The sequence below is a fragment of the Carettochelys insculpta genome, chromosome 7, assembly GCF_033958435.1.
Source record: "Carettochelys insculpta isolate YL-2023 chromosome 7, ASM3395843v1, whole genome shotgun sequence".
NCBI classification, from domain to species: domain Eukaryota; kingdom Metazoa; phylum Chordata; order Testudines; family Carettochelyidae; genus Carettochelys; species Carettochelys insculpta.
In genome coordinates this window covers 75,709,622-75,831,517 of record NC_134143.1, presented here as the reverse complement: position 1 = coordinate 75,831,517, position 121,896 = coordinate 75,709,622, and the positions used below count along the sequence as shown (strand labels likewise).

At 51.3% G+C, this 121,896-nt stretch overlaps 4 protein-coding genes across 10 annotated transcripts; 2 read left to right on the top strand and 2 right to left on the bottom strand.

The window, feature by feature from the left end:
- Positions 1-3,625: 3,625 nt before the first annotated feature.
- On the bottom strand, positions 3,626-52,635 carry CUTC (cutC copper transporter). Of its 2 annotated transcripts, none has more exons than XM_074999376.1 (9): positions 52,564-52,635; positions 44,519-44,590; positions 29,640-29,699; positions 28,852-29,064; positions 25,881-25,916; positions 25,331-25,464; positions 6,283-6,310; positions 5,826-5,931; positions 3,626-4,066 (listed from the first exon to the last, which is right to left on the bottom strand). In XM_074999376.1, the coding sequence occupies exons 2-9, from the start codon at positions 44,586-44,588 to the stop codon at positions 3,955-3,957; spliced, it is 759 nt and encodes a 252-aa protein (XP_074855477.1). In that variant the 5' UTR covers positions 44,589-44,590; positions 52,564-52,635; the 3' UTR covers positions 3,626-3,954. The 2 variants fall into 2 exon arrangements, with proteins under 2 accessions (XP_074855477.1, XP_074855476.1); XM_074999375.1 differs by lacking the exon at positions 52,564-52,635 and adding an exon at positions 52,374-52,462 and having other exon boundaries at positions 28,852-29,061.
- Positions 52,636-52,664: 29 nt separating this feature from the next.
- Positions 52,665-60,521, top strand: COX15 (cytochrome c oxidase assembly factor COX15). Of its 2 annotated transcripts, XM_074999373.1 has the most exons (8): positions 52,665-53,003; positions 55,591-55,713; positions 56,337-56,523; positions 56,883-57,050; positions 58,019-58,100; positions 58,456-58,610; positions 59,655-59,768; positions 60,137-60,521. In XM_074999373.1, the coding sequence occupies exons 1-8, from the start codon at positions 52,699-52,701 to the stop codon at positions 60,266-60,268; spliced, it is 1,266 nt and encodes a 421-aa protein (XP_074855474.1). In that variant the 5' UTR covers positions 52,665-52,698; the 3' UTR covers positions 60,269-60,521. The 2 variants fall into 2 exon arrangements, with proteins under 2 accessions (XP_074855474.1, XP_074855475.1); XM_074999374.1 differs by lacking the exon at positions 52,665-53,003 and having other exon boundaries at positions 55,592-55,713; positions 56,239-56,523.
- Positions 60,522-68,432: 7,911 nt separating this feature from the next.
- Positions 68,433-87,577, bottom strand: ENTPD7 (ectonucleoside triphosphate diphosphohydrolase 7). 3 transcript variants are annotated; one of them, XM_074999370.1, is made up of 12 exons: positions 87,298-87,577; positions 81,662-81,844; positions 77,307-77,512; positions 76,840-76,990; positions 76,257-76,360; positions 75,834-75,890; positions 75,107-75,255; positions 74,858-75,024; positions 73,092-73,416; positions 70,824-70,909; positions 70,556-70,717; positions 68,433-70,053 (listed from the first exon to the last, which is right to left on the bottom strand). In XM_074999370.1, the coding sequence occupies exons 1-12, from the start codon at positions 87,303-87,305 to the stop codon at positions 69,828-69,830; spliced, it is 1,824 nt and encodes a 607-aa protein (XP_074855471.1). In that variant the 5' UTR covers positions 87,306-87,577; the 3' UTR covers positions 68,433-69,827. The 3 variants fall into 3 exon arrangements, with proteins under 3 accessions (XP_074855471.1, XP_074855473.1, XP_074855472.1); XM_074999372.1 differs by lacking the exon at positions 81,662-81,844 and having other exon boundaries at positions 68,434-70,053; XM_074999371.1 differs by lacking the exon at positions 87,298-87,577 and having other exon boundaries at positions 68,435-70,053; positions 77,307-77,896; positions 81,662-81,800.
- Positions 87,578-88,484: 907 nt separating this feature from the next.
- On the top strand, positions 88,485-93,353 carry SLC25A28 (solute carrier family 25 member 28). Of its 3 annotated transcripts, XM_074999366.1 has the most exons (4): positions 88,485-88,841; positions 89,068-89,296; positions 90,819-90,875; positions 92,289-93,353. In XM_074999366.1, the coding sequence occupies exons 1-4, from the start codon at positions 88,557-88,559 to the stop codon at positions 92,804-92,806; spliced, it is 1,089 nt and encodes a 362-aa protein (XP_074855467.1). In that variant the 5' UTR covers positions 88,485-88,556; the 3' UTR covers positions 92,807-93,353. The 3 variants fall into 3 exon arrangements, with proteins under 3 accessions (XP_074855467.1, XP_074855468.1, XP_074855469.1); XM_074999367.1 differs by lacking the exon at positions 90,819-90,875; XM_074999368.1 differs by lacking the exon at positions 88,485-88,841 and having other exon boundaries at positions 89,101-89,237.
- The last annotated feature ends 28,543 nt before the right edge of the window (positions 93,354-121,896 follow it).

Sequence of the window (121,896 nt, the reverse complement as noted above, 5' to 3'; positions counted from 1 at the left end):
TTTAGTTGCTTTTCTCTGGACTTTCTCCAATGTCTCCATCTTTCCAGAAATGTGGTGCCCAGAACTGGACACAGAACTTCAGCTGAGGCCTAATCAGTGCAGTGTAGAGCAGAATTATTTCTTGTGTCTTGCTCACAACACTCCTGATAACACATGGAAGCGTGCACATCTCTCAGATCTCCGAGTCACAGGTAAGGGAGGAAGCCAGCTGGTCCCTGGTACCAAAAAGGATAAGAAACACACTGGGCAGGTGCCACAACATTCCTGAGGACACCCATGAATCTGCAGCCTTGCACACAGGAAAGGCTAGAGAAAACAGCCATTCATAGTGCAGAACGCCCCATCCGGAATATAGACTGGGACATCTCTTTGGCCGTGTCTACATGTGCCCCAAACTTCGAAATGCCCACGCAAATGGCCATTTTAAAGTTTACTAATGAAGCGCTGAAATGCATATTCAGCGCTTCATTAGCATGCGGGCGGCAGCGGCGCTTCGAAATTGACGCTCCTTGCTGCCGCACGGCGCGTCCAGACAGGGCTCCTTTTCGAAAGGATGCCGCGTACTTCGAAGTCCGCTTATTCCCATGAGCACGTGTAGATGTAGCCTTTGAGCCACGTCTTTCCTCCTTTCTTGGTCACCATGGACAACTGTAGCCTTCCCATAACTTGAGCCTGCAACCTGGACCAGGCATCAACTTTGACTCGGCTCTCTCTCTTGATCCTCACATCCAGGCTGTGTAAATCTTTCCATCTCCTTCTGACTAACTTATTTATAACCACTTAAAAACTACTGTTTTGCTTAATAAAAACTCATTCATTTATAGTCAAGCCCAGCGTAAACTCTTATTACCCAGGGAGGGCTACCACTGTGCATATCCCCTTTTCATGGATAAAGGGGACTTAATAATGAGCCCTCCCTGTGCAAATATTTTGCACAGAGAGGGACAGATTTATCTGGGGGGTTGATCCCTTCTGAAGGTTGATTTCCTGGGTGCTGTGCCCTAGAACTGCACCTGCCCCAAGCAGTGGTTAATCAGTGTCCGCATTACTATGAAGTATTGGAGGGGTAGCCGTGTTAGTCTGGATCTGTAACAGCAACGAAGGGTCCTGTGGCACCTTACAGACTAACAGAAAAGTTCTGAGCATGAGCTTTTGTGAGCACAGACTCACTTCATCAGATGCTGGTCTTTGAAATCTGCAGGGCCAGGTATAAATAAGCCAGAGCAAGGGTGGGGATAACAAGATTAGCTCAGTCAGGAGGGGTGAGGCTTACTACCAGCAGTTGATCTGGAGGTGTGAACACCAAGGGAGGGGCAGCTGCTTCTGTATTTAGCCAGCCATTCACAGTCTTTGTTTAAGCCAGAGCTGAGGGCGTCGAATTTGCAGATGAATTGTAGCTCAGAAATTCCTCTTTGGAGTCTGGTTCTGAAATTTCTCTGCTGTAGGACAGCTACTTTTAAGTCTGCTACTGTGTGGCCTGGGAGATTGAAGTGCTCTCCTATGGGTTTTGTATATTGCCATTTCTGATATCTGATTTGTGCGCGTTTACTCTTTTACGTAGAGACTGTCCAGTTTGTCCGATGTATAAAGCAGAGGGGCATTGCTGGCACATGATGGCATAAATTATATTGGTAGATGTGCAGCTGAATGAACCCCCGATGGTGTGGCTGATCTGGTTAGGTCCTGTAATGGTGTTGCTGGTGTGGATATGTGGGCAGAGCTGGCAACGAGGTTTGTTGCATGGATGGGTCCCTGAGTTAGAGTGACTGTGGTGCGGTGTATAGTTGCTGGTGAGGATTTGCTTCAGGTTGGCAGGTTGTCTGTGGACAAGGACTGGTCTGCCTCCCAAGGCCTGTGAAAGTGGGGGATCATTGTCCAGGATGGGTTGTAAATTTGAGGGAACAGCTGTCTGGGGCTGACGCAGATATACTGTATTACTCAGGAGCAGCCCAGGCTCAAAAATTTCAGCACATCTAAGCTGTGATCCATGGGATGCCCCAGGAAGAGACAAGATCACACTGACATGGTGAAACTTTCAGCAGCCCGAGGAAGACAAGTGTTGACAAAGTGTAAGAAGAGGCTCACCCCGCGGGTGTCAGGTAGGGTGGTAAACTCCTCTGTCTCCCCAGCCCCATGGGGTCTGTGCCCCCCAGCCCTCTGTGCCCGGTTCATACCCTCCATATTCCACCCCACCCCTACTGGGTCAGGCTGGCAGAGCTGGCCTCCTGGTGCATGAGCCCTCGTGAGCAGCTGGAGTCTAACAACAGAGGCCCCAAGCCCTTTACAACCCATCCTGGACAACGACCCCCCACTTCCACAGGCCTTGGGGGGGAGACCAGCCCTCGCCCACAGACAACCTGCCCGCCTGAAGCAAATCCTCACCAGCACCTGTACACCGCACCACAGTCACTCTGTCTCAGGGACCCATCCATGCAACAGACCTCGTTGCCAGCTCTGCCCACGTATCCACACCAGCAACACCATTACAGGACCTAACCAGATCAGCCACACCATCGTGGGCTCATTCAGCTGCACATCTACCAATGTAATTTATGCCATCATGTGCCAGCAATGCCCCTCTGCTATATACATCGGACAAACTGGACAGTCTCTACGTAAAAGACTAAACGCACACAAATCAGACATCAGAAATGGCAATATACAAAAACCCACAGGAGAGCACTTCAATCTCCCAGGCCACACAGTAGCAGACTGAAAAGTAGCTATCCTACAGCAGAGAAATTTCAGAACCAGACTCCAAAGAGAAATTTCTGAGCTACAATTCACCTGCAAATTCGACGCCCTCAGCTCTGGCTTAAACAAAGACTGTGAATGGCTGGCTAAATACAGAAGCAGCTTCCCCTCCCTTGGTGTTCACACCTCCAGATCAACTGCTGGTAGTAAGCCCCACCCCTCTTGACTGAGCTAACCTTGTTATCCCCACCCTTGCTCTGGCTTATTTATACCTGGCCCCGAAGATTTCCTAGACCAGCATCTGATGAAGTGAGTCTGTGCTCACGAAAGCTCATGCTCAAAACTCTTCTGTTAGTCTATAAGGTGCCACAGGACCCTTCGTTGCTATTGCTATGAAGGGGGAAGTACCTCCAGCTCTGTGCCTTGGCTACGGAAGACCAGAGGATCTGGCCCAGCACGACAGCATGGTGGGGAGCCCCAGAGAGCAGGTGTCCTGATCAGCACACTGGCGAACATCCCAAAGGGTCTTCTCTGACTGTCGCAAGTTTGTTCTCTGAATTACCTGCAGGGTTTTATAAATTACTTTTCCTGCAGTTTTCTTTAAGGAAAGAGATGAGACCCGAGCTTCCTGAGCCTGACAAGCTTTGTCACCCCTGTGGTTGTTTGAGCTCTAATTCTCAGTTTAATGTCTCCTGAACAACTCTGCTAGCCTTAGCCACCAATTGCTAAATGAGCCTGACAGTGAGTCCTGAATTCAACTGATCTGAATGCTGCATTTAATTATCTCCTCTTGATGAGTGCATCATGGGCAGATTCCCTGCCACATGCCATATGACTCAGCATAACAGATACCATTCACACTGAGCAGCCTGACAAACTATTTATCATGCCCTCTGTGTAGGGAAGAACCACAACAACACAGGAGTGGCTGCAGAGTGTTTATTTGACAATCACTGGTGGTAGTGCACAACAGAGCTGCCCTGTTGGATAATCTTCCCCCCTCCCAATTCCTGCTGCATGGTTTGTGCCACTACAACAGCCTGGAATGGGTCCTTGGTTGAAGAGAAAAAAAGCCAGTTTAGGACTACTGCCCAGGCAGGGGACAGCGTCCAGGTGAAGCCAATGCAGAGACTGCTGGTTCCTTCACAGGATCCACTTCCTTGACAGCCCTTGTGAGACTGATGCCAGAACCGATCCGTCCACACTGGTGGGAGAATCCCCGGGTCTGTACACTCCTGTCCCACACAGAGCACTTGTCTTCTACAGGATGTTCTTTGCAATGGCGTTGAGGGTCCTCACTTTAGCTACATCTGCTATCTTTAGGGAATACTCGGAGGCAGAGAGAGAGGCTCCCATGCCAACGTCGCTGTTTCTGTCAGGGAAACCAAGAGGTGACTGGTTACTGTCTGGAATTGGAAGAGTGGGACATGGGCCTTGGCCAGGAGACATCAAGGAGCACTGCTAAGCTCCAGCATTATCTCGTCTTTCTCAGCCAGTGGTCGAGGACTTCTGGCACCACCTCTGAGCTAACACAGACGCATGAGAGTAGAGTCTTCCCCTGCCTCACAAGGGTCATTTGTCTCTGAAAAGCCCCCTTAGGGCAGATTCTTGTAAGTCGAAAACGTAATTACCATTAATCTCAATAGGACAAAATTTTGTGTGTTCCCAAGCCCCAAAATTTACACCGTTTATGCTAAAACAACACCAAATCCCATTAAAATGAACACAATTACTTCAATAGTTAACCTTAGTTATCATAACACAACCTAACAAGGCATTTTCCCTTCATTAATTACAGTACAAGAAATGGGGAGGGAGATCTGCCCGGAAGCCAACGCCGCCTTGTTTTGCAGCATCACCAGGATGCGGTGGCTGGGCTGCAGTAGGAAGCGGGAGTTCAGGAGAGGCGCGGAGCTCAGAAAAGTCATCCCAGTAGTGCGGCCTGGGGAGCAGAGCCTGGAGCTTGGGGGCTGTCCCAGGTGCAGAGACAGGGCTGCGAGGGGAACGGAAATCGAAGAGGGCTTGGGAGGGGCGCACAAAGCTGGGTAGCTTCCTGCAGCTGCAGAAGCGGGGCCGGTGCAAGGGGTTGGGCAGAGCAGAGAAGGCCATGGGGAAGCAGGCTGGCCTGAGTGCAGCTTAGGCTAAGTGGGGACGGGGTGGTGCCAGGGGCTGGCCGCGCGGGGAGCTAGGCAGGCGCAGGCACAGGGGGTCCCTGGCTGGCGAGGGGCGATGCCTCGCTTGTGTGGGGCTACGTGGCTGAGAGGCGCCGCCGGCAGTGGCTGAGGTGCTAAATGCGACAGAACGCCGCAGGCAGTGAGCAGCGCCCGAGGCACAGCTGTGCAGGGCAGGCGGCAGCGGCTCCCTAGCCACCCGGGGCGTGAGTGGCAGGGGTGGGGCCAGGATGGGCTGCGGCCCAGCATCCACGTCTCGCAGGAGCGCCTGGGAGCCCGTGGCCACCAGCTGGGCCAGCGCGCACCGCTGCTGCAGCGCTGAGGTGGAGACCCAGACCAGCCACAGCAGCGTATCCGCGTAAATTGGATGAAATGCCTCATAAGACGAAGTAGGGGTACTAAATGAAACTGCTCGTAAATTCGAATTCGCGTAACCCGAATGGGCGTATCTCGGGGTATGACTGTAACGGCATAAGATTGCAGGGCAGAGGAAAGCATCTTAGCTTAAGGTAAGAGGTGCCAGTACTCAGAGGTGGAGTGCAGACCTCCGAGAAACACGTTGCAGGGAGGAGGAGTTGTGTCTCTGTGGTCTACACAAGACACCCACATCCCTCAGCACACAACAGCACCAGTGTCAAGCCTTATGCTCCCCAGTGCAGCTCCATCCCTATGTCCCAGTGTGCTAATGCCAGGAATTATGTCCCCAGTGGCTGAACACTGGAGGTTAACCTCTCCAAGGGCACCTCATCAAGCACCCCAACACTGAGCCCAGCTGGATCCCTGTGTCCCAGAACACCGGTGCTAGGATTCACACGCCCAGCCTACAGCAGCGCAATTCTCCCACCCTGGGGCATCGCAGGGTCAGGGAGCTTTCTGTGTAATCAGCAGACCCACACTCAGAGCCGCAAAGCTGTGGGAGGAACAAGCCAGAACCGGCGTAGTGCAGTGACACCCTCTTACCTGAACTTCATTCCCGAGTCCCGAGCTGAGCGAGCAGAGCAGTGAAACTCGGGGGCACCAGAGCCCTCAAGAATCCGCTGCAGGTTCCTCTCTGTGATCCTGCCCCCTAGCGGAGAGAATGCATTCACCTCACGTGCAAGCAGGGAATCCTGAGCATCACCCGGCGACGAGGCCTTGATACCAGACCCAGCCAGGTCAGAACAGGGAAACTGCCATGGGGAGCTGCATGGGATCCAGAGAGTAACCTCACAGAATGCAACAGCTGCACAGAGATTCTCCGCCTCCCGCAGTTGGGCCCTGGAGGGAGGGAGAGCCGCTCCCCAGAGAGGCAGGAGAATGGCTCAAATCTGAAACGCAGATCTCATGCACGTGGGCGTGTGCATGAGCCTGGGACCCCCACAGCCAGGGATGGATTCAGCCCCCAAGTACGTACATAAAGCTGCAGCAGAGTCATTACCTGGCACCACCACAATCCTGCCCTTTGCCTGAAAAGGAGCAGAGTGACAGGTGTTAATGCTCTTGCCATCCAGCTTGACACCCAGGCGAGCCATGGTACTTGCCTGCACCCCATTCAGACGGTGCCTATAACGTAAGGGATCCTGGAGTAGCATGAGGAATTCCCCCTCAGGACATGGCCGGTTATGGACCCCCAGCATCGTCCCCTAGGTGCATTAGAGGAAACCACTGACCTTGTGATTCTGCAGGACTCTCATTCTTGGGCCCGATGCCACCATGCGACTCATGCTAGAAACTCCACCCTCCAGCTCTTCTGAACCTGGGCCCCGAGACACTTACAGACAGGCTCAAGGACACTGCCAACATAACAGGCTCCAGTCCAGTAGCCTCGGGGACCCTGGGGCACTGTACTCGCTTCTTTCAAGAGCCCCCTAAACTCCAGTTACTTACAACCCAGCCAACAACACAGCTGTGTGTAGGCCTGTGGCTGGGGGCACAACAGGGGCTGTGCCCCGGGGCCTGGCTTTTCAAAGGGATCCAAAGCTCTGGCTGCCATCGCTGCCAAAGTAACAGCTTTGACCGCAGTGGCAGCCAGAGCTGCAGGCCCCTTTGAAGTGCCACACTGCTCTGCCGCTCCATGAAGCTGGGAGGGAGGGGCAGAAAACCCCAGTGTCATGGCCCTTGCACTGCTAAGAGCTGACTGCCCTTGGCCCCGCTCCTTCCAGAGGCAGGGAGCCAGGCTCCCCTCCCACCTTGCCCTGGGGCTCGTGGTGGTTGTCAGCCCTGCTGGTTGTGTGGGCACACCCACTGGGGGGAGGGGTGCGGGTGACAACATGCAGGCATACACACATGACTATAAATTCTGAGTAATATGCAGGCCTGTAGGGTGTGTTGCACATGCAGGGGGGGGTCTGTACTATGGTCCCAGACTATGTTCTTTGCAGTGTCAGAGTTACATTTACCAGACTGCAGCTCTCCCTAAACAGGCCAGCCAGGAAACAAACAGCTAAGTCATGCAATGCCCTCCCGGTTCTCAGCCTCAGCTGTCCCCTTCTTTCCTCCACTCTGAGCCCATTTGTCTCCCTCCTCAAACTACACAATCCACCCCAGAGCACCCCAGCCAGAACCCAACAGTAATGTTCACATACCATCATGCTGCACCGGCCTCCAGTGCCTTCCATCTGGCAGTCCCACTGCCCATCCCATGCTCCCCAATGCAGCACTTAGCAAGTCTATGCAGGACTCAGATGGAAAAAACATGCAGATGAGACGGCCTCGTTAAAGCCACATGCCAGGCAGTCGGTGTCTGTGGGATCTGGTCACCGTTCTGTCCACTTCACTTCCTCTCTCACTCCCACTTGTTGCATTTCTTCTTCAATGGGACTAAGAGGGTGTCTGTGTGTGAGTGAGTGTGTGTGTGTGTGTGGAACAAGTGTGCCAGCAGGAACTCAATGCTGTTGAAGGCTAGAAAGGAATATGTTTCCCAGAGATCATTTGCATGAGAATGCAAAGGTATGCATATGTGATACCTTGGAAACAAAGACTGATGGGTAGCAAGGGAGCAATGAGATTTTGTCAATTATAAACACATTGTTGTACAAAATCACAGTTTATGCTAACACTCAGTATAAGAATTGTGAAATCTCACCAATGCTCCAAGTCATTGTTGGGGACAGGGCAGTCGCTATAACTGCATAAGACATGGATTACACAGGGTTCTCTAGTTTAAAGCACTGTAAAGTAGATGGGAAAGGATATGGGTTGAACCAGCTAGTTGAGTAGTTTGGGCCTGCTCATCCCTTGGCCATATAGTTATAAGCATGGTTTGACTTGCTCTCCTCACCTGTTAAAAGATAGAGCTGGATACTAGTGTTTTTATGATATGCCACATTGGTAAATACTAAGAGCTGAAAAACTCTGCCATGAAGCTACTGAGAGCTCCATGCCAGTCCCAAGCCTGGATGAAGAAGAAGGGTTGGTCACATGTGTGTTGATGCACTGACTGTCAAACAACAATATGAATGAAATCTGATGCCAGTACAACCAAATGTTAAAAGATGCTGGCTCGGACGTTGCCTGGATAAACAAGGTCCACGATACTAATCGAGCGATCGGGGTTGGGTTGATAAGTTGGCTACTGAAAGAAAATTACACCTAACACATATGCTATCCATTGTAACATGGAATGTCCGAACACTGTGGGCAACTGGAAAATTAGAGCTGCTTCAGAAGGAAATGGAGAGATATTGATGTGATATACTTGGACTGGCAGAGATGTGTTGGACGGGATCAGGAGAGAGATGCAGTTGCGAAGTCATTTGGTCAAGAAATGAAACGAAGCATGAAGAAGGAGTTGGATTCCTTCTTAGCAAAACAGCTAGAAGAGCATTACTGGGATACAGACCAGTGAGTGCAAGAATGATGGTCGTGCGATTCGAAGCAAAACCGTTCAAAATCTCAGTCATTCAGGTGTATGCACCCACGTCGGACAGTACGGAGGAAGAGATTGAACTATTTCATAAAGACTTGACAAAGACAGTGGAGGAGATACTGAAGAAAGATGTGTTGATCATCAGAGGAGATTGGAATGCGATGGTTGGAACAGATAATGAAGGTTGGGAGAGAGTCATGGGAAGGTTTGGATATGGAGAAAGAAATGAACAAGGTGAGAAACTGTTAGAGTTTGCTACAGAGCATGAGATGGTGATTTGCAAAATGAGATTCCAACAAAAAGACTGTGGGAAGTAGTTATGGCAATCGAATGACGGGAAGTCCAAGAACATGATAGATATGATTTAAATAAGGAGAAGATGGATAACATCAGTACAGCAGTGCCGAGCTTTCCAGGGAGCGGATATAGACTCAGACCACAGTCTAGTGATCGCAAACATCAAGATAAAACTCAAAAGAAAATGTAAGACACAGTTTAAGAAAAGAAGAGATGTGGCGAGGCTATGTGAGGAAGAAACAGGGAATGCATAAGAACAGAAGAATGGCCATACTGGGTCAGACCAAGGTCCATCTAGCCCAGTATCCTGTCTGCCGACAGTAGCCAATGCCTGGTGTTCCAGAGGAGGTGAACCGAAGACAATGATCAAGCGATTTGTCTCCTGCCATCCATCTCCCGCCTTCAACAAAAGCCTAGACACCATACCTTACCCCTTGCTAAGAGCCATCTGTGGACCTAACCTCCAAATATTTAGCGAGCTCTTTTTTAAACTCTGTTAGAGTCCTGGCCTTCACAGCATCCGCTGGTAAGGAGTTCCACGGGTTGACTGTGCGCTGTGTGAAGAAAAACTTTCTTTTATTAGTTTTGAACCTGCTACCCATTAATTTCATTTGGTGTCCTCTAGTTCTTATATTATGGGAACAAGTAAATAACTTTTCTGTATTCACTTTCTCCACACCATTCATGATTTTATATACCTCTATCATATCGCCCCTCAGTCTCCTCTATTCTAGACTGAAAAGTCCCAGTCTCTTTAGCCTCTCCTCATATGGGACCCGTTCCAAACCCTTAAACATTTTAGTTGCCCTTTTCTGAACCTTTTCTAATGCCACTATGTTTTTTTGAGGTGAGGAGACCACATCTGCACGCAGTACTCAAGATGTGGGCGTACCATAGTTTTATATAGGGGAAGTAGGATATTCTTTGTCTTATTCTCTATCCCTTTTTTAATTATTCCTAACATCCTATTTGCTTTACTGACTGCCGCTGCACACTGTGTGGATGTTTTCAGAGAACTATCCACTATAATTCCAAGATCCCTTTCCTCATCTGTTGTAGCTAAATTTGCTCCCATCATATTGTATGTATAATTGGGGTTATTTTTCCCAATGTGCATTACCTTACACTTACCCACATTAAATTTCATTTGCCATTTTGCTGCCCAATCACTCAGTTTGCTGAGATCTTTTTGAAGTTCTTCACACTCTGCTTTGGTTTTGACTATCCTGAACAGTTTGGTGTCATCTGCAAACTTTGCCACCTCACTGCTTACACCTTTCTCTAGAACATTGACGAATAAGTTGAACAAGATTGGCCCCAGGACTGACCCTTGGGGAACGCCACTAGTTACCCCCTTCCATTTATTCCTACCCTTTGTTTCCTGTCTTTTAATCAGTTCCCAATCCATGAAAGGATCTTTCCTCCTATCCCATGACCACCTAATTTACATAAAAGCCTTTGGTGAGGGACTGTGTCAAAGGCTTTCTGGAAATCTAAGTATACTATGTCTACTAGATCCCCCCTGTCCGCATACTTGTTAACCCCAAGACACAACTTCCCTTTTCAGAAACCATGTTGACTTTTGCTCAACAAATCATGTTCCTCTACGTGTCTGACAATTTTATTCTTTAACATTGTTTCTACTAATTTGCCCGGTACTGACGTTAGACTTACCGGTCTATAATTGCTAGGGTCTCCTTTAGAGCCCTTTTTAAATATTGGTGTTATATTAGCTGTCTTCCAATCATTGGGTACCGAAGTGGATTTAAAGGATAGGTTACAAACCACCGTTAATAGTTCTGCAATTTCACATTTGAGTTCTTTCAGAACCCTTGGGTGAATACCATCCGGTCCCGGAGACTTGTGACTGTTTAGCTTATCAATTAGTTCCAAAACCTCCTCTAATGACACTTCAATCTGGGACAGCTCCTCAGATTTGTCACCTATAAAGGATGGCTCAGAATGCACACAGAACAGCGCTCGAAGAGAAGATTAAGAATATTGCCACAGAGAAAGCCCTAGATAAGAGAGTCGCAGGGATAGCCAATGCTATAGAAGAGGCAATGGAGCAGACTATTCCAGAAGAAGAAAAGATCAATAAAAAGTGGATTACCCAGAAGACACTGAAGTTGGTTCAAGAGAAAGAGTGTTGAAGATCAGAAGAGATGTTTCTGAGATGGCAGAACAGCAATATAGGATGAAGTGCAATGAGGTAAGGAAAACAGCCAGAAAGAATAAGGAGAAATGGTTAGAGGAGCAATGTGAAGATATTGAGAGGTATTACGGTGAATGTAAAGACCAGGGAGGTGTATAAGACAATGGCAACCAAAGCAGATGGTGATCAAAGATGAGAACGAAGCAGCGCTCATGAACAGGGAGAAGACTGTGCAGCGATGGGTTCTGAAAGAAAGGGTTCTGAAAGAACTCAAATGTGAAATTGCGGAGTTATTAACAGTGGTTTGTAACCTATCCTTTAAATCCACTTTGGTACCAAATGACTGGAAGACGGCCAATATAACACCAATATTTAAAAAAGGCTCTAGAGGAGATCCTGGCAATTATAGACCGATAAGTTTAACATCAGTACCAGGTAAATTAGTAGAAACACTAGTAAAGAGTAAAATTGCAAGGCACATAGAAGAGCACGAATTGTTGGGCAAAAGTCAGCATGGTTTCTGCAGAGGGAAGTCGTGTCTGTCTAATCTATTAGAATTCTTTGAAGGGGTTAATAAACATGCGGACAAGGGGCACCCAGTGGACATAATATACCTAGATTTCCAGAAAGCCTTTGACACGGTCCCACACCAAAGGCTTTTATGTAAATTAGGTGGTCATGGGATAGGAGGAAAGGTCCTTTCATGGATCGGGAATTGGTTAAAAGACAGAAAACAAAGGGTTGGAATAAATGGTAAATTTTCACAATGGAGGGGGGTAACTAGTGGTGTTCCCCAGGGCTCAGTCCTGGGACCGATCCTGTTCAACTTGTTCATCAATGATCTAGAAAATGAGGTAAGCAGTGAGGTGGCAAAGTTTGCAGACGACACCAAGTTGTTCAGGACAGTCAAAAGCAAAAGGGATTGTGAAGAACTACAAAAAGATCTCAGCAAACTGAGTGATTGGGCAGCAAAATGGCAAATGAAATTTAATGTGGGTAAGTGTAAGGTAATGCATGTTGGAAAAAATAACCCAAATTACACGTACTACATGATGGGGTCAAATTTAGCTACGACAGATCAGGAAAGGGATCTTGGAGTTATAGTGGATAGTTCTCTGAAGACATCCACGCAGTGTGCAGCGGCAGTTAGTAAGGCAAATAGGATGTTAGGAATTATTAAAAAAGGGATCGATAATAAGACAAAAGATATCATACTTCCCCTATATAAAACTATGGTACGCCCACATCTCGAGTACTGCGTGCAGATGTGGTCTCCTCACCTCAAAAAAGATATATTGGCATTAGAAAAGGTTCAGAAAAGGGCGACTAAGATGATTAGGGGCTTGGAAAGGGTCCCATATGGGGAGAGGCTAGAGAGACTGGGACTTTTCAGTTTGGAAAAGAGGCGATTGAGGGGCGATATGATAGAGGTATATAAAATCATGAATGGTGTGGAGAAAGTGAATATAGAAAAATTATTTACCTTTTCCCATAATACAAGAACTAGGGGACACCAAATGAAATTGATGGGTAGTAGGTTCAAAACTAATAAAAGGAAATTTTTCTTCACACAGCGCACAGTCAACCTGTGGAACTCCTTGCCCGAGGAGGCTGTGAAGGCCAGGACTCTATTAGGGTTTAAAAAAGAGCTTGATAAATTTTTGCAGGTCAGGTCCATAAATGGCTATTAGCCAGGGATAAAGTATGGTGCCCTAGCCTTCATAACAAGGGCAGGAGATGGATGGCAGGAGATAAATCACTTGTCTTCTGTTCTCCTTCTCTGGGGCACCTGGCATTGGCCACCGTCGGCAGATGGGATGCTGGGCTTGATGGACCTTTGGTCTGACCCAGTATGGCCATTCTTATGTTCTTATGTTCTTATGATGGATGAGATATTGCACTGGTCTATACAAAGCACTGTTGGACCCAAGTGTCTCAGAGAGACTGACTGAAGAATTGAGAGAGATCTCCCCTGAGCATCGAGAGCGAGACCGATATTTCAAAGGAGGAAGTAGAAAAAGTAGTGAAACAACTAAAGAACAACAAGAGCCCTGGAAATGATAAGATCACGGGACAGATGATCAAATATGGCGGGGAAAGCACGATTCAGGAAATACACCGACTACGCAGTATACCATGGAAAGAAGGGAAGGCACCTAAGGAATGGACAAGATCTGTGCTAGTGACAATACCCAAGAAAAGAAGTACATTGGAGTGCAAGAACTACAGAACGATTGCCCTAACGAGTCATTTAGATAAGGTGCTGATGATGATACTGACGGAGAGATTAAGATCGCAGATAGAAGAACATATAGCAGATGAGCAAGCAGGGCTCAGAAAAGATAGAAGTACCATACAGCAGATATTTGCACTAAGACTGATAGCGGAGAAAGCTCGATGAAAGAACAAAAACGTATACACTTGCTTCGTCGATTTTCAAAAGGCATTTGACAGTATCGATCAGAAAGTGACTTGGGCGGTGTTGGAGTCATACGGCGTGGATAGCAGACTAATACGGTTGTTGAAAGATATCAGTGATAATGCGGAGGCAGCGGTGAGAACATGCGGGGCGTTGAGAAGTTGGCTTAAAACAAGTAGCGGTAGGAGACAAGGAGATCCAATATCGCCAAGTATCTTCATCGCACATCTGGAGAGAGCAATGGACAAGGTCAAGGAAGAGGTACAAGGGGTATCTTTGCAAGGGAAAAGAATTAACAACTTGAGGTTCGCGGATGATATAGTTATCATTGAGGAAGATGAGGAGAAGCTAGCGAAAACAGTACGGGTGTTAAATGAAGAAGGGAAGCAGTACGGACTGATAATGAACATCGATAAAACAAAAACTATGGTATTTGGAGATAAGGAAATAGGAAGGAAGATCAGTGTGAATGGTATTGAACTAGAAAATGTAGAGAAGTTCACATATCTGGGGAGCAACATAACATATGATCTAGACTGTAAGAAGGAAATAGCGACTAGAATAGCAAAAGCAAGAGTGAATTTGAAGGCGACGGATAAGATCTGGAAAAGCAAAGCAATTAGCTTAAGAACGAAGCTGGGCATCTTGAAAATGTGTGTATTCAGCAGCATTTTGTATGGATGTGAGACATGGGTGATAACGAAAGATTTGAAAAAAAGAATATCGGCATTCGAAAGGAGTTGTTATAGAAAGATTCTGAGAATAGGATGGATGCAGGTCACCAGTGAGGAATTATATAGGAAGATACAGCCGAAAGAGAACCTGCTTCAGAAGGTTATCAAATGGAAGCAACAACTATTTGGACATATTTACAGAATGAACAACGAACGAAAAATCAAGACCCTAGTATTTGGCATAATGGATGGTTCGAATAGGAGAGGCAGACTCCACAGAGAACGGATAGATGATGTAGTAGATTGGCGCCGAGCTAGTCTACAGAAACTAAGCCACTCCACACTGGATAGGGAAAGATGGAAAGAAATAGCGAGAGAGGCATCAGACGCCAATGATGCTGAGCCCATCGTTATTGATGATGATGAAGAGCTGAAATCACAGGGTGGCAGCTGAGGCCACCAGGAGCTGAAATCACAGGGTTTTGCCTCAGGCCAGACCCACATCAGTGGCCAGACGGCGTGACCAGCGGGTGGCCGGTAGGAGAAGCAGCGGACGGACAGACAGTGTGACCGGCGGGCGGCTGGTTGGAGGAGCAGAGGACAGTGACACCGGCGGGCGGCCGGTAGGAGGAACAGTGGATGGACAGACAGCGTGACCGGCAGGCGGCCGGTAGGAGGAGCAGCAGGTGGATGGACAGCGTGACCGGTGGGCGGCCGGTAGGAGCAGCAGATGGCGTGAACAGCAGGCGGCCGGTAGGAGAAGCAGCGGACGGACAGACAGTGTGACCGGCGGGCGGCTGGTTGGAGGAGCAGAGGACAGTGACACCGGCGGGCGGCCGGTAGGAGGAACAGTGGATGGACAGACAGCGTGACCGGCAGGCGGCCGGTAGGAGGAGCAGCAGGTGGATGGACAGCGTGACCGGTGGGCGGCCGGTAGGAGCAGCAGATGGCGTGAACAGCTGGTGGCCGGTAGGAGAAGCAGCGGACGGACAGACAGTGTGACCGGCGGGCGGCTGGTTGGAGGAGCAGAGGACAGTGCCACCGGCGGGCGGCCGGTAGGAGGAACAGTGGATGGACAGACAGTGTGACCGGCAGGCGGCTGGTAGGAGGAGCAGCAGGTGGACGGACAGCGTGACCGGTGGGCGGCCGGTAGGAGCAGCAGATGGCGTGAACAGCAGGCGGCCGGTAGGAGGAGCAGCAGGTGGACGGACAGCACGACCGGCAGGCGGCCGGTAGGAGGAGCAGCAGGTGGACGGACAGCGTGACCGGTGGGCGGCCGGTAGGAGCAGCAGATGGCGTGAACAGCGGGCGGCCGGTAGGAGAAGCAGCGGACGGACAGACAGTGTGACCGGCGGGCGGCTGGTTGGAGGAGCAGAGGACAGTGCCACCGGCGGGCGGCCGGTAGGAGGAACAGTGGATGGACAGACAGTGTGACCGGCAGGCGGCCGGTAGGAGGAGCAGCAGGTGGATGGACAGCGTGACCGGTGGGCGGCCGGTAGGAGCAGCAGATGGCGTGAACAGCTGGTGGCCGGTAGGAGAAGCAGCGGACGGACAGACAGTGTGACCGGCGGGCGGCTGGTTGGAGGAGCAGAGGACAGTGCCACCGGCGGGCGGCCGGTAGGAGGAACAGTGGATGGACAGACAGTGTGACCGGCAGGCGGCCGGTAGGAGGAGCAGCAGGTGGATGGACAGCGTGACCGGTGGGTGGCCGGTAGGAGCAGCAGATGGCGTGAACAGCAGGCGGCCGGTAGGAGGAGCAGCAGGTGGACGGACAGCGTGACCGGCGGGCGGCTGGTTGGAGGAGCAGAGGACAGTGACACCGGCGGGCAGCCGGTAGGAGGAGCAGCAGGTGGACGGACAGCACAACCGGTGGGCGGCCAGTAGGAGGAGCAGCAGACAGATGGACAGCACGACTGGTGGGAAGCCGGTAGGAGGAGCAGCGGACGGTGCGACTGGCAGGCGGCCAGTCGGAGGAGCAGCAGACGGATGGACAGTGCAAATGGCGGATGGCCGGTAGGAGCAAGCAGAATGCCAGACCGGCGCAAAGGTGGCATTGTCTCAGGCTCCATGAGGGAATGCAACAGCGTGAAGTGTCAGTGCCCGCATGGGCTAGACCAAGGTGTAAGTGGGGCACTTGAATTCGGGGGATACGGAGAAAGTTGGGTGCATGGATTGGCTGTTTACAGTATTGGACTGGTGAGCCTGAGAGGCCAAGGACGTTGATCAATGCAGTTGAGCTGGGACAGTTACTTGAGGATTGGTTATCAACTCTGGGTGTGATAATTTTCCCAAGCTTATGCTAATTGACTTTTCTGCCTCTTTCATTAAAAGTCCTTTTCTACACTCAGACTCTGTGCTTGCGAGTGGGGAAGCATTGCCTCTCTGAGGCGCCCAGGGGTGTGTGATGTTCCCAGGCTATTGGGTGGGGGCTTGAGCCGGTTTTGTGTGAGATGGATGAAAGGAAACTCCTAGATGTTGAACCCGACCCCGGTTGCTGCCAGTTCCTTCCAGCAAAAGGGTTACATTTTTGGGGGCTTGTCTGGGATCCTGGGTCAGTATCCCTCGCAAGCACATGTTGAGTGATTTGCTAAGTGGGAATTAACTGTGCTTTGTATTTGAGGAAGTTACTGTTTGTATCATGGCTAACCTATCAGGGTTGTTGGGCCTTGGCCCAGAAGCCTCTAGCTCAAGCAGCCTCAGCTGATGCCTGGGCGGAAGCCCTGGGGCAGACATTGGGACAGTGTGTGCTACCCCATGTTATGGAGAGCTACTATGGTAAGCTAAGAGTAGTAGGCATCCTTCAGTCTGCATAGACTATGGATCGCGCCCTTTAAAGTTTCAGCTGAGGACTTCATTTACAGCGTCTACTGTGACTATGAAGACCCACACAAGAGTGACAGTCCTTGCTGCACCTCTTGCAGATGTAGCGGGTGTCTGGCAAGTCCTTATTGTGCCTTCTGTGCGCTCGCTTCTCCTCTGCTAGCTGTCTGATCTTCATCTTGCCCTTCTGAAGGCCCTTGTGTAACCCCTGCCTCCATCTGCTGCGCTCGTCTGCTAGTTCTTCCCAGTTGTCCAGCTCGATGTCTACCTCTCTGAGGTCTCTCTTGCAGACATCTTTGTAGCGCAACTGGGGGTGTCCGGGAGGTCTTTTGCCAGAGGCTAGCTCACCATACAAGAAAGCTAAGAACACACCACTGAAATGCTAGAACAGTGGGCTGTACCAGACAGAGAGAAGCGAAGATGCTTAACAGAGAGTCTCAGGGGCCCAGCATTAGATGTGATTCGCACCTTGAGGCTCACTAAGCCTGAGGCCAATGTAAAGGATTGCCTAGAGGCCCTCACTCATGCCTTTGGGAGCGCAAAGAGCCCTGAAGACAGCTACTGTAACTTCCTCAATGCTAAACAGCACCAGGGAGAGAAGGTTTGGGCCTATATACACAGGCTGGAGAGACTGCTGCAGAGAGCTGTCATTAGGGGAGCAGTTACTGTGGAGCAGATGGACCAGGGCAGACTGGCTCACGTGGTAAGAGGAACTCAGTATTACAGCCTGATTCTACTTCATCTTGGGTTAAGGGAATGACGGGAGCACCCACCAAGCTATTCCCAGCTTATTAAAGAGATCAGAGAAGAGGAAGCGAGGGAGGCTGCCAGTGAGTTCTGGGAAGCCCAGATGCCTAAGCCAGCCGGCACAGCACCACAACCAACAGCCAGTGTACTAATGGTGAACACCAGAGAAGACCTTGCTGAACAAGTTCAGGTCCTGGGAAGACAGATGGCTGAGTTGCAAAGCATCATTGACCAGGCTAGGATTTGCAGGGATGAGGAGCCTCAGGCTGTGGTGATGGAGATGTCAGTATCTGGAGCCATCACCCCACCCAGGTGGAGGAGGAGAGGACAGTTTTTCTGCTACAGGTGTGGTCAAGATGGGCACAGTGCTGCCAATTGCCGAAACGAGGAAAATCCCAGCTTAGTTTATGGGAAGCTGAGGGTTAGTTGGAAAAAGTTGAGAAACAGCCCCAGAGTTTGGGAAAGGAGCTGCCTAAGCTCACAGGAACTGAAGGCTCCCCTGGAAGAGCCAGACCCACTGCAATCCCACAAGGACTGATAGGGCCACGAGCAGAGGTCACTGTGAAGATAGAAGGAATGGAATGTAGAGCCGTGCTGGATACAGGATCTCAAGTGACTATTATATTTGAGTCATTCTACCAACGAATGCTTAGGCACCTGCCCATTCAACCACTGATGGGTCTTGGTCTGTGTGGACTCAGCATGAATGAATACCCCTACGCGGGGTATATTATAGTGCAGCTAGAGTTCCCGGAAGAGGTGGCAGGGGTAAAAGAGGAGGTAGACACAGCCGCCTTAATATGCCTGACCCCAAGGGTACCTCTGATGTGTCCGTACTAATAGGGACCAGCTCCAGTCTCTTAAAGGTACTGGCGGAATACTGCAGACGACAGGCCGGGGACCAGTACCTGAACACCCTGATGATTCATACACTCTGTGCTGAAGCCTACAACAAGATCGAGGATGCTAAACAGGAGTCACCTGAACTACCAATGGGAGCTCTGAGGTATGCGGGCCCAACTCCCTTAGTAGTGCCTGCAAGGACAGAGCGAGAGGTGCTCGCCAGGAGTACCTGGCTGACAAGCAGTGGAGGAACTCTAGCCATGGCAGAGCAGCCCATTCAAGGAGGTCTCCCTGAAGGACTGCTAGTTCCCAGTGGAGTCATAGTCTTACCTGCTGAAGCCCAGGAAAAGGTGACTGTACTGATGGCTAATGAAACAAGTCATGACATCGTCGTCAAGCAAGGGCAAAAGACAGCAGACCTTTTTGAGCCGGAATCAGTGGTAGGGCCTCAGTGTGGCACTCAGGCCCCAACGATAGATCCAGAGAGATTTGACTTCAGAGATTCACCACTGTCTGAGGAGTGGAAGACATGGCTAACTAAGAAGCTTTGCGAGAGATCGAAGGTGTTCTCACTGCATATGTGGGATGTGCAAAAGGGGTTGAGCATCACATCAGACTGTATGATGCTTGACCTTTCTGGGAGAGATCTAGAAAGGTAGCCCTTTCTGAGATGGAAGATGTCTAACAGCATCTTCAAGAGCTGGCGGAGAATGGCATCATTACAGAATCCCGCAGCCCGTAAGCTTCACTCATTGTGATGGTCCGTAAAAAGAATGGGAACATTCAGATGTGTATGGCCCACGACACCCTAAACAGTCATACCATGGTCAACCAGTACACTACACTATGGATTCAAGATGCTTTAGATTGCCTGATGGGAAGCCAGTGGTTTTCAGTTTTAGACCTTCAAAGTGGATATTATCAGATTCCTCTGGGAGCAGAAGATAAAGCGAAGACAGCCTTCATCTGCCCATTAGGGTTCTGCCAGTTCGAACGCATGCCTCAGGGGATTTCTGGGGCACCAGCCACACTCCAGTGTCTTATGGAGAAAGTTGTGGGTGACATGAACTTACTGCAAGTCTTGGTTTATTTGGATGACCTGATTGTATTCGGAAGAACATTGGAGGATCATGAAGAAAGACTTAAGGTCCTCAACAGGTTGGAGGCCTATGGATTGGAACTTTCTATTGACAAGCGCCAGTTCTGTAGAACATCAGTGAAGTATGTGGGTCACATTGTGTCCCAGGAAGGTGTGAGTACTGACCCAGATAAAATAGAGGCACTTGTCACCTGGCCAAGTCCCACCAATTACCAGGAGCTTAAAACCTTTCTAGGTTTTAGTGGATACTACCATAGATTTGTGAAGAATTATGCTGCCATTGTCAAGCCTCTAAACAATCTCACCTGCAGATACCTGCTTGGCCAGAGCAAGACTAAGACCAGGGGTAAGTGGAGGCCCCCAAGGCTTCCAGACCAGAAGCGCCATGGTCCTCTAGAGCCTTTTGGATCACAATGGGATGAGAGGTGTGAGAGAGCTTTTCCAGAGATCATTAAGTGCCTAGCTCATGCGCCAGTACTAGTGTTTGCTGACCCAAACAAACCTTTTATTTTACATACTGATGTCAGTTTGGAAGGTTTAGGGGCAGTTTTATATCAAGAGGTGGACAGCAAATGTAGACCTGTGGCCTTTGCCAGCTGAGGATTGACTGACAGTGAGACTTGTTACCCCATCCATAAGCTGGAGTTCTTGGCCTTGAAGTGGGCCATCACTGAGAAGTTTCATGACTACCTGTATGGTGCTAAGTTCCAGGTATGGACAGACAACAATCCATTGACGTATGTGTTGACCGGTGCTAAGCTGGACGCTACTGGGCAGAGATGGGTGGCTGCCTTGGCCAGCTATGAGTTCAGCATACAGCACCAATCTGGGAGAAGCAACATCGATGCAGATGCCTTGTCATGGCACCCACAGCCATCAGAAACTGCTGAGATTCCTTTAGACGGAGCGAGAGCCATTTGCAATGGAAGTTATCACAAGTCCCAGGCCCCTGAGAGCTGTGTTGCTGAAACTCTGGGTTACCACCCGAGAGTGTGCCATCAGCCTCCGTGAACTATATTGTGTTGGGCCAATCTCCATTGCCCAGGCTCAATGTAGTGGACTGGAAAAAGCCCAATTGCAAGATGCTGACATCTGTGACACCTCTACTTGCAAAAAGAGAGGGGCAAAACCCTATGGCCATCGTTCCCGCCACTCCTGCAAGTAAACTACTGTTGAGGGAGTGTCACAAACTCAGACTGATACAAGGTGTGCTGCACTGGGTCACAGTAGATCCACTGCAAAATTGACAAACACAACTGGTACTACCAACAGAGTACAGAGCCCTGGCCGTGAGGGCCCTGCACAATGATTTTGGGCATTTGGGTATGGAAAAAACCCTTGAGCTTATCCGCAACAGGTTCTATTGGCCCCGGATGGCCGAGGACGTACGCAGGAAATGTGAGACGTGTGTGTGATGTGTTCAACGGAAAACTCTGCCCACTAGAGCAGCCTATCTGCAGAACATCGTGACCAGCAAACCCTTGGAATAGGTATGCATCGATTTTTTGTCCCTAGAACTGGATTGGAAATATCTTAGTAGTGACTAACCACTATACCCAGTACACTCAGGCCTACCCCACGTGTGACCAGAAAGCCACCACTGTAACATGAGTATTGTGGGAAAAATACTTTTCAGTGTTTGGACTCCCAACTTGGATACACTCTGACCAGGGGCGAGACTTTGAGAGTTGCCTCCTGAAGGAGGTGCTGAGGGTGGCAGGAATAAAAAAGTCCAGGACAACCCCTTACCACTCACAAGGTTATCCTCAGCCAGAACAATTTAACCGAACTCTATTGGATGTGCTGGGGATGCTGCGCCCGGAGCAGAAGGCATCCTGGAGTCAACATGTTGCCTTTTTGGTGCATGCCTACAATGCCATGAAGAACGATGCTACCGGAGCCACCCCGTATCTGCTGATGTTTGGACGAAAGCCTAGACTACCAGTAGACCTGTGCTTTTGGGTGTCAGAGGATGGAGAAAGCTATGAGACACATCTACAGTATGTTTCCCAACTAAGGGGGAAGCTGCGGAATGCCTACCATTTGGCTATGGCAGCTGCCCGCAAGAACACAGATCGTAACAAACACCAGTATGATGCAAGAGTGCACCTGCAGGAGCTCCAACCGGGGGACAGAGTTCTGCTGCGAAATCTAGGTGTTGCTGGCAAACGCAAGATTGCTGATAGATGGAAGGCAACACCCTACCTGGTGGTGGAAAGACTTAGGGACCTGCCTGTCTACAAGATTAAACCTGAGGGTGGGTCAGGGCCAATGAAGACAGTACATAGAAACCTCCTACTGCCCGTGGGAGAATTGATTGGTGCCCCTTCTGAGATGGACTATGACACAAGACTGGGGCGAAAAGAAAGTTCAAGGCCACATCCACTGCCCAACACAGGCGGTGGGCACTGTGGGACTAGTCCACCCTTACCCAGCACCTCTAACAGTGACTCTGAAGAGGATGAGGCCCCCATGGAGCACCTTAGAACGGGAACGAGTCCCCAGACCCTACCAAGGGAACATGGGGAAAGTTCAACGTCTTCAGCGCTAAATCCCGAGGCAGAAGTGTTTAGGCCTGTGGCTGGAAACCCTCCTCCCACAACAAGACTAGCCTGGGATGATGAAATTGTCCCACTTGCAGACAGTCTGGAGGAGAACCAAGCATGTGTAGATACACCTCAATTAGCAGACAGAGATGTTTTGCCCAGGACATCCCTGTGAATGAGCAAGAGATACAAGGGCCTATGCCAGTACGAAGGGAATCCTCGGGAGGGCCCCCCTTGCTCCTGCCCTCAGAAGAGGCTCCCACAGCCCCTGTTATGCCCACGCTCAATAGGTGAGATAGAGTTATAAAGCCCATAAACAGACTAACTTACGAGGCACCAGGAGTGGTTGGGGAGGATGTAATACACCTGGTGCACAGGCTCGTGGAAGCCATAGTGGGTTTTCTCAGACCCTTAGAAGGGAATTCACATGGATGGTGTAATCAGAAGTGTGATTTGCTGGGACGACAAATTCTCGGCTCCGGGGAAGATGTAAGGAATATGCCAGCAGGAACTCAGTGCTGCTGAAGGCTGGGAGGAATGTGTCTCCCACAGATCATTTGCATGAGAAGGCAAAGGTGTGCCAGCAGAAACTCAATGCTGCTGAAAACTGGCAGGAATGTGTCTCTCAGAGATCATTTGCACGAGAATGCAAAGGTGTGCCCATGTGATACCTTGCAAACAAAGACTGATGGGTAGCAAGGAAGCAATGAGATTTTGTCAATTGTAAACACATTGTTGTAAAAAATCACAATTTATGCTAACACTCAGTACAAGAATTGTGAAATCTCACCAATGCTCCAAGTCATTGTGGGGCACAGGGCAGCCGCTATAATTGCATAAGACATGGATTACACAGGGCTCCCTGGTTTAAAGCATTGTAAAGCAGATGGGGAGGGATATGGGTTGAACCAGCTAGATGAGTGGCTTGGCCCTGTCTATACCTTAGCCATATAGTTATAAGCCTGGTTTGGCTAGCCCTCCCCACCTGTTAAAAAATAGAACTGGGTACTAGTGTTTTCATGAGACTCCACTTTGGTAGATACCAAGAGCTGAAATCACAGAGTTTTGCCTCAGGCGAGACCCACAGCAGCAAACAGATGGCGTGACCAGCGGGCGGCCAGTAGGAGGAGCAGTGGACGGATGGACAGCGCGACTGGTGGGCGGCCGGTAGGAGGAGCAGTGGATGGACGGAAAGCGCAACCAGTGGGCGGCTGGTAGGAGGAGCAGTGGACGGATGGACAGCACGACTGGTGGGCGGCCGGTAGGAGGAGCAGTGGATGGACGGAAAGTGCGACCAGCGGGCAGCCGGTACGAGGAGCAGTGGATGGACGGAAAACGCGACCAGCGTGCGGCCGGTAGGAGGAGCAGTGGACGGACGGAAAGCGCAAGTGGCGGGCGGCTGGTACGAGGAGCAGTGGACCGACAGACAGCGCAACCAGTGGGTAGCCGGTAGGAGGAGCAGTGGACGGACGGACAGCACGAGCGGCAGGCAGCTGGTACGAGGAGCAGTGGATGGATGGAAAGCGTGACCGGTGGGTGGCCGGTAGAAGGAGCAGTGGACGGACGGAAAGCACGAGTGGTGGGCAGCCAGTAGGAGGAGCAGTGGACGGACAGAAAGCGCAAGTGGTGGGCGGCCGGTAGGAGGAGCAGTGGATGGACGGAAAGCGTGACCAGTGGGCGGCCGGTAGGAGGAGCAGTAGATGGACGGAAAGTGCGACTGGTGGGCGGCCGGTAGAAGGAGCAGTGGACGGACGGACAGCACAACCAGTGGGCGGCCGGTAGGAGGAGCAGTGGATGGACGGAAAGTGCGACTGGTGGGCGGCCGGTAGGAGGAGCAGTGGACGGACGGAAAGCACAAGTGGCGGGCGGCTGGTACGAGGAGCAGTGGACGGACAGACAGCGCAACCAGTGGGCAGCCGGTAGGAGGAGCAGTGGATGGATGGAAAGCGCAACCAGCGGGCGGCTGGTAGGAGGAGCAGCGGATGGACGGACAGCACGAGCAGCGGGCAGCTGGTACGAGGAGCAGTGGATGGATGGAAAGCGTGACCAGTGGGTGGTCGGTAGGAGGAGCAGTGGATGGACGGAAAGCACGAGCGGTGGGCAGCCAGTAGGAGGAGCAGTGGACAGACGGACAGCGTGACTGGTGGATGGCAGGTAGGAGCAAACAGAATGCCCGACTGGCGCAAAGGTGGCATTGTCTCAGGTTCTATGAGGGAATGCATCAGCATGAGGTGTCACTGCCCCCAAGGACTGGACCAAGTTGTAAGTAGGACATTTGAATTTGGAGGGTGAGGAGAAAGTTGGGTGCATGGATTGGCTGTTTACAGTATTGGACTGGTGAGCCTGAGAGACCAAGGACATTGTTCAATGCATTTGAGCTGGGACAGTTACTTGAGGATTGGTTATCAACTCTGGGTGTGATAATTTTTCCAAGCTTATGCTAATTGACTTTTCTACCTTTTTTATTAAAAGTCCTTTTCTACACTCAGACTCTGTGCTTGCGAGTGGGGAAGCATTGCCTCTCCGAGGTGCCCAGGGGTGTGTGATGTTCCCAGGCTATTGGGTGGGGGCTCGAGCCGGTTCTGTGTGAGATGGATGAAAAGGAACCCCTAGATGTTGAACCCAGCCCTAGTTGCTGCCAATTCCTTCTGGCAGAATGGTTACATGTGTAACACTTGGCACAAGGGGCACTGATCTCTTGGGAGGCCTCCAAGGGTGCTGTCACACCAACTGGGAGAGCAAGTTAGAGTCCCACCCCTCAGTGAGGTCACACCAATTGTGACCTATGAGCAAGAGCAGCCCAAATGGCTTCCCTGTTGGTGGAGGCAGGTCTTCCTAGTGGGGCTTCTAGCTCAAACACACCAAGCCCTGATGTGCCCTGGGGCCAGTGTTCCCAGCCAGAGATTCCCCAAGGGCCACCTAGTTAGCGCTAGCTGGCTCTCCCAGGCAGCCCCCAAAGTGCAGTGAGCGGTCAGGGTAACAGAAAGCAACAGTAGAGACACAGGGAGAGGGGCTCACCTGTTCTGTGAGCCTCTTTATCATGGGTAACCCCTCTAGCGCTGAGCTGTCACAGCCGCTGGTCAGCACCCGCTCAAATCCCAGGGACACCAGGGTCTCCAGAGCCACAAGAGGATCATGGACCATGTCGAAGGCTGCAAGACCACACAAAGCAGCTCAGAGATGCCATGCTGCTGCTGGCTGGAGCACTGAGTCCCACCCTCAGCCAGCTCACCAGCTATTTGGGGGTGGGTTTATCTTGGGCCTATAATCAGTGGCCGACCTCACACCTGCTGATCCCTGAACAGAGCCTGGGTCCATCTGGCCCCACCCAGGGACTGCGGCACAGATGCTGGTGCCTGCACAGCCCCCAGCCCAAGGCAGCAGCACAGCCGTAAAGTAGGGGACTGCAAACGGCACAGATCTGAGATGCGGCCTGGCCACAGAGCCTGGGCCTGCACAGTCTGGGCAGCAGCCTGGCCACAGAGCCTGGGCCCATACAACCTGGGCAGCGGCCTGGCCACAGAGCCTGGGCCAGCTCTTTCACAGCAGGGCAGTACAAACAACTTACCTCGGTGGAAGGTGACTGGCAGAGGACGACAAACAGCTGCAAAGAGAGCAGAACATGTGGTCAGCAGAGGCCTTGCTCTGTGAGAGGCTCCCACATCAAGATGAGAGTCCCCTTCCCTTCCCAACTCTTTAAAGATGGGCCCAAAGACAACTTCATGGACCATCCTTGGAGACCCAGCAGGGAGCAGAGCCAAGCTGGAGAGGTGACACAGAGCTGGTCTCTGTGCGAGCTTTGTGAGAAGGCCCGACTACCTGGGCTCAGACTTGTTTCTGTAGGTATGGACCTTTTAAAGTCTCCCCTTGTTTTCTGTAAAACCACTTGTACCTGCTCTCCCCTGCAGCACTGGGAAAGGCTGAAGTTACTCTGGGACAGTGGCCCATCCGTGTGGCTGAGCACTGCAAGTCTGAACTCCAGTTCTTAGGCTGCAGGCTCATGGAAGACTGGAACTACACATTCCTGAACAAGCAGAGTCAGAGACGAGCACAGGTCCTCTGCATCACAACAGCAGAAAGGCCAACTGGACTGCCAGCTTTTATGTAGCAGGCAGAGCCTCAGTCACTGGCCCTGAGAAGAGAGACACACGGGGTTTGTGCTGAGAGTTCCTCTCTTGCACAGCCCCTCCCGTCTCCTCAGGTACATTAAAGAGAGATGATTGACCAGATGGGGAGATGGGCCTGGGTACCAGGGACACAAAGTGTTACCAAGTGTCTGAAGGGAGTAACCAGCCAACCACCTGCTCTACTGTCTGGGACGCAGAAAAGAACCAGTGTTCCAGAGAGGCCTTGTTCTGAAGGCTAGGGCACCATACTTTACCCCTGGCTAATAGCCGTTTATGGACCTAACCTGCAAAAATTTATCGAGCTCTTTTATAAACCCTAATAGAGTCCTGGCCTTCACAGCCTCCTCCAGCAAGGAGTTCCACAGGTTGACTGTGCGCTGTGTGAAGAAAAATTTCCTTTTATTAGTTTTGAACCTACTACCCATCAATTTCATTTGATGTACCCTAGTTCTTGTATTATGGGAAAAGGTAAATACTCTTTCTATATTCACTTTTTCCACACCATTCATGATTTTATATACCTCTAGCATATCGCCCCTCAATCGCCTCTTTTCCAGACTGAAAAGTCCCAGTTTCTCTAGCCTCTCCCCATATGGGACCTGTTCCAAACCCCTAATCATCTTAGTCACCCTTTTCTGAACCTTTTCTAATGCCAATATATCTTTTTTGAGGTGAGGAGACCACATCTGCACGCAGTACTCAAGATGTGGGCGTACCATAGTTTTATATAGGGGAAGTATGACATCTTTTGTCTTATTATCTATCCCTTTTTTAATAGTTCCTAACATCCTATTTGCTTTACTAACTGCCGCTGCACACTGCGTGGATGTCTTCAGAGAACTATCCACTATAACTCCAAGATCCCTTTCCTGATCTGTCGTAGCTAAATTTGACCCCATCATGTTGTACGTGTAATTTGGGTTATTTTTTCCAATGTGCATTACCTGACACTTACCCACATTAAATTTCATTTGCCATTTTGCTGCCCAATCACTCAGTTTGCTGAGATCTTTTTGTAGTTCTTCACAATCCCTTTTGACTGTCCTGAACAACTTGGTGTCATCTGCAAACTTTGCCACCTCACTGCTTACCTCATTTTCTAGATCATTGATGGACAAGTTGAACAGGATTGGTCCCAGGACTGACCCCTGGGGAACACCACTAGTTACCCCACTCCATTGTGAAAATTTACCATTTATTCCAACCCTTTGTTTTCTGTCTTTTAACCAATTCCCGATCCATGAAAGGATCTTTCCTCCTATCCCATGACCACCTAATTTACATAAAAGCCTGTGGTGTGGGACCGTGTCAAAGGCTTTCTGGAAATCTAAGTATATTATGTCTAGGTGCCCCTTGTCTGCATGTTTATTAACCCCTTCAAAGAATTCTAATAGATTAGTTAGACACGACTTCCCTCTGCAGAAACCATGCTGACTTTTGCCCAACAATTCGTGCTCTTCTACGAGCCTTACAATTTTATTCTTTACTATTGTTTCTACTAATTTGCCTGGTACTGATGTTAGACTTATCGGTCTATAATTGCCAGGGTCTCCTCTGGAGCCTCTTTTAAATATTGGCGTTATATTGGCCGTCTTCCAGTCATTGAGTACCGAAGCAGATTTAAAGGATAGGTTACAAACCACTGTTGTTAACTCCGCAATTTCACATTTGAGTTCTTTCAGAACCCTTGGGTGAATGCCGTCTGGTCCTGGAGACTTGTTACTATTCAGCTGATCAATTAACTCCAAAACCTCCTCTAATGTCACTTCAATCTGGGAGAGTTCCTCAGATTTGCCACGTAAACAGGCTGGCTCAGATTTAGGAACCTCTGTAACATCCTCAGCCGTGAAGACTGAAGCAAAGAAATCATTTAATCGCTCCGCAATGGCACTGTCTTCCTTGATCGCTCCTTTTATATCTTTATTGTCCAAGGGCCCCACTGCTTTTTTAGCGGGCTTCCTGCTTCTAATGTATTTAAAAAACATTTTACTATCATTTTTTGAATTTTTGGCTAGCTGTTCCTCAGAATCTTTTTTGGCTTTTCTTACTACATTATGACACTTAGTTTGGGAGTGTTTATGTTCCTTTCTATTTGATAGCAATAAGATACACCAGTCCCTCCTGCATGAGCCTCACCCTCCACTACCACCTCATCCGGCCCAAGACTGCATCTCACTCATGCTGGGAACTCCTTGGGGATGCTGTGTTGTCAGTCTGCAAAGTGCCCACCCGGTGAGCTGTAGGAAAGATGGCTGCAAGGAACCAGGAGGGGCTGGAGTAAGGTGGCCAGATCCCAGGAAGTTATCACTAGACAAAGCAACTTACATGGCATCTTCCAGTGTTACCAGGTCAGACAGCACCAAGCTGCCACCATCTTTCAGAGCACAGCCCCATAACTGGGGACCTCCTTACCCAGCAGGGCTGTGCAGAGCTCTGTGTCGATGCGCCCATCCTCAGTCAGGGCTCCAAAGACCAGCCCATCAGCTCCATGCAGCTTGGCCAGGCGGATATCAGCCTTCATCACTTCCAACTCCCGATCAGTGTAGAGAAAATCACCCCCTCGAGGGCGGATCATCACAAACACTGGGATCCGCACACACTGCTTCACCACCTGCAGCAGCCCTGCTGGGGCAGACAGAGGCAGAGGTAACATAGGGATGCACAGGGCAGACACTCACTGTGCACGCCACAGAAGCCTAGCAAGGACAGCCTTGTCTGGAGTTTGGGTGGCGAAGGGGTCTTTGACTCCTCTCATCATGAAGCAAGGGAGTTAGGTAGGAATCCCTGGGCCCTCCTGACAGCAGAGCAGAAGAGAACGAAGGAGACTGGGAGTGAAGGGTTAAGCATGTGCAAGTGAGGAGCTGAAGGAATGGAGAGATGGGGATGCAACTTCTAAGACAGTTACTGAGGAGCAGGGAGGCTCCCTGCCAAGCACAGGACAGATGAAGCCTGCTCCCTGGAGGGTGGAGCAGCCACTGAACTCCATGGGCAGTGGCAAAGTTTGGGCACACTAGACAGGAGGCTTCAGAAAGGGCAAGAACTGGCTCTGATCTCAAAGCCTGCAAAGCCTGAGTCTTCCACACGCATCCAGAACCCAGCAGGACCCACACGGACTGCTGCCCCAGAACATATTCCACTGATGCAGAGGCACTGCAGGAGCCCTGATGTTCCTGTATGAACAAGGGGGCCTGGGCACTCACCCATACTGGGCGTGGTTCCTCCTTCCATCAGACCAGCACACAGCTCGATCCGGCCAGCGCCTGGGACAAGAGAATGAGTGACCACGCCTACGTTAGGGGCACAAACCAGCCCTCCAGACTACTAAAAAGGTTGCAACATGGACCAAGGAAGGGAACTGTGGCTTATGGACAAGGGTTGCTGAGAGCCACTAGGTAGGGGACTGTCGAGCAGGCCCCTGCCATCCCAGTCAGTACAACAAACCAGGATGCCAGAGTGCCATGACAAAGCAGCAAGTGCTTTCTACTGAGCCCCCTGGCCTGCTCCCTGCAGCACACCACTGCCTAGCACTTGCTGGGATCCTGGGCTCACTGTCTCTTGGATATCTTGTATCTAAGTACTAGGCCAGCCCCAGTCAGCTTGTGAGGGGTGAGTAATACATTGACTGCTACAGATTTCTAGCACTAAGCACTCAGAACTTCTAAGGACAGTCTGACTCCACAGCCCCATATCACACAGGAGTCTGGGAATAATTTTTGTTTGCACAAGAGCAGAGCTTTTCAAAAACATCCCCTTTTGAATTTTAAATTGCCAGTGATGGAGAATCCATCAAAACCCCCGAAAATTATCCCGGTGGTTAAAAATACATGTCTTATTTCCATGCTGGATTTGTTTAGCTTCACCTTTCAGCTACTGGCTCAGGCCAGACATTTGTCTGCTAGGTCAAAGGGCCCATTATTAAACATTTGTTTCCTGCATGGATACTTAAAACCTGTAATCAACCTTCTCTTTGTTAAGCTAAATAGAGTCAGTTCCTGGAGTCTCTCTCTTTAGTGCAGAATTTCCAACCCTTTAATCATTCTTGTGGCTCTTCAATAAACTATCTCCAATTTATCAACACACTTCTTGCATTGTGAGGACCGGTGCTAGTATCCCTGCAGCAGTCACGCTAAGTGTCTGCTCTGTGCTGTCTGTATCTAATAGACTATGAGCTCATGGGCTAGTAACAATGGTTCTTCAAGATGTGTCCCTGGGGGTGCTCCACATCAGGAGTTGGGCTTGCCCCGGCACCGCACCACGGAGACTGTCAGAGCAATGGTGAGCCAGACCGCATATGTGCAGTAGTGCGCTGGGCCCTTAACGTGCTTTTGGTCACGTGCGCGATCCGGTCTCAGCCAGTTACTCAAAGCTGCCTCAGAAATATGCATCTGAAAGACATTAACAGGAAAAACTCCAAAGCGCGGAGGAAGGGCGGGCAGAGCAGCATCCACAGGGACACGTCTCAAAGAACCATCGTTACTACCTAGGTAAGTAACTTCTTTTTCTTCTTAGAGTGATTCCCATGGGTGCTTCACAGCAAGTGACCTCACAGCAGTACCCTTAAAATGTGGAGGGGAGTGCCAGAGTTAGATGTTGTCTGCCACGGAAAGTACAGCTGTTGAAAGACGCATGTCTTCAGCCAACTGGTGACGTATAGCGCAGGGCTGCTTGGCAAATGTGTCGTAGGATGACCACGTTGCTGCTCAGCAAATGTCCTTTAAAGGAACACCTTTGAAGAAGGCTGTCAATGCTGCTATTGCTCTGGTAGAGTGAGCCTTGGGTGGAACATATAATGCTGTTTTACATAATGAATAGCACATAGTGATACATGAGGTGACAATGTTCTAAATCCTCTATGATGACATCACCTGGCCCTTAAACCTCTGTGTGAGGGGTACTAACTGCCTGTCTGTTTTCCAGAAAGGCTTTGTGCGTTCCAGATAAAATGCCAGAGCTGTTCTTACATGCAGAGAATGAAGTCGTGTTTCCCGACTCGAAGTATGCAGACAGAAAGATGGCAGTATGATTGGTTCATTTATGTGGAATTCAAAAAAGACCTGGGGAACAAAGGCAGGATGTAGACAGAGTGTCACTGCCTCTTTGGTGAATATTGCATATGGCAGGGTTGATATCAAAGCAGCCAACTTGCTAACCCAACAAGCGGATGTAACGGCCAAAAACAACACTGTCTTTAAGGTAAGAAACCATAGTGGAATAGTCGCCAATGGTTCAAATAGCTATCTAGATAATGTGTCTTGGACCAAGTCCAAACTCCAGGGACGTGAGGTAGGTTTGCGAGGAGGGTACAAATTGGCAAGGCCTTTCAGGAAACATACCATGATCTGATGCGTAAATGTGATGTTCCTTCCATTGTGTCTAAAGGCTGAGATGGCCACTAAGTGCAGCTTTAAGGATGGTAACGTAAGGCCCTCCTGTTTAAGGTGGAGTAAATAGCCTAAAATGGTGTGTACAGTGGCCTCCAATGGACATAAGTCCCTGCAGGAGGAGCAGAAGAGGCCAGAGGAAACCTATGTAGACGTGGTCTCCCACCTGACGCAATACTACCAAAAATGAGTGTTTGGGATGGGAGCCCAGTCCATAAGGGACCTGGTAAAGCTGATGGTCCTGGAATGATTCTATGAGATGTGCTCCCCTGACCCAAGGGTGTGGCTCAAGGACCAGAAGCCAAGGGATCCACACAGCGCGGGGGAGCTGGCAGATGACTTCACAAACAGATGAGCCACGTCTGAAAGTGAATCCCAGAAAGACAGGGAGTCCTGGAGAGAGAGGGAGTCCCAGAGAGACCGAGAGTCTCAGAGACACCGGTTCCTGGCTGTGCGACAGAGGGGATCACCTATTGGGTGAGCCCAGGAAAGAGGGGCCGGCCACCCATCCCACAGAGGGCCAGCCAGAGCCTGGACAGAGCAGGTGGCCCGCGGCACACAGCAAGACCCGGGCTATTATCACTGTGGGTGGAAGGGGCATAGATCAGCCCAGTGCCCCAAGTTCCCAGACAGGTTGAGCAGGCTGGGGGCTCATGGAGCCAACTAGGTGGAGTCCCAGAAGCCAGAGGGGCTGGCGGCCAAGGCAGGTGGTGCTGACAGTGTGTCCTCAGCTTGGGCCGAGCAGGCCCCACAAACCAGCTCCTCAGGGGGCCCAAATGCACAGGGATCAGTTTACAGAGCTGGGGCGGGACTGCCTCTGTGGAGTGAGCGTCTTATACCCTTCAAGGTAGATGGAAGAAAGGTCACGGGATTCTGGGACACAGGCACAGACATGATGCTGGCCCAGCCCAGGGTGGTGGAATGGGTTCCCAGATGCAGAGCGGAGCCATGAGAGGTCCAGAGGCAACTGGTGGTTCCCCAAAAGTACCGGCACAGGTTGCTGCACCTAGCCCACGATGTCCCACTTGCAGGACACCAGGGGATCCACCGCTCCAGGAGAAGGTTGTTACACAACTTTTTCTGGCCAGGGGTCTTTGCAGCTGTCCGTCAATATTGCCTGTCCTGCAATCCCTGTCAGAGGGTGGGGAAGACCCGGGACAAGGGGAAAGCCGCACTGAGGCCACTGCCCATCATAGAGGAGCCTTTCCAGAAAGTGGCTATGGATGTAGTGGGACCCTTCAGCAAGGCAACACGTTCGGGGAAGAAATATATTTTGGTGGTGGTAGATTTTGCTGTGCGATACCCAGAAGCAGTGGCCTTGACCTCTATCGAAGCTGACACCGTGGCGGATGCACTGCTGTCCATTTTCAGCAGAGTGGGGTTCCCCAAGGAGATCCTCACAGATCAGGGGTCCAACTTCATGTCGGTCCTACTGTAAAGCTTGTGGGACAAGTGTGGGGTCCGGCACACCTGGGCCACAGCCTACCACCCGCAGACCAATGGGCTGGTGGAGAGGTTCAATGGGACTCTGAAGCAGATGCTGAGAACCTTCATGAATCAATACCCCCAAGACTGGGACAAGTACTTACCCCACCTGCTGTTTGCATACAGGGAGGTGCCCCAGGAATCCACGGGGTTCTCCCCGTTTGAGCTGCTGTATGGAAGGAGGGTACAGGGACCCTTGGACTTGCTCAGAGAAGAGTGGGAGGGGACGGCCTCTCCTGAAGGGGAGTCAGTGGTACAGTATATACTGGCCTTCCGGGAAAAACTCACCGAGCTCATGGGCCTGGCCAGGGAGAACCTCTCCATGGCCCAAAGGAAGCAAAAGGTCTGGTATGACCATAATGCCCGTGCCTGAGCCTATGCCACCGGGGACCAAGTGATGGTTCTTGTACCTGTGCGGCAGAACAAGCTGCAAGCGGCCTGGGATGGGCCCTTCAATGTCGTCAAACAGCTAAATGACATGAACTATGTGGTGGAACTGTCAAACCGGGCCCACAGCCACCGGGTCTATCATGTGAACATGATGAAACCTTACTGGGACAGAGAGAACTTGGTGCTGGCCGTGTGCAGACACTGGGAGGGGCAGGGGGATGATCCCTTGGTGGATTTGCTCACAGGGACTGGAGCCGGCTCCTTGCTGGAGTCTATTCCCCTCTCAGACCAGCTGACCCCTGCCCAGCAGACGGAGATCAGGGAGGTGCTGCAATTGCACCAACAGCTGTTCACTGACAGACCTGGACGCACTGACCTAGCTGTCCACCGAATAGAGACAGGCACCCATGCCCCTACCAAGCGTGTGCCATTCAGAGTCACAGGGACGACAGCTCAGGACATAGAGCAGGAGGTTGAAGACATGCTGGCTCTGGGGGTGATCCAACCCTCCTCCAGCCCCTGGGCCTCTCCCGTGGTGTTAGTCCCTAAAAAAGATGGGTCTGTTCGGTTTTGTGTGGACTATCACAAGCTTAACACCATCACCGTATCGGACACCTACCCCATGCCCAGGCCTGATGACCTTTTAGACAAGCTGGGGGAAGCCCGTTACCTCACCACCATAGACCTCACCAAGGGGTACTGGCAAATGCCATTAGATGAAGATGCCCAGCTCAAGTCGGCTTTCATCACCCCTGTGGGGCTCTACGAGTTCCTGGTCCTGCCCTTCAGCCTCAAGGGGGCACCCGCTACCTTCCAGCGTCTGGTGGGACCAGCTACTGAAAGGGATGGAGAGCTTTGCCCTGGCTTACATGGACGACATTTGCATCTTCAGTCAGACATGGGAGGACCACGTGTCTCAGGGCAAGCAGGTGCTGGACCGACTCCAGAAGGCTGGGATGACTATCAAGGCAGGGAAGTGCAAGGTGGGGATGGCTGAGGTGACCTACCTGGGCCACAAGGTGGGCAGCAGCTGCTTAAAGCCAGAGCCAGCTGAAGTGGAGGCTGTCAGAGATTTTCTAGTACTGCAGACTAAGAAGCAGGTCCAGACATTCATTGGGATGGCGGGGTACTACTGGAGGTTTGTGCCCCACTTTAGCTCCATCGCAGCCCCCCTCATGCAGCTGTGTAAGAACGGAAAGCCTGACAAGGTGGTCTGGACTGAGCAGTGCCAAGTGGCCCTCTGAGCGCTGAAGGAGGCTCTGGTCAGGGCCCCAGTGCTGGCAAATCCAGACTTCAACAAGCCCTTCATGGTGTTCACTGATGCCTCAGACATGGGGCTGGGGGCGGTGCTAACACAGGTGAACAAGGGGGAGAAACACCCCGTCATGTACCTGACCAAGAAGCTGCTGCCCCGGGAGCAGAACTAAGCAGCCATAGAGAAGGAATGTCTGGCCATGGGGTGGGCGCTGGGGAAGCTGCAGCCGTACCTGTTTGGACGGCGTTTCACCGTGTACACCGATCACTCACCCCTGACCTGGCTGCATCACATGAAAGGGGCCAACGCCAAGCTCCTGCAGTGGAGCCTGCTCCTGCAGGACTATGACATGGAGGTGGTCCATGTGAAGGGGAACAACAACACCATAGCCGATGCCCTGTCATGCAGGGAGGGTCCTGAACTTCCCCAAGTCACTGGCTAAGTGACCCAGCTCAGTTCAGTCTGGAAGGGGGAGAGGTGTGATGGAGTGGGGGGAGTGCGTGTGAGACTCAGGCTAGATGTGTGTGTGACAGGCAGAGTAGTTCCCTGTGGCTAAGGATGACTCCCTGGGGCTGTAACCTAAGCTGGCAGGTAACGCCTCTGCCCTGAACAAAGAGCAGGGAGGAGCCGAGCCGGGTTTGAATCGGAGGCAGCAATTAGAAGCTGGGGGGAGAGAGAGTTGGAAGGCAGCCAGCCTGGCGAGGTGGGAAGCTACATCCCAGAGGCACACCCCTCGGTCTCCTCTCCCCAGGAAGGGTTGGAATGAGTGTCTCTGCCGGCTGTACTGAGACCTCTGTGCTGAGCTGGGCCTCTGTCGACTAATAAACTTCCTGTTCTACCTGCTGAGTGAGAGTCACTCCTCCGTGACGGGGTGCAGAGCTTGGGGACCCCTGAACCTGCATCACAGTAATGTGAGGCCTTCCTGTTTAAGGTGGAGTAAATAGCCTAAAACAGTGTGTACAGGGGCCTCCAATGGACATAAGTCCCTGGTGGAACACTATGCTACAAACCCTTTCCATTTGTAGGTGTAAGTTTTTGTGTAGAGGCTTATCTGCTGTGTATCAGAACATTTTTGACCTGCTTGAAACATAAGACTTCTGAGGCATCGAAAAAATTATCAACCAAGCCATGGAGCAAAGTGTGTGCGGCTGTGGGTGCGTTCGCAACCCTTGGTTTTGCGTTTGCAGGCCCGGAACGATGGGAATCAGGTGTGGAGGGCACAATGACATACATTGCAGAATTGGAAACCAGTGTTGTCAGGCCCACGAGGGAGCTATGAGGATCAGCTTGGCCTTCTCCAGCCTGGCCTTTTCCAGAACCTTGTGTATCAGTATTGTTGGGGAAGGGCATACAACAAGGGGCCTTTCCATGAAATGAGGAATGCATCGCCAAGAGACCCATGGCTTATGCCTACTCTGGAACAATAAAGGCAACATTTCTTATTGTTGCAGGTTGCAAAGAGACCTATGGAGGGAATGCCCCAAATATGGAAGTTGCAATGGAGAACATGGGATTGGACCTCCCGTTCATGGTCTGGTGCAAACCGTCTTCTCAGCAAATCTGCAGTAGTATTGTTGATGCCGGTAGGCATGAGGTGCCAGAGTTATGCCATTCTCGATGCACCAGTTCCATAGATTAAGAGCCTCCACACAAGGAGAGTGGGATCTCACCCCCCTTGTTGATTTATAAATTACATTGTGGTGACATTGTTGGTAAAGATTCTCACCAATGTGTTGTGAATGTGGGGCAAGAAGTATTTGCATGCATTAGAGGACACTGCCCTGCATTCTAGGAGGTTTATGTGGAGGGTCATTTCTCGCTGGGACCAACGACCCTGGACTGACAAGCTGCCAATGTGAGCTCCCCAGCCTATGCTGGAAGCATCAGTAGTTATGAATGCAGAAGGTCAGGGCTGATGAAAGGGAACTCCCGACAATATATTCCTGAGCCTTGTCCACCACCACAGGGGCTGCAGTACCTGAGCGGTTGGAGATACCCCTTGTAGATCGTATGCGTCGTGGGCATATACATGGTTGCCAACCAATGCTGAAGGCATCGGAAGTGTAGTCTGGCATTCTGCACCACACAGACTGTGGCAACCATGTGATTCACCAACCCGAAACAAGTTATCACTTGCATGGTTGGGCTGTGAACGAGAACGTCAATCAACGACTGAATAGTGTGGAAACATTGGATTGGTAGGTATACTACTGCTGTTGTTGAGTCAAAGCAGGCCCCTATACATTCTATGTTCTGTGTGGGCTCAGTTGTTGATTTCTGTAGGTTGATAATGAGAGCGAGTGATTGGAACGTTTTCATAGTGACAGATATCACACAAAGAACGTCCAGGGGTGAATGCCCTTTCAATAGGCAGTCATCTAGGTATGGAAAAATTAGGACGTCTAGTCGAGGGAGATAGGCTGATACTACCAACAGGGTCTTTCAGAACACCCTGGGCATCGCAGAAAGGCCAAAGGGTAGGACTCTGTATTGAAAGTGCTCTATGCCTAGGGTAAACCATAGGAAACACCCATGGGCAGTGTGAATGGTTGTGTGGAAATATGCATCCTGTAGGTCGAAGACTGCAAACCAGTCTCTGTTGTCCAGCGCAGTGATTATAGAAGCAATCATAACCATCCTGAAATGCTGCTTGCGCAGGTAGTGATTTAGCATCCTTAGGTCCAGAATGGGTTTCCATCCCCTTGTCCTTTTCTATGTGAGGAAGTATAGAGAATAGAACCCCTTCCCCTCTGAACTCGTGAGGTCTTTGCTCTACGGCTCCTATTGAGAGGAGATGATTGACCTCGTTTCGATAGACTCTCATGAGAGAGGTCCATGAGGAGGGATGGGGTGGGGGGTAGTAGGTGGAATAGTGAAGAATGGGATGGTATTTCCTGCGGAACTATTTCCAGTACCCACTGGTCTGTGGTGATATTGGACCATTGTTGGCAAAAAAGTTGTAAGAGATGATGCAAAAGATGTTGAGCTAATTGTTTGTGCTGGAAAAGAGATATGGTGGCACAGACCCCGACTCAGGAGTCAAAGCTTGCACAGATGGATTATGCTGCTGCTGGTCACATCTTCTAGACAGCCCGTGTAGCTGTCAACTTTGATCATAAGCCCTTTGCTGATAGGGTTGTCTCTGATATAGATAAAAACAAAAAGGCAGTCAAGTAGCACTTTAAAGACTAACAAAATAATTTATTAGGTGATGAGCTTTTGAGGGACAGATTCACTTCTTCAGACCGTAGCCATACCAGAACAGACTCAATATTTAAGGCACAGAGAATCAAAAATAGTCATCAAGGTGAGCAAATCAGAGAGTAGAGGGGCAGAAGGATGGAGGGGGGAAGTCAAGAATTAGATTAAGCCAAGTATACAAACGAGCCCCTATAATGACCCCAAAATTCCCATCTCGGTTCAAACCACGTGTTAATGTGTTGAATTTGAATATAAAAAAGAGTTCAGCAGCCTCTCTTTCAAGAGTGTTGTGAAAATTCCTCTTCAGTAAAACGCAAACTTTTAAGTCATTAACAGAATGGCCCACTCCATTAAAATACTGGCTGACAGGTTTGTGGATCAGGAGTGTTTTTATGTCTGTTTTGTGCCCATTAACTCTTTGTCAAAGAGAGTTTGAAGTCTGTCCAATATACAAAGTATCTGGGCATTGTTGGCACATGATGGCATATATGATGTTAGTTATTTCTGATTTGGGGACAATTTATACCTCTAGATTAGTATGAAAACAAAAAAGCAGTAAAGTAGCACTTTAAAGACTAACAAAATAATTTATTAGGTGAGCTTTTTTCTGATTTGTCAACCTTGATTACTATTTTTGGTTCTCTGTGCCTTAAATATTGAGTCTGTTCTGGTATGGTTATGGTCTGAAGAAGCGGGTCTGTCCCACAAAAGCTCACCTAATAAATTATTTTGTTAGTCTTTAAAATGCTACTTTATTGCTTTTTTGTTTTGATAGTATATAGACTAGCATGGCTTTCTCTCTGTTACTCTCCACATTAGTGGAACTACTATGGGCACCCACATGGCCCCACAATATGCTAATATATTTATGGCTGACCGGGAACAATGATTCCTCAGCTCTCGTCATACATTGATGACATCTTTATGATTTGGACCCATGGTATAGAGACTCTACAAGAAGTCCACAGAGACTTTAACAACCTGCACCCCACCATCTACTTATGCCTCGATTACTCCACGTGAGATATACATTTCCTGGACACTATGGTACAAATCAAGGGTGGCCTGATTGGTATCACACTGTACCGGAAACCCACTGATCGCTATACTTACCTACATGCTTCTAGCTTCCATCCTGCACACATAACCAGTTCCATTGTTTACAGTCAAGCCCTTAGGCACAATCGCATTTGCTCTGATCCTACTGACAGAGACCAAAAATTACAAGATCTTTACCAAATATTCATAAACTTGAATTAGCCACCAGGAGAAATAAAAAAGCAAATCAATAGGGCCAGATGAATACCCAGAGACCACCTACTCCAAGATAGGCCCAAAAAAGCCAAGAACAGAACACCACTGGTCATTACCTACAGCCCCCAACTCAAACCACTGTAATGCATTATTAAAGACCTACAACCTATCCTTGATCAGGATGCCACACTCCAGAAGGCCCTAGGTGACAGGCCTGTTTTCTCCTACAGACAACCTCCCAACCTTATGAGGATTCTCACCCACAACCACAGTCTATACTGCAGGAACACCAGTCCTGGAACTTTTCCTTGCAACAAAGCCCGCTGCCAGCTTTGTCCACATATCTATTCTGGAGATACCATCACTGGACCCAACCAGGTTATTCACAGAATCACGGGCACATTCTCATGTTCCTCAACTAACATCATATATGCCATCATGTGCCAACAATGCTCACATGCTTTGTATATTGGACAGAGTTCAAACTCTCTTAGACAAAGAGTTAATGGGAAAAAAACAGACAAAAAAACACTCCTGATCCACAAACCCGTCAGCCAGCATTTTAATGGAGTGGGCCATTCTGTTAATGACTTAAAAGTTTGCGTCTTACTGAAGAGGAATCTTCACAACACTCTTGAAAGAGAGGCTGCTGAACTCTTTTTTATATTTAAATTCAACACATTAACACGTACTTTGAACCAGGATGGGAATTTTCTGGGTCATTATAGGGGCTCGTTTGCATGCTTGGCTTAATCTAATTCTTGACTCCCCCCACTTCTGCCCCTCTACTCTCTGATTTCCTCACCTTGATAATTTTTTTTCTGATTCGTTCACCTTGATTACTATTTTTGATTTTCTGTGCCTTAAATATTGAGTCTGTTCTGGTATGGCTATGGTCTGAAGAAGTGGGTCTGTCCCATGAAAGCTCACTTAATAAACTATTTTGTTAGCCTTTAAAGTGCCACTTGACTGCTTTTTCGTTTTGATAGTATATAGACTAGCATGGCTTTCTCTCTGTTACTGATATGGATAGTTATAGCGCCTGTGATACGGGTAGTATCTCTTCCTTTTATATGGTGAGGTGTACATTCCCAATGTTCTAAGAGTTGTTCAAGAGTCTTTACTCGAATGCAGGACAGTGTTCGTAGTCTCAGAAAACAACTTATTTTTGTCAAATGGTGACTCTTCAACTTTAGTTTGTAACTCTTTAGCTGTGTCTACACGTGCACGCTACTTCGAAGTAGCAGCACTAACTTCGAAATAGCACCCGTCGCGGCTACACGCGTCGGGCGCTATTTCGAAGTAAACTTCGACGTTAGGCGGCGAGACGTCGAAGTCGCTAACCTCATGAGGGGATCGGAATAGCGCCCTACTTCGACGTTCAACGTCGAAGTAGGGACCGTGTAGACGATCCGCGTCCCGCAACGTCGAAATTGTGGGGTCCTCCATGGCAGCCATCAGCTGGGGGGTTGAGAGATGCTCTCTCTCCAGCCCCTGCGGGGCTCTATGGTCACCGTGTGCAGCAGCCCTTAGCCCAGGGCTTCTGGCTGCTGCTGCTGCAGCGGAGGATCCATGCTGCATGCACAGGGTCTGCAACTCGTTGTCAGCTCTGTGTATCTTGTGCTGTTTAGTGCAAGTGTGTCTGGGAGGGGCCCTTTAAGGGAGCGGCTGGCTGTTGAGTCCGCCCTGTGACCCTGTCTGCAGCTGTGCCTGGCACCCTTATTTCGATGTGTGCTACTGTGGCGTGTAGACGTTCCCTCGCTGCGCCTATTTCGATGTGGTGCTGCGCAACGTCGATGTTGAACATTGACGTTGCCAGCCCTGGAGGACGTGTAGACGTTATTCATCGAAATAGCCTATTTCGATGTCGCCACATCAAAATAGGCTACTTCGATGTAGGCTTCACGTGTAGACGTAGCCTTTAGGTACACCTGAGGTTTGGAACCAGGAAACACATCTCATAACCACTGCTGTCACCGTGGACATGCAGCAGTATCAGTAACATCCAGTGCTATTTGGACCCCTATACAGGAAGCTGCATAACCTTCCTGGACAATAGCTGTCAGGATAGGTTGCTTGGAATCTTGTAAGTGATCCATTAGTGCTGTTAACTTGGTATAATTATCAAAATTATGACTGGATAAATGTGCTGCATAATTAGCCATATGCAATAATAAGGTGGATGATGCACAGATCTTCCTCTTGAATAATTCCAGTGTTTAGTGTCCTTGTCCTTGTCCAAGATGGTTGATTTGTAGTGTGGCACTTTGGATCTCTACCACCAGCGAATTCGGCTGGGGATGGTTAAATAAAAATTCCATGTCCCTCAATGGTACGAAATACTTTTTATCTGCTCTTTTGTTAGTGGCCACAATGGAGGCAGGAGTCTGCCAGATATTGTTTGCTGCCTCTGTTATAGCAGCATCTAAGGGGACAGCAATTTTGGATGACGTTGGGTGTCTCAAATTCTTTAGAAGTTTGTGTTGCTTTTCTAGAACCTCTGAAGTTGGAATGGCCTGACTTTGGGCTACCCTTTTAAAAAGGTCCTGAAATTGCTTCAGGTCATCTGGGCTACATCTACACGTGAAGCCAACATCGAAATAGGCTATTTTGATGAGTAACATCTACACGTCTTCCAGGGCTGGCAACATCGATGTTCAACTTCGACGTTGCGCGGCACCACATCAAAATAGGCGCTGCGAGGGAACGTCTACACGCCAAAGTAGCACACATCGAAATAAGGGTGCCAGGCACAGCTGCAGACAGGGTCACAGGGCGGACTCAACAGCAAGCCGCTCCCTTAAAGGGCCCCTCCCAGACACAGTTGCACTAAACAACACAAGATACACAGAGCCAACAACTGGTTGCAGACCCTGTGCCTGCAGCATGGATCCCCAGCTGCCGCAGCAGCAGCCAGAAGCCCTGGGCTAAGGGCTGCTGCCCATGGTGACCATAGAGCCCCGCAGGGGCTGGAGAGAGAGCATCTCTCAACCCCTCAGCTGATGGCCACCATGGCGGACCCCGCTATTTCGAAGTTGCGGGACGCGCAACGACTACACGGTCCCTACTTCGACGTTGAACGTCGAAGTAGGGCGCTATTCCTATCCCCTCATGGGGTTAGCGACTTCGACGTCTCGCCGCCTAACGTCGAAGTTAACTTCGAAACAGCGCCCGGCGCGTGTAGCCGTGACGGGCGCTATTTTGAAGTTAGTGCCGCTACTTCGAAGTAGTGTGCACGTGTAGACACGGCTCTGGTGGGGAAGTGGCACCTGGAATAACTGCTTCGTCCGGGGACAATGAGGAGATGTGTACGGTAAGTCTCCATTTGTTCCTCTGTATGTTCTTCCATTGGTTTTGAGAGGTGGGCCATTTCAGAATGTGCCCTTGGTGGAGAGAGTTGTGGAAATGGTGCTGGTGGGGTTCTTGATCGTCTGTATTCCAGAAGTGAATCAGGAGATCTGTCCCTAGACCTGCTGTAATAGTGGTATTGCTGGTGATGGTCTCTGTATTGGTAAGTATGAGGGAAACAACAGAGATGAGCATCTGGAGAGGAAGAGCGAGAGAGAGAGAATGCCGCCTATGTCTGTGATGATGGCAGGAATACGGTAGGTAAGAAGTTCTGGAAGATGGTGGAGGTGGAGGAGATATTCGATGAGTATAGCTATGAATACGGTATGGTTGCACTAGAGAAGGTGAGGGTGGTTTCAGAAATGGTGAAGGTGGAGATAAAGGTTATTCAATGACTGACGGTACAGGAGGAGAACAGGGTGACAAAGGTGACTGAGGAAAAAAGGTTGTCATAATGACTGACTGTGGTGATGGACTATAGTGCCAAGTCTTGGCCTGTGCCCTCCTTGGTTCCTGCCATGAAGCAGTGCCGGTTGGTGCTGTCTCTGGTGCTGCAGGAGCCAGTGCCAGCATGTCCAGTGCTGCGCCCAGTGCCGTTATCGTCAGTACCACAATTCTCAGTGCAGGCTCAGTCACCGTAGGTGCCCGGGTTAGAGCATGCAGTGCCAGCATAGACTGCACTGGTGCCGCGATATCTTTAGTTGTCAGCATCGTTGAGGTTTGGGATCCTCTAGGTTACGAGCAAGATTTATGCACTGGAACTGGAGCCACTGATTTCTTTGTCTTGGGACGTCTGCCCTCCTTAAGAAGTGAGGAATCTTGGCTCTCAACCCTTCTCATCTTGCCACCAGATAACACAGGTGAAGATCGAGTGGGAGATAATCTTCTTTTCTTGTGGCTAATTGGGCGAGGCTGATGAAGCTGCTTGGCCTGTCTGGCTCACTCCCATGCCCTCCGGGGCTGGTGGATCAGATGTGTCAGGTTGAAGAGTTTTTTCAAAGAGAATCATTCTCAGCCTCATTTCTCTAGCTTTCTGCGCTCTTGCTGTCAGCTTGGAGCAATGCAGACACTTGGGAGACATACAAGATTCCCCCAGACAGCACATGCATTGTGAATAGCCATTAGAAGCTGGCATTGCCTCCCAGCAAGAGTCACACTTTTTAAAACCTGTCATGGGCTTTTTGAAAACAATGAGAATGCTAAAACTTGAACTCTCAATGTCTATAGAAAAACCGACTACCTAAGATACTAATATTACTACTCTTTTATTTTTAACTATAGAAGTATTGTCAGACAAATGAACTATGAAGAATAACTTTTTAAAGAACTGTACACAGCAAGTGATAAAGATGAAAATTCTCTTTCAGGCATGTTACTGAGGAGCATAGGAGAAATCCATCTGCAGCTGAGGGTGGCTGAGTGGAACTGGCTCAGACCAGATCACGCACATGACCAAAAGCACGCAAACGGGCCAGCACACTACTGCACATGCGCGGTCTGGCTAAAACACCGCTCTGAACACCTCCAGCCTGCAGTGCTGGGGAGAGCCCGACACGTGATGTGGAGCACCCATGGGGACCACTCAGAGAAGAACTGGGTCTTCCTCAATAATTCATATTCTAAAGCTCAGGCCCCTGACTGCCCAGCTGATGACAGTGCAAATCCCTCTTTCAGGAGAAGTCTTGGCTCCTGTACAGTTCTACTCCTGCCAGGTTTCATTACACTGAGGTGCACGCCAAATCCCAACCGTTCCCGCCTTCCTCACCTCCTCGCTCTGCGTTCACAGCAGACTCCACTGAGTCAACACACACTTCCATGAGAAAGCCATCAGCCATTCCTACAATGGAAACACAGGAGCAGTCAAGGAAGCAGCCCAAACCGGTCACAGCTCAGGGATAGTGTTTACCCCCAGGAATCTCTCAGCTCCAGCCCTGTATACTGGTCTGCCTGTCTTCAATCTTCTGCCCCACCTGAGGTTTCCAGTTGGCCCAGCTTATTCCCTCCTGGTTTCCAGCTGTGATCAGTTTCCAGACCCTTCACACATCACATTTCTCATCTTAACACCCACTCCTGGTGAGGCTTTGGCCAGTGTTACCTCTAATTTATGTCCTGTGCAGAATGAATTGTTATGAGCACCAATATGGAGACGGTGTGCAACACACCACCTCCATATTGGTACACACAACAAAATTAATTCTGCATGTGGACAATCTCTGGCACAGGTGAGGCCAAGGGGCTTGAAGTGCAGGAGCAGGCTCAGAGCAGGAGGTTGGGGTGAGGGTACAGGGTCTGGACCAGAGTTATGGCACAGGAGGGGGCTCCCAGTTGGGGTGTGAGGTCTAGGAGGGAGCTAGTGTGGTGGAGTGGGCTCAGGGCTGGGGTATGGTGCCATATCTGAGAGGGAGTTAGGGTACAGGGCTGAGGCCAGAGGTTGGCTTGTGGGGCGCATACCTGGGGCAGCTCCCATTTGGTGGTGTTGGAGGGAAGAAATGACTCTGCACAGTCCCAAACTCACCTGCATGCCCTACCCCTTGCAGTTCTCATTGGCGGAGAATCGTGGCCAATGGGAGCTGCAAGGATGGAGCTTCCTGTTGCTCGCAGTCCGGGGAGGAAGGAATAACAGTACATGGAGCCACCCCCAGAAAGGGCTGACCCAGAGCACAGGGGCTTTAGGGCCTGCAGCCCATGGGCCCAGACTAAGGGGCCTTCCTTAGCCTGGGGCCCTCTGATGCTGTCCTTAAAGCCCCTTTCTTAATCCAGCCCTGCTACTGCAGCTGGAAGTGCACATTCTCTTCCCCAGCCTTGGCACCTCCCTGCTGGGGTCAGAGGAGAGTCCCTACTCTGGCCACAACATCTCTCGCCGAGTGCTCACGGAGCACACCTCTCCCCCAGGTCTAACAGGTATGTTCCTCTGGGCCCAGCTGGGAGCTGCCACAGCTAGGACAGAGACATGCTCACCCACAGCTCTGAGGCTCTGCACAGGGCTTATTAGGCAGCTGCATGGCTGTGCAACTTGGAGTAAATTCTGGTATTGACTATACCTGCTTGCAGGTAATTTGATCCTGCAGCCCCACTTTGTAATGCCAAAGAACATAAGCATGGCCATGCTCACTCAGACCAATGGTCCATCCAGCTCAGAAACTTGTCTGCAAAGAGTGGCCAGTGCCTGGTATTGCAGAGGAAACGACAGAACAGAGCAATTATGAAGTGATGCCTTCTCTTGTTCAGCCCCAGTGCCTGCAGTTGGAGGTTCAGGGACACCCAGAGCATGGGCTTGAGTCCTCGACTAGCTTAGCTTACAGCCACTGATGGATGTAACCACCATTAAATTAACGAGAAGTCCTGTGGTACCTTACAGACTAACAGATAAGGTGCCACAGGACTTTTCATTGTTTTAGGGGATACAGACTAACACGGCTACCCCTCTGATACTTGTCTCTATGAAACTATAATTCCCTCTGAACCCACTCATACCATTGGCATTCACATGATCCCCTTGCAACCAGTTCCAAACACCGACTGTGCATTGTGTGAAGTACTTCCTTTAGTTTAAACGTGCTGCCTAGTAATTTCATCAGCCAACGCCTAGTTCTTGAATTATGTGATAGGCTAAACAACTGCTCCCTAGTCACTTTCTTAGCACCTGTCCTGATTTTACAGACATCTATCATACCCAGGGCTGTCCCTATGCACATGCAGCATACAAGACTGTGCAGGGCACCTGAAAATTTAAGGCATCCCAGGGATAGCAGTTAAGAGTGGGTCTGCTCACCCATGTGTAAGAGCTAAAACACCCCTACCTGCAGGTCTGGTGATGCCTCAAATTATGATGAAGTGACCACGCACCAGCTTCCCCACAATACCCGAGATGTTGGGGGAGTGGAGGGGAAGTGGTGCCAGGAAGGGCTCTGATTCCAAGTGGCAGCCTCTGTAACAGCCAGGCACTTAATCCTCTTCCTGCTGGCTTTCCCAGGCAGCTTCTATGCAGCATTGGCTCCAAGTAATGTGCCATAGGGAAGGGATGGATATGGAGAGTGTGAGGGCGTAAGGGTAGGGGGCAGGAACAAGTCACAGGAGGCAGGTGAAACAGGGAGTTGCATGGGCCCCATAAATCCTAAGAATTGCCCTGATCACAGCCCCCTTAATAATCTCTTTTCCAAGTTGAACAGTCCCAGTGTTAACTTCTCATGTAGAAGCAGAGCCATATCCCTAAGCATATGTGTTGCCCTTTCTGTATAGTCTCCAATTCTAACAGCAACGAAGGGTCCTGTGGCACCTTACAGACTAACAGAAAAGTTTTGAGCATGAGCTTTCGTGAGCACAGACTCACTTCATCAGATGCTGGTCTTGGAAATCTGCAGGGCCAGGTATAAATAAGCCAGAGCCAGGGTGGGGATAACAAGATTAGCTCAGTCAGCAAGGGTGAGGCTTACTACCAGCAGTTGATCTGGAGGTGTGAACACCAAGGGAGGGGAAGCTGCTTCTGTATTTAGCCAGCCACTCGCAGTCTTTGTTTAAGCCAGAGCTGAGGGCGTCGAATTTGCAGATGAATTGTAGCTCTTATATATCTTATATGTCTTATATCTTATAAGATATAACCGCATTTGCCCCAACCCCTCGGACAGAGACAAACACCTACAGGATCTCTACCAAGCATTCTTGAAACTGCAATACCCACCTGAGGAAGTGAAAAAACAGATCAACAGAGCCCAACGTGTACCACGAAGCCTCCTACTACGGGACAAGCCCCAGAGAGAAACCAACAGAACACCACTAGCCATCACCTACAGTCCTCAGCTAAAACCTCTACAGCGCATCATCAGGGATTTACAACCCATCCTGGACAATGATCCCCCACTTTCACAGGCCTTGGGAGGCAGACCAGTCCTTGTCCACAGACAACCTGCCAACCTGAAGCAAATCCTAACCAGCAACTATACACTGCACCACAGTCACTCTAACTCAGGGACCCATCCATGCAACAAACCTCGTTGCCAGCTCTGCCCACATATCCACACCAGCAACACCATTACAGGACCTAACCAGATCAGCCACACCATCGGGGGTTCATTCAGCTGCACATCTACCAATATAATTTATGCCATCATGTGCCAGCAATGCCCCTCTGCTATGTACATCGGACAAACTGGACAGTCTCTACGTAAAAGAATAAACGCGCACAAATCAGACATCAGAAATGGCAATATACAAAAACCCATAGGAGAGCACTTCAATCTCCCAGGCCACACAGTAGCAGACTTAAAAGTAGCTATCCTACAGCAGAGAAATTTCAGGACCAGACTCCAAAGAGAAATTTCTGAGCTACAATTCATCTGCAAATTCGACGCCCTCAGCTCTGGCTTAAACAAAGACTGCGAATGGCTGGCTAAATACAGAAGCAGCTTCCCCTCCCTTGGTGTTCACACCTCCAGATCAACTGCTGGTAGTAAGCCTCACCCTTGCTGACTGAGCTAATCTTGTTATCCCCACCCCGGCTCTGGCTTATTTATACCTGGCCCTGCGGATTTCCAAGACCAGCATCTGATGAAGTGAGTCTGTGCTCACGAAAGCTCATGCTCAAAACTTTTCTGTTGGTCTATAAGGTGCCACAGGACCCTTCGTTGCTGTTACAGATCCAGACTAACACAGCTACCCCTCTGATACTTGTCTCCAATTCTAATATATTCTTTCAGAGATGGGATGACCAGAACTGCACACAATATTCAAGTGTGAATGTACCATGGATTTATATAGCAACATGACATTTTCTATTTCATTATATATCCCTGTCTTAATAGTTCCTAACATTTTTTTTGACTGCTAACACATGCTGAGCAGCTGTTCTCAGAGAACTATCTACAATGACTCCAACATCTGTTTCTTGCATGGTAACAGCTAACATAGACCACATTTTAAGAATATAGTTGAGATTATTTTTCCCGATGTGCATTATTCTGCACTTATCAACACTGACTTTCACAAGTATCACAAGTGTAGGTGTGTCAGTCTGTATCCACAAAACCAACGAGGACTCTTGCAGCACTGTCCAGACTAACAGATTTATTTGGGCACAAGCTATCAGGAGCAAAAACCCACTTTTTCAGATGCATGCATGGTTAAGTCAATTAGGGTTAAGTCTCAATAGTTAACTGCCATGAAAAGACTAGTTAACTGAGTGATTGGACTGTCCAGAAAAGGGTATTGCCCTCACATAGTATAACATATTCATCACACTCACTCTCCCTTTTGTGTTTTTGTATTTGTTGTCACCAAATTAAACCGTGGCCTACACTTAGTGGTTCTGCCCCTTTGATAAAGGGGGAAAGCCTTTAGCTTTGACCCACTCATCCCATCCATGCCTATAGAAAAGACTAAATCTTGAAATAACATATGCGTGTAGAACAGGAAATGTTTAGTCAGACACAGCGGCTACATCTACACTACCATCAGCTCATGGGAATAAGGGGACTTCGAAGTAGGCGAGGTCCTTTCGAAAATGAGCCCCGTTGGGACAAGCCGCACGGCGGCGAGGTACATCAATTTCGAAGTGCCGCGGCTGCCCGCATGCTAATGAAGTGCTTAATATGTAGTTCAGCGCTTCATTAGTAAACTTCAAAATGGCCATTTGTGTGGCAATTTTGAAGCTTGGGGCTAGTGTAGACACGGCCAATCAGATTATTTCATTTTTGGGTCTGTTATATTTCTCTGTTCTGGGGACATGTAAGTACACTTACACTGTAACTTTCCAAACAACTCAAGGGAAGCAATTTTTTTAAATTATTTAATTTTGTCAGCTGTTCTGTTACACCTAGCAACCAAGTAATGTGTCACCACATGTGGGGTTTTTTGTTGCTAATAAATGTCACTCTTAAGACCATGATCTGGTTCCAGTGTCCTAGAAGATGGGAGGGTCTGTGTGCATGTGCCTAACACCACAAAGCTGAACTACAAAACAAAATTAGCTTTCAAGCTCTATGCCAGAGGAAGGGTTAAAAGAGCTTGAGGGTACCTCACAGGAAGAAATTCTCAAGAGCACCCTCTTGGGTTCTTACAGGGCAGCTTTGCATTGGGGTGGTGGCAGCAATAGCAATCCAAGGCCAGGGAACCTGTGACCTTGGGGAGAATCTTTAGTAGTACAAGTAGTAGTACAAGTCTTTAGTAGCAAGGTATTTTAAAGTCTCTTGTGGATTCCAAACTTCTGCACTTGGAGTGCCAGGGGGTGAATAGTCTTGACGGTGGACGACAGTTGGAACACCAGGACTTCAGATAAGCAGTGGCCTTTAGTGGAGACTGCAGGGCTGCCTTCCCCTCATTTCCAGTAACTTACAAGTATCTACATGCTTTTTTACAGCAAAGTGCTACTTTACTGCTTTTTTGTTTTGATAGTATGTAGACTAGCATGGCTTTCTCTGTTACTTTTTTACAGTGATGAATTTGAGATGCCAGAAAGAAAGTGGTAACGCTAGTGGCAATTCAGATATTTCTTGAGCAGTGGGGGGGGGGTGTGTGTGTGTGTGTGTAAATTTTGGTCCCCTTCCCTTCTCAATAAGGAAAGTAATCAGTCCTTTCTCAGCAGCAGAGCATCCCCTCCATTTGACTCAGAGGGCCCATATGCTGATGCCACCCGGGCTACGTCTACACTAGCCCCAAACTTTGAAATGGCCACGCAAATGCCCATTTCGAAGTCTACTAATGAAGCGCTGAAATGCATATTCAGTGCTTCATTAGCATGCGGGCGGCTGCGGCGCTTCAAAATTGACGCAGCTCGCCGCCACACGGCTCGTGCCAACGGGGCTCCTTTTCGAAAGGAGCCCGCCTACTTCGGAGTCCCCTTATTCCCATGAGCAGATGTAGGTGGGGTCAATTAAAAAAGGAGCCCCGTCAGGGTGAGCTGCATCAATTTCGAAGCGCTGTGGCCACCCGCATGCTAATGAAGTGCTGAATATGCATTTCAGCGCTTCATTAGTAAACTTCGAAATGGCCATTTGCATGGCCATTTCGAAGTTTGGGGCTAGTGTAGACACGGCCCCGGAGTCAAGTCCACCAGAGACCTCCCGGGCGCTCTGCTGCACAGAAACACACTATGGCTACGTCTACACTAACCCCAAACTTTGAAATGGCCACGCAAATGCCCATTTTCAAGTTTACTAACAAAGCATTGAAATACATATTCAGCGCTTCATTAGCATGCGGGCAGCCGCAGCACTTCGAAATTGAAGCACCTCACCGCTGCGTGGCTCACCCCAACGGGGCTCCTTTTCAAAAGGACCCCGCCTACTTCGAAGTCCCCTTATTCCCATGAGCGGAGTGGAGGGCGCCCTGGCGATGGAGCGACGGGGGCATAAATGGGGCTTGGGGGCCGGAAGTTCATAGGAATAAGCTCATGGGAATAAGGGGACTTCGAAATGGCCACGCAAATGGCCCTTTTGAAGTTTATTAATGAAGTGCTGAAATACATATTCAGCGCTTCATTAGCATGCGGGTGGCCGCAGCACTTTGAAATTGACGTGCCTTGCTGTCACGTGGCTCGTCCCAATGGGGCTCCTTTTCTAAAGGACCCCGCCTACTTCGAAGTCCCCTTATTCCCATGAGCTTATTCCTATGAACTTCCGGCCCCCAAGCCCCATTTATGCCCCCGTCGCTCCATTGCCAGGGCGCCCTCCACTCCGCTCATGGGAATAAGGGGACTTCGAAGTAGGCGCGGTCCTTTAGAAAAGGAGCCCCGTTGGGGCGAGCCACGCGACAGCAAGGCATGTCAATTTCAAAGTGCGGCGGCCACCCGCATGCTAATGAAGCACTGAATATGTATTTCAGCACTTCATTAATAAACTTCAAAATGGCCATTTGCGTGGCCATTTCGAAGTTTGGCGCACGTGTAGACACGGCCTGTAAGACACAACCACGCCACTCTGGACTGTTCTGACAGCAGCTGTACTACATGTGGGACCTCCGCTTGAGAGAGACCGAGCCAAGACCCCTTACTCTGCGACCTATGGAGCTCTAAGCAAGTGCAAACAGCTTGGGACTGCGGGGGACATGTCCCTCCACACAGCTCCTCTCCAACGAGTGCCACTACAGCGGCACCAGGTGACCCGTCGGCTCCCCGGAACGTTGCCACAGAAACGCTTTGTTTGGTTCTACGTCCTTCAGTCACGTCGAAGCTCTCGGGCTGGGACACTGGGGAGCAAAACCACGAGCGCATCGGGCAGCGCCGCGCACGTCAAGCGGAGCGCCCCTCAGCAAAGCCGCGTGCCTGGGCACCCCGGGCAGCAGGCAGTGCTCAGCGGCCGGGAACCCCAGCGCCTCCTCTGCGGGCCCCCGGGCGCGGCGCGGCGCGGCGCGGCGCGGCCCTGCCCTAGACGCGCCCTCCATGCTGGTACGCTAGGCCCCCGCGCTTCAGGCGGTGCGAGCGCTGGGCCCGGCGCGCAGAACCGCACTGACTCCGGAGGAAGCCGCCCCCGGTCACACGCAGCCACGGCCGGGCTCCGCCTCCCGGGAGCCCGCTACCCGCACGCGACAGCGTAGCCGGCCCCGAGCCCTATATCACATCCCACCCTCTCGGCTCCGCCCATCGGCAGGATTTCCGGCACCCATTTCCGGAACAATCTCCGCCCGCTCACCCGAACTTCCGGCCCCCGAGCCCCATTTCCGCCCCCGTCGCTCCATAGCCAGGGCGCCCTCCACTCCGCTGCTCGGGAGGCCACGAAGCGAATTCGCTCTGGTCACGTGTACAGAAGGAAGCCCCGCCCCTGAGTCACGTGCCCCCCCCCGAAGATTTGGGCCCCGCCTTCGCCTCAGACGTGCCCTCACCTCTCCTCACTGCGTGCGAGGCGCTCCCTATTCCCTGTCACGTGCTGGATTGTCATGGCGACGGCTGGGCGGGCCCGGAAATGTTGACTCGTTTTCCGGGTCAGGGGTCGAGCGCCTGTTTCCCTTGTGCTCGTGATGCTGCGGGTGGCGCTGGGGGGAGTGCGGGTCCTGCTGCCGGGGCGGGGGGGCGCCGGGGCCCAGGTAAGGGCGGCGTCGCGGCTGCTCTGCCCCGGGGGCGCCGGCTCGGGGCCCTCCTGCCCGCTCGCCGCCCTGCCCCCCTCGCTGTCCCGGCTGCGACGTCTCGGGTGGTGGCAGCGGCGCGCCGCCTCTGGAGCCTCTGCCCGTTCCGGCGCCGGCGCCGCAGAGCGGCTCGTGGGGCGCTGGCTCGTGGTGTGCAGCGGCACCGTGGCCGGGGCAGTTGTGCTGGGCGGTGTGACCAGGTGAGAGCGGCCGGCGGCGGCGGCGGCGGCGTGTTCCCTTAGCCCGGCCGGTGCTGTGCGCTGCCCCGTGCCGCGCGGGGCCCTGCGCAGGGCCTGCCTGCCTTGCGCTCAGCACAGGCACTGCAGCAGCTGCCTTCTGCCCGCGTCCCTCGCCCGCTTCTCGGGCACACCCAGCCCTGCAGAACACGCTCATGACCTGCTTCCACGCCCCTTCCACGCAACTGCCTGCGCTGCTCTCTTTGTGCTGTGCCACCCTGTCCTCGCAGACCTGCGTGGTTTCTCATGCCTGCCCCTCAAGCGTGGTTTTGGGGACACTGAGACAGAGCCCAGGTCTTGTCCTTTGCAGCCATATCTTCCATTAACTGCCTTTCCGTTGTACCTTTCTGTTCTCTTCTCCCATATTGCCCTGGGGGCATCCCTCCATCCTGACTTGTTCTCCAAAGCTCAGTGCTCTTCTCTTAATTCCTGCACACTTCGTGAGGTGTCCCTTCTTTGCAGTAGAGCATTAAGGAATTGATGGGAAAATATAATAGAATATTGATTGCAGCCAAGCAAACAAATGGGTGAAGGAACTTTGTGTTTATCGTTCTCACAGTACATTTTATTTGGGACCTGTTCCTCTTTCCTTTATTTGTATGTTATCTGTTTAGATTGTCTTCATGCCTGTCTGTGCACCACCACATGACTAGTGCTATACAAACCATGGTTACCGCCAATCTTGTCTGAACTGCTTTGAATCTACAGCAATCTGTTGTATGTGACCTGTGATTTATTTCTTCAACTCAAAATGAATAGTAGCTTACTGATCCCATTCCTTTTCCATCAGTAAGCCCATCTACTCCTTTAATTGCAGGCATTCCTCTAGGGCAGTGGTTCCCAAACTTTCAACATCACGCCTCCCTTTTGATTTTTGAGTAAATATCACACCCCCACCTCTTTTTTACCACTGGCCAGCTGCCTGTGAGCCAGCTGCCTGAGGCCCTCCCTCAAAGCCAGGGAGCGTCAGCCCCTCATCTAACTCCATTCTCCTCCTCCTCCCCAACACACACTCGCTCACCTTTGCAGGAGGCAGATAGTGCCACATGGGCCTTCACTGGCTGCCTGCATTTTGTAGTGGCTGCGCTGGGTCACCCATGTGAAATGGCAGGGCCTGAGAACCAGAAGCAAGGGCCAGCTTTTTCTTTGGGTGTAGGAAGTGACAGGGGAGGAAGGACTGAGTTGCCTCATGTCCCCTCCCCATGCAATTTTTTCATGCCCTCCAGTTTGGGAAACCATGCTCAAGGGACAGGAGGTTTCTGTCATACACCCTGCCTTTCTCTTCTTTCTGTGATAGTCTCTGATCTCTGTTGCAGCCTCATTCTTCCTGCTGAGACCTTTATGCAGGGTTGAATGGCGACAGATATGAGGACAACACCCTTCCCACTAGACACGCAGGGCTGCCTGGTAGGACTTCCTCTAGCTTACATCGCCCCCCAATGTCAATTTGTTGTTTCCACCTCTGATAACTCTTCTGGCCTGGTTCATAGTAGAGTCCTTCATCCCTGCGATTTTTGCTGTTGAAGTGTGGCTGCAGTCCATCAAGGGAAGTGCTGCAGTTACCCGTACAAATTTCTCATCCCTTCCACACTCGGGGACATACACACCCTACCCAATCTATAGGGCTCAAGGAATGACCCTGTTAATTTAAACTCCCACCCTTACCCAGTTCCTAGGGCTCAAGGTGTAATTCCTTGCAAGTGTGCAGGATCTGTGCCACTGAAAAAGCCTTACACAGTAATAGTCTTATTCTCTATTTACAATTACTAAGGAAGCAAAATACATGCTAAGATCCTGATAAGGCAGGCAGACTTCCCCTGTCTGGACAGACAAAGTCACTTTCTGGATGCTGGTTGCTGCACCTTGGGGTCTCGGGAAGTGAGTCCTCCCTACGGTGTTCCTTCTTCGATATTTCCTGCTTGATGTTCTGTTTTTTTTTCTTTTTCCTTCTTCGACCCCAGTTTAAGTAGTGAAACTTGAGTACTGCTTAGCCATACCTTGACCAATTATTTTAGTATAATTTTACTAACCAGTTGTAACCTATTGTAACAGAATTACCTTACCAATCATAACCCTCCACCTTAACTGATTTACACCTAACAAAATTAATTATACAGCAGACAAGAGCAATTACAAACCAGACAGAGAATATACAGAAAACAGTAGAAAAGTGAAGACAGTCATAGAATGGTGATTTCACCACCTCAGCTATTGATAAGTCATTGCTTACCAGATGAAATGCTGTTAGCTAAGTTTTCTTTACCCATCTTGTGATCTGTTTAACAGTGGGTGGCATTAGGATGTGGTCTTCTTCTCAACAGCCTGATGTGATAATACTGTACTGAAATGTAGATGGAATGTGAGTATGTGACCTGTTAACTTCACAGTTAACAACTGATGTTTTTTAGTCTGGATGCAAATGAGCTCTAGGCCTCTCAATATGGCTAGAGAAACCATATTGGTTATACTGTTACACTGTCAGCACTCTCCTCATTTTGGTCAAGCAGTTCACTCCCAAGGAGTCACACTGGTGTCTGTCTGTTCCTCCTAGGCTGACAGAGTCTGGGCTTTCCATGGTTGACTGGCATCTGGTGAGGGGCATGAAGCCCCCCCAGACACAGCAGGAATGGGAGGCTGAGTTCCAAAAATACCAGCAGTTTCCAGAATTTAAAATGTAAGTGCTTGTAGGCTCCATACAGAAGGAGTGGGATGGGACAAGGAATAGTCTCTTTTTTTATGTTCACAGAGCCTAGACTGACTGAGAGTTAGTTGCATAAGGCTCTTTCTATGGGAATGGAAATGTTTTCCATCACCAATAAGGTGCACTCAGTACCTAGCTGGCAGTGATCCAAAGTTGGGTTCTCAGCCCTGGGTGTTAATATCTCCCCATTAGACTCTGACAATGGGCCTGTCTGATCTGACTTGTTTTTTCCTCTTTTGATATGTACTATCGATAATGGGCCATTTCCACCTTGCTGAATAGACCTTGCCAGCTCTGACCCTCCCTTTTACTGGGACTCCACTCTTTAAATACCCCTCTGGGGCCTCCGCCTTCACTCATGCATCTCATGAAGCGGGTCTTTGCCCATGAAAGCTTATGCTCCAAATTATCTGTTAGTCTATAAGGTGCCACAGGACTTCTTGTTCTCAAAGTTGGGTTTGGCACTCATCTTCCCTGGCTATCCCTTTTCTTTCCCAGGCAAAGAAAAACCCTGTGGAATTGGGAGTGTGAAGGAGAGCCATGGTTCCATACTATGGATCTTCTTCTTTATTCTTCTGCTCTACCTTCTTCAACAGCCTGAATCATGACATGACATTGACAGAGTTCAAGTTCATCTGGTACATGGAGTATTCACACCGCATGTGGGGTCGGGTTGTAGGTTTGGCCTATGTTCTGCCTGCTGTCTACTTCTGGAGAAAAGGCTGGCTCAGCCACCGAATGAAGGGACGTGTTCTTGCTCTCTGTGGGCTTGTCTGCTTCCAGGTAAGGGACTTCTGCGGCTCCTAGGGTGTGTAGCATTGGCTCTGGGGGCTTCTGTGAGATAGTGATGTACAGAGGTGATGCCTAACTAAGTATTTTTTGAGTGGTAGGGTGAGATCGTGGCATCTATGAGGGCTTTGGGTGGTGGTGTTGATAGTAGAAGCATGCTATTGTACAGCTAGCACCTGTGTGGTGCTTGAGGTCAGTGCTGGGATAGGCTGCTTATCTTACCCTTCACCCTTGACACAAAGGTGGGTGGGTAACCCTAACCCTTTGTTTCTCCCAGCACAGGCTATGTGGGCGGGGGGGCTGTGTTTTTGCCCCTCAGTAGCTCTCATGTTATTTCTTTGGTCCTTTGGCAGGGACTGTTAGGCTGGTACATGGTGAAGAGTGGATTGGAAGAGAAGCCGGATTCTCATGACATCCCCCGAGTCAGTCAGTACCGTCTAGCAGCACATCTTGGCTCTGCACTCATTTTGTACTGTGCCAGCCTGTGGAGTGGACTCTCCCTGCTGCTCCCACAGCACAGAGTAAGCAGTTCAGGCATGATATATGGGGAGGTCAGCAGCACAGTGTCGGTGCAAGAACCTGAGGGATGGATGGGTAGTTGGGGTTCCTAGGCTGCTCAAAATATCTGTGTTTTAAGGAGGAGCTTTTGGGCATGGGGAGCGTGAATGGTGGTAACTCAGCCCTCACATATCTGCTTCTGGTTTAACTTTGTTTTGATAAAGTATATTACAAAACATTCTTCTGTATCGAGTGGCTAACAGTGAGGCTGATCTCCTTTAGCATCCCATTCTGTCCAGATTGACAGTGTTATCTCACCCTTATTTTGCCCCTGGTACTAATTCACTGGGATATGTGGCTAAAAGCAGACAGTTCAGAGCTCTTTGGCTTAGATACGTTGTTCCCCTAAGGAGGAAGTAAGAAGCATTGGAGTATCCCCAGAGTCAGGATATTTGGCCAGGGAGGGGAAGGGACAGGACTGTCCTGCATCAGGGTTGGATTGAGTGCCAGGGCACTGTTCCAGTAATTTTCTACTGGCTTCATTGTTTTCTGTAGGATTAAAGATTCCACAAGGCTAGTTGGTGAGGTTGCAAAAAGTGCAACTCTGTTGAACTGGTGTTACTGAGCCTGATCTGAGTTGACAATAACGTACAGCTAAGTATGGTGCCTAACACTTCTACCACGTCTATTCTCTGACTTGAGAGTGGGTAGCTGTGGTGGTCTGCAGCGTCACAAAACCATAGCACCATAGAGACTAACATTTATTTATTAGGTAATGAGCTTTTGTGGACATCCTCAGAAGTAGGGCTTACCCACAAAAGCTCATTACCTAATAACTAAATATGCTAGTCTTTAAGGTGCTAGAGGGCAGCTTGTTTTTTCCACTGACTTGGATTCTGAGTGATGACTTTAGTCTTGACTTGTTAGGCCCCAGAAAGTTTGTAGGTTTTTTGGTTTTGTTTTTATTTTTTCCCTGGCTTGTGTTTTACAGTTACCTGAAACCCATGAGCTCCTCCGCCTGAGAAGATTTGCTCATGGGACAACAGGTCTTGTCTTCCTCACTGCTCTCTCAGGTAAGGGCCTCTCCTATGTGACCCTCCTTTCCCTGTTCCTCTACTGCCAGGGTGGAATACAGCAAAGAATCCCCATAAAGTTTGATGTTCCGTGGAGGTGTTGCTCCTTTCACATGCATGGGCACCTTAGAATTGCTATTGACGGTCCCAGATAGAGCAGATGGAACATCTGCCGGACAGCCTGTGTAACAGACTGCCGCTGTGTAATCCACCGGGGTGTTGCCTTGGGAGGAGGAGTGCAACACCAGACTGTCGTGCCCTCAAATCCAGCTCCAAACTCACTCTAGAGGCTACCCTGTTATGGCACTCGTGTCCCTGGTGTGTTAGTCCTTAACTCTTCTCTCTGGGATTGCAGGTGCCTTTGTGGCAGGACTGGATGCAGGCCTTGTGTATAACTCCTTCCCCAAGATGGGGGAGCGCTGGATCCCAGATGATCTCCTCTCTTTCTCCCCAGTGCTGAGGAATATCTTTGAGAATCCAACCGCTGTGCAGTTTAATCACAGACTGTTGGTAAGTGCTGCCCAGCCTCTTCTGGGGCCGGGCCATTCTTTTGTAGTTTTTCCTACATTGTCCTCCTTATGGCAGACTGCTCCTTTCCGGCTGTCCCTTACACTGTGTGTGGAATGAATTGCAGGGCGTCATATGCAAGGTGCCTATGTTTTGGGAACTGATTTCTGTCCAAAGGAGGACACGTGGTCAGTGTCAGTCCCTCTAACTTTTTCCATCCATGTGCAGAATACTTTTTATGTGCACCGTGGCATGTGCCGTAGAAACACATGCTGCCAGCTGAAGCAGCTGTGGGCACTCTGCTAATCAGCTGGGGTGGCACCTGAATCTTGCTTCAGTGGCTGCCCAAGCACACAGCTTATGGGGAACACTGCACATGGTCTTGTAGCTGGCATGAGTTTCCTCTTTATCTGTGAGGTAGTCTGCTTGCTGGAGGAGTGGTGGCTTTCTTCTACACCTGGCTTCCACCCAGAAGAGACTTGTTGAGCCCATCTCTCTCCTTGCCTCAGTTTCCCCAATCTGTAAGCTTGCGGATAAAGATGTCAGGTTCTTCATAAAGTGTTCTGAGAATCCTGGATGAAATAAAATCTGGATATCTATCCATAAAGGATTGGATACTACGAAGGGAACACATTACTTGAAATACCTTTACACTTAGAATGGTGTCCAGTTATAAAGCTTTGCGTAAATACTAACTCAGCTAGCTGCTTGTGCAAGGTCATATGAGTTTTCCTGATACCAGCAATGTCATGGACTGAACAGTAGTTGACACCACAGAGTGAGAGGAGAATACAGATGAGCATATTGAATTGTGATGGGTGTCATGTAGGGGGAGACAATGGTCAGAGTTGAATCTGGCATTAATGAACATCTTCACTGAGAGTGTGGCACTGGTGGTGGTAGATGTAGCTGCCGATGTGTTTCTGAAACTTAATGTTGCACCATAAAACTTTATTTTACTTCACATGGGGTGTGGTAATCTACTTGCAGCTGCCCTGTTGTGTGTGATTGCTTCTGCAAATAACTGCTAGCTTCTTCCTGCTCTAGGGGATCTCCACAGTCATTGCCATCACAGCACTCTATCTCCTTTCTCGGAAGATCCTCCTACCACGCAGAATCAAGATTGCTGTGGCCTCCTTACTAGCCGTGGCATATACACAGGTATTGTCTCCTCTTCTCTGCCTAGCACTATGCTGTTTTGACACATGCAGCAGAAGTAGCTTTGTCTACTCAGAGCTGGTGTGTGGAGCTGCACAGTCAGTAGGAAAGTGAACCATGGCAGTAACTGAAGGGTAAAGGCTAAGCAGATCCAGATGCTTGTGGCACAGTTTGTCCTACAGTGGAGGATAAGGAGTCTGGGTCTTGACACTTTTAATCTGTGGAGCCTATTTCTCTTCCAGTGGATAGGGTTGTGACTGGGAACGTGAGGATTGCTGGAAATGTATTGACAGGCACACCCCATGGTGTGCTTTAAAACAGCAGTGCTGGTTTTGCTGTTTCTCTCCTCACTCATGGGTGCTTCTTGACAGGTGGGCCTGGGCATCAGCACCCTTCTGCTGTATGTCCCAACTCCTCTGGCTGCCACTCACCAGTCGGGCTCCCTGGCACTACTCACTGTGGCACTATGGCTTATGAATGAACTGCGTCGGGTCCCAAAATAGCCTGGCTTCAGCTGTGCACTCCAAGGAAGTCTTGTTTTTTTCCCATCTGCACCGATGTTGATGCTCTCTGCCTGGTTGCTTTTTTATGTGGTGACTTGATGGGATTCGATGGATCTCTGAGTGAGTGGCGTGTTCTACAAGCCCGAATTTAGACTGACCATTTGCTGGTCTGTTTACTGGGACAGATTTTTGATTGTAAGATCGTGGGCACTTTCGATTGTACACTTTGTAACATAAATTAATTTGTTTATCAGTCTGCTTGTCTTTGGCTGGGTACCTAAATCATGGTACTGGGAAGTGACTGGGAGCAGCTAGGATGGCATTTTTCTGTGGTGGCAGCTGGTGTAGAATTATAGGATTGCAAGAGCCATTACACTCCCCACTGAGCCCAATGATCTTGCCGTCTTTCTGTCCACCTTACAGTCCACTTATCAAGTCAATTTGATAAAAGATTGGATAAATCCAATCCATTTATCCAATGCTTTATCAAAGGCTTTGTTAAAGTCAAGGTATATCACATCCAGTGCCTTTCTCATAGCCACAGAGCCAGTTGCCTCATCATAGAAGGCAGTCAGGTTGGTCAGGCATGACTTGTCCTTGGTGAATCAACATTGACTATTCCTGATCACGTTCTCCTCTTCCAAGTGCTTCAAAATGGATTCCTTAAGGAAACCCTCCATCGTTTTTCTGGGGACAGAGGTGAGGTCTGTAGTTCCCTGGATTCTCCTTCTTCCCGTTTTTTTTGCCTTTTTCCAATCATCCAAAGTTTTGTCAGTCACCCCCCCCTCCCAATAAACTAGTGGAGGTGTACATACCACCACTCTGTTTTGTTACCAAATAAAACCACCTTGACAACCTTCGGAGCTTTTCAGGGCACAGTTATACTGACAGAATATCAGTGTGTAGATAGTGCCCTCATTATGTCTCTGTACATGGCCTCCAGCAGGTGTCCCCAGTGCCCATCCTGACTGTTCTGGTCAGCAATTTGAACTCTCCTGTCCTGTACCTAGTATGCAGGCATCCAGTCCTCCCCTTTCAGACTCAGTTTTGAAATTCCACTTCTTGTTTGGTGTGGACATTGCATTTTCCAGCTGCCCATGATGCCTCCATGCAGCAAACACTGTAATGCTTGGCACACACCAGAGGTGTTTGATCTGCTAGGTCTGGGGAGAAGGGCTGTCCCAAGGGGGGAATGGGGTCTGGGCAACCCACCCAATGCTCCAGGTGCAGGACCTTCAGCAATCTCACCCTCTGGTGCTGCAGGTCCTGCCCCTTGCCCATTCTATCCCCATTCTGACCTCCTCCTTCAACCAGCCTGGGCAGGGATTACCTGGGGCAGCAGCTGGGTGTTGCCTCCCCTTGGAGCACCCCTTACCATGCACTCAACATGCAGGGTTAAGGGCAGCCTGCTCTACACTGCCCTGCCATGCCCTCCTGGCCCCCTGAAAGCCACTTCTCTGTGGGTGGCTGGGAGTGGAGTCCACTTCCTGCTGTTGTGGAGGAGCAGGACTCAGTGAGCCCACAGGGTACAGCTGAGCAGAGAGGGCTGCTGCTTGCAGCAGGCAGTAAGTGCAAGGCAAGGGAAGAGGAGGTGACCCACTGCTGCTGCTGCTGCCTCTTGCTGCAACCACCATGCCCTGCTCTAAGTAGTTCTCCCCTCTCCCATCCATAGGACAGCTGTGGCAGCTGCCTTGTGTCCCCCAAAAGCACAGGATGTGAGGTGGCTGCCCCACTTCATCTTATGGATGGAACAGCTCTATCCATCCTAACTCTGCTCTAGCAGTAGGAACTTTGATACACCTATGGTCAGATTTCTTGGAATGTGCTGGAGAAGGGCTATGGGATGTGTTTAGCTGCTCTCCAGGCAGACTCAAACCTGGGACCTCTAGTAACAGAGAGATAGCTGTGTTAGTCTATATACTATCAGAACAAAACAGCAGTCCAGTCGCACTTTAAAGATTAATAAAATAATTTATTAGGTGGTGAGCTTTCGTGGGATAGACCCACTTCTTCAGACCATAGCCATACCAGAACAGACTTGAGTTAAAGGCCAGCTGGCTCTCAGCTGAAGTTGTAGAGCAGGGTTTCCCTGTTTATGGGTTTGGACCCAAATTTGGGTCATGATTACATTTCAAAAGGGTCGCCAAACTGGGCTGGGCAGCTCCACAGGTGGCTATTAAGAAGCCATTCACACTCCTGAAATGTAACAGCAACGAAGGGTCCTGTGGCACCTTATAGACTAACAGAAAAGTTTTGAGCATGAGCTTTATGCTCAAAACTTTTCTGTTAGTCTATAAGGTGCCACAGGACCCTTCGTTGCTGTTGCAGATCCAGACTAACATGGTTACCCCTCTGATACTTGACTCCTGAAGTGGTTCTCAGCTTCTTAATTGCATTAACAGCTGTCTGGTATAACTGATTAGTTTAACTACCTATCAACCAACCATTTCAGCTGCAGGGCAGAGAACTGCATACTTGAGGAGCAACGCCCAGTTCAGGTAAAATGGGGGTTTGAGATTCAGGTCAGGAGGGAGAGCAGAGCTGATCAGCTCCCTGGCTTCCAGCTTCTATAGGAGATAGAGGTCCCTGCAGCTGGTGCTGCTGGCCTGGGCTCTGTGCCCTAGCAGTCTTCCAGCTGCAGGGGTCCCTGTACCTCCCCTAGCTCTCACTGGCCTTTGAGTGACTCCTAGCCCCTCAATGTGACTCCCCTAGTCCCTGAGTGTTACTCCTCAAGCCCCTCATTGTGGGGTTTAAGCTGGGGGGAGCAGTTCAGGGATGTCTTTCCACCATCACAACTCTAGTAAATGTAGTGTTATTTTATTAATATATTTCCCCTTTTCTATGAAATAACTATTATGAATATATAAACATGAGGGAGCACAATTTTATATTCTTGCCTCAGGTGCAAAATTAGCTAGTTACAGCTCTGCTCTGCTTCCTCTTTCACCCCCATTTTTGAATTGCCTTGGGTCACCAAGTCTTCCTGAATTGTCAAAATGGGTCCCTGTCTGTAAAAGGTTGGGAACCGCTGCTGTAGAGGATACTTATTCTTTCTCTGTGAAGTGGTCTAGGTACCACTATGTGGGATAGTTAACCACACCTTGGTGTGTCAGTTACATGTGCAGGAGTGCTGTGTGAAGGTAAAGGACCTGTGGCAGGAGTAACACATGGCCCAGGAATCAGATTGTTACTCTGATGCAGCACTAAGGAGCTGGTCACCATCCACAGTGGTGACCCCCACCTCCATTGCTAAGAGTTACGTGATAGTTTGGAGCCCCTGGAGACGACAAACAATGGACTTAACTGGGAGGACAAAGTTATGGACAAGGAGACTGAATTGGAAGGAAATATGAAGGACAGCATTCTTCTGGTGCCATGACGAATTGGGCCTCTTTTTCTCCTCTGGAGGGGTGTGGCCAGTTCAAGCAGTTTCTCTGGAGAACAGGATGCAAGGGACAGGTGCGGTAAGGGAGCTTTTTGAGTCAGTGCTGCTCTGTTACAGGAGCGAGAGCTGTCCTGCACGTGGTATATTCTGAAACTGGTGAAGAGATAGAAATGTGCAAAATTGTTTCATTGGTACAGCTCAGCAGCATGGTGGAACAGCATATTTAATGCACACCCGATTCCCTGGGAATCCTAGACAGCCTGATGCCCGTGCTGACAGCTAGAAGTAGTGCCACTAATGTGGGAGAGCTGCTACAGCTAAGGGTCTGCCCTCACTAGGGTGAGGCTGGGTGCTGCAGCGCCGTGGGTGGAGATGCACTAAATTAAGTTCACAGGGCAGAGGGGTGCTGGTGCTCCTGCTCCGTGGGAGGAAACCAGACAGCAGCACTTAGCCTGACAGCAGGTTTATGCTGTGAAGCGCTGCCTGGGTGCTGCTTTGTTTAGGTGGCATACGGGCCACCAGGGCCCCCTCTCTGTCGCGCGGCGGCAGCCTGGTGAGCAGTAAGGGAAGGTGATGGGCACCGCTGCACCTGGCGCCCCCTGCAGTGGGGACGGCTGGGGCGGCGTTCGTGCGGGTCGACTTCAGCTCTGTAATTAATGGAGCAGGATGCGCCTGTTGGGGGCGAGGCTGCGTCTGCCGCAAGGCGGCGCCCTGGGGCTCGGCGGCGCGGACGTGTCCCTCCCACGCCCCCTAGCGGCCGGCTCAGGCTGCCGCGGCCCCGCGGAAACGCCACCGCCCCCGAGCCGCGAGGCGGCCAATGGAGGAGGTCTGACTCGGGGTGGTCGGCGACTGCGCCAATGGGCGGGCGCGATTGCCAAGTGGGCCAATGGGCCGTCAGGGGGCGGGGCGCGGCGCGGCGCGACTCGCTACGGTGGCCGCGCGGGCGGGAGGCGGCTCGGTTCGCCTGTCAGGCCGCCATGACCGCGCACAGCTTCGCGCTGCCGCTGATCCTCTTCTCCGCGTTCTGGGGCCTCGTGGGCGTCGCCGGGCCCTGGTTCGTGCCCAAGGGGCCCAACCGCGGGTAAGAGCCTGGCGCCGCGCCCCTCCCCCTCCCCCTCCCCCTCCCCCGCGCCCGCTAACCGGCCTCTCCTCTCCTCTCCTGTCCGCGCAGGGTCGTCATCACCATGCTGGTCACGGGCGCCGTGTGCTGCTACCTCTTGTGAGTGCGGGGCCGGCCGGGCGCCGGGCGGGGGCTGCCGGGGCGGGGGCGGCGGGCAGCCGACTGGCGGCCGGGTCCGGCTGCTGGCTGCGTGGGGCATCCCGAGCGCTGCTCGCCCGGCGGCGACCTGCTGTGTGTCCGGGCCCCTCGCCGGGCTCCGGGCGCTGCCCTCTGCTGTGGCGCCCGTGGGTTCGGGGCGCAGCGCTGTTGGCCGGGGAGCCCCCGCCAGCGGGCGTTCCCGCATTCAGGGCCCGCTCTGATGGACAGGCGGTGTGACGGCGGAGGCCCCGGCCCCGGCCCCGGCCCCGGGGGAGCGTTGGCGTCGTGCTGCTCCCGACAGGCCTGCTCGGAACTGGGCAATTGCAGGGGCGGTTGCTGACGGGGAGCCTCGCTCAGAGGGAAGAGCCTCCACCCGCAGCAGCGCGGAGTGAAGGACTGACCGGTGTGGCGTTGCCATCCTGCGCTGCACGGCTGCTGGCGGGGCACTGCCTCTGGGGCTGGGTCACCACGGCTGCTGCTCTCCAGCCACCCATCTCTGAAGGCAGCAGAGAAGTAATGGGGATGATACCGTGGCAACCCCCCTCCCCCGCACACACTCCCACTCCCCGAATTCCTTTTAGGGCGGGGTGCCCAGTTTGAGAAACACTGATCTGTCTCCCTGACGAAATCTGTGTAGTGGAGGGTGAAAGCTCATAAAAGACCAGTGTTCATCGGGGTGGGGGGACCACATTTCATGATCCTGAAGCATTTTTCATGGCTGTGAATTTTGTAGGGCCCTACTTATGGTTTTTCTGTTATGCCATTTCATCCATTCACCTATGTGTTGAGTCCAGTAGCCTGCGTTTAGCTAATATAAGCTTTCAAGACAGGCCTCTGGCATTGGTTTGAAGACAGTAAGAAATGGAGAAAATCCTCCTTTCCTTTTGGGAATCTGTTCAGTAATTGATCACCATTCCTGCTTTTAAATTTTAATTCCTCCATGACTCTTCAAAGGTAATAGCTAGTGGCTCAAATATCTCCTCAGTGAGCTCTTATTGTTCTTAGTCTTGCCAGACCTGGAGCCTGGTCTACACTTAAGATGTAGATTGGCATAGCTGTGTCACTCGGAACTCCTGAGTACTGTAATTCTGTAAACTAGCCCTCAGAGTAAATGTGGCTAGATTGCTGGAAGAATGCTTCTAACACCACATGGGGATCTGGAGTTCCTACAGTTATAGGGAAGTCCCAGCTGCTAGTGGTGGGAACGATATGCACTATGGCATTACAGTGCCATTGCTATGCTGCTCTGGTGCCCATTATGCATCATCTTGTAATTTCTGATTACTCTTTGCCACTTCCATGGGCAACCTCTGAGTTTGAGCTCCATGTGCCCCCTAAGTACCCTCCCTTTGTGGTGTTCTGGAATGCCTGGTGGGGCTCCTGCTGGTTTCCACTCAAGAAGATTCACTTGCTGTTTGTTCTTTGTAGCTGGCTCATAGCCATCTTGGCTCAGGCAAACCCCCTTTTTGGGCCCCAGCTGAAGAATGAGACCATCTGGTATGTGCGCTTCCTATGGGAGTGACCTGTTGCCAGCCCAGATGATTCCAGGAAGAAGATGAGACCCCCCACCTGTATATCATGGTGAATAGAATTTCCTGGGGGACAAACCACATGGACTTGGAGAGGGGAAGTGGGAGGCAGTGGGAGGGAGGTTGTGATACAGGGCCCTTCTTCTCTAACCTGTTGCTCTGTCAGTTAGTGATGGAGGCAGGAGTTAATTTACAGGAGGGATGGGGGACATATCAGGGCTCTCCTCCCTTCCCCCGGCCACCCCTTGCAGGACAAGCCAGTGCTAGTGCTCCAAGTGAGTGGGAGGAGGGAGCAGGCTCCCTGTGGCAGGAGGAAGCAGTTCTGAGCTAGGAATGGCAACGCAGGGAAAGTATGTCCGTGTGCTGGCCTCACCCCCTTGCTCCTAGCCAGTAGGAGCTGTGCGGAGGTGGTGCCTAGTAGCACAAAAGCACCTCTGCCCCCCTCCCAGCCATGCCAGATAGATTCCCTCATCTCCTGCCCCCTCCCACATTTAGCATCCTGCCCATCCCCTAGCCCAGCCCACCCACCCCTCCTCCTCCTCCTGCCCCCCCCCAAAGCCTCTGCACCCCCAGTCTACTCCCTGCTTTACAGAAATGACCTTTGGTCAGAGTACTTTGCTCCCTAGGCAGTTTCTGGTTTGGTTTCTCTGAGGCTACTTGAGGAGATGCTATTGCCTGTGGCAGCTCTATTCTGGAGCCAGAGGAGCCCTGGATGCAACTAGGAGAGGGCTTTTTCTTTCCTGTGAGCGAGTCCCTCCTATCCTTGGGATGGCTCTTTGGGTCCCATTCACAGGAAGCAGTTTGGCACTAAACAAACATCTTTGTCTCCCAGATCCTGTGTTTTCTTCTGAAATCCAGATGTTGCCCCATCCTCTGCACCTTCCAGTGGCATCCTGCTAGACCTGGAGCTCAGGTCAGACCAGCTGCAGCACCACATCTGACCCACCGCATCCAGGAACCAAAACGCCACCCATGCTGCCCTGTCTGAGGCGTTATCTCAGCCCCAGATGAGCCCTGAGGAGTAGGATTTCCCTTAGGACAGCTGAGATTTCCCTTTGTGAGCCAGGTGCTTCAAAGGAAAATCCCACCTTCCCTAATGTGGCAGAGAACCTGAAGTGGCTGGTTGAGCTCTGTAGTTGCCAAGGAATGGGTTGGTGCTAAAGACCACACCTACCCCTTCCCTTGAAGGACAGATACAGGGACCCCCCAGCATGCCTGCTCCTCCTGCATGGGAGCAGCCCCAGTCATCTCTGCTGAGTGCAGCTTTGTGATGCCTGTTGCCTGAAATCCTGCTCCCAGACTAACCCAGACACAATCTCAAGCCTCTAGGGGCTGCCCACCCCAGAATTCTCTGGGCCTGTACATGAGAGAACTGCATTCTGAACTCTCTTGGAGTGATGCCTGGGCCTCTAGAGCAGCATCTCTGCTTTCAAGACTGATGGGTGACTGTTGCTGTTTCTGGGAGGGTGAGCCCTGTGAAATAAGATGTTGACAGGGATAGTGCTTTAATGGAAGAAGTCAGTGAGTGGGTACATCATGCTGGAGGCAGCAGTTCCTTCTCTCTTCCTGAGCTGCCCCAACCTCCTGGTGCCACAAGCAACAGGCTCTTCACTGCTTAAGAGGGCTCCTACTCCTTTCCCCTTTTTGCATATGGTCTGGCTGTGGAACAGGTATTGAATCTGGGCAGTGTCCTGGCCTAACCCTCCATTTCCCATATTTATTGATCAGCTGTGTTTATTTGTCTTGTGCTTAGTATTTAAATGTGTTGTGAAAATAAATGTTTTTTCTAGCAAACAGTCTGTCTCCTGACCTGCTGCTGAGAGATATACGTACAGTATTTGGGCCTTCCCCTATCCTGCAAGCTGACCTTACTGCAAGGGAGAAGGGGTGTAACCTTGCCTGTACCCAGCAGCAAACTGTTTGAGGGAGGAGGGCAGACCATGCTTTATCCTGGTCTCTGCTTCTGGGTAACATGACCCTGTTTTCCTGTGCAGAAAAGGCCTGGGTCATGCATGGGATGGAGCCAATCCTCACCTGAGTAAGTCTTCCTAGAACAGCTGTGAGCAACACTGATCTCATTAACATTGCTCTGCTCCAGCTGTGGGGACTCCTGCCTGTGCCATATGGTGTGAGGAGCCAGGGGATTGGTGGAAACTGCAGCATCTAACCATGTCAGCAGCTATTTCTGCTGGAGTGATCAGTTCAATAGGTGCAGCCTGGATCAGAGCTACCCACACTGTGGGCACCTGTAGCAGCAGCAAGCGCAGTGAGGTGCACGGGGTGAGAACCAGCAGCTATGAGCATGTGAAACTGCCCCTGTGGACTCTTCCTACAAGGAGCACATATGTACACACAGCCCTTGGGAGGGTAAAAGCAGCAGCTTAAAGTGTGAGATCTGCAGGAGAGACCACAGGAGGTGCTGTTAACATGGTCAGCAAGAACTTGTCACCAGCACAAACCTCCCCAAGGGTGAGCTAACACAGAGCACAAAAGTGGTCATAGTGGCCCATGGATTGTTTATTGCTCTATTAATTGGAACATCTGGCGGGGAGTCAATCTGGTTCAGATCAGCAGAGCCCAGCTCCAGGCCCAAGAAGGGGAGGCAGGCTGCAACATGAATTTCAGGGCTGACTGGGCTGGCCCTGGGAGGGATTGCCCTTGACAAGGAAAACACTTTGGCAGCAAATAAGGAGGGGGGTAGGGTTGGCCTGGGGAAGGCCTGTGCCTGCCCATGGACCAGCAGTGCTTCAGCCCACAGCCCAGCCCAACCCACCTGTCTTACCAGCTCCACAGACACCCCAAAGGTAATCTGTCTGAGGTAGCAAAGCACCCCTCCCTGGGGTGAGAACTGCTCTGACACAGCATTTGGTCCATGTACCAGAGCACACATCCCTCCTGTTTTGACTTCTCAGAGGTAAGAGCAGCTGTGCTTGTTGGTCCCTCACTTGTCTTTTTATTGAGTCCCACTGCCTCTTGACCTCATTGATACCTTGTTGCAGTGAGGTCTATATATTTCAAGTTAGTATTTCCCCATATCTGCTACAACTCTACTACCTTCACACTTCCAGGAGCAGGAAGTGCTAGAACTGCCTTGTCCCTGCCACCTGTTAGTGGATACTGTCCCTTCTGCCTCAGCAGGGAGTCTCAAGCCCCCCCCACCATTTGTCAAAGAAAAGGGGCAGGGCTCTGTCCTGTGCTGGTCAGGACTAGTCTTACCCTAGTGATGCTGGGGGCAGGAAGGAGAGGGAACCCAGGGTCAGGGCATGGTGAGAGACCCACTGACAAGAGTCTTTGGGCACTTGTTTTGCACAGCCTAGTTTCCAGTTCAGGTGCTGGTGCTCCAGGAGCAGGTTGAAGTGGGGCTCAGCTTTTTAGTCCATGCCAGGGTTAGGGTCCCAGTTCCTGGCCTGGCAACAGCACCACTTCTTCCAGCCACAGCAGGTTGAGGGGAGCAGAGCGCAGCTGGCGTCGGTGAATGCGGCGCAGCCGCAACAGGTAAAGCATGATGGCCAGCAGTACCACCAGGACGCAGACTAAGAAGAGACAGTGATTGTAGACAAAGAGACGGAGCCAGGGGCTGTGGGCCTGCCTGCTGCTCTCCTGCCGGAGATCCCTACAGGGGGAGGATATGAGAGGAAGAGATCAGCACCCATTAATGAAGAACTGACATGGAAGGTTATATTGCAACACATGCAACCTGTCTTACTGCCCCCCTCCTCCACGACACTTAGTGCACCTGCTGGGAGAGTTCAGGATCTCCTCTCAGAGCCACTGCCTTTACCCTGCTTCCAACAGCACCATTCCTGGGACCGGAGTAACTTGGAGTTCCAGCTCATGTTTGCCTATGAGGTGCAGTGGATAGGAAGGGAGTAACCACGAACAATTTTCCCAAGGGTCAGGGTGGATTCTTTGTCATGAACAAGTTCTGAATCAAGATGGGATCTCTAATCTGAAAGATCTGCCCTAGGAATTACTGTAGGGATGTTCTTTGCCCTATGTTATCTAGTCTGTCAGATGAGATGATCACAGTGGTCTTAGAGCCTTGGAATCTATAAACCCCCTTGGCCAATGCCCTGCTCCCATGCAGGCCAGGTAGTAGAGGGCAGCATATTTACCTGAGTGGTAGAAATCGTGTTTTATAGAGAATGGCTCCAAGGGTCCACTGCACCTCACGGTCATACACCAGCTGGGCCATGTGCAGGCTGGAGTAATCCAGGGGAAAGTGAAAGCCTTTGTGAAGGACTTGGTACATCCAGGCAGATTTAAAGCACTGATACCTGCAGGTAGAACACATGGGACACTTAATCAGATGTCAGAGGCCAGGTGCTAGACTTGCATTGACTGGAGCTCCAGCTGTGCTTGGGCTGAAGGGAAGCTCCTTACTTGACTCGGTGCTGGTCCGCGTGTGGTGAGAACAGGCCCTCTTGGAACCGCTGAGTAAGCACTGACCAACTCAGACTGCAGTAATCCTGGGGCAGCAAGGAGAGAGAGCACTGTCAGGAGAGATGGTCCTCTGTCCCCAGGGCAGAAGGTAACACCACCACACCCCTCCAGCACAACAATCAATCACAAATGTAGACTTAGAAGGCACCTCAAGTCGACACCCTGCACTGAAGACCCAAGTCAAACTAGACCAGTGTTTTTCAGCTTTTTTTTTTTAAATAAAATAGTCCTTTTTCAAAAAATATATATGTACCCACAATTTGATTTTCTACCATAACACCACATTTGTTTAAACAACTTAATTGTAACTGGGCAGTGGGAAGAAATTGCCTCTAGGCAATAAACTTGCCATTGTACTTACAATCATGCAAAGAGGATAAATGAAAAAAAGATCATAAAATGTCTGGTTTTTTTTTATTCATATGCATCTATTTTAAGCAAACAATGAACAGTGATCAATCAAATTACACAAAAAATGTGACATTTGAGCTTGTTTGGATGAAATCAAATGTTCAAACCTAGGCTTCAAACTGCTAAAGGACACAAATCAATGTTTGATAGTTTCCTGTGTACTACCTTCTTCCAAATCTGCAGTTTTACTCTTTGTTGTCACAAGGAATTGGTCCATTTTAAACTTTCAGTTATAATTATAAATACTAAAATTGTACAAATAGCAATTTTATCACTTACTTCAAGTAACAAGCATAATATTCCAGAGCCAGGCACCCTGAGCTCCCTACTTTAACCCAGTCCCACCTCCTCCAGAGCCAGGCACACCGCCCTCCCCGATGCTAATCCAATGCCGGTGACTCACCATCCCTGCTGCCACACGTCTCCCTCCAAGTACTAGAAAGGGACGGCTCTCTCGCAGTTCAGAGCATTTTATTGCTCAAAGAGCCACATACAGTTCCAGGGTGCATGTCTCCTGGACTTCTCTCACATACCCCTAAGTCACATAGCCCTAAGGGTACACGTACCACGCACTGAGAAATGCTGAACTAGACCATCCCTGACAAGTGTTTGTCCAGCCTATTCTGAGTTTCCAGTGATGGGGATTCCAAAACCTCCCTTGAACGCCTGTTCCAGAACTTAACTTCCCTGGTACCTAGGAAGTTTCTCCTGATATAATACATCTCCTTTCCTGCACAGTAAGACCAAAACTTCTTGACCTGTGTTTAGTCAGCATGATGAACGACTGATTCCCACTTGCTTTGTAACAGCCCTTACCACATTGCAGCGAGAGTTGAGCATTCTCCCCTCTGTTCTTCAGACTAAACATGCCTAGTTACTCTGCCCTTTCCTCACTGGCCAGGTTTAAGGTTCTACACTTTTTACCATTTTTGTTGCTCCCCTCAACTTCATTCAGATATTGCATGTGCGGTGCCCAAGATTGGGCACGGTGCTCCAGCTGAGTCCTCCCCAGTGCCCAGTACAGCAGGACAAATCTCTCCTGAGTCTATATGACACTCTTCTTAATATACTGCAGAATGAGATTAACCTTTTTGAAGTTGCATCATATTGAGTCTCACTCAGTCTGTGCCCCACTGTAACCTCCACATCCTTTCCACCAGTAGGAGCACCTGTCCTATTGCCCATTTTGTAGTTGTGCATTTAGTTTTTCCTTCTTAACTGAAACACTTTACACTTGTTTATTGAATTTCATCTTTTTGAAGTCAGACCAATTCTTCAATTGTCAAAGTCATTTTGAATTCTCATCCTGTCTCCAAAGTGCTTGCAACCTTCTCCCAGTTTGGTATCATTTGCAAATTTTATAAGCACACTCTCCACTTCATTATCCAAGTCATTAATGAAAATATGAAATAGTGCCCAATCAAGGACAAGCCCTTATGAGACCCCCATGATGTGTTTGCCCTCCCAGTTTGACAGGAAAGTCTTTCCAACAGTTTTGTCTCCTTTATAGGAATTGTACTTAGACCCTATTCCCCTAGTTTGCTTAGGAGACTGTATTAGAAAGTTTACTAAAATCAGGTGATCATGTCTAGGGCTTCCTCCATCTGCTAGACCAGTCACCCTGTCAGAGGAGCTAGAGAAGGGGCAGGGCAGTACAAGTGAAGACAGACATAAAATAACATGCTAACCCCCAACACAGCATTGCCCTGGGTTAGGGTGGTGCTTATCTGTGCAAAGTGGCCCACCAGGTCCAGCCCAGCCCCTACACAAAGGGCACTGGGTCAGGGTACTGCTCACCTGAGCAGCGCGAGCAAAACTGGGTGCATGGTAGTGGCCTCCAAGACGCAGCACATCCTCAGTACAGTAGAAGAACTCAGAGAAGCCGTAAAACTCGCTGTTGTTGAAGTCAATGGGTGCCTGGTAAGTGCTGGTCAGGGAGGCCTGGCTGCCATTGATCCCTGCCAGCAGAGGGTGTAGCAGTTGTGCGCAGGCCTGCCAGTCCCCTCGCCCTCGGATATGCAAGGTCTGGCCTTCTCTTTCTGAAGTGTCCTCAAGCCCCACAGGCAGGCAGGGATCCAGAAAAGGCGTTTCAGCAGTTGTCCCTATCTGCTGGCCCTGCAGTCTAGAACAAGTGCCGGAAAAAAGATGTTAAATTGATCAGTCTCTGCACTGACATGGCTGCACCCCCTACTACAGGTACGAGTCCCTGCTGGACAGGCATGCGCTCTCTGTGTTGGCCACTGGAAAACCCTTTCTGATTGCTGAGCACGCCCAGCTAGGGGTCACATTCCCCCCAGACACACTAGCAAGCACAGCCCACCACTATGTATGCGTATAGCCGATCCACTTGACAAGTGCACACACACAGCAAAGTACACAGCTCCAGGTCCTAGTAGATTACTAGCACTAGACTATCCGTGAAGCTCTGGCAGGGAGATTTGCTCTAGCCCTGAGTATATCTAGCCCTGGTTACAACTCCATGTGGCATTGCGAGATGGGCACTAGAGAAATGGAGAGCAGAAGAGAAACATGAGAGCAACCAGGTCAGCGCAGCGAATACTTGCTGAGCAACGCTACTGCAGCAAATGGGGAACAGGGTGCTGAAATGAGCTCTTACAGCTGCAGAGGTTCCACGCTGGCAGACATGGGACAGGCCAGCTTGAGGGAGACGGGCACAGCAGCCCCAGCACGCAGTCAGTATTGGGAAGGGCACTGCTGTACTCTAGGTGCTAGGGACACATGGGGCAGCTGCACTTGCTGCAGCCTCATTGTCCTGAACAGGCTGCAGAATCTCAGCTTGACTGAAACAAGCAAAGACCCCCTCCAGCCTGCAAACTTCTGCAGAGAGCTGGAGTGCTGTGCCAGCCCATGGGGGACCCAGAGACAGGCTAGCATTAGCTGCAGGGAGGTACTTCCCACACGGTGGAGGCACCTAGCACCAATCCCAAGAGAGGATGGGCTGGAGAACTGATGATTCGGCGGGCTGGAGAAGAGGCTGGAGGGGAGCTTAACTCCTCAGCTGAACACCGTCAGCGAGATCCCACGTAATGAGAGAGACTCTGTGAGAACAAGTAGGTACTCTGGCCAACCACCTGAGAGTCCCCCAAACAGATAAGAACAAAGCTGTGGGCACACCCCTGCAACTGGAGCTGAGACTCCCTACCTTAGGCCCTGGGCTGATCTCCATTGGAATGCCTGGACCCTGGCTCTCCCAAAGGCTGGGCTGGGCTGGCAGGGCCATGGGGAGTCTAACAAAGTTAAAAACAGTCTGCCTTGCTAGCAGGAGCCAAAAGAACCCAGGGACAGCAGGAATGCCAGCTCCAATGCACACCCATGGGGGGGGGGGCGCAGGCGGTAGCCCTACATGGGCCATTTTAAAGCCACTCCTCTCCCCTCCCCCCAGCATTATCCTTCAGGGTTTCTGTAGCAAGTGCTAACATTAGACTTCACACAGAGGTCACCTTCCACTTATTGGTCCTACAGCTCCAGGAGCTGGGATGTCCAAGGACTGTCCCCAGCAGGCAGGTGCCCAAGGACGGTTGCTGAGCATGGGGCAGCATTACCTGTGCTGGACACTGGTTTGATTCAGTACAAGCTCCTCATAGCGCTGCCGTGCCAGGTTTCCCCCAAAGCCCAAGAAGGTGTTGACATAGACACGGTAAACGTGCTCTGTGTGCTGCACGTCGCAGCCCAGGTTGAATTCAGCCAGCAGGCTCTTGGCAGACTCCTCCTGAGGCAGAGAGAGGGGTGAGCAGCAAGGCCAAGTGTGAGGAGCACAAGGACTGGTTTCCTGCCTATGACAAGATACGTACCTGCTGTGGGGAGGAGAAGACCTCCATGCTAGGCACCTCATAGGCGATTTGCAGAGAAGCACCACCCATGTCCAGGATCCCCACTGTCCGCTTCCGCACCAGGGACTCTGTCTGACCCCCCAGGGCTACAGTGACCATCGCGTCCTCCTCTGCAGCCCACAGGAATATGTTAGCAAGACATTGGGACCACAGGGTAGCCCCCCTACCCTGCAAAGCCCTGACAGGTTTCCAGGAATCAACCTCATGGTGCAGCCTCCCTACCCCTCACCCACCAGGTCATGGCCTTGGTAACCCAATGCACAGGGGACATGGACAGGGTAAGGATCTCACTTGGTTACTGCTGAATGCAGGGAGCTCCACAAAGAGCCATAAATGGCTGATGGCACCTCACCAGATCCCACCACCCCACAAGTCTCTGCACTTACAACTTCCTGAGAGACTGACTCCAAACACGGCATGCTATCCCATCTGCACTGGCTTGCCCACCTCCCCCCTCCCATCCCTATCCAACCACCCTCCTGACCTGAGTTTCACACTTCCGCCCTCTCCCCAGCCAACTGAGGCACAGGGATTCTTCCACCTCTGTAGTGGCAGGGGCAAGGCCTTGGTGCAGGAGCTGTCAACATGCCAGGCCCTGGTTTGTTCTGGGTGCTGAATCAACTCTACCAGAATTCCAATTCCCCCACCCCACAGGCTACAGAGAGATTCATGCACTGGTTGGACTTACCCTCCTCGTGATCAAATCTCCCCAAGACAAAGTTGATCCCAATCCAGGCATAGACCCCTGTGGGAGGGACACAAACCACTGTGTTATGCAAAGTGCCCACAGCAGACCCACAAACTGGTGAGTCTCTGCATTACCGACTCTGCAGCAGATGGACACTCCCGAGCATAGCATGTACAGAGCCATCATCTTCGTGCTGCCTTTGTTATTTGGCCTCAGAGCAGACACTGGGGCTCCCACAATGTCTGTGCAGCGCCGATTCCCACCGCAGCATCCATACCACACTCCCAGAACCACACTTCTCAGGAGGAAGCCGCCGAGCCTCTTCCTACAGGCACCTGCATGAGTAATGGCTGCAGCGAAGTCTCACCTCCCTACTCATAGCACACCTATAGACACGTTAGAGGAGCTAGGGGTTGTTGTTACCTTCCTGCTTTCCTGAGATCACTTCAGCTTGCGTCTCCGAGAAGAGAAAATCAAACTCCAGGGGCACATTCTTCACCAAGTCCTCCAGAATTGCAGCCTGCTGGCTGTTAAGGTATGGGAGACAGACAGAGAACATCTCAGTTCCCACAGCCCAATCTTTCTCCCCTCTGCATACAGGGGGTATAGGAGAGTCAGCAAGCATCCTGCCCAGTGGCTGCCTCTCATTTCCTTTGCGCTAGGGCCTAATGAATTCCTCTCAGCATGCCCACTCTAGTTTGGAGCTGGGGAGGTGGAGTTTCAGCTATTTTGTTTAAGACCACAATGTAGCCTCCCATCACAAAGCCTGCAGTAACTCTCAACACCCCTATCCACTTGCTTCCAGGATCCCTCTGTCCCCACAATCCATACCCTCTGCCCCCAGTGCATCTGCTGGCTGGTCACAGGAACAGCATGCTCCTTTCTTCCTTGCACATGGCACCAGGGTTCTCAGGAATTCCCTGCCCTCTTTGGCTTGCCAAGTGACTGGGTGCCTCTAATGCCAGTGGAACAGAGACACAAGCAAGGTGCCCTGAGGGGCACTCACCTCTCAGGCAGCAGCCTCATTCCCGCTGTACACAGGATGTAGAGTGGAGTCTCCTTGTGTTTTGTCACTGGCACATGAGCTGCAGCGAAGCTGAGGAGTGGGTGCATGTAGTGACTGGCTTGGTCAGGAGTTGTTGCCAGCATAGAGATCCCTGGACAGGGAAAGAGGAAACTGAGAAACGTCTTATGCACATACCCAGAGAAAGGGGCAAGTTGGAGCTTTGCTTCTAGAGCAGCAGTTCTATCATTCCAACATAAGGCAGGGACTTGTAGCATGTAAACTGCCCCCTCCCCCCAGTATGGGGGTGGGGCAAAGGTATGAGATCACTGCCCCAGGCTGCAAAGTAGATAAGCGTCTTCATCTGCATGGCCTTCGCCCACTTTGCCCCCACCTTCATGAAAGGAAAAAGCAAATGATCAGTCCCCAACCCTCCCCTGGTCTCACATAGGAAAGAAGGAGTCACAGACCTGGTTTGATTTTTTTGACAACAGGCTGCCTACTCTGGTCTCTCATCTGCTTCACGTCCAACAGGTCATGAGGATTGCCATTGTGCGGTGGCCAGAAATATACAAAAACCCGAGAGCCACTGCTCCCACAATCAACAACAATCCCATAATTCAGCGTTGAGTCCTTTGTGTCCGTAGCTTCGATGTCTCCCACCCGTGCCATGTACCTGGAAGGTGGAAGAAGAATCAATCCCCCATAGGCAGGAGGAGCAGAGGCCCACCCAAGGCTCAGCCACATAGCAACATTTGCACAGACAAGATCAGGCTCCAGACAGCATTGCCCTTGTGGTAATGTGCAGCACTGTGCCTCCCAGAGGGTGAGACCAGGGCAGGCTTTCGCAGGGGAGGAGACAGCAAGGAATCAGTGCCACCCAAGGTGGGGGGAAGGATCCCATGCAGAGAGGGTTATTGTGATCCTGCAGAACTGCCATTCACAGCATCTGTAGGTGGGCAGGCTCCTCAGATACCAATCCCCACCAGTCCAGCGGAGATGTCTACCAGCTCTCATCTGTCATCCGTCCAGGACTGAGTGTCTACATGGGGACCAGAGGCTATGAAAATGAAAAGGGGAAAAGGAGACTGAATATAGAGAGTCAGAGCATCAACCAATCACTGCAAAAGTTAGAGAGGAGTCTTCCCACCTCACATGAGATAAGGGAACTGTGGGGCTTGGCCCTAGCTAATGGCAGAGTACAAAGGATAAATCTAGTGACGCCCTACGAGAAGGCCTTACCCCTGTACAAATTCTGGTCTGTTCTTCCAGAGGCCATAGGGCAGGTGTAATCACCCACAGATTGACGGGGCTTTCTCTGCTATTAGCTCATGCTGCAGGCTTTGCTGATGCTGCACAAAGCGCTTGCCTTCAGAGCTCCGCTGGCTGCTCCCAAAGTTGCAAGAAGGCTCCAGGCTCCCTCTGGGCACTGATGAGCTCTTCTGAATCCTCAGGGCAGGAGATCAATATGCCTGATTGATCCCTTCCCTTGCAGGCCCCCCTACCGGCTGCACATGCAGCTGAGCCCATTGGCTGAGTCAGCGCAATGCTACCTGCCCACACACAGAGTCCAGGCAGAACCAGAGAGCTGCAGCTTCACTTTTCCATTAGTAGGAGGCCTAACAGAATTAGGATACCCTGGCTCAGCACCATTACCCAGGCCAGAGCATCCGCTTCCACATGGCTCCAGTGACTATCCCACCCTGTAATACAGATAATAAATAACCTCAACTCAATTAGGTAGGTACCAGTGGGACATGCCTTCCCTTCCCTGAGCCCCAGAAGTTGGTGCTGAAAGTGAAACTGCCCAGAGCAGAGCTGGCGCCTCTCTGGCCCTGCACTTTCAGGGTAATTGTGTTATAGCCAGTGCCCTTAGCAGTCTGATGGGGGGAAAAAAATTACTGACCTTATGATCTTGCATCTCTGGAGATGCTGCTCCTGCAGGACTTTCAGCCCCACTACACAAGTCCCCTGGAGCACTCCCTGAGCTTATAGACAGCAATAGCTCCCAAGTCAAGCAGACTAATGTCTGCTACATGTCAGGTCCTCCTCCCCCACCCCCAAAACATTCCACATAGGTCCTCCGTCACACAGGTCACCACATTCCCAGGAAAAACAGCCAAATCGAGGGACTCCTCATCTAAAGAGCAATGAAAACTAATGGGCTAAACACAAGCTGCCCCTCCAACCAAGGGATGGCAGAAGGGAGCATTCTGCTGGATAAGGTCTTCAGAAAAGCAAACCAAGATCCCAATCCTGTCAGTGCCACTGGCCGTTTCTCCTCCTCTAACTCTATTCTAATTTCTCCTCCTCTAATTCTATCCACGCAGGTGTCTCCCTGTGGGGACATAAGGAGCTTAGGGGATGCTCCAACCAGAGAGAGAGATTGCAATAAGAAGCAACCACCAGCACAGGGGTTTCTTTAACCAACACAGAAACAGACCCAGAAAGGAGCAAATCTCTTCTTTTAAGTGCAACTTCAGACAGGAGGAGAGGCAATTAGGGACATGGTCAACCACATGAATAGGACTCACTACTAATACAGTGCCCCCCAAGAGAGAACAGAGCTTTTCCTGGGAACAGGAGAGCTTAGCCTCTCCATCTTGGAACAGGTTCTGGAGGGTGGAAGGACTGAAACAGGACTCCTTCCTGACACCCAGAGCAACACTTGGGGATGCGCGTGGAGAGGGCCACAGAGCAGCTTTGCACATAATTGTGATGGTGACACTCCTGAGACAGGCTGATGCAGCAGCCTAGTGTTGCCTCCCAGTTTCAAGACACCCAGGTGACAACCGCAACGCGACATGCATTTAGATATCCACAGTACTCTTTGGCACAGAACTATCCACTGAATCAGTGTGAAACTGGGTAGAGTTTGACATTTCGTCCACCCCAGGTAGAGCACCAAAGGTCTTAACTTTATATTCCAATATTATCTCAGAGAAGAGCTGTGGGTAAATGCAAAGCACCACACTTGTGTTGGATGCTACCCCCAAATTATGAGGAAGACCAGGATCACCCAAAGAGAAGTAAACTGCATAACGCTTCTGTCATGTGTTGTTCTTCAGAAGTCTGACAGAAATGGTAAGTGGCTGGGAGGTCAAACATATGTACTTGGCACGATTGTCTATCTGATAAACCCCAAAGGAGGCAGTATCAGAGAGGATGAAGGCAACAGCTCTGAGCAGAGTGAAAGCAAGGCATAGAGCTCCCTGTACTAATACAGATGCTACTCTGAGCAATTTATTGTGAGCCTTTGTCTATGCACAGAGGGGGATGTGTGTAGTCTGTAAGCAGCTTCCATGCAGCCTAAGAAATTTTCTTTTATTTTACTCTAACTCCCCCTTCCTAAGTTAAGTGTCACAGCCCTCTCTCTCCTGCAAAGGCTGAACTTGATTATACTATGGCCAAGACTGACTAATAGATCAACTGTGCCTTCTTCTTAAGTCAGCTGTTACATATTCCTTGGGACTCAAGTGAAAATAACCTCTCTCTTTGTGTGCTCTGAAATGAGCAGTTTCAAGAAGCCATTGTTTAAGGTGTCAACAAATGGCTTCACTAAAACTTTTCCTGCTTAGACATGTCACTGGCTTATACCAAATCACACACAGAATAATAGAACAATAGAGCTGGAAGAGACCTAAAAAAGCCATCAAGTCCAGCCCCCACCCCTCATGCACACATTATTACTGTTTTCATTAGATCGTGGTTTCCCAAACTGGGAGGCGTGACTCCCGGGGGTGTGTGAAGAAATTCCATAGGGGGCATGAGGCAACCCAGTCCCCCAATCATTCCCCCAACCCTTTGCTTCTGGCTCTCAGCTCCTGCAATTTTACGTGGTTGACCTGGTGCAGACACTGTAAAAAGCAGGCAACGGGCAAAGACCCAAGTGCAAAGGTGAGTGAACGTGGGTTGCGGGGTGGGGGGGGCGGCGCAGGGGAAATGGGGTTAGATGGTGGGACCGGGGGTGCCTGGCTCAGGTAAGGGGGATGGGGTAAGAGTGGGGCCCAGTGGTGCCTGGCTTTGTGGGAAGGGAGGGGCGAGGAAGGATGGCTCACGGGGCTCAGGTGGCCAGCCAGCTTGCAGGACTCATGGGGTTTGGGCAGCATGGGTCTTGGGCGGGCGTCTTGGGCGGTTGGCCTGCAGCTGGGGTGGGCAGCTGGCCACAGCAGCTGCCAAGCGAGTGGCTGGCACTAGCAGTGCAGGGCCTGGACAGGTGGCTCCGGCAGCACAGGTCTGAGGTGGATGGGCAGCTGGTGTGGGCAGCTCTGATGGCTGGCATGGGGTTCAGGCAGCTAGCCAACTGGGGCTGCACCAGGCACCCACAGGGGGCCAAGAAAAGCTATTCGTGCTTATTTTTAATTTTAAATAACATTTTTATATCAAGTTTTTGTGTTTATTTTAAATTACAAAATCTAATGTTTTATTAAAAAGGGGTTTGGATGATGCTGAAGAAGAGGTGGGGGGGCGTGGGGTTTCTCAAAAATTGAAAGAGGGGTGTGATGCTGAAAAGTTTGGGAACCACTACATTAGATGTTGATCCCTTTCCACCTTACATATTCAGTCCCCAATCTCCAAGCAGAATGCTGCTAACCTGACACATATAATCACGTTGTTAAGGGCTAGGATTTGTAGCCATTCATAGCTTGCTTTGTGAACTCCCACCCCCACACACAAAAATATTCTCTTGCCAGATTCTACTGAATTTTCTCTGTCCTAGTCCCACCCATTTGCCATTTCACCATGTTTCAGAAATGCCTGTGATGCCAAATTCCTTTTCCCTTGCCAGGCAGAGGAAAAAAATGCCAACCCAGGGCTCATTTACCTCTCAAACTGCCTGTCTGGTGGGGAAGAGGAACCCCAATGGTGAAGATCTGTGGCTGCCATGAGTAGCAGGAAGCAGACTCCAAGAAAGAGTCCCAGCAGGACCAGCCGCTGACGGGTACATAGGCTCACCAGGGGCACAGTGAAATGCCATGATGCTGGACACAGACAGAAAACGCTGATTCTGAAAGAGGACAGAAGGGAGCAAATGAAAGCACAAAAGCCATCGGGTACCTGGAGGAATCCACAGTGTCCTCAAGCCAGCACCACTTGCTACTCACATTCCAAGTAGAGATGTTAACAGATGACGCTCGCTGGTTACAATTAATCAGTGACACCTGCAGCAGAAAGGGGTTGCTCCAGGCCCTCGTGGTCCACCACAGCTGGTATGTGCTTCACCGTGGCCAAAGTAGACCCCATACCCCAAATGGGCTGGAGCAGCCTCCCTGGCCACCACCCCTTCTCCCCCGTCTTTCACAGGTTAACTAGTTAAAAGGGATTTTACATCCCTAATACCAAAAACGTCCCAGACCTTCATTCAAAGATGCAGGTGCACTGTCCAACCTGCCACTGGCTCCTAGTGTGCTTGGTGCTGTCCACACCCACAAGCAGCAGAAAGGGGTGAAACACACACCAGGGGAGGTAGCTGTCAGTTAATGCTAATTTGCATTATGATAATATGTGGGTTTGGGGGTTGGTTTGTTTTTTAAACCTTGATTTCTCCTCTACCTCCTCCTCTCACCCCATACACACTAATTCAGTCTCCACCCCATACACACTAATTCAGTCTCTTCCCATACCCCGGTGCAACAGCCTCCACTGCAATGCTTTCCTGCCCATCCCCCCACCTGTTCCGCACTGAATCCTCGCTACTATTAAGACAGCTCACTCACGAGATATAGTGTTGTTAAGGCAGAGATGAGGTTACTGTTTAGTAGCCAGATTTGCTAGGGCTGGGTCTACACTTGCCCCCAACTAGGAACGGGGGCAGTTGATCAGGGCAATGGGAGATTAGTAATGCAGTGCTGCGGTGAATACGCAGCACTGCATTAGGCTAATTCGCCCCTGCAGCTACTTCGAAGCGCCGGTATGCGTGTAGCTGGGGGCACTTCGAAGTGCCCATGCTACTTCAAATTCTGAGGAGTAAAGGACCTTCTAAGTAGCACGGGCACTTCGAAGCGCGTGCGGCTACACGCATGCCGGCACTTTGAAGTCTGATGCTTCGAAGTTGCTGCGGGGAAGAGTTAGCCTAACGAAGTGCTGTGTATTCACCGCAGCACTTCATTAGCAGTCTCCTGTCGCCCTGATTAACATGCCCCCTTTGAAGTTGGGGGCAAGTGTGGGCAAGCCCTAGATGTTCTAAAATTCTAATGCTGACATGGATGGGCTTGAAACTGGCTGTGCCTCACGGGGCTGGGAAAAGGGTAGCAGCCGAAATAGGAGAACATTTGAGCAAAGGATTCCCAAGGGACAGATACCCTTCCCCATCCCCAAATCATGCGACATCAAAATTTTACGTTTCACTTTGTGTGCAGCTGGGGCTCAAATCCTCCCCAACCTCCAATCATCTACTCAGGACTGATCATACCTTTGTCAAACATCGACTGTCCCTTTGAAGAAACAATATTTTACTAGTTATTCAAGAGGAAACTGAACTTACAACATGGCTTCAGCAAAACTGACCAGCTAGAAAAAGTCATCTGTGCTTGTGAAACAGGACCAGGTTCTTGACAGCCAGAGTGTTTGCAGGTACCCTGACAGCAGAATAAGTGGGTGACCACCAATGTTCCTCTACTTTTATCCATCCATGTTCAGAATAAATTCTTATGTGCACCAAGGCTTTCAGCAGGGAGCTGGACTCAGTGACCTCCCATGGTCTCTTCCAACCCAATTCTGATTCTCTGGGCAGATGTGCCCCAATATAAACACATGCTGCTGGCTTTGGGCATTCTCCTAATTAGCTGGGCTGCATCTGAACCCCCTGGGAGGCCATCCAAGCACTCAGCATACAGGGAGTGCTGGTGACCACTAACCAGAGTGCCACCTCATACTGCAAGTCCTGCCTTTGCAGCTCTTGGAGACTGTATTCAGCACATCAGCTGATCCCTGTCTGAGTTCTGCAGGGGTATTGTTAAGGAAAGCAATATTCAGGAACAACTGCCCTCCATGCTCTTCACTCATTTCTTGAGCAATAAGAAGAAAGAAATAAGGGTTGACTGCTTATCACAATCCTCAAACCCACACAAACCTGGTCCCACGGCCTTTCCATTCCCCCACACACATGACTAGAGAAACATTAACACACATTTCAAGGTGAAGTGCCTTTTAACTACTGATGCTAAACAATCTATTCCAGCTTATATCTAGGTGTGACACCTTGAATACATTTCCCAGATCTGAAAAGAGCTCTGTGTAAAGCTAAAAAGCTCACCTCTCCCACCAACATGTTTCAACAAAAACAGCCCCTGTTGTCTGTTTAAATCCTGCGAGCAACACGACTACAACAATACTGCATATGATACTTTATATATGCATCCAACAAACACAAACCAAGACACCCTACCTATCAGTGTTAGCACCCAAAGCTCTGTAGTTTCTGTGAAAAGGGATTCTAGAAATGATCACATGGCCTTTTTAAGTTCTAGTAAACCTCAGAGAATGTCCCTCGGAGAATCCCAGGGTTGGAAGAAACCTTAAGAAGTCACCGAGTCCAACCCCTGCTGAAAGCAGGGCCAATCCCAACTAAAAGCCCTGGCTAGGATGACTGTCAAACCAGGACATGAAGACCTCTAGGGAAGGAGACTCCACAACATCCCTAGGTAATCACCACCCTCCTAATGAAAAAGCTTTACTTAATATCCAACCTAGATCTCCCGCACTGCAAATTGAGACCATTGCTCCTCCCTCTATCATCTGTCACCTTTGAGACCAGCCTCTCTCATTCTGATTCCTCTTTGTAATGACCCTTCATAAAGCTGAAGGCTGCTATCAAATCCTTCCTCACTCTTCTCCCGTGTTGACTAAATAAGCCCAAACACTTACTAATCTCCCTGACCCTTACTTAGTATAGAAAATGGATCAGCAGGCAAGCGACAGGAAGCAGAATGGTCCAACGGTTAGGCCCCTAGCCTAGCACTTGCATTGAAGTCCCTTAGAGAATGGATGAGCAGGATCCCTTGGGAAATTAAGATGAAGGGGGAAAGAGTTAAAGAGAAGTGCGAGTGTTTTAAAGAAGTCTTACTGAAGGCACAGGAACAAACCATCCCACTGCATAGTACGAAATGCAGACATGGTAAGCAACCAGATTGGCTTAACAGGGAAATCCTTAGTCAGCTTAGACTTAAAAGGGATGCATACAAGAAATGGAAGCATGGACAGTTGACTAAGGAGGAGTATAAACCCACAGCTGGACAATGCCAGGGAGTAAATCAGGAAAGCGAAAGCACAACTGGAATGGCAGCTGGCCAGGGACGTGAAGAGGAGCAAGAAGGGTTTCTCCAGACATGTTAACAATAAACGGGTTATCAGAGAAGGCGTGGGGCCAATACTGGATGAGGGAGGTAACCTAGTGACAGATGATGTTAGAAAAGCTGAAGTACTCAAAGCTTTTTTTTTTTTGCCTCAGTCTTCACAGACAAAGTCAACTCCCACACTACGGTCCTAGACAATGCAGTATGGGAAGGTGAAGAGCAGCCGTCGGTGGGGAAGGAACAAGTTCTGAACTATCTAGAAAAACTAGATGTACACATATTCACGGGTCTGGATTTAATTCACCCAAGGGTACTGAGGGAATCTGCAGATGTCATTGCCGACTCTTTGGCCATTATCTTTGAAAACTCTTGGAGATCGGGAGAGATCCCAAATGACTGAAAAAAGGCAAACGTAGTGCCCATCTTTAAAAAAGGAAAGAAGGACAATCCAGAGTCAGCCTTACCTCAGTCCCTGGGAAAATAATGGAAGGGATCCTCAAAAAATCCATTGTGGAGCACTTGGCAGAGGGGAAAGTGATCAAAAGTAGCCAGCATGGATTCACCAGGGGCAAGTCCTGCCTGACCAATCCGATTAGCTTCTAAGACGAGGTAACAGGCTCTGTGGACATGGGGAAGTCAGTAGATGTAATTATACCTTGACTTCAGCAAGGCTCTTGATAGTCTCCCACAACATTCTTGCCCATAAGTTAAGGAAATATGGATTGGATCCTTGGATCTATAAGATGCATAGAAAGCTGGCTTGATGGTCGGGCCCAACAGGTAGTGGTCAATGGCTCAATATCTGGATGGCGGTTGGTTTCAAGTGGAATGCCACAAGGCTCGGTTCTGGAATGGGTGTTGTTCAACATCTTTATTAATGATCTGGATGAGGGACTGAATTGCACCCTCAGCAAGTTTGTGGATGACACAAAACTAGCGGGAGAGGTAGATTCATTGGAGGGTAGAGAGAGAATCCAGAGGGACCTGGATAAACTAGAGGACTGGGCCAAAAGAAATCTGATGCGGTTCAACAAGGAGAAGTGTAGAGTCCTGTACCTGGGATGGAAGAATCCCAAAAATTTTTATAGGCTGGGGACCGACTGGCTCAGCAGCAGTATAATGGAAAGGGACCTAAGGATTATGGTGGATGAAAGGCTGGATATGAGTAAACAGTGTGCCCTTGTAGCCAAGAAGGCTAACGGCGTGGTAGGGTGCTTTAGGAGGAGCATTTGGAGCAGATCTAGAGAAGTGGTTGTTCTCCTCTATTCAGCACTGGAGAGACCACATCTGGAATACCATGTCCGGTTTTGGGCCCCCCAGTATAAAAAGGATGTGGATTTGTTGGAGCAGGTTCAGCAGAGGGCAACAAACATGACTAAGGGTCTGGAGCACAAGACCTATGAGGATAGACTGAGGGATTTGGGCTTGTTTAATTTACAGACGAGAAGACTTAGAAGTGATTTAATAGCAGCCTTCAACTTCCTGCAGGGGAGCTCTGAAGAGGAGAGTGAGAAACTGTTCTCAGTGGTGTCAGATGGCAGAACAAGGAGCAATGGTCTGAAGTTGAAGAGGAAGAGGTGTCGGTTCGATATTAGGAAAAACTACTTCACCAGGCGGCAGGTGAAGCACTGGAATGCGTTGCCTAGAGAGGTGGTGGATTCTCCATCCCCTGAGGTTTTAAGTCCCGGCTGGACAAGGTCCCGGCTGGGATGACTTAGTGGTGGTTGATCCTGCTCGGGGCAGGGGGCTGGACCAGATGACCGCCGGAGGCCCCTGCCGCCCTGCGATGCTATAAGTCGCTGCTCTGCAACGAGGCCGTTCGTGCGTGACCGTGGGCAAGTCTCTGGGCTTCGCTGGCCAGCCGCGCGGGCGGGGAGCGCCAAGGTCACGGCCCCTCACAGGCCGCTGAGAGGACAGGCTCTGAAACGCACCGACTACCGCGGGCCGGGCCGGGCCGGGCCGCAACCAGGCGCCGGCCACGGCCGGGGCTCCCGCCGGCCAGGACGGCCGAGCAGGGCTGGCGGGTAGCTGACCGCGCGCCGCACGTCCCGCGCCCAGAGGAACGGGCCCGGTTACTGCCGCAGCGAACGAACAAGGCGCCAGCGGGGCGGCCGGAACGGCGGGGCTGCGCATCCTCCCCTCGCAGGGCCTCCGCGCGCGCGCTCACCTGGCCATGGGCGCCGCTCTCGGACTCGACCGCGGCACGTCACCTGCCTCCCGCCCCGGCCCCGCCAGGCGACCCGGAGAGCCGCCGAGCCATCGCCGCCCCGGGCCGGTCAGCGCGCGCCGCGGGCAGGCGGAGCCGCCTCCGCCATGGGGCCGAGCGGGCGCGTAGCAGAAAGGGGGTCACGCGCCGGCCGGGGCCGGGGCCGGAGCCGGGGCAGGGAGGTCCCCAGGCCCGGGCAGCGCACGGAACCCGCCTCGCCAGCCGCGGGCGCTTACCCTCCCCAGCCGCAATTCTGCTGCCACGTCACCAAGGCGACAGGAGACAACCAATGAAAGACCCGCATGGGGGAAGGGGCGGAGCTCCCTAAGACTCGCCAGCTGAATAGATCGTATTAGAACAGCCTAGCTTTCCAACACCCAATCAGTGCCCTTTCCTGGACTGGAACCCCACCCCCGGGGCGAGAGCAGCCAGTCAGAATGAAAGGAACGCTGAGGCGTCGTGGCCGCTTGAGCCAAACGTTTCCTTTTACGTCAGGGATGTGACCAATCAGAAACTAAGTTTTTGATCAGGCTCTCCCTCTCTTTGCAGAATGAGACCGCCCCTTTGGGCGGGGTCATAGGGACATAGGCGCGCAATTTCAGGTCGTCTTAGCCTATCGCAGTACTAGCTAACGGTTATCCCGCCTCCTTCTCCGGGCTTCTCCGCCAGGAAAGAACCAATCAGAGACTATCAAACAAATAACACGGTCGTTGACTTCTAAACAGAAGCCAATTAGATCCGCGATTTTATTTGACAATCGGAATATCCAATAGATGCTCCTTTCCCGTCATAATGACGATTGTCAGGGAAAGGCAGAACCAATAAGGTTCGAAGATGACAAAAGGTCAAAGATCTACTGCCCAATCAGTTCTTCAGATGGGTTGAAGAAAAGGATCAGTTAGCCAATTGGCTCTGCGGATGGGACGGACTGAAGGCGCGTCTAGCCAATAGGCGTTGTGGGTGGGAGTGTCAGATGCAGCGGCTGCCCAATGGAAGCTGTGAATGTACAAGACGCAGCGCGAGCTAAGCAATAGATCTCGTCGGTAGGCGGGCGCTTGACGATTCTGGCCAATAGAGACCGCTGGTGGGCGGGACTAAAAGTACGGCTCGCCAATGGGCATTGAGGGGGCGGGGTAGGCGAAGCGGGAGCCTGCGGCCGGACGCGGCCCGTAGTTGATACGGCGGCTTCTGGAGCTGGATCGGAGGCTCCGCGCGGCGCCATGGAACTGGGGGCGGGCGCTGGTGCGGGCGCGGGCCCCGGGGGCGGGCCGGAGTCGGGCCGGATCCTGCTTCTGCTGGGCGGGAGCCTTGGCTGGGCCCGGCGGGGCGGGGCGGAGGCTGGGCCGGGGCCTGGGGGCTCCGAGGCGGCGCGGAGCCCGGAGCCCGGCTCCGACCCTGACTACGAGGCGCTGCCGCAGGGCGCCGCCGTGTCCACCCACATGCTGGCCGGGGCCGTGGCGGGGGTGCTGGAGCACTGCGTGATGTACCCCATCGACTGCGTCAAGGTGAGGGGCCGGGCCGGGCTGTGCTGCCGGGGCCGGAGGCGGGCCGGGCTCGGCCTCCCTTCCTCCCTGCCTGCCTGCGGCCGGACGGGCGCGGCACGGGAGCCTCTGGGGAGCCGGCGGCCCGCCTGGCCGTGCTCCTGGGCCCGCCGGCCCGGCCCAGGCGGAGCGGGGGAGCCGGCGGCAGTTGCTCCGCACGCGTTACACTCCTCCCTTGCTGCGCTTTCAGACGCGGATGCAGAGTTTGCAGCCGGAGCCCGCCGCCCGCTATCGGAACGTGCTCGAGGCCCTGTGGCGGATTATCCAGACGGAGGGTTTCTGGAGGCCGATGCGGGGCATGAACATCACGGCCACGGGGGCGGGTCCTGCCCACGCCTTGTATTTCGCCTGCTATGAAAAGTTAAAAAAGACATTGAGTGATGTTATCCATGCTGGGGGCAATAGCCATGTGGCCAATGGTATTGATCCTTCCTGCACAGCTTCCCTGCACCACCGTCCTTGAGGGGGTCCCTGCTGGCTGGGGCAGTAAAGTCAGGAGCATCCCCAGAAGCCAGGGGTCCTGTGCTGTCCCAGGATGAGTCCGTAGAATTCAAACTGGTTTGCACAGGGCTTCCTTTCCCCTGACTAACCCCAGACACTATGCCCTGACCTGTATCTGCATGGTTTTGTACCAGCCCTGTGGGCACTCTGTGTCCACTGCTCTGCTCTGGCTGCAGTGCATCATGGGGAAAGCATGAGCAGCACAGGAGGTGCTTGCTACCTGTTTAGACCTATTTATCAGGCCGGGTGTAGAAATGGGAAAAAACAAATGTGCCCCAGCAAGTGAGAAGGAAGCTGGGTGTGTGTGCACTAGTTCTTTGGGCAGTCAGGAGTACGGTTCACTCCGCATAGAGGCCAGGGCTTGCTTGCTGTGTGGTTCTCCAAGGTGCTGTAGTGGTACCAATGTCATCCAGTCCAGGATGTGGTTTCTTGGTGATGCTATACAAAGGTGATGGTGGGCAATGCTAGGGAGACAGTTGGTAGCAGTGGCTAGGCCGATACCACCAAATCACTAGACATGCTGCACTGAGGCCATTCTGTTCAAGCTGGAGTAGATAGATGTCCTAAAACAAAGTCCTCTCTCCAGTCACTAGCTAGCAGCCCATCTGCTTTGTGTTCTGTCCCACGTCCCCCTTCTCTACCAGCCCAGGACTGGATGGGGGGCGGGCGGAAAGTGCTGTACTCACACCTGCACCTCTTAGTAGACCTGTCTGAGCTGTTCGTAGGTATCTGGCTTTGAGAAACAGGTTAGTGGGGCTGGGAGCTGGTCATCACCTGCCCCTTGCTCACAGCATCACCTGTGGATGGGAGCTGCCTGCAGGAATTCCCCCCTCATCTCTGAACTGGGATTGACTGCAGCCTTGTGGGTAGGTAGAGCGAAGCAGGGTTTAGGATGCAGCCCTCAGAGTTTCCATACCTCATTCCTAGTGGTGCCTTTGGTTTCCTCTGGCTCCCTACACTGCTGTGTTCGAACAGATTTGGGACTCTTTGGACTGCATGAGGGAGGATGGGGGTGTATTTCATCCTGGTGGATACTGGATGCAGTGGGATCCCAAATGTGGAGTGGCTTCTCACTGTGGACACAGTGAGGCCCTGTAAAGCTTGTGGATCATGTAAATCTGTTTGAGCCACCTTTCTAGCAGGTGCTGGGATTAAGTGAGGCCTGGTCATCTCCATAAGGATCTGGGGGATTATTGAACTGACCACCCCCCCCACCTACTCCCTTGATTTGTGGGTGCTGAGGCAGGGGTGGGTGACATCTGGCTTCCTGTAGTGCAGGATGTGTTGGTGACATTAGAAATTTACCACTCTTCTCCTTTTTGGCAGTGGAGATCTGGCAGGGGTGTCTCCCTTTTTTTTGGCAAGGAGCTCTGGGGCTCAGTGGAGCCCTGGGTTTCTTGCCCTCTCCTCCCCTCACATGTGTCAGTTCTTATTTTACAGGTGCAGCAGGGTGTGTAGCAACATTGCTCCATGATGCAGCTATGAACCCTGTGGAAGGTAATGATGACCCCTTCCCCTCTACAGGGGAGGTCCCATAGACGTGGGTGTGGGGCGCTTTGTGCAGGAGCAGAATTCACCTCTGTGCAGTGCTCCTCCTGTTTGTGGCACCAGGGGGCACTCTGCTCATTCTGTCTTATCTAGGGAGAGTCCTGCATTGAGCAGCATTCCCTGCCTAGGGCCCAGGCCTGGATAACTCAGTGGCATCCAACCAGGGAGGTGATTAGCCAGAAGATTTCAATCCTAGGAGAAAGGAGGCAGTCCCTGTCTGGGGTGGGCGATCTAAGGGAAGAGCATGAGGAAGCCAGCTTTCTCCCACCCTGCGCTTCCTCCAGGATCTCATCACAGGGATGAGCAGAGAAAGCAACAGCTCCAGCTAATGGGTCTGAATTCAGATCACCAGTGATCTGGGTTGTGGTGAGTACATTTCTCACCAGGTGGCACCAGTGCTGAAGCTGTCCTCTAGAGAGAGGATGTGAGTGCTGGGAGAAACTGCTCTGTGGGAGAGGCCTTCCCTCAAGGCCTGCACCCCCACTGCACGGAATTGACAAGTACTCTGAAGCCTTCTCAAGATATATACTTGCAGCCAAAGACTTGTTGAGTCAGACTGCACTTACAGAGTCAGAAACAGCTGGGTTTGCCCACTGCTCAGCTGTTCCCTCCCCCTGCTCTGCGGACATGCAGGTGCTTTTGGCTCAGTAGATGCTGTTCCCTTGCTGTGGTAATGTGGTGTGCCGGGGTGAGCGCTCAGGTGTGCTCTGTCTCTTTCTGCAGAACATGGGGGGCATGGCCTCGGCCTGGTGTCTCAGCCAAATTCCAGCTCAGTTACATGCATTCTGCCTCCTGAATCCCCCTGCACTGGCAGTTAGAGCTGTTTCTGCTCTGGTGTGTGAGTTGGGGTTTGGCTTTCCAACTGGAAGCAATCTGGGCTGTGGCTGTAATGAGCTAATGTATCTGCTGGATGAATTAGTGAAGTATTTGGGCACATTCTGGGATGGAAAATGCTGTAGAAATGCAGGAATGTACCCAGATGCTAAGATCCATCTGGGAGACAGAATGATGTGCTCTGGCTGCCACATGAGTCAGTACCAATGAAGAAGAGGATTGGTCTCCCCTGAGGGTTTACATGCTAAGTGAAATGGAGTATAGCAGCCCTGGGGTGTTCTGATAGAGGCTAATATGGTGAAGGGGCTGGCACCCTGCTGGATTCCTGGCATGGTATGTGGATGTTGAGTGTTATGGATCTTGAACCAGGGTTCCTCTGCTCTTAGTTGTCAGTGGTTTCTGAAGCCAGTAAGAATAGAAACCAGGGAGCTCCCTAGCTCTGTATTTATCTTTGTCTCTCATTCTCCCCTCGGTGGTTTGGCCGCTGGACACCATGGCTGACTGCTTGCTGCTGCCATCTGCCCCAAGTGGTCAAGCAGAGGATGCAGATGTACAACTCACCATACCAGCGGGTTTCGGACTGTGTGCGAGCCGTATGGCACAACGAAGGGGCTGGCGCCTTCTACCGCAGCTACACCACCCAACTCACCATGAACATCCCCTTCCAAGCCATCCACTTCATGACCTATGAGTTTCTGCAGGAGCAACTCAACCCCCATAGACAGTACAATCCTGGCTCTCATGTGGTCTCAGGGGCCTGCGCAGGTGCTGTGGCCGCTGCTGCTACCACGCCATTGGACGTTTGCAAAACGCTGCTCAACACCCAGGAGTCCCTGGCCTTGAACTCCAACATCAGTGGACATATCACAGGCATGGCCAATGCCTTCAGGACGGTGTATCGAGTAGGTGGTGTGACCGCCTATTTCCGTGGGGTCCAGGCCCGAGTCATTTACCAGATGCCCTCCACAGCAATTGCTTGGTCCGTGTACGAGTTTTTCAAATACATTCTCACCAAGCGCCAGGAGGAGCGCCGGGCTGGGAAATAAGTCAGAGCTGTGCCCCACTTAATCTCCCCTCCCTGCCTCTGTGTCTCCCTTGGCTTGGCTTGTGCTGGAGACAGGGAGGCAGGAAAGCTCTTGGGCTCTAGCAAGACTGTCTCTTGCTTGGGGCTACTACATCTCTGCTCAGACAGCACAACCTGCTCCTGTCCCCAGAAGCCTTAAGTGAAGTCATCCGGGAACCTACAGACCAGGTTACCTGCCCTTGCACTTCTACCTGCTCTCCACCCACCAAATCTCCTTGAACTGGAAGCTTTGTCTCTTGGGACGATGAACACCACGACTCAGCATGGGCAAGTCAAAGCTTTGGTGCTTAGGAAAGGTCCTTGCTGTTGCCTGGAGTGCCAAGGGCTATTGGCTGGTTCTGGGTGGAGGAGGTGTGAGCTTAGCCGTTGTCTAGTAGCACGCACACACAGATGCACGCCTGACACCGACCACCCTGCTGCCCAGTGGCAGGAAAGATTGCCTGGGAGGGGAGTTCATAGGTTTATGATGGTTCCTATTCTTGGCACCTCCAATAAAGAATTCTGCTTTATTGTCATGTCCCTTTTTACGCTTGTGGAGCCCAGCACCTGGCGCCTGAGTTCGGGCCTTTCAGTAGCTCTCCAGCCTGTTACACAGTTGCACAGGCTGTGGCTGGTGCTCCCATTTTGCACGATGGGTGGATGTAACTAACTCTGCTGAGCTGCTGAGAACTCCCTGCCTGAGGCTCTTGGGGAAGGAATAAGGGAGGCTGGGGGGATGTGGCAGGCTGATGATGAGGTAGGGCTGTTAGCTAGCAGTCACAGTTGGGAAAACGGACTGGGAGAGGTTGGAGGGAGAGAAGTGGAGGAAGCAGGAACTGCGTGATGGCAAAAGATGGGAGAAAGAGCTGGCAGATGATTGTTGTTGGGCGGAGAGGTGGGCCTGGGCAGCTGTCAATGGGAGGACGTGTGCTGAGATGCACTTTGAAGGTATGGCCCTTGCTATGGAATTAATCCGGATCTCTAGGCAGGGGCTGAGCTCCTGCAAATTTGGGGACTATAGGGAGGAGTTTCCTGGGTGCTATGGAGGGAAGAAGGGACTGGGGAAAGGCCTCTTGCTGCTACCCAAGAGGAGGTAAGGGAGCTATGGCTGCTCAGAGGTGTGACTGGGTTATCTATTTCCAGCCCTGAGCAATGGGTATGTCATTTCTGGTCCCTTGATGTGTTGCTCAGCAGTTAATGTGGATCATGCTCAGGAGTGGATGGGGATGCAGGAGATTTGTCTGGGCTACAAGACTTTGACCCTGCAACTGCTCAGCATGAGTGGGTCTGCGCTGCAGGAAGGGGTGTGGCTGAGATACATGTGCACTCAGGACATTCCACCTGCACCAGGAAGGTCAGCTGGCAGCAAGGAGCATAAGAGAAATGGAAGGTGTGTGAGGGCTCTTAGCTTCATGCACAAAAATGGCAGACAGGACAGTGGGTATTGCCCAGAGGACAAGTGCAGTGCTCAGATGCTCCAGGAGAGGGCTGTAGCTTCCTGCATGAGGGGAGATGAACCAGACACTGGCCTCTGGCTGAGCCAGTGTATGATGTCTCACCTCCTGTACTGGCACAAACATGGGCAAAGGGCTGAGCCAAAACCCATGGAAATAAATAAGGCCTTTGGGACAGAGCCTGTCTAGTGAACACGCCTTAAGCACCTTCCTGCTTCCCTCTTCATTCCACATGGCTGGCTCTGTTTATCATGGGAACATAGGAGTTGTTGAATCAGATCAGAGCCATCAGCCAGCTAATCTAGTCCTCCATGTCTATTCCAGAGTGCTTCTTGCATTGTCACTTTGGGAAGGTGAACATAGCTTTAGCTGCCTGCAGAGAGAACTTTCTTGTGACCCCCACCAAGAGGCTGATTCCTGCCGACTAATAGTTCAATTGTTTCCCAAATAGCATTTTTTTTTTTTAAATCTACTGGCTGTGATCTAGAGCCCTTTCAATCTTGTTTTAATTCTCCCAACGTCTCCCTTAGCAAGTTCTATTGGCCAATGTTGAGTTGCATGGAAAAGTATTTCTTCCTCCACTTTCTGTAAGCCTTGTGGCTCTGGAGAATGGCTCATTATTGACAAATGTTGGTGAGTGGAGGGAAGAGCTATTCAGTCCAGCTTGAGAATCTCATAGGCTCTGCAGGAGGGGTACTCTGTGGTTGCCAGTTTGGAGAACAGGGAGAAGGGGCTGACTGGCTGGCCTCATTTTTATTTCCATTACATGACCACTTGGGCTGTCTTTGTAAAATGCCTCTAAGCTTTGAGTTTGGGGCAATCCAGAGTAATTGACCCTTTTGGGAAGAGACTGGACAAAACAGTGACCCAAAAGTGCCTGGAGTCACCTTGACCACAGCTGCGGTGAGATTTATTTATGGAAGGCAGCTTGGAAATGCAGGTAGCAGCAGGGATGGGTGGAAGGAGGGGCCAGAGATTTTAAGTGAAACATTTGTTTCAGCAACGTGGAGGTGGCTTTGCTGTAGCTGCTTGTGGTGAATGGTGTCTTCAGAGATAAAATCACAGTGTGTAGTGGGCTGCGTGCAGCCATTCCCAACCAGTAATGAAAGGTGGAGGTTGGGGCTGCATCATGGGGTAGAATCCCATGAGCTGCCTGGGAGAGTTCTTGGACTTCTCCAATTCAAGATAAACTACACCTGGGGAGCAATGGAGGACGGTACTGGTGGAAGGCCCCTGCCACTCAAATGCCAGAGGAGGATGAGGTTAGGGCTATTGCTCCCATGCTGAGGGCATAGGGGAACCACAGCCTGCGGAACTTATCGATTCCAGGCTTTCCTTAGTGCACTCAGTTGCCCTGTGCCTGCCTTGCCCCTAGGTTCTGTTTGTTTCAAATCCCTGGACTGGGTGCTGGTGAGCAGGGAAGTGCCAGGCACCAGGGGTGCTGAAGGTAGTATTTGTGAAAGGTTGCCCCCTTCTTCTGGGGTGCCACCTGAAGTATTGGGGTTAAGCCTGGTCCCCATCAGCCTGGACTTCCTCACTGTCTTTCTGGCCCAGCCCCTTGAGTCTCCTGTATCATGTGCAGGTAGGGGCACAGCTATCTGCAAACAGTCATAGACACTGAGATCAGTTCTCTGGGGGATAGGGATAGGTTAGTGGTTTGAGCATTGGCCTGCTAAACTCGGTTGTGAGCTCAATCCTTGAGGGGGCCATTTAGGGATCTGGGGCAAATAGGTTGATTCATTTAAAAAAAAAAACTGCTAGGGATGGTGCTTGGACCTGCTAAGAGGGCAGGGGACTGGATTTGATGACCTCCTAAGGTCCCTTCCAGCTCTGTGGGATGTGTATCTCTCTAGATATTCAGTGGAAACACTCATGAGGGACTGCCTAGCCCTCATGTGCGCACCTCCTCTCAGGTGCTAATCCAAAATTGTATTGTCTTGTTCTGCGCAGAAATGTGTACAGCATAAGTTCCTGAAACCTTCCACCTTCTCCATGATGAACATATGACTTCAAAGAACCACGATTGGCTCTCTTCTAATGACCAGTGAGGGAACGACAGTCTGGGTTCCCTCAAACCCCCAACATGTTGGCAGAAGGTCCAGCAGAGAAAGAGAGGCTCAGAGTCAATGTCCTGGAAGGAAGCAAGAATGAAGGCTGACAAATGCTCCACTGTGTTCCAACCAGGTCAAGCATCCCACTGCAACAGAAGCAGTGGACATGCCAATGACAGGAACAGCAAAAAGCACCAGGAACTCCAGCAGCTTACAGACCAGGAAAAGCAGCATTAGTAAAGAGGGAAGGGAATGGAAGAGAACCAGAGCAACACAAGGGAAGGAGGCAGCAGAACAGCAAATGTCAATATCAACTTTCCCCTTCCCTCAGAGAGCTCTGCAAGTTGAGGCCCTGCCTTAGCTAGAGTCTTTCTGTGTGTGGTGAGCCAAGCCCTTTCCTGTGGAACAATTCAGCGCAGTCCTAGTTTTCTGTATTCCCACCAGATTACAAACAGTGGTAACTGTATTTTAGCTATCCCTGCATTTCACACACACAGGGCCGGGCTGTTGGATCACAAATTTAGTTGACTATACTGAGCAAAACACCGCTCCATCTGCTGAATAGCAAACGCATCTAAGCAAGGCAGGAACCGATTGTATGTCTGCAGTTTCTGATGGACGGGCATGTTAGTCTGTAGCTTCACAAATAACAAGCAGTCTTGTGGCAGCTTAGGGGCCGACACATTTATTAGGTAATGAGCTTTCAAGGGTGAGACCCAGTTCTTCAGATGAAGCTGGGTCTTCCTACGAAAGTTCGTGACCTAATAAAGTTGTTAGTCTTTAAGGTGCTACAGGCCTGCTTGTTATCTTTGTATTTGCACAGACAGACCCAGAGTCTCTCCCCACTTCCAGCTAGCTGTGGGGGCAGCGTGGATGATTACAGAGGTCCTTTCTGCCCTTGGAAACTATTAAGCTTTCAGCCTGTGGTGGGGGGGTATTGGTTTGATGAGGAGCTCTGGGTTGAGTCCCGTTCCCTGCCAGCCATGGGCTCCCTGCAAAACCGTATGGAGTTCTGTAAGCTGGTCCTGCTCAGCCATGCTAGCTGGTGCCTTGGGGCAGAGCTGAGCTCACTCTCCTGGCTTAGTGGGATGAGAGTCAGGTTCACACCTGGCCCAGCTAATTCTCAGGCATGCCTGCAGGGACCCTGGACGGCCACAGGAAACGCCAAACAAGGCTGGTGCTGACAACTTGCTCAAACACTGAGTCTTATAACAACAACCCTGGCAGCACTAATTCCCCCACAAAGCCAGCTGCTGTCAAAGGCAAATCTTCGACAGCCTGGAGTCCAGCTGCACATCTGAGCCAGAGGCAGTCAGGTGTGCTGGAGCACCCCCCACCCCACAGCCTCCCAGCACTTCCTGCAGTGGAGCTGAGGGAGGGGCTCCCTTCGCAGAGCTAGAGTCTCTTGCTTGCTGCAGGACTGGTACTGGACGCTGGCTGGCTTCACTGCCCCGAGGAGCCAGCGCAGGCCTCTCTGCCAGCCCCAGCTGGGTAAGGGAATAGCAAAGCACAGTTGCAGGTTTCTGGCCCAGAATCCAACCCAGATTCCCAGAGCAAAGGTGGGGCCCCGGGGAGGCATGGCTTGGGACTGCAGTGCCAGGGAAAGGAACTGTATACACACATCTCCTCGAACTGGAAGGGACCTGGGCAGGCCACTGAGTCCAGTCCCCTGCCTTCATGGCAGGGCCAAGCACTATCCCTTTTTATTAAAATCTATTTGCCCCAGATCCCTAAATGGCCGCCTCAAGGACTGAGCTCACAGCCCTGGGTTAGTGGGCCAATGCTCAAACCACTTTGAATCAGTGCAGAAGGAAACAAATTACGGCTACACTGTATTCAAGTACTGCACACCCATACATGTTGCACACCCTCGTGCTATGCTCACACAATGTACATGTATGTTACACGCCATGCTGCACACCCGTACATGTTGCACACCCTCGTGTGCTATGCTCACACAATGTACATGTATGTTACATGCCATGCTGCACACCCGTATGTGTTGCACACCCTTGTGCTCTGCTCACACAATGTACATGTATGTTACATGCCATGCTGCACACCCGTACATGTTGCACACCCTCGTGTGCTATGCTCACACAATGGACATGTATGTTACATGCCATGCTGCACACCCGTATGTGTTGCACACCCTCATGTGCTCTGCTCACACAATGTACATGTATGTTACACACCATGCTGCACACCCTCATGTGCTACGCTCACACAACGTACATGTATGTTACATGCCATGCTGCACACCCTCGTGCTACACACCCACAATGTACATATATGTTACACGCCATGCTGCACACCCATACATGTTGAACACCTTCATGTGCTATGCCCCCACTCTGTACATGTGTTACATGCCATGCTGCACACTTGTGTTGCACACCCTTATGTGCTACACTCCCACAATGTACATGTATGTTGCACACCCATATGTGTTGCACACCATCATGTGCTACACTCCAACAACGTACATGTATGTTACACGTCATGCTGCACACGTATGTGTTGCACACCCTCATGCTACACTCCCACAATGTACATGTGTTATATGCCATGCTGCACACCCGTACGTGTTACGCACCCTCATGTGCTACACTGCCACAATGTACATGTATGATACATGCCATGCTGCACACGTATGTGTTACACACCCTCATGCTACGCTCCCACAGTGTACATGTATGTTACATGCCCATGCTGCACACTCACCTGTTGAACACCCTCATGCTATGCTCCCACTCTGTACATGTATGTTACACACCCATGCTGCACACCCATACGTGCTGCACACTCTCGTGCTACGCTCTCACAATGTACATGTATGTTACACACCCATCCTGCACACTCACATCTTGCACATTCATGCGCTGCACTCCCACAATGTACATGTATGTTACATGCCCATGCTGCACACTTGTGTTGCACACTCTCATGTGCTACTCTCCCACAATGCACATGTATGTTACACACCCATGCTGCACGCTCATGTGTTGCACACTCTCGTGCTACACCCCCACAATAGCAACGAGGGGTCCTGTGGCACCTTATAGACTAGCAGAAATGTGTGAGCATCAGCTTTTGTGGGCAGAGACCCACTTCGTCAGATGCAGGTGATGAAGTGGGTCTTTGCCCACGAAAGCTGATGCTCACACATTTCTGCTAATCTATAAGGTGCCACAGGACCCCTCGTTGCTGCTGCAGATCCGGACTAACACAGCTACCCCTCTGATGCTCCCACAATGTACATGCTCCACAACCAATGAGCCTGTGCAAGCTCAAGACGTCATCGTCGGACACGACGGACTACCTACACAGGATATTTTTTTTAAAAATTAGCCAGTTGCAGGTAGCTACAAAGCTCCTAAAGAATCTTGTTGTAAAAAGAACATATACCCTCTAAACTATTAACACCTATGCCAAGTGGAGCAGCCCACCCTATTTCTCCCATTACCTTGCCTTTTTCTACCTCCTCTCAGGTGGTGGGGGGTGGCTCTTGTCTTTGAGGGGAGACACGGGCAGAAAGAATGGCATGGGGGTTAGCCTCCCCAAAGTGGGGATTCCACCTACTACGCTTGTCTGAACAATTTAAAAGCATTTGAGGCTTCCAGGCCATTTTAAATTGCCTTGGGCCCTGAGCCCCTTTGTACCCATCCATCAGTGGCCCAGTCTGAGTCCCCTTCCAGCCTGGAGCTCCCTCCTTCTGTACCCCACACCCTTCATCCCAGGCTCTGCCTCAGAGCATGCACTCCTAGCCAGAGCACCCTCATCCCACCTCACACCCCAGCCTTCTGGCTCAGCCTGGAGAAAACCCTCCCATGTTCTGAACCCATGATTTTTGTGCTCATCCCAGATCCCAGGGGAGGCCATGAAATCTAATAGCCCTGGCCTCCAGAAGAGTTAATCCAGCCCTACCAGCCCTCCTCTATGATTTGCTTTCCTTAACCCCCTCTTACTGTCTCTGCTCCCTCCTGAATTCTGTCCCCCATCCTTCATGGGACTCCCCCAAACCCCTGATCCCTCCTCTAACCCCTGGCTTGGCCCCAGCTGCCCTTTACTCTAGAGGCTTTCCTGTTTGTGCTGCCTGAGGGCACCAATCTAAGTGCAATCCCCTAGCAGCTGATTCTCCTTTTACACAAGTGGCTGCCCCCCTTTCCTTGCCCTAGACTGCACCTTCCCTAGCCCAATACTATCACCTACCAGCAAAGGGGAGAGTGAGGAGGGGGGCAGAACTCTCTGAGGCACAGCCTACTTTGTCTTTCAAGGCAGTGTGAGCACAGTGTGCAGCAGCCACTCTGGCCCTGGCCCTGCCCCTGCCCCTGCCCCTCCCCCTCCTCTACCTGCCCCCCCATTACCCCAGGGGGCTGCTGGTAAAGAGACGTTACCCACCTGGGTGATAACAATAGTTCTTCGAGATGTGTCCCCGTGCGTGCTCCATACCAGGTCCCCAGCACCACAGATCAGAGATTTGCAAAGCAGTTGCCGCTTGGATCGTGCATGCGCAGAAGCGCGCCAGGCCCTTCACACACATCTAGTCGTGTGTGTGATCTGTTCTGAGCCAGTTCCTTGAAACTGCTTCGGAAGTATGCATCTGAAAGACATAACGAGACAAACTGAAGCGGGAAGGACGGGTGGATAGTGGAGTACCCACGGGGACACATCTCAAAGAGCCATCATTACCACCCAGGCCTGGATATTGAATCCAGAACTAGGTCTAGATTCCAAGGCAGTGATATAGATTTATGAGGAGGGTACAGATTGGTGAGACCTTTTTGGAAGCGTGATGTGATCGGGTGCGCAAATACCGACGTCCCATCCATCGTATCTAAAAGCCAAGATGGCCGCTAGATGCACTTTTAATGATGGCAGAGCAAGTCCTTCTTGCTTAAGATAAAGTAAATAGTCCGGAATGGATGGTATGTGGGCTTCTTCTGGGTGCATGCACTGAGTGGCGCACCATGCCATAAAGCGTATCCACTTGTATGTGTATGTCTTTCTCATGGAAGTTCACCAGCTGTGCGTCACAGCATGTCTGACCTGTTCAGAGCACGAGGCCTCTGAGGGATAGAACCAGTTATCAGCCCAGCCAGGAGGCGAAGCGTGTGCAGTGGTGGGTACAGCAGTAACCTGTGGTTCTGAGTGAGCAGGTTCGGAACAATAGGGATCCACTGTGGAGGGAGTGCTGACATGCGTTGCAGGATGAGGAACCAGTGTTGCCAAGCCCGTGACAAAGCTATGAGGATCAGATTGCTTCCCTCCAATCTAGCTTTCTCCAATACTTTGTGGATGAGGACCGTTGGGGGAAAGGCGTATGAGAGAAGGCCTTTCCAAGGGATAAGAAAAGTGTCACCGAGACACCCCCGCCCTCTGCCTGCTCTGGAGCAATAAAGGTGGTATTTCCTGTTGCTGCAGGTTGCAAACAAGTCTATGGACAGAGTGCCACAAGACCAAAAAATAGGATGGAGAGCGTTGGACCGTATCTCCCACTTGTGGTCTGGTGCAAATTGTCTGCTCAGCAGATCAGCCGTGACATGGTTCACTCCAGGTAGGTATAAGGCCACCATCATTAGGCCATTCTGTATGCACCAGTTCCATAATCGGAGGGCCTCCGCACACAGAGTGGGATCTCACTGCCCCTTGCCGATTTATATAACACACTCTGGTGACATTGTCGGTGACTATTCTCACCCAGACACCTGAGATGCAGGGCAGAAAGCGCCTGCAGGAATTGAACGCTGCTTTTCGTTCCAGACATTTTATATGAAGGGCCATTTCCTGTTGAGACCATTGGCTCTGGACTGACGTGTTGCCCATATGTGCCCCCCAGCCCACGCTGCATGCATCGGTGCTTATGGATGCAGCAGGTTGGGGATGGTGAAAGGGGACCCTGAATGACAAATTGCTGGGTCTTGTCCACCACTGCAGGGATTGCAATACCTGTGCAGTCGGGGATACTCGTTTGTGACTTGTGTGCCTCGAGGTCGTATAGATGGTTGCTAGCCAACGCTGTAGGTACCAGAAGTGCAGCCTGGCATTCTGAACTACATAGGTAGTGGCAGTCATGTGACCCATGAACTGTAAACAAGCAAACACCTGCACCATAGGGCTGCACATGGGTACCTCGATTAAGGATTGAATTGCTTGGAAGCGCTGGGCAGGTAAGTACACTCTTGCTGATATCAAGTTGAAATGAGCCCCTATGAAATCTATGTTCTGTGTGGGCATGATCGTTGATCTCTGAAAATTGACAATGAGGCCCAGGGATGGGAATGTCTCCATGGTGACAGATATTATCCAGGGGATGTCCGACAGGGAGTGCCCTTTGAGAAGGCAATTGTCCAGGTATGGGAATATTACAATGCCTAGACGATGCAGGTGGGCTGACACCACCACAAGGGTCTTTGAGAAAACTCTGGGTGCTGTTGAGAGGCCGAAGGGCAGTACCCTGTATTGAAAGTGTTCTGTTCCCACTGTAAACCAGAGGAAGCGTCTGTGAGCCAGGTGAATTGTTATATGAAAGTAGGTGTCCTGCAGGTCCAGGGCTGCAAACCAATCTCCGACACCCAGCGCAGTGCATATGGAGGCAATAGGAATCATCTTGAAGTGCTGTTTGCGTAGGTAGCAGTTTAATGCTTGTAGATCCAAGATGGGTCTCCACTCCCCTGTCTTCTTCTCCGTAAGGAAGTAATGGGAGTAGAAGCCTTTCCCTCTGAATGCATGAGGTACTCACTCCACCGCTCCTGTCACAAGGAGGTGGTCGACCTCTTGTTTTCGCAGAGTCTCGTGAGAGGGGTCCCTGAAGAGGGCCAGGGTGGGCAGAGCAGTGGGTGGTATGTGCGGAATGGGATGGCCTAGCTGCTGAGACTGTTTCCAGCACCCACTTCTCCGTAGTGATCTTGGACCCCTGATGGTAAAAGGGGAGCAGCCAATAAAGAGACGTTGAGCTGCTGGTTCGCGTTGGGCCATGGAGATGGTAGCACAGGGCTCAACAGAGGAGTTAGAGGTGGTGCCTCGGATTTTGCGGAAGTGGATTATGTTGTTGTTGGTTACGCCTTTTAGATGGCATGTGAGGTTGTCTGGATTGACCACGGTCTCTCTGCTGATAGGACTGCCACTGGTACGGGTAATTGGATCATCTCTGATATGGGTAGTACCTCTTCCTTTTGTGTGGCGGTGCATACATCCCTAAGGTTCTCAGTGTCGTTCGAGAGTCTTCACTGGAATGTGATACAGTATCTGTGGCTTCTGCAAATAATTTGCCTTTGTCAAAAGGCAGGTCCTCAGCCTGGCTCTGTAATTCCTTAGGTACCCTAGAGGTCTGGAGCCAGGATACTGTACACCTGTATGAGATGCTGCATAACCTTCTGGGACAACTGCCTTAAGAATGGGTTTCTGGTAATTAATCCATGAGGGACGTTAGTTTTATGTAGTTATCAAAGTTACAGTTAGACAAATGCACAGTGTAGGCAGCCATGCACAGTAGGAGGGTAGATGAGGCACAGACTTTTCTCCCAAACAGGTCCAACCTTTTGGCATCCTTGTCAGAGACTGTGGGTTTATACTGGAGGGCCTCAGACCTCTGCTGTGATGACTCTACCACCAGCAAGTTGGGCTGAAGATGGCTGAATAAAAATTCCATCCCCCGGGAAGGCACAAAATACCTTTTGTCAGGCCTCTTGTTAGTGGCTGGGATGGAGGCAGGGGTTTGCTAGATGTTATTCGTTACCTCTGTTATGGCATCATCTAACGCAGTGGTTCTCAAACTTTTCAGCATCATGCCCCACTTTTGAGAAGACACCCCCCACCACCTCTTTCTTACCACAGGCCAGCCACCCCAGCCGCGTGTGAACCACCTGCCTGAGCCCCTCCCCTCCCCTAAAGCCAGGCACCACCAGTCCCTCATCCAACCCCACCCTCCTCCTCCCCACCAACCCACACTCACTCACCTTTGCAGGAGGCAGCTAGCTCCATGTGGGCCTTCACTGGCTGCCTGCTTTTTATAGCTGCTGTGCTGGATCGCCCATGTGAAATGGCAGGGGCTGAGAGCCTGAAGCAAGGTCCAGCTTTTTCTTTGTGGGGGGCATGACTGGGGAGCTGGGTTGCCTCGCACCCCCCCTGGAATTTCTTCATGCCCCCCAGTGTGGGAAACCATGAAGCGGGATGGCGGTCTTGGATGGTGTTGGAGGTCTCAAGTTCTTTAAAAGTTTGTGTTGTGTTTCTCGGACTTCAGCTATTTGAAGTCCTGAATCTGAGCTACTCTTTTAAACAGTTCTTGAAATTGTCTTAAATCATCAGGGGGGGAGGCAATGCTTGGAATTACTGCCTCATCCAGGGACGAGGAGGAAATGTCTGTCTGGTAAGTTCCTATGCGTTCCTCTAAGTCCCCTGGTTGGTCCTCCGCCGGTTCTGATAGGGCAGGAATTATGGATTGGGCCCATGGAGGTGGAAGTGATGGCGATGGTGAAGGGGTAGTTGAACACTTGTACTCTTGTCTGGATTCGGAAGAAATATCTCTAGATTTGCTGTGATAGCGGAATTGCTGCTGGTGACCCCTCTAGGTATGAGGGTGGCACCACATGTGAGTATCTGGGGATGAGGAGCAGGAGATGGAGGGAAGGGTAGCTCAGTGGTTTGAACATTGGCCTGCTAAACCCAGGGTTGTGAGCTCAGCTCTCGAGGAGATCACTTAGGGATCTGTGGCTAACAGATTTAAAAAAAAAAGCTGCCAGAGATGGTGCTTGGTCCTGCCAAGAGGGCAGGATACTGAGCTCAATGACCTCCCAAGGTCCCTTCCAGCTCCATAAGATGTGATGTGTCTCCTGTGTTTGTGATGGTGATAAGAGTAAGGCAGGTAGGACAACCCTGAAGAAGGTGGAAGTGAAGGGGACCTGCAGTAACCATGGCTGTAGGAGTGGTGTGATTGCTCTAAGAAAGGTGGAGGCCTCAGAAAGGTTGACGGAGGGGATATTGGACATTGAAATGTTGGTACTATGGGAGAGCATGGAGCCATGGGTTGAGGGGAGAACATCAGAGTTGGTGAATGAGGTGATGGGCTATGGCGCTGAGTCTTGGCCTCTGCCTTTCTCGCCTCCCTCAGGGGAGTAAGTGTCCATTGGCACCGTATGCGGTGCCAGATAAGAGGGTGCGGGTAGTTCTGGTGCTGTACTCGGTGCTGAGACCATCAGTGCCACCGGCTCAGGTGCCCATGGTGCGGTGCCAGTGGTATTTCCGGTGCTGATTGATCTTTGTGTTGGCACTGATGAGCTCCGTGAACCAGTTGGTACGGGGCAGGATTCTTGCATCGGCACCAGCGGAGCCGGTTTCTTAGGCTTAGGCCGCTTGTACTCCTTAGTTAGTGAGGAAGCTTGGCTCTCAGTACGATTTGTCTTGTCACCAGATGAAATGGGCAAAGATTGAGTCGGAGATCATTTATTTTTCTTATGCCCTTCCCGGGAGACCAATGAGGCCAGTCAGCGTGTTTGACCTGCTGCCGTGCCTTTAGGTGTTTGCTGGTCTGTGGTATCAGGCTGCAGAGCTCTTTCAAAGAGAAGTATCAGAGAGGGAGCTGTGTTAGTCTGTGTCTTCAAGAACAACAAGAAGTCCTGTGGCACCTTATAGACTAACAGATATTTTGGAGCAGCTTTCGTGGGCAAAGACCCGCTTCATCAGATGCAGAGAATCATTCTCAGTCTCATCTCTCTGTCTTTTCTGGCTCTAGCTGTCAGTTTAGAACAATGTGGGCACTTCTGAGGAACGTGGGACTCTCCTAAACAGTGTATATGCTGAGAGTGGCCGTGTGAGGCCAGCATTGCCTCCCCGCAAGAGTCAGTGTTTTTAAAACCTGATGCAGACATTTCAACAGAACAATTGAGCTGTGAATGGCTTAGCTCTTAGAATTGCAAACGAGGCAGTAACACAACTATAGTGAATGTACTAATACCATCCTGATGTTACCACAGCAAATCTGGTGGCTGACCTATGCAACTTTGTTCTCACCCACAACTATTTCCAATCTGGGGACAATTTATACCTCCAGATTAGCTGCACTGCTATGGGCATCTGCATGGCCCCACGGTATGCTAACATTTTTATGGCCGAGTTAGAACAACGATTCCTTAGCTCTAGTCCCCTGCTACCCCTCCTCTACTTATGCTACATCGATGACATCTTTATCATTTAGACCCACGGTAAAGAGACTCTGGAAGAATTCCACAGAGATTTTCACAACCTGCACCCTTCATCAATCTCAGCCTTGACTATTCCACATGAGAAATACATTTCCTGGATACCACAGTGCAAATCACCGATGGCCACATTGACACCACTTTCTACCAGAAACCCACTGACTGCTACACTTACCTACATGGCTCCAGCTTCCATCCAGCACACGCCACACAATCCATTGTTTATAGTCAAGCCCTTAGATACAGTCACATCTGCTCTGATCCTACTGACAGAGACTGAAAACTAGAAGACCTCCACCAAGCATTCGTAAAACTTAATTACCCACTGGGAAAAGTAAAAAAACAAATTGACAGGACCAGAAAAATACCCACAAACCAACTACTTCAAGATAGGCCCCAGAAGATTAATAACAGAACATAACTTGTCATCAGCTATAGCTCCCAGCTCATCCCCCTTCAATACATCATTAAAAACCTACAACCTCTTCTAGATTATGATGCTATACTCCAGAAGGCCTTAGGTGACAGGCCTGTCCTCTCCTATAGATAACCTCCTAACCTAGGAAGGATTCTCACTAGCAATCACAGGTTACACCACAGGTTATACCTGGTGTGATGGGGTTCAGTGTCCCACAAGCTCTGTACCCCTTCTGCAGGCAGGAGTGACTCTCACTCAGCAGGAGAACAGTGAGTTTATTAGCCGACAGGACACAGCATCGTACAGAGGAGTCAGTACAGCAGGCAGAGACAGTCAGTCCAATGCATGCTGGGGAGAGGAGGCCCCGAGGGGCCCCCGGAGCCAGGGCCTTGCCCCCTCCTTGGTCTCTCTCTCGCCCAGCCCAGACTCACTGCTTCCAACTCCCAGTTCCAGTTCAAACCCCTCAGGCTCCACCTCCTCCTTTGTCTCCAGTACAAAGGTGTTACCTGGTCACCAGATTACCCTCAGCAGGAGACCCACACCCTCTATGAGACACTCACATACACACATGCAGCATCTGATGAAGTGAGTCTGTGCTCACGAAAGCTCATGCTCAAAACTTTTCTGTTAGCCTATAAGGTGCCACAGGACCCTTCTTTGCTGTCACATACACACAGGTATCGCCCACTCCATTACCTGGAACTTTTCCTTTGCAAAAAACTCTGCTGCCATCTTTGTCCACATATTTATCCTGGGGATACCATCACTGGACCCAACCATGTTAGTTACAAGATCAAAGGCACATTCTCGTGCACCTGGAGCAACACTATATACACCATTATGTGCCAGCAATGCCCTGTCACTATGTGAATTGGACAGACTGGGTGAAACCTTCGCCAAAGAATAAATGGACACAGAGCAGACATCAGGAATCTCAATACACATAAGCCGGTCAGTAACAAAGAGGAAGCCATGCTAGTCTATACACTATCAAAACAAAAAGCAGTCAAGTAGCACTTTAAAGACTAGCAAAATGGTTTATTAGGTGAGCTTTCGTGGGACAGACCCACTTCTTCAGACCATAGCCAGACCAGAACAGACTCAATATTTAAGACACAGAGAACCAAAAACAGTAAGCAAGGAGGACATATGAGAAAAAGATAATCAAGGTGAGCAAATCAGAGAGTGGAGGGGTGGGGGGGAAGATCAAGAATTAGATTGAGTCAAGTATGCAGACAAGCCCCTATAGTGACTCAGAAAGTTCCCATCACAATTTAAACCATGTGTTAATGTTCCGAATTTGAATATAAATGTCAGTTTGTCCACTTCTCTTTCTAAAACGGAGTGATAATTTCTCTTCAGTAACACACATACCTTGAGGTCATTGACAGAATGCCCCATTCCATTAAAATGCTGACTAACTGGGTTGTGAATCTGGAGTGTTTTGATGTCTGTTTTGTGCTCGTTGACCCTTTGTCTAAGGGAGTTAGAAGTCTGTCCAATATACAAAGCACCTGGGCACTGTTGGCACATGATGGCACATATGATGTTAGTAGAGGAGCATGACCACCTACAGCCCCCAGCTCAGACCACTGCAACGAATTATTAAAGACCTACAACCTATCCTTAATCAGGATGCCACACTCCAGAAGGCCCTGGGTGACATGCCTGTTCTCTCCTACAGACAACATCCCAATCTCATGAGGATCCTCACTAACAGCCACAGTCTATACCCCAGGAATACCAGTCCTGGAACCTTTCCCTGCAACAAAGCCCGCTGCCAGCTTTGTCCACATGTCTTCTCTGGAAATACCATCACTGGACCTAACCAGGTTACTCACAGAATCACGGGCACTTTCTCATGCTCCTCTAACATCATATATGCCATCATGTGCCAACAATGCCCAGGTGCTTTGTATATTGGACAGACTTCTAACTCCCTTAGACAAAGGGTCAACGAGCACAAAACAGACATCAAAACACTCCAGATCCACAAACCAGTTAGTCAACATTTTAATGGAATGGGGCATTCTGTCAATGACCTAAAGGTACGTGTGTTACAGAAAAGGAATTATCGCTCCGTTTTGGAAAGAGAAACATCTGAACTGGCTTTTATATTCAAATTCGGCACATTAACACATGGTTTAAATCATGATGGGAACCTTCTGAGTCACTATAGGGGCTTGTCTGCATACTTGGCTCAATCTAATTCTTGACCTTCCCCCCCACCCCTCCACTCTCTGATTTGCTCACCTTGATTATCTTTTTCTCATTTGTCCTCCTTGCTTACTGTTTTTGGTTCTCTGTGTCTTAAATATTGAGTCTGTTCTGGTCTGGCTATGGTCTGAAGAAGTGGGTCTGTCCCATGAAAGCTCACCTAATAAACCATTTTGCTAGTCTTTAAAGTGCTACTTGACTGCTTTTTGTTTTGATAAGCCGGTCGGTGAACACTTTAACGGATTGGGCCACTCTGTTAAAGCCCTGAGAATTTGTGTATTAGAACAAAGAGAATTTAGAAACAGATTACAGAGAGTAAATTGTGAATTGGATTCTTATTCAAATTCAACACATTAACACTTGGTATGAACAGAGACATCAATTACCTTATGCATTACAAGGACTGCTTCTCTTTCTTTGATTCGCGTAATTATCTCAGGCAGGACACTTAATATCCCCCATCCCTCTGTCACCTACTTCAGTCCTATGTACTTGATTTGTCAGTTTTTATTGCAAAAAAAAATTTTTTTTTGGTCTTCTGTACTTATAAATGTCGGTCTGGATTGGAAATGAGATTGATCTGATAAAGTGGGTCTGTCCCATGAAAGCTCATCATCAAATAAATCATTTTGTTAGTCTTTAAAGTCCTACATCTCTGCTGTTTTGCTTTGTTGGAGTACAGACTAACATGGCTGTCTCTCTGTTACTAGAGAACTGGTTATACAACTTTAACTTTAACTTAACTATTTTTTTTGCTAAAACTATTAAATATAAAAACTATAACTATGAGAAACTTGTTAGGAACTAAGAACATAAGAACATAAGAATGGCCATACTGGGTCAGACCAAAGGTCCATCGAGCCCAGCATCCCATCTGCCGACGGTGGCCAATGCCAGGTGCCCCAGAGAAGGAGAACAGAAGACAATGATCAAGTGATTTATCTCCTGCCATCCATCTCCTGCCCTTGTTCTGAAGGCTAGGGCACCATACTTTATCCCTGGCTAATAGCCATTTATGGACCTAACCTGCAAAAATTTATCAAGCTCTTTTTTAAACCCTAATAGAGTCCTGGCCTTCACAGCCTCCTCGGGCAAGGAGTTCCACAGGTTGACTGTGCGCTGTGTGAAGAAAAATTACAAACAATAAATAACAAAGATCAAAAATCGCTTTTCAGATGTGCTGCTAAGGAGCGCAGGAGAAGTCCATCTCCAGCTAAGAGTGGTTGAGAGGAACTGGGCCAGACTGGATTGCACATGTGACTAGAAGCACGCCAAGGGCCCAGTGCACTTCTGTGCATGCGCGAAACAAGCAGCATCTGCTTTGCAAATCTTCGGCTGGCCCAATACCTGATATGGAACACCCGCTGGGACCACTCGAAGAACAACAGCATGTTTAAACAATCTGCTTCAGGAGTCTACATGCCTCCTGCATCTGCTGTTGTGCTGTTCTGCTGTGTCTGCAGCTGTGTCGAGGGGTATCAGATGGACACCTTTTTCCTCACAGGAAGACGCTGACTTTGTGGACAACCTTTCATTGCTTTCCCACACCCATCAACACACTCAGGAACATACACAATGCCTATGCACCTTTGGATTCCAGGTTGGACTAAGAGTTAGCCTTGAAAAAAAACAGATTATGGCTCTCAACATAGATTCACCAGCACCAATCAAGATAGATGATGCAGACTTACCCTGCACAGACAGATTTACTTACTTAAGCAGCAGCATCCGCCATGATGAGACATCAAGAACAATATCTAGAGCAGACTAAGCAAGGCCAGAAAAGTCCTCAGAAATATGAACAATGTATGGAGATCTTAACAGTAGAGTGTCTACACCAAGCTTAAGCTGTACAAGAGCTGTGTCGTATCAACACTACTATATGGCTCAGAGTGCTGGCGGATGACAGAATGCAACCTTGCCAAGCTCTCATCCTTTCACACCACTAGTCTTCGCAAGATACTCCACATCTTTTGGCCAAAGACAATCTCCAACCATGACCTGCTCCTGTGATGCCACCAGGAGGACAGTGGTCAATTAGGAAACAAAAAATAATTTATATCTATCTTTGCAAACAGGGTTCCTAGGAAAAAAGTGTCCGTATATGACATGCAGGGGAAAGGATGTGGCTAAACAAATTACCCTAGAGGAATGGAGTTTGATCTGGAAAATAGGCCCAGCAACATGAGTTTGTAGCACAATTAAAAAAAAAAAAAAAAAAGCCTTCTTTAAGACACCATTCATAGAATCATAGAACACTAGGACCGGAAGGGGCCTCGAGAGGCCATCGAGTCCAGTCCCCTGCCCTGACGGCAGGACCGACCACTATCTACACCATCCCTGATAGACATCTATCTAATCTGTTCTTAAATATCTCCAGCGAGGGAGATTCCACAACCTCCCTTGGCAACTTATTCCAGTACTTGACCACCCTGACAGTTAGGAACTTTTTCCTAATGTCCAACCTAAACTTCCCTTGCTGCAGTTTAAGTCCATTGCCTCTTGTTCTCTCCTCAGAGGCCAAGAAGAACAAGTTTTCTCCCTCCTCCTTATGACACCCTTTAAGATATCTGAAAACCGCTATCATGTCCCCCCTCAATCTTCTTTTTTCCAAGCTAAACAAGCCCAATTCTTTCAGCCTTTCTTCATAAGTCATGTTCTCCAGACCTTTTATCATTCTAGTTGCTCTTCTCTGGACCTTCTCTAATTTCTCCACATCTTTCTTGAATTGGGGTGCCCAGAACTGGACACAATATTCCAGCTGAGGTCTAACCAGCGCAGAGTAGAGCGGTAGAATGATTTCTCGTGTCTTGTTCACAACACACCTGCTAATGCATCCCAGAATCATGTTTGCTTTTTTTGCAACAGCATCACACTGTTGACTCATATTTAACTTGTGATCTACTAGAACCCCTAGGTCCCTTTCTGCTGTACTCCTTCCTAGACAGTCTTTTCCCATTCTGTATGTGTGAAACAGATTATTCCTTCCTAAGTGCAGCACCGTACATTTATCTTTATTAAACTTCATCCTGTTTACTTCAGACCATTTCTTTAATTTATCTAGATCATTCTGAATTATGACCCTATCCTCCAAGGTAGTTGCAACCCCTCCCAGCTTGGTATCATCTGCAAACTTAATAAGCGTACTTTCTATGCCAATATCCAAATCATTAATGAAGATATTGAACAGAACTGGTCCCAAAACTGACCCCTGCGGAACCCCACTTGTTATGCTTTTCCAGCTGGATTGAGCACCATTAACAACTACTCTTTGGGTGCGATTAGCCAGCCAGTTATGCACCCACCTTATTGCAGCGCGATTTAAGTTGGACTTGCCTAGTTTGTCGATAAGAATATTATGCGAGACCGTACCAAATGCTTTACTAAAGTCGAGGTATACCACATCCACTGCTTCTCCCTTATCTACGAGTCTCGTTATCGTGTCAAAAAAAGCTATCAGGTTGGTTTGACATGATTTGTTTTTTACAAAACCATGCTGGCTGTTCCATATCACTTTACTACCTTCCAAGTGCTTGCAGATGACTTCCTTAACTACCTGCTCCATTATCTTTCCTGGCACAGAAGTTAAGCTGACTGGCCTGTAATTTCCTGGGTTGTTCTTATTCCCCTTTTGATAGATGGGCACTATATTTGCCCTCTTCCAGTCTTCTGGAATCTCTCCTGTCTCCCATGACTTTCAAAAAATGAGAGCTAACGGCTCAGCTACCTCTTCTATCAGCTCCTTGAGGATTCTAGGATGCATTTCATCAGGCCCTGGTGACTTGCAGACATCTCATTTTTCCAAATGGTTTTTAACTTGTTCTTTTTTTATTTCAAAAACTAACTCTACCCCTTTTCCACCAGCATTCACTATGTCAGGCATTCCTTCAGATTTCTCTGTGAAGACCGAAACAAAGAAGTCATTAAGCATCTCTGCCATTTCCAAGTTCCCCATTACTGTTTCTCCCTCCTCACTGAGCAATGGCCCTACCCTGTCCTTGGTCTTCCTCTTGTTTCTAATATATTTGTAAAAGTCCTTCTTGTTACCCTTTATGCCTGTAGCTAGTTGGAGCTCATTTTGTGCCTTAGCCCTTCTAATTTTACTCCTGCATTCCTGTGTTATTTGCCTATGTTCATTCTTTGTAATTTGTCCCAGTTTCCATTTTTTATAGGATTCCTTTTTTAGTTTGAGATCATGCAGGATCTCCTTGTTAAGCCAAGGCGGTCTTTGCCCATATTTACTATCTTTCCTACATAGGGGAATAGCTTGTTTTTGGGCCCTTAATAATGTCTCTTTGAAAAACTGCCAACTCTCCTCAGTTGTTTTTCCCCTCAGTTTTTCCTCCCATGGGATCTTACCTACCAGCTCTCTGAGTTTACCAAAATCTGCCTTCCTGAAATCCATCATCTCTATTTTGCTGTTTTCCCTCCTACCAGTCCTTAGAATTGTGAATTCTATGATTTCATGATCACTTTCACCCAAGCAGCCTCCCACCTTCAAATTCTCGACCAAGTCCTCCTTATTTGTCAAAATCAAATCCAGAACAGTTTCTCCCCTGGTGGCTTTTTCAACTTTTTGGAATAAAAAATTGTCTCCAATGCAGTCTAAGAACTTATTGGATAGTCTGTGCCCCGCTGTATTAGTGTCCCAGCATATATCTGGATAGTTAAAGTCCCCCATCACCACCAAATCCTGGGCTCTGGATGATTTTGTTAGTTGCTTAAAAAAAGCATCATCCACCTCTTCCACCTGGTTAGGTGGCCTGTAGTAGACTCCTAACAGGACATCACCCTTGTTTTTTACCTCTCTTAAACTAACCCACAGACTCTCAACACGTCCATCTCCTATGTCCATCTCCACCTCAGTCCAAGTGTGTACATTTTTTATATATAAGGCAACACCTCCCCCCTTTTTTCCCTGTCTATCTTTCCTAACCAGGCTGTAGCCTTCAATACCAACATTCCAATCATGTGTATTATCCCACCAAGTTTCTGTGATGCCAATGATATCATAGTTGTATTTATTTATTCAATAATAGCCCATGCCAGTCAGGGTAAAACACAGAGTGCAACTGAATGGGCAAAGAGCTTGAAGAAACAGAGGGGAAAGAGAATATTTTATGGTGGACATGTCCAGCTGCTGGAGAGTCCTGGGTGCAGCCCCCTAACCAAATAGCACCAATTGGTGGATATTTACTACCAAATGCCCTTTGGTGGCTCTCTAGTGGAAATGGTCATGGCTGAGGAAATGAAGAATGAATCGCTCATCTGCTAGTAGCTGTTCAGCTAGTGATGGACTCTCTGTGATGGAGTGGGGAGAGTGCATGTGTGAGACTCACGCTGGATGTGGAAGACAAGCAGAGCAGCTCCCAGCGGCTAAGGATGACCCTAAGGATGACCCTGGGGCTATAACGTAGGCTGGCAGGTAACACCTCAGCCCTGAACAAAGAGGAGGGAGGAGCCGAGCTGTTTTGGAATCGGGGGCGGCAGTTAGAGGCTAAGGGGAGAGGGAGCTGGAAGGCAGCCAGCCTGAGGAGGCGGAAAGCTACACCCCAGAGGGGCACCTCTCGGGTTCCTCACCCCACGAAGGGTTGGAATGACTGTCTCTGACTGCTGTATTGACGCTTCTGTGAGAAACTGGGCATCTGTTGCCTAATAAACCTCCTGTTGTACGTGCTGAGTGAGAGTCACTCCTGCCAGCGGACGGGGTGCAGTGCAGGGGGACCCCTGAACCCCATCACACTCTCACTGGAAAAATAAAGATCTACCATCGAAGACTGGTTCAGAAATATGTGGAATTCTGTGAAAATTAGCACATCATGTCTCACCCAGCAAACCAGGACAGCTAGATAGTGAGCTGTTTGGTTACCTTTGCTTCACTCTTGAGACAAAGTACATAGACCTGCAAAATGCAAAAAAGAAAGGACTGTGTGAGCATCATTACAGCTCCTATGTTGCAACTAGTGATTTTATTATGCTGAGTGTGATGGGGTTCAGGAGTCCCCCCGTGCTGCACCCCATCCACAGCCAGAAGTGACTTTCCCTCAGCAGGTGGAACAGAAGGTTTATTGGGTGTCAGAGATGACCCATGTGGGGGGAGGAGATCCCCCCAAGGGAACCCCAGGCCTGGAGCCCTTGGCTCAGGCCTGTTCTTGTTCTTTTCCAGACTCCCCCACCCTGACTGCTGGCCTCTAATTCAAAACCAGCCCAGCTGCTCCCTGCTCTTTGTGTGAGGCCAGTGATATTACCTGACAGCTTGGGTTACAGCCAGCAGGGGGGCAGCCACAGCCTGAGTGAGCTACTCAGCCCCTCTCACACACACACACTTGTGCTCAAGCACACACTTCCACTACATCACAGGAAGATGCCCTGTTTCTCTGAACACATCTGCCACGTAACTGCACTGCAGGGACCAGGAAGGGTCCCTGTGTTGAGAATTCAGCTGCTAGGAGGAAGCAAACACCTGTCCTCCTTCACCTGGTGCCTGTTGGAGCAATTGATGCCGGTGTTAAGTCACCTGTCCAATTCATGAGCACTCCTGTAAATGGCCAGATGAGGCCCCTGCTCCTGGAGAAACTGGCCCAGTGTCTCCTCTGGTGAGGAAATAGCTCTCTCTGGTGACAATGAGGCAGCACTTAGGCAGGTGCTTGGCTTTGAAACCCAATCACTGCCCTGGAGCCAAAGCCCAGCACTGCTTATTGCACTGAAAGGTATCTGCTGAGGCCTTAAGTTCTCTGAGGCAGGCACTGCCTGGGTTTGCGCAGTGTTCAGAGCCAAGCGTGTCCTCAGGATGGAGTGATGAATGCAAACCAGACATAATGATACCCACTCTGTCCATAGAAACGGAGACATAGCCGTGTCAGTCTATATTCTATCAAAACAAAAAGGCAGTCTGTGATGGGGTTCAGGGGTCCCCCTTCACTGCACCCCGTCCGCTGGTAGGAGTGACTCTCACTCAGCAGGTACAACAGGAGGTTTATTAGGCAACAGATGCCCAGTTTCTCCCAGAAGCGACAACACAGCAGCCAGAGACAGTCCTTCCAACCCGTCCCGGGGAGAAGACCCTGAGGGGTGCCCCTCTGGGGTGTAGCTTTTCCCCTCCTCAGGCTGGCTGCCTTCCAGCTCTCTCTTCCCCTAGCCTCTAACTGCTGCCCCCGATTCAAAACCCAGCTTGGCTCCTCCCTCCTCTTTGTTCAGGGCAGAGGTGTTACCTGCCAGTTGTAGCCCCAGGGTCATCCTTAGCCACTGGGAGCTGCTCTGCTTGTCTCTCACATCCAGCCTGACTCACACATTCACTCCCCCCCACTCCATCACATCTCTCAAGCACTCCCCCCACTCCATCACACAGTCCAGTAGCACTTTAAAGACTAACAAAATAAGTGAGCTTTCGTGGGATAGACCCAATTCTTCAGACCCTGTCCATGTGTCTGGCCCAGGGCTGAGGAACAGGCTTGTTACATCAGTTAACGAGAGCATTGAAAAAGCACAGGGCAGGGCATGGCACAGCAGGGCGCAGCAGCAGATGCTAGGGCTGAGAGCAGAGGGTAGGATTCAAGGGTGTAAGAACACAAGCCACACTGGCCCATCCAGCCTCATATCCAGTCTTCCAACAGTGGACAAGAGGGCCAGCCTGGGGCGGAGGGCAGGGTCTGGGGCAACCACCACCAGGGTCCCAGGCATGGGCCTCGGGGCAACCCCCTTTCCCACCCCTGCTCATCCCCGCTTGCCTGAAGCCCCTCCCCCAAGTGATGCAAGCTGGGGTTTGCCTATCAGGAGCCAGCTGTGGGGAGGCAGCAGGGTGTGCTCCCCTCCAGCACTCCCCACAGCGGTGGGAGCCAGAGTGACCCGCTGCCCTCTTCTGGCCTGCCGTGCCTACTTCACTAGGCTGGGAGAGGGCATTGTGGTGGGGCAGGGCAGGGCAGGGCAGTGCAGAGTGGGGCAGGCTGCTGAGTCCTGCCGGTCCCAGCACTGGGGTGAGTGGGGGAGGACAGCATCCCCTGGTGCTGCCCCATGCCATCCCCCAGGTAATTTCCAGGCCAGCCTGAGCCACATCTATAGGATGGTTGGGGCAACTGCCGTGAAAACCCCCAAAGTGGGAGGCCTGGGGAGGCCTGAACTGTCCTATGTACAGGACAGCTCTGGTGGCCAATGCCAGGCATCCTAGAGGGAATTCCCTCACCAGGTAATCATCAAGTGAGCCACCCAGCCTCTGGCAGAGCCCAGGGTCACCACCTCCATGGAACCAGTCTTGGCCTTCACCACCTCAAAGAGAGGGAGCCAGTGAGGTGCTGATACAGGAACTCCAGCCTCACGTTCAGACCGCCGAGTGCCGTAGGACCAGGGCTCATTCACTCACACTCCTTCCTCCTGCTGTGGAAGGTTCCTTTGCTGGTGGCCAGGAGACTGGCCGTGTCTCTGGCCATGGTAGGCACAAAAAGGGCCTGAAAGTGACCAGCTCCACTGAAGGCAGCTGCCCAGCAGCTCCTGGTGGGGGACATGAGGAGCTGTCAGGATCTGTCACCAGGGTAGTGGAGCCCAGGAGTTGGGGTGCAGGACACAAGTGCCTCTCCCTTGCCCTTCACCTCCCATAGTGAGACAGGAGGCTGGGGGAAGGGGCACAGCTCCCCTGCCTGCACAGTGCTCTGGGGGTGGGCCTGAGCCCCCCTTCTCGGTAGCTGCAGGGGCTGTCACATTACCCCTTGTGTCAGCCACCTTCCAGCGGTCTGTTGGGTGTGGGCCCCTACCCCGTGGGCCAGCCTGAGCTGCCTCTGGCCCCTAGTCTGCCGGGGCCTCTCGGTGTTTCTGCTGTGCTCCGGGCTGGGGCTGAGCCTGGCCGTGCACTTCAAGGCACTCAGCTCCTGGGCCTGGCTCTCAGGCAGCGGCAGGAACCAGCCCAGCAGAGCAGCGAAGCGGGATCAGCTGGCACTGCCTTGTGCGCTGGGGTACCGGGTGGTGCCCTGCAGGTTTTCCCAGCTGCCCGTGTGCAGCCAGGCAGCAGTGCTGGCTGTGGTCTGACCCAGGCCCCTGTGGCTGGAATCTGCCCAGTGGCACCAGCGATTCCCAGGGCCTGGTGGGGGGCTGGCGGGGCGGGGCGGGGCAGGGCTGAGCTGGCCACGGGGGCAGCTCGGTGCGTTATAGCCGTGGGTATTCCCTGGCAAGGGAGCAGGAGGAGCCAGCCGAGCCGAGCCGAGCCGGGGAGCCGGGCAGCGTTCGCTGGGAGGAAGACAGCACCGAGAGCCGGAGGAGCTCGTCTGGCCTTCGCAGCCCGGCCGGGGGAGGGCCCGTGCGCTGCGTGACCCAGCGTCTGCCCGAGGGCTGTGCAGGGAAGGCAGGCGGGCGGGTCCTGGCCTGCAGGGCCGCCTCCTGGCGCACGTTGCACGGGTAGAGCCAACGCAGCGTGAAACCTCGGCGCCGCCGGGAGAAACGCCTGGCAGGAGCGCTCGCTGCCCGCGCCACTTGCAAGCTCCAGGCGCTGGTCGCGCCGCGCGGCCAGGTGCGCGGGTGGCGCCGGTGAGAGCCGGGTGTGCGCCCTCGCGTCAGCAGGCGATGGGCGCTCCGCGGTGCGGGAGACGCTCCGCCCACAGCCGGCGGGACCCACGTTCTGCGCCGTGGCCCGGGCTCATCGTCCCCGCGCCTTAGCTGCCCCCAGGACCGCACCCACCGGAGCCGGCCCGCTTTGCAGAGACACCTGCGGCGCCTCCGCCGCGGCCCGGGAGGCGGGCGCTTGGCAGCGGGCCCCAGCCAAGCACACAGCAAAGGGCCCTTCGGCTGGCGGCGTCTGCCCGCCCGCTGCAAACCCACCGCTTCGGCCTCGGCCCGGGCCCTGCCCTCTGGAATGGGGCCCAAAGCGCGAAGGGGCACCCGGAGCCTTCGCCTGTCCGGGCTGCGAACACCGTGTCACGCCGGGACCCACGGGCCGCGCAAACGCTCTCAGGTGCGCCCGCGTTGGCTGCTGCCGAGCGGGACCGAACCTGCCCGGCTGAGCGAGCGGCCCAGCGAGGAGTGCGACTTAGCGGGGTCGGGGGCGGAAGGTCCCCGTGTGTTATGTGTGTGGTGCCGCCGGTTGCTCTTGTGCCCAACCCCACAGCGGCACGTTCAGCTTTGCCCAGGCGGAGGCTGTGCGAAGAGCCTCGCGCACCAGGGTGTGGCCCCGCGGGGCTGGCAGGAGGGGAACTGAAAATACTTGTCATGCAAATGAAGTGGCTCTTCCTAGCACCGTGGAACCCTAGGGGCGGCAGGGGCCTCCGGCGGTCATCTGGTCCAGCCCCTGCCCCGAGCAGGATCAACCCCACTAAGTCACCCCAGCCAGGGCCTTGTCCAGCCGGGACTTAAAATCCTCCAGGGATGGAGAATCCACCACCTCCCTAGGCAACGCATCCCAGCGCTTCACCTCCCGCCTGGGGAAGTAGTTTTTCCTACCATCTAACCTGCACCTCCCCCTCTTCAGCTTCAGACCATCGCTCCTTGTTCTGCCATCTGACACCACTGAGAACAGGGTCTCACCCTCCTCTTCAGAGCTCCCCTGCAGGAAGTTGAAGGCTGCTATTAAATCATCTCTAAGTCTTCTCGTCTGTAAACTAAACAAGCCCAAGTCCCTCAGCCTGTCCTCATAGGCCTTGTGCGCCAGCCCCCTAATCCTTTCCCTTACCTTCGGCTGAACCCTCTCCAGTGCATCTACATCGTTCCTACAGCGGGGCCCACACCGGACAGGACTCCAGCTGAGGCCTCGCCAGAGCCCAGTGGAGGGGAGGAATCACTTCTGAGCGAGGGGCCCAGCAGGGCGTGGGAGTTAGCGGGGTCGGGGGCGGAAGGTCCCCGTGTGTTATGTGTGTGGTGCCGGCGGTTGCTCTTGTGCCCAACCCCACAGCGGCACGTTCAGCTTTGCCCAGGCGGAGGCTGTGCCAAGAGCCTCGCGCACTCGCGGTGTTTGAAATCCACACGCTGCCAAACGCAGGGGAGCGCGGAAGCGCTCAGGTAACTGGTGCTCGACCCTCCGCAGCCCCGCCAGCCGCACCTCGTCTTCGTCTCCGCGTTCACCGCCCGACGGCCGCAGTCACTGGCGCGTTGGACCCCTTGGCGAGGGGCGCGCTACTTCCCTGCGAGGCGGGGGCAGGGTGCTGGGAGCCTGGGTTCGTTCCGTTCCCAGCTCTGCTACTGCGCCCGGGCCAGACGCCTCCCCTCCCCGGGCCCCTGCTTTCCCTCCCGCCCAGCTTCGCTTAGACAAACTTCTCCAGGACTGCCGGTGCCTCCCCCTGGCAGCCCAGGCCCTGCTCGCGGTGGAAGCCTCCGGGCGCTGCTGCGAGGGACCGAGGTTTCCCCCCACGGCCGGAGGTCAGGGCTGTGCGCGGAGCGGGGAGCCAGAGGAGCGCACGTTACTGGCCGGTGGCGGCTGTCCCTCCCCTCCCCGCCCCCGCCCCGCTCTCCCGCTCCCCGGTAGCCCAGCTGCTGCGCTGGAGGCGCCAGGCTTCCCCCTCGCCACTGCCTTGCCGCTGGCCCGGCCTGTCCCTCGGCCGCCTGGCGCCCCTCCCGCTGGAACGGCCCGGGCGGGAGCCCTCGGGGCGCACAGGGCTCTGCTGGGGGTTTTGCTGCTTTTCTTTCAGACAAACCCCGCCGGAACCTGGTTAATTCCCGGGGGAGAACATGTCCCGACCCGCGCTACACGCCGCCGCTCGCTCCCGGCCGCCCCCGGGGCACCGCGCCGGGCGCCGCTAGGCCAGAGGGCCCGTGGCCCCTTCGGAGAAGCCGGAGCAGGAGGGAGCGAGCGGCCCCGCAGGCCGCACTGAGCCGCCCCGGCCCATTGCTGCGGCTGGGAGACCCGAGCGAGGGGCAGGGGGCAGCCCGGGGCGAGGCAGACGGGGCAGCTCCAGGGTGCGGCTCCCGGCGCTGGGAACGGGCGCTGCTTGCCAGCCGCCCGAACCACCCGACTCCCCCACCCGCGGGCTCTGGCCTGGCCCTGGGCTGAGCCCGGGGTAACTGCCGAGCCGCCGCCGCCGCAGGGCAGCCCGGGGCTCTCCTGCCTCCCCTCGGCCTGGTAACTACCCCAGCGAGACCCGCCCCTCCCGGCGCTTGGCCTCTGCCCGGCCCCGGCCCCGGCCCGCCGCGCAAGGGCGGCCCCAGATCCGTGCTGCTCCAGCCAGCTCGAGCCCGCGGGTAGCCCCAGCCCGCACCTTCGGCCGCCGCAGGAAGGGGGAGAGGCCCGGGCGGCTCCCCGAGAAACCCAACGGGTCCACCCCCACCCCGCTGTCTGCCCTGGCCGGTCCCCCTTCCCCCTTCCCTGCAGGACCCCGACCCATCCCCCAACGACACCCCCAGCCTCCCTCCCCCGCAGCCCCGCGTCGCGAGCCACCCGGCACCGCGCGCTGCCCTCCGGCCCGCCACGCTACTTTCTCCGCGGCTCACACTCCTTCCCGCTGCGCCTCTCCGCTCGGACCATCCCCACACCGCTTCCCCTCGCGGGATCCCAGCACCCCGCACCCCGCACCCCCGCCCTGGGAGCGCCCCCGCAGCCTCTCCCCACCTCTGAGCTTCTGCGGGGCAGGGACCGGCCCCCGGCGGAGTGGGGACTTCCCCCCCTTGCGCTGTGCGGGGCGGGCCCGGCCTGGTACCTGCCCCTCGCCCCGCAGCAGGTTTTCGGGTTTTACGTTCTGGAACCGACTCAAACCCCTCGGAACCGAGCGGACCTGGGGCTGCTCCCGCCCAGTCCCCGTCCCATCCCCCTCGGGCCCCCAGCCCCTGAG

What these genes read in the sequence shown, in the direction of transcription:
- CUTC (XM_074999375.1), bottom strand. Translation starts at nt 52,419, where the DNA reads ATGGAGCGACGGGGGCGGAAATGGGGCTCGGGGGCCGGAAGTTCGG. An exon ending in TGTGAACGCAGAGCGAGGAG is followed by an intron (nt 29,700 to 44,518) that starts GTGAGGAAGGCG and finishes CTCTTGTCCCAG; the next exon opens with GCGCTGGCCGGATCGAGCTG. An exon ending in GACTCGGGAATGAAGTTCAG is followed by an intron (nt 4,067 to 5,825) that starts GTAAGAGGGTGT and finishes TTTCCCTGACAG; the next exon opens with AAACAGCGACGTTGGCATGG.
- COX15 (XM_074999373.1), top strand. Translation starts at nt 52,699, where the DNA reads ATGCTGCGGGTGGCGCTGGGGGGAGTGCGGGTCCTGCTGCCGGGGCGG. An exon ending in TGCTGCTCCCACAGCACAGA is followed by an intron (nt 57,051 to 58,018) that starts GTAAGCAGTTCA and finishes TGTGTTTTACAG; the next exon opens with TTACCTGAAACCCATGAGCT. An exon ending in CTTCCTCACTGCTCTCTCAG is followed by an intron (nt 58,101 to 58,455) that starts GTAAGGGCCTCT and finishes CTGGGATTGCAG; the next exon opens with GTGCCTTTGTGGCAGGACTG.
- ENTPD7 (XM_074999370.1), bottom strand. An exon ending in TCTTCTCCTCCCCACAGCAG is followed by an intron (nt 75,025 to 75,106) that starts GTACGTATCTTG and finishes TCTCTGCCTCAG; the next exon opens with GAGGAGTCTGCCAAGAGCCT. An exon ending in GTTTTGCTCGCGCTGCTCAG is followed by an intron (nt 70,910 to 73,091) that starts GTGAGCAGTACC and finishes TTGCTGCCCCAG; the next exon opens with GATTACTGCAGTCTGAGTTG.
- SLC25A28 (XM_074999366.1), top strand. Translation starts at nt 88,557, where the DNA reads ATGGAACTGGGGGCGGGCGCTGGTGCGGGCGCGGGCCCCGGGGGCGGG. An exon ending in CAATAGCCATGTGGCCAATG is followed by an intron (nt 89,297 to 90,818) that starts GTATTGATCCTT and finishes CTTATTTTACAG; the next exon opens with GTGCAGCAGGGTGTGTAGCA. An exon ending in AGCTATGAACCCTGTGGAAG is followed by an intron (nt 90,876 to 92,288) that starts GTAATGATGACC and finishes ATCTGCCCCAAG; the next exon opens with TGGTCAAGCAGAGGATGCAG.